The sequence below is a fragment of the Gouania willdenowi genome, chromosome 24, assembly GCF_900634775.1.
Source record: "Gouania willdenowi chromosome 24, fGouWil2.1, whole genome shotgun sequence".
NCBI classification, from domain to species: Eukaryota; Metazoa; Chordata; class Actinopteri; order Blenniiformes; family Gobiesocidae; genus Gouania; species Gouania willdenowi.
Window position 1 is genome coordinate 3,465,166 of NC_041066.1, and position 139,801 is coordinate 3,604,966.

Consider the following 139,801-nt stretch of genomic DNA (forward strand, 5'->3'; position numbering starts at 1 on the left):
TCAAATTATCATCTATCTCCTAAAGAGTGTTGCAGATAATGGTTGCCTCACCTGAATTAATCAACATGTGATTTAGTAATAATAATATTAATATTAAAAATGATATTCTTGCACACATACGAGGCTTTATGTGTCATGTGGCTTTGGGGATTCAGAGGATGTTTTGGACATTGGTGTAATGAAAAGATTCCGCTCTGCTCTGCGCCCCAGCTGCACAGCGACTGAACTGAGCGCAAATCTGAGCCAAATGACGCAGAGGATTTGCAGGTTTAGGCGAAATTGTCCCCCCCCCTTGCAGATTAAATACCGCGGTATCCGTGTATCTCGCAGTGCGTGCAGCGCGCAGCCTGTGCGTAATGCGCCTCCTGTGCGCACGGAGATTCTGAGAGGTTTTGGAGAGGCGGCTGGACTCCACCACCATGCACACGGATGTGGTGCTGCTCGGCCTGCTGCTGTGGATGTTTGGCGTGTCCAGAGGACAGAGCCTGCAGCCGTACAGGTACGTCAGGTCAGTCCTCAGGGCGGAGGCTGGAGGGGTTGGAGCCTCATACATCTCATGTATATCCGAAACTGGGGGTTTGAACTCAGGTTTCAACCAATGAGCTTTACAGAGGGAGTCAGAGACAGACTTTTAAACTGAAAGCTATAGGATGCGGTTCTCAATCTTTTGGGGACAAAGGACTCCTTCCCAATTAATAAAATAATATAGTGTAATAGCTTTTACCTATAAAATATACTTCAGATATCTTTCGGAGAAGTTTGGAATTGATGCAGTCCAGTGAGTGATAACAGGCTCCAGGAATTGAGATTATTATTTCTACGTTGAACTGGTGCTGTAGTGTGTCTATGGGGCCCATGTTATGAACTTAGCACGTGGCATTGTCTCCTGTTCATCGCACCAGCTTCTGGCATGATGATACAATCTTATTTATGCTGATTTAGAAGCTGTGTCAGTTTTACAGCGGTTCAACAACAACAATTGAGATATCAATGTCTTTCCTCAAGGGCAGAAAACACAGAGCGTTTCAAACATGCACAGAACAATGGGGCTGAAAATATCTCATTTATATTGATTACTCACACACCACACAGAATAACATGTCATTTTGCAAACATACTTTCTTCCTACTGTTGTTAATGTCTTTTGTCAGCTGTTTGGTGTATTCACAGTTTAAGATAGTACAAAATCTATTTTAAACATATCAGTCAAAGTATTATGCGACAATAATCTTCAGTATTTGTTCCTAACGATAACGTAAGGAATGCATAATTTCCATTGCGTGCTTTTTAGTTGTGAATATATATCATACCTGTCAAGTTTGATTTGAAAATAAGGGAAATTTTCTTGCACCCACTACCAGTCTTCCCACCCGCCCAACCAAGCTCCAGTATCCCTTATATTTTAAGATAGATGTACAAGAAATCTAAAATACCCACTTGTCAACCACTTACTAAATACAATTATGTGATTAGAATCTGGTAGGTCGACATTTATTAACATTAAAATGCTGTGAACATTCCTACTAGGGCTGGGCAATATGGACCAAAACTCATATTTCAATATATTTTCTCAAAATGGTGATATATGATATAAATCTAGATAATTTTATTAAATAAAGTTTGACCAGAAAGACAATTCGGGTTAAATTTGCTGATACTAAATGCCACTCATGGACATTTATTAACAAACAGATGATCAATATGTGACACTCATTAATCCATCTAACTGAGCTTTACATGTTGTTTTTTTTCATTTTTTTTTTTTTTGTCCTTGTCTGCACATGCTGTCAAAGGTCAACACTACAAGAAGTGCAATCATTATGAGACAGAAATTCATGTTTTGTTATTGCAATAAAATAAATTGATTTATTTTATTGCTTAATTGTGACCATCACCAACCCTCCCTAAGGAAGGGTAAGAAATCTTTTGTTATAGGGAGGATATAAAAAGGGAGAGCAGTGTTACACCTAAGTGGAGAGGGAGGGGGAGGGGAAAGGGAGCAGGGAGGAGAGACTCAAGGTAGGAAATAGAAAGGGTGGGGAGAATAGATTGTTTTACAGTGAGGGTGAGATGTGAAGTTGTAGAATATATTGTGCTTATTATGTTGTGTAATCAAGCCAGTATGGTGACAAGTGTGAAGCTTAGCTATAATGGTGATGGCTGTGGACAGGGGGAATGAGTGAGTGGTAATACCTAAAGCAGGTATTTGGGAGTAACGTGTCTAAAGTTAAGCCCAGTATGAGTTTTATCCCACATCCCAGGCACCCCAGAGCGCGCCAGATCGCCTTTCCTTGATGCCGCCCGCGCGATGAGCCCTAGAAATGTTGTTCTGAGAAGTAAAAGCAGCGACTCCTAAAACTAGTATTTTGTTTCATATGATATATGAAATCAATAGTTTTCTATATCACCAAAATAGAAAACTCGATACATCTTGAATCTCGATATATCGCCCAGCCCTAATTCCTAAATTATAAAACAGCTTAAATAAAAACATAAATGTGTATATGAAGCACATGTGTTTATTTAATATACTTACAGTTAATTAACAAGTCAACGCATTGCTTATTTACTGTTAATTTCACATTACTTGTCTTTAAATTAAAGATTAACATTTTATTTTCATTATGTATTTTCTGATAATTTCTCATGCTCACTCATGTGGTTCTCTGGTATTCACTAATGACTTATTAGACACATTTATTACAGACTTTACATTCTTTAACATTTTTTTAAAGAAGTGCATATTTGTGGAGCTTGTGATTGGCTGATTTTTCATGCTGACTTACGTGGTTCCTTCCACTGTGGTAGACGTTAAAATCTCAGTTATTAATCTAACAGAACGTGTAACTGTGTTACATCCTGATGCTCTTTAGGAAGGTAAACTCTATGTCTCATTTCACAACGTATTTACACCAGTTCTTTGTTTTTACCTAAAACTAAAGTATAACCATTTCCATGTGTTAGCTTCTATGTAAAAAGAGCCTGAGGGCAATTCAGATTAATTCATTATAAGTAAACCATGGTTGCGTTCCTTTGGTCAATCAGATGAATCCACACTGAAATGCTTGTGCAAACAAAATATTCTGACATCTCAAATCGCTCTCATTCGTGATTGCATGCATATAGCATAAAGGCAGAGGAACATCATCATCATCACCATCACCATCATCATCATCTTCATCATCATCATCGTCATCACTCTTGTTCTTCCTCTATCTCCAAAACAGTAGATTTTGGCTCTTCATTTTTTTTAAAGAATTTGTTTTTATTTTATTTTTTTAAACAGTTTTTCAAAAACATATTATAAAAAGTAATTTTTTTATAGCATTTTATTTTACATTAAACAGTAGTGCTACAGTAATGAAGGTCCAGTTAGTGTTAGTGATGCATGTGTCTGTGCTGTCTTAGATACACTTTGCTACTCAAAAATTGTTACTAAAATAGTGTTACATGTAGGAAAAAACATGAATTAGTGTGGACCATGAGCGAGTTTAACCTTCTCTTTAACGTTTTAAAGATGTGTGGAAAGTCTGTGTTTATCTCTGGTCCCCTTTCCTATGCTGAATTAAGGTATATGCTTTAGCCGTCTCCTACAGCAACCCCACATCTTACAATCCTGCTGCAAACTCCATAATTTCATGTTTATTGATAACTTCAACCTTTTTTGAAAACATGCTAATCGATTCAAAAAGGACGATCTCCATCCTAACTCACTTGGAGCCCAAATGCTAAATTCAAACATACAGTTTGTGACCTTCAGCCTGTCAGTCATTTATTCTTGAAACCAAAACTTAAGCACAATTAATTTGAAATCATCTCTCTTGGAATTTGTAATCACAAGAATAATATATATTAAAAAAAACATCTTAGTTGACCATCCTTTTGCTCCACATTCAGATATTCTTTCTGAATTCTCTCACTTTCTCACTGTTCTAGTGCTGAGTACAGATAAAGTTATCTTCACTTTACCATTCATGTTGATGATGAAAGCAACAGCCTAAATTAATTATTTACCTCAATATTAGATTCATTTGACTTCACACATAATGTAAACAAACCTTCTCATTTTTGTAGAATTTAATATAGCCTGAAGAAAGAGTTTGTTAGCTTCTGAAAAAGCTCTTCGAAAAACTAGAACTTCTTATTACTCAACATTAATAGTGGAAAACAAGAATAATTCTCAGTTTCTATTCAGCGCTGTTGCAAGACTCAGCAAAAGTCACAAGATATGGTAAACTGGACCAACACATCTCTAGTAACAGGTTATGTGTCGCAGGCTTTTCAAACAGCTGTAACCAAACCTCTCCTTAAAAAGCCTATACCCTTGATCCAAGTGAACAATTTATATGAGCGCTTTCAGTCTGGCTTTAGAGCCCACCATAGCACAGAGACTGCCTTAGTAAAAGTAACCAATAATCTCCTCTGGTCCTCTTAGATCTCAGTGCAGCCTTCGACAGTGGATCATCATTTATTGCTGTAGAGACTGGAAAGTGTTATTTGGATTAAACTTTACACAAAGTCTTCTAACAGGTGCTGTCCAGACAGACACAGGAGTTGTAGTTCATCCCCCACTTCTGACCCCTGTAACATACCCGCCACTCTGCTTACACACCATTTACACTGATGTCACCCATACTCATTCTCGTTCCACTCACAGATAGTCTAGCACCAAGTGTTTCCATGCAGGCAGACCCTCTAATACTGTATCATGTTTTTCTGCAGTCTGGGCCTTCTCCCCTCTGATTTTGATAAGCATTAAGAGATTAATATTGTTGTAATTACTGCTATATAAATATAGTTGAATTGATTTAAACTTAGCTTTCCAAATACCAGGAATAATACCAATCATAATACAGAGAGAAATGTGATAACATTCACAGTAAATCTGTGATCGTCTGTGGGTAAAAGTCCTGTCGGAGTGAATCTTTCCAGGACTCGTGTAGAAGGCGGATGCGGATGCAGAATGTCCGACCATGTGCTATTGTGCACCATAAAAGGTTTTCCAAAAGTACATCATCCATTATATGATTTTTTTTAAGCTAAGAGCTGACCTTCTTCCCACCCACTGATGTCTTAGCTGAGCAAATGTAAAATCAGGACACCAGTAAACACCGTCCTTATGTCTGGTGATCAAAGCTCTGTTTTTGGCTGACAGCAGCAAAAGGTGACATGTGCTTGGCAGGAGAAATCACTTACTGTAATTATGTAACCTGTAATCTGATTGTGTTAAATGGGCTTCCTGAATTATTGCTATTGTTGAGGTTTTGGCAAAGCCCAGCCTGACAGAAGGAAGGCCAGTAAATAAGTCATATTTGGGCAGTAGCTACTAATTCTAACACTGTCCTCAGATTACTGGTCCAGTAGAGACAAATCCATGTCCTTCACTAAAACACAAAACCTTCGACATTATACTCCCATAGAGGAGAAGAAAATTAATTATATGACATAGTTATTATATCTGTGCATCTCTTTTGACTTCATCTGCTGTTTGTTTTTATTGTATGCACACTACTATCTCACACACTTGTATTATTGGGTTTCTCTTGCTAGCATGATAAGAATGCTAATAGCAGAGAGCAGCAGGAAGTAGTGTCTTCTTTTCCCTTTGTCTGTTCCCTTTAGAGGTCTCAACAGCGAATCCTCTGCCCCTATCGAACCCTATCCTCTGTATCCTCCTCTCTCACAATAAATGACTTAATGTCCTCTCTCACTACATCCATTCTCTTCTTTGGTCTTCCTCTAGGCCTAGCAAATTCCAACCTCGGCATTCTTCTACTGATATATTCATGTAAAACCATCTCAGTCTTTCCTCTCTGACTTTATTTCCAAAACTTCTAATATGTGTCACCCCACAGATGGACTTATTCCTTATAGTATCTAACATCATCACTCCCAAAGAGAACCTCAACATCTTCATCTCTGCTCCTTCCAGCTCTGCCTCCTGTCATGTTTATAATGAAGAATAAAGCTCACATTTGCATGTTTAAATGGCTCACGGGCACCCCCTCTTAGTCTGTTATATAGGCAGTGGGCACCGCAATCACTGCCAGTCACCAAGAGACGTGCTCGAGTTGAGCGGTGATGTACAGCACCACATATTGTTATTAGTATCTATTGTTGTGTTTACTGTATATATTTATGTTTTATACCTTCATGTTGTATACAGTCTTTTTAAGTCAGTGTACACTGTGCCTGTCACTGAGAGACGTGCCTGAGAATAAACAAACGAACAAGCTTGCCGTCCATCAATAAATACACAATGCAGAGTAAATGGACTTGATTTATATAGCGCTTTATCACCACACTGAAGCAGTCTCAAAGCGCTTTACATATCAGCTCATTCACCCATTCACTCTCACATTCACACACCAGTGGGACAGGACTGCCATGCAAGGCGCTAGTCGACCACTGGGAGCAACTTAGGGTTCAGTGTCTTGCCCAAGGACACTTCGACACATAGTCAGGTACTGGGATCGAACCCCCAACCTCTCGATCAGAAGACGACCCACTACCACCTGAGCCACGGTCGGAGTAGAGCAGTTTATTAAACCATCCAGCTGACCAAGCAGAGCAACTAAGCATGGTTAGGTAAAGAAATTGCATTTTAAGATACTTAAGACATAAAACATTATTTACTGTGAGCAGAAGACAAACAAAGACTTCTTAAGCTCCTCTGAAACAACCCTCTAGCAGCATGGCAGTAAAATTGTCGAGCGGTGCATTCCCTTGATGCAAATTCTCTTGTCGGTCAACTACTGCATCACGTTGATGCCGTAGCTATGATGTAGCTCATGATGTAGCTCGTGATGCACTAGCATGATTAAGGTTTTAAGCAGCAGCAAGTAGTGTCAGCAATATAAACAAACAGCTGATCACAGGCTGGACCAGAGAGGAAGAAGTAGGACTTACATCCACGTCTTCTACTGTTTTAGAAACAAAGAAAGGCAGTTAGAAGGAGAGTGATGACGATGAAGATGATGAAGACATTCTGTAAAATAACATAACCTCGCATGGTAGGAAGCCTCCATGCAGGCGCAAGGGGCACCCGCCCGGGCAGCTTGCTGCGACAAATGACCTACCAGGGGGCGGGGTGCAATGTGTTCTTAATCCATGAGGGTAGATGCCCAACAACTCTCCGCCCACAACAGAGGGGGAAGGAGCCAGCCGACCTGGATCCCTCTTTAAAAACCATTCAAGGCGAGGGCCACTCGGGGGTTCGCACTGGTGTGACTCTGGTTGGCGAGGCACCAGAGGAGCTGCATGGTGTGGATTCCTGGGGGGGCGGGTGAGCTCGGAGTGGCAAATGGAAATAAAATAACACAATTTTCATTTGGTTTTCAGATGTGTACATTTAGTTTTTAGTCGTTTAATTTGAAAGCTTCATATTCTGTGAGGCTTTGAAGAACAGACATGTTAAAGGGGACATATCATGCTAAATCCACTTTTTTAGCCCTTAAATGCAGTTTGTTGTATTTTTAGTGTTTTAGAAGTACAAAAAAGTTCAAATTAGTCTCTTCAGGTGCTCCGTAGATATCTTTATATTCTGTTTTGGTCATATTTTTCAATCTGTTTCGATTTTTCGATTCTCTATTACATTTTTTGAACTATTACATCACAGTATTTGCAGCGGAACTGCCAAATTAGGACATCAACTCCAGGACCAACACTTCCGCCATTTTTATTTCTCACTTTTATTTTGTAGTCCAAGCTCAAGGATGCCGAAGTTACGAGAGGATAAGTCAAAATGTTTGGTTGTTGGATGTAGTAACCCACACGCTTCATTACACCGTCTCCCAGCATCAGAACCTTTGCGAAGTGCCTGGTTGAGTTTTTATTTTTCACGGAAATGTACCCACATCTGTGGGTAAGATCATTTTTGTGTGCGTGAAGCACTTCAAGGATGACTGCTTCTGCAACCTCCGCCAGTATAAAGAAGGATTTGCCGAAAGACTTTGTCTGATTGAGGGTTCAATTCCTTCTATCTTTGGAGACGACGAACAGAGCACTTCGGTAAGCTGTAAATAACGCTAAAAAGTGTGATGATAAGACGTCCCTGTCATTGTTTTGTTAGCATTAGCAGTTGCACCGTTTTCATATGTTAGCGCTGTGTGCTCGTTTTAGATCCTTGATGATATGGTCTACATGATTTAATTTAATTCTAAAGTTTTCATTAGTCATTTCATTTTGCCGTTTTTGTCTCCGAAAAGACTGTATTAAAATGCATTTTGTGACGTTAGCTTGGCGCTAGCGTTAGCTCGGTGCTTGTGTTAGCTCACTTGTTAGGGTTCTGCAGGTTCATCATCTTCATTTTCATCTCGCTCGGCTGGGTCCGACTCTGGCTGGAACATGTAAGGCTGGATGGACAAGTCTTCTGTTGTTGACATTTTGTAAATAACGTGTGAATAAACATTTTCTGCACCGCTAGATAATCATATCTCTTCTATCAAACTACAAAAATGGCCAAACAGGGTGTCACTTCTGCAACCTGGAGAGGGGGCGGGGTATGAAGTGTCTCATTTGCATTTAAAGAGACCGCACCAAAACGAGAAAAGGGGCCTGTAGAGCTATAATAATGAGGAATTCAGACCCAAGCATTGCAGTTCCTCTTTATATAGACCACAACTGGGCGACCATGGCTCAGGTGGTAGTGGGTCGTCTTCTGATCGAGAGGTTGGGGGTTCGATCCCAGTATCTGACTATGTGTCGAAGTGTCCTTGGGCAAGACACTGAACCCTAAGTTGCTCCCAGTGGTCGACTAGCGCCTTGCATGGCAGTCCTGTCCCACTGGTGTGTGAATGTGAGAGTGATTGGGTGAATGAGCTGATATGTAAAGCACTTTGAGACCGCTTCAGTGTGGTGATAAAGCGCTATATAAAATCAAGTCCATTTACCATTTACAACTGTATGATTTATATGTAAAAAGGATTTAGAAGCATAATATGTCTCCTTTAAGTGCTGTTTCTGTTCATTTTCAGTTAAAATTCAAGTCAGATGTCATGTTATCTACACATCCCTCTGTTCTGTTCCTCTTGGGAGATAGTTATGGAAAATATGTTCTTTAAGAAAGAAAAAAAAAATGAGCATGAACCTGAGGTGCTCACCTTAGCACCGGATCAAAAAAGTTATGTGCACCCCTGTATTTATACAATTTTAAAAACATATGCATCACCAACAAAAAAACTGTGCTTTCATATTATCATGTCATTGTTTATTTTACACATTTATCCTTATCATTAAGCTTTTTAACAAAACTGCTCATTCTTTAGTCTGAATTATTTCAATGTTGCAGTGTTTCATTCTTTGTCTTAATCTTCTTATCTGCTGCTAACCATGTAAACATTATTCAGTGTATTATTTCTGATAAGTATATTTTCTTTTTCACATCTAGATCAAAACGAGAACTTTCTCCTGTAGAGGGATCAAGCCGTAAAATAGGCGGGTAAGACCTTTTTATTTTCTTGAATTGAGTTTTTTTGGCCTTTCACTTTCACAGCGTGTCACAATGCGCCCACAATCCATTTAGCACATTTCTCACTGAAATTTAGGAGGGGGAAATGCAAATAAATAAATACAGTGGACGCAATGCACTTCATCAAATCTGGAACTGTTTGCGTTTGACTGTTTCTGTGCTGAAAATAGTACGACTGACAGGCAGGTGCAAACTCCCTCATAGAGATCATAGCTGATTAAAAAGGCTCCAGTTAAAGCTGCAGTTTGTATAACCCTCTCTCCGCTCCATTTTGAATCCGAAACTCAACATCCCTTACCGGTATATTTTGTAGGGGTGTCACTTTAATGCATTAATTGTGATTAATTAATTACAGGAAAAATTAAGGGAAAAAAAAAATGTATTACATTCATCGCTTCGAGTGCGTTAATTTTAGTTTAAAACATACACACCGCATGGAAAACTAAAGCCCAGTTTTGTGCAAATTGTGCAAGAAAGAGTTTGTGGATCACCGGAGGTCTTCTCGCCTCCAGCGGAGCTTTCTACCTTTGTAGCATCTAGCACGGACAGCGGTCCTTCGGACGATACACACGACAGAGCAGACAGAGTGGCGCATACAATACACACTGGACAAGATGACAGGGTTTAGAGCCAAAATGAATAAATCCATGAGTAACAAATGAACAAAGTGACTGGATAAATGATTGTAGTGGACAGTCGACCACTATCGGTGGTAGAGGATGGCTACTCCTTCTACCAGAAGTGACTTAATTTTGTGATTAACAATGTTATTTTTGATGTGCTAATTTACAGCACTGTGATTGATGGGTCTGTTTTATTTATTATTATCTGAAGGAAAGAAAAACAACAAGCTCGGTGTTCAATAATTGTATTGCTCAGAAGATTGTTCTTACTGTTTATGATGTGCTAATATCTAGCACTACATATGAACCTGATGTTTGATTTCATTTTTATTTGCTATTAATTGGAGATTGAGAAAAGTACACATCAATATTCCACTGATGGTCTAAACTAAAGGTGTCATTAGCCCTTAGGACTAGTCTTACATACAGAGGAATGGAAATGTTTCAAGTCTGTTAAAAACAGTACATTACTTTATAAAGCCACTTTATTATACATCATTCTTTTGATCTGCCACAATAATGTAATTTAAATAAAAATACTTCAAGTTGAGGGCATTTATCAGCCTTTTTTAAGGTGAGATCAAAAAAGATGATTAATTGTGATTAATTAATCACAGAACATAATTAATTAATCGCACAATATTTTTAATCTGTTGACGGCACTAATATTTTGTGAACGCTCTTAGCGACTTTTTTCTCAATAGAGACTAGTGACAAATGTAGGGATGTGATCTTGGGATTTATCCGGTCTGTTCTCGCTATCTGCGAGGACACAAAGTGAAAACGATCTGTTCCTCCACAGTGTTTGTGACTTTATATTGTTGCTTCTCCACCTCGGTCTGCCTTTTTCCGTTTGATTTGCTGTGTAACTGTTATGGGGACTTCAGCTGGATCGTCCACAAATGCACGTTTACTACTGATGGTCCATAAAGGCGTCTGACTTCAGTCTAGCAGCCAATAGAAACACCCAAAACAGCTCATGCAGCACACGTGTTTGTAGAAAGATCTCTGATTGGCTGAAATCCAGATTCCAAGAGCGTCACACTCCTGGATTTATAAACTTCATTTACAGGGCCAGGAGAAGGAGATGAGATTCACTGTCCACTCAGAACACTTTGGATTACAATATGCTCAAAGATGATTATGGATTTTTGACCAGATTATGCCAAACAAAGTGCTACTCAGGATCTCAGACCTGATACAATAGAAGATCATTTCTAAAATAACAAGTGCCTGCAGTCTGTTTCCAACACTGCTGTGAATTAATCGTGTGTTGATCCAGGTCACCAAGCACTAAGTTTGTCAGAACCATGTTTGAGACACAGCTTACTTGTAGTTTGATTGTATGCACATTTTTGCAGTTCACGTAGATCAATAAATTTTCACTCAAAGCCTTAGTAGGAACATTTGCATACAGTATGTCGAATGGCTCACTGAGGAACACATCTGTAACACTACAGGCTATATATGATTATGTGGATAACTCTAATATGGGAGGACTTTAAATGTGAATGCACAAGAGAAGGATGCTTGACTAAGCAGGGAAGCAGTCTGAGGGTTAACAGTTTTGGTGGGATAATACAGTACATTATGCGACGACTCTGAGACATCGCGATATTAAAGCATCGTCGATGGTACGAGTGGTATCATGAGAGAGAGCATGGTAAGAAAAAAAACACGATCTGCTACACTTCAATTTGTTTTTAATTTTTATAAACCTGTTAATTTGAGAAGATCATGCCCAGAGTAAGTATGTAAGTATGTCCAGAGTTAAAGTTAAATTAAAGCATGCTGACTTTTCCAGCACATTATTAATAGTGATTGATCTGTGGCTCTCAGCCCCTTGTTTGTTTGGTTCATACAGTGAAGGGACTGTAAATTTTAAGCCCCTTACCTTTAGCCTTAATAAAAACTACATTTAGAATGTTTTAAACCATGCTACTGCCTCGTATTTATTATAGCATAAAGGAAGGCGCTATAAAAACTTTTCAGAGAGGAAACAAGAGACTACATTAAGATATTGAATAATTCTTAATGTAAGTATGTACGATCACTGAAGACAAAACAAGTTTCAAGTATCACAAACAGCCAAGCCAATTCATAATGACTAACGTTTAAATGATGTTTTCTAACAGCCCCATCACCAAGAGAAGTCCAGATCTAACAAAGGTCTGGGGTACGAAGTCAGAACAACTGCTGAGGATAGACGATCACGACTTTACAATGCGCCCAGGATTTGGAGGTAAGGAATGTTATATGAATTGGAACTACAGGTTCAAAGCTTGCTGGGTAATTAGAAACAGGGTTAGTTAAGATTGTTAGCTGTGACTAAGTGTGTGCTGCAATGAATGTGATGTTGTAGTTAATGAGGATATTTGAGGGAAGAACAGCAGAGCATCTTATTTTTCCCAGTAGAATGTGATCTTTACTCAAAGACAGTCACCCTTTTCAAGTGTTTTTTACAGTTTTCCACTGTGACCCACAACATGCAGTCTTTAGACTCAGCACAATGTCACGGGTGCACCAAGTCCAGACTTGTGCCGATGACATCAGAAATTGGGATTATGTCTGAGCCTTGATGCTATAGGCCAGTGATTAATTACCCAGAAGTCACAGTGTGTAGCCTTAGGTTTTAATAACTTACAACCTAATCCACACAATAGCAGGGCTCAAAGTCTGAGTTTTATCATCACACATGCAATTCTTCACATGAAACAAAGCTCACATGAAATTCCTCAAAAGCCTTTATTCAAATAGCAGCAGATAGATTGTATTCTCATACAGTCAACACAAAATCTAGAATGCAGTAAAATACTGGAATATCCATGTATGCATTAAAGTTTTCTCTGTTTTAGTAGACAAGACTGTGCTTATAAACCACAGGAAGGCCTTGTGGGTAAAGATTTGAATTCAAACCTCTTAACTCTGTTTCCATATAACAGCATAGCTTTATCCTGCCTAACAAAGAGTTAGTTACTCTCCAGTGTCTTAGATTAAAGCCTTGTTTATAATCCATGCATTCACCTCGAACCTTTTCTAATCGTCATCGTTGTTACTGCTTTGACCTTACTGAATCAACTGCTGACATGCTTTGTGGATTACATTTCAGGTTTTCCTAACTTTACTGATTTAGAAACAGGCGTTATATAATACAATCTCATGACAGTGACACACATTGTTCCTATATTGTGCTTTTAAAACCTAACAGTACATACAATGGATCATTTCAATCATTTTGTCAGGTGTCCTCCGTGTCAACCCTCTGGTCTTTCTCTTCTCCTCCTGACTGACAGATTCATTCTCACATCCATACACGATCTATCCATCTCAGCCTCATCTCTCTCACTTCAACAGCAAACGGTCCAACTTGGATTCTATACTCGTTCCTAATTACTCCAAATCAAAGCTTCAGCAGACAAGCTCCGCCCCTCCAGTGCTGTGTCCTGTCTGGACATTGACAGGCCTACCCTGCATCACATATACAATCTTAAAGGCATTTTCAACCCTGTTGAGGCTGTATGAATACTCTGTGTTTTTCTGAAATGTTCCTGAATGCACTTTCAACATGTCTTTATAATTTAATATATGATAATATGATATTTAGGATTTGGTTCTAATGTTTGAACACACCTTGAATGGTTGATCTTTTGGATTAAAAATAGTAGATTTTTTTTATCTACCTTTATTTAACCAGGAGAGTATCATTGCTCAAAATAGAATTGAACCAGCAACAGTTCCTTAGGGATTAGACTATCGCTGCCATTTTTGATTGATTTTTAAGGAGATGGCACATTCTTATTTATTCATTTACTTTATTTCACTTTATTTGACTATTCATCGGTTTGCAGAACCTCACAGTGGAACCATCATGTCTGAGTTTCTCATTATTTAGTCAGTTGGTTTGCTGGCTAAGTACCAGCATGACTTTTAGTTTATTCCCTTCTGTTTATCCTGCTTTTTTGTCATTTAACACACTATGCGTTCTATGCTGGGTTCATATATATATAATTCGTAAACTGAACAGAAATCGTAAAAAAAAAAAGAGAAAATCTGACCTCATGTCTTTTTAAATCCGTATAGAGAGACACAGTCAGCACGATGATATCAACTTGGATTAGAGATTGTTCTGTACACAACTGCTTTTATGGAGAATGGAATGAAAGGGAGCAGAAGTTATTGTCTGAATGCAGAACGGCTGGCATAAAAAGGAGTCGTGACCTCCAAATAAACACAGATAATCCAGGCAGTTCCAAATCAGGCACCTGGAATTCATCTGCATGCTCACTGCCTGCTCAGGCCGAGGCAGATTGTCCTTGAGCCAAATTCACAATGATGTTAGCTTAATGCCTCCTAAACTGCTCTATTTTCCTCCAGGGCCTGCAGTCCCAGTGGGCGTGGATGTTCAGGTTGAAAGCCTGGATGCTATTTCAGAGGTTGACATGGTACGCCCTACGTGCACACACACACACACACACACACAGATAACGTTATACCAATATGTGTTTGTGTCTCTTAGGATTTCACAATGACTCTGTATCTGAGACACTACTGGAAAGATGAGCGTCTGTCCTTCAGAAGCAACAACAACCAGAGTATGACCTTTGACAGCCGCCTAGTGAAGAAGATCTGGGTTCCCGACATGTTTTTTGTCCATTCTAAAAGGTCCTTCACACATGACACCACCACTGACAATGTCATGCTGCGAGTTTACCCGGATGGTAAAGTCCTCTACAGCCTCAGGTATTTCCTCTCTATAATAACCTGACATGTTCCTCACCACACATACACAAAGATAAAAACAAGTTTACCTCGTCTTTCTCTTTCCCTGCCATGGATGTTTAGCTGCATTTTTCATCTGGTCACAACATGGAATCATCTGATCTTAATGTAAGAGATGTAACTGGAAAGGCATGATTGTCTAATATATAAATATAAGGTCCATCAGAAGTTTTAGAACACCACACTTTTTCCAGTTTTTTTTTTAACCTCTGGCTGTTCAGTACTTATCTTTGTACCATTTCAAGATATTCATTGGACTTGCATGACTTGAATTGCAATAAATAACTGGAAAACTTGGGGTGTTCTAAAACTTTTGACTGGTAGTGTACCTAAAAAGACAACAAATATACATAAAAATGACTCTAAAAACACAAAACAACAAGAAATATAGCCGCTAGCAGTGATAAATGGCCGCCTTTGTTGCTGCGCCTTCGCCGCGACGCCTTCGCCGCGACGCCTTTGCCACGCCGCTTCCGCCGTGCCGCTTTGCCACGCCGCTTTCACCGGACAACAATACAGTGACTCCAAAAAGAAAGTCAAAATGACTCCAAAAAACTGCCTAGAGTGGACAGAACAGAATCAAATATTTTCCTGTATAATCCTTACACACTGTGTACATGTTAAGGGGAACGTTTATATTGGTCAGAATATACAGTATATCTAAAGCGTCCTGTACAACTTATTACTTCACTAACTTGTAGTCTGCTTTGAAATGACCACCAATGAGCCAAATTATTTCTCTCACTGATTAATAAGTATTTTAACATAAATACCTAAACTGTATGTGTGCGCAATGTTGCAGCCTTCAGTATTAGGACTGCAAGCTGCAGACAACTGAAAGCATGACAAATGAATTTAAAATGTGCCATCGATTATGGATTCAAGCCCTTTATTATAAATTACCATTACTTGCCTATATACCTGTAATTGTGTAAATGTATAAAGATTCCAGCAAATTTTGTAGGATCGATATACTGATTCTGGATCAATTTGAAAAATAGAAAAATCTGTATTGATTGGTGAAATTTCAATAATTCATATTTCGGTTGGCAATTGACTGATCTTCATAAAGATCGGTTAATTGCCAACTCCATTTTGTCGGTTTGGTTCATTACTTACCCCACCAACTTTCATCTGAATTGCATCCAGATTGACTGATTGATCATTTCAATTAATCACAATTAGTTTTTTTTGGGTTTTTTTTTTTTTTAAATGAGGGTGTCCATACATTTGGAGCTCCTGTATGTCCATCCCATCTATCCATTTTCAAACCCACTTGCTCCTGTCTCACAGGGTCGCGGGGATCTGCCGGTGCCAATCTCCGGCTCTCATTGGCGCTGGGCGGGGGTACACCCTGGACAGGGCGCCAGTCCATCGCAGGGTGCTCCTGTATGTATTAATGGGGATATACATTTCTTCCAAGTGTGAATGATCATGTTCCATGATCAGGATCACTGATCCAAATGAGGATATCTGGCAAAGAGGAGATGTGGTGCTTTATGAGGTTTGTGCGCTCCAAGTGCTCTTGTAGATGGAATGGTGCAGGTTTGAAATACCGATCAGATATGAAGATCTCCTTTTAATCCCTGTTATTGGAGGAAGTGAACGTGCTGCATGGCATTCCTTTATCATTTTCAGGTACATCTTCTAAAGCTTCTCCTTCATAAAGTTGGTTCTTTCCTCCCTTTGCAGATGCTGCGTGTGGAAGACGCTCGGGGTGATGTGGGGCAGGTTAAGGTGTTAGTAGGTATTCAGGGATGTAACTGGCATTGAAAGTCTAGCCAAGACAAAGCAGCAACAGATGTCAGAGTATAAGACGTGTATTTAGGGGGATAACGTGCTGAAAACAAGCACTGATGCCGCTGACCATGACCTTGTCATTTTAGTGAACGATAGATGGCACAGCACCAAGAAGGCTGGATCTGTAATCCACAATAGCCGTATAAGCTTGCCATCTGCCTCCTGTTGTGAATGTAGCAAAGACTTCCTGTTAGAATGGCACTGATAGGAGAGATGACATCATTGCCAGCAAATCAGCAGATCCCTTAAACTCAATAGAAACCTGTGAACGTTGGCAGTGTGCTCGAGGGCTGTGCACTGTATATACATACAATTTAAAGATACCTAGTGAAATTATACTGCATATGATAAACAAGCATCTTCATCACATGGCTGTGTTTAATCTGCTGCTGGTTGGGGATTTTCCAGACTGAGGCAGATTGGCGAATGAGAATGACAGTTTGCCAACCTCGCCTGCGTACTGTGTACCCCTCTCTCCTCCAGTCAGCTGGATTATGATTTTTCGTTTATCGTCTGTGCCGGAAACCAAATCTACACTGGAAACCTCAGCCACCAAAGTATTTGTCTGGGTGCTGTGGAGGAAATTGCCTCACTATGGGTTTTTACATTGGTCATTCAAGGGCATTAATGTCCCACATTTTAATGTGATTTGTTGCTCAAGGCAAAGCAAGGCAAATTTATTTGTATAGCGCATTTCATACACAAGGCAACTCAATGTGCTTTACATGATCAAAAACTGCAACATAAAACATTCAACAGCTTAAAATTAATAGGAACATTAGTCGGCAAAAAAAACAAAAACATCAGTAAAATTATTTAAAATCATCAACAAACACATTACATCAACAACATGACCAAAAATCTCTCTCTCAATCATATGCAGTAGAGAAAAAGTGCCTTTAACTTTGATTTAAAAATGTTCACATTGGATGCTGACTTCAGCTCTGCTGGCAGTTTTTTCCACTTCTTTGCAGCATAACAACTAAAAGCAGCATCACCATGTTTACTGTGAACTCTGGTCTCCACTATCTGACCTGTATCCATAGATCTGAGAGACCTGCTGGGTTCATACCTGACTAACATCTCACTGATGTATTCTGAACCAAACCCATTCACAGATTTATACACCAGCAGCAGAACTTTAAAGTCTATTCTGAGGCTGACTGGGAGCCAGTGTAAAGACTTTAAAACTGGAGTAATGTGTTCTGACTAGGGGTGCAGCGATTGTAATTTTCTGGCCAATCACCGATTTTATTAAAAGCCTGACCAGCCGATACCGATTTTGGCCAATCCCGATTTTTTTTCATAACTGACATCATACACCTTGAATGTTCCAATCTTATTTTATTGTAAATCGGCACCAATCGATCGGTGCATCCTTAGTTCTGACCTCTTTGTTCTGTTTAAGACGCGAGCTGCAGCGTTCTGAACCAGCTGTAGCTGTTTGATGCTCTTTTGGGGGATTCCTGTCAGAAGACCATTACAATAGTCCAGTCTGCTGGAGATAAAAGCATGGAGCGGTTTCTCCTGATCTTTCTGAGTCATTAAAGCTTTCACTCTGGAGATGTTCTTTAGGTGGTAGAAGCTGTTTTTGTGACAGATTTGATCTGACTGCTGAATGTAAGATGTGAGTCAATCAGAAGGAAAAGGTTTTTGACTCGGTCTTTAGCTTTTAAAGATCGAGACTCAAGATTCTTGCTGATAGCAGTCCTCTTTTCCTTGTTACCAAAGACAATCACCTCCATCTTGTCATGATTTAGTTGAAGGAAGTTTGCCCCCCCACAACAAAGCCTTGCCACCCCTGCTGCCACCCCAACTGCCACCCTAATCTGTACACAAGGGCACGGAACTATGCGGCCTCGATCCGACAACCGGTAACACCCCACTGCCACTCCCTGACTGCGCAGCCAACATTCGAAAACACCGAGACGCGGAAGTATCTCGAGAGCGGCACAGAAATGCGTTGTTTACATTGGTGCTCGAAAGGAAAGAGGTAAAAACATAGCTCCCAACCCTTATGCATTTGCCATGAGCACACATTTGTATCACTCCAAAAATAAAAAAAGTCGTTCCAAAACGGAGTAACGGCCCCGGACTCTCTCTCCCCTCCCTCTGTGACTGACGTTCCACTGCCTTCAGACATTGGTGAGTGTTTGTGCACAGGTTTTGCTCGTTTGAGTGTGTTATGTGTGCTGTTGAGCTTGTGTGTTCACGGATTGTGTAGGTTTGAGTGAGGCAATGTGCACTGTCCAGTGTGTGCTGAATGTGCACACGTTTGGGGAGCAGATGTATATGTAGCGTCATAATCCGTGTTCCCTTCGTTCTTTGGTTATTTCGTTTTAAAAACAAATCCAAATAACAAATAAACAGTGTGGTTATTTTTGTTTTACACATATGCCCCTTAAAATATGTTTTTATACTTAGTTATATAACAGTGTGGCATCATTAACATTTCAATGTTATAATAATAATAACATGCCAGTGATACTTTTCCCCATCTATTTACAGTGTGTCAAAGAAAACATGGTGAAGATACTTTGTGAATCTTACAGAAATGAAGAGGATATAATCATTGTGCTTGTTAAGCAGCACTGATTTGTGTCCATGTTTACAGAGAAGTAAATCATACTAGCTAGGGGTGTGTATTGCCTGGCATCTGGCGATACAATTCATATCCCGATACAATTTATCCCTATATTAAAGTATAAGGCAATTATTGCGATTTTTTTTTTAATATAAGACTTAAGAAACAACTAATCTGTAAATGTGTACACCTTCATGAAATCATTATGTATGAAATATATTTTATTGGCATATTTTACACTCAAAACATTGGCTTTAATATGCCATGTGCTAACAACTCAAAATATAAAATAACATACAATCTGCCTGTGGCTTTTAAACCAACTTTGACTTTAGTGTAACATGGCTTTAGTGCAACATGGCTTTAGGTATATGCCTAGAACAACAAATAAATGCAGAAAGTTTTAGATTTTATTGAAAAAACACAAGCTAGTCAACGTGCTCAGGTTTCAGGACACTTCTTAGTGCAGTTACAATGTCTCCTGCAGTGGAAAAGACTTTCCTGGTTAAAGGAGACATATCATGCATTTAAATCCATCCTTTTTTACATATAAATCATACAGTTGTGGTCTATATAAAGAGGAACTGCAATGCTTGGGTCTGAATTCCTCATTATTATAGCTCCACAGGCCCCTTTTCTACCCCTTTTCTGATGTGCTTCTGAGAGCAACTCATTTTGGTGCGGTCTCTTTAAATGCAAATGAGACACTCCATACCCTCAATCAGACAAAGTCTTTCGGCAAATCCTTCTTTATATTGGAGGAGGTTGCTGAAGCAGTCATCCTTGAAGTGCTTCACGCACACAAAAATGACCTTACCCACAGATGTGGATACATTTCCGTGAAAAATAAAACTCAACCAGGCACTTTGAAAAGGTTCTGATGCTGGGAGACGGTGTAATGAAGCGTGTGGGTTACTACATCCAACAACCAAACATTTTGACTTATCCTCTCGTAACTTCTGCATCCTGGGGCTTGGACTACAAAATCGTAGCGAGAAATAAAAATAGCGGATTGCTTGAAGTGTTGGGCCTGGAGTCGATGTCCTAATTTGGCAGTTCCGCTACGGAGCACCTGAAGAGACTAATTTGAACTTTTCTGTACTTCTAAACACTCTAAATATACAACAAAATGCATTTAAGGGCTAAAAAAGTGGATTTAGCATATGTCCCCTTTAAATAAAAGTAAAAAAAATTTTTTAAAAATCAATATGGATGCATTTAGAATCGATCCGAGAATCGTGCGATGTAATATTGCGATATATTGCCGAATAGATTTTTTTTCAACACCTCTAGTACTAGCACTGAAATGAGTATTTTCTCCATTCATTTTGTTTTGAATGATTTAAAGTTAATTTGCACAAACATTAACAATATTTTGGTGAAGCAATATTTTGTATCAGTCTTCCCTTAAAGACGTAAACATAACACGTTTTCATGATGTATCGTGATATATTGATTATCGCAATAATATTGTTTTTGCGGGCAAAAAAATATTGCGATATATGGCATCGCAAGGTACCTGGCAATACCCAGCCCTATAATTCAGTATGTTTTATGTACGTCCGCTATATGTTGCCAACTCTAAAAAATTTCCTGCCCCTCTCTTGCCACCTCATTGAATTTTTTCTAGATCCACCTCTGTGCAGGCCAGTCCGTCTCATGACTTTCTCTTAGGCTTTGCTCCTAGAATATTCCAGGGAGGACTAGCACCTGTTGGCTTATCAACGAGAACAGGATCCCCCCTAGCTCTGATAGCTTTGTTAGCAGCTGAAAGGTGATCAGAATTGAAAACTGATGCTGATGAGTCATGTGAGTCAGGATACACCAACAATTAACCTCAAAACAGAATCCTGACCAAAAACCCAAAACTGTAATGAAATTTAAAACGTTTTTGTGATTATGTGTAAAAAAAAAGAGAAGAAAACAAAATAAAAAGACTAAATGGTCTCACAGATAATATCACAAAAGGAACAGTTACTCAAATCAATATTAAACATTCAATGTGAGGAATCATCACACAGCTAGATATTATTTAACATTTGAAATAATTTTCTTTAGCCTTTGGAGCAGTCGGCAAACACAAATATTTTGTCCGAATAATCTGAATATTCTGTTCAATTATTTGTTAATGCTGCTGCTGTAGGGGGTTGAATTGTTTTTTTTAATATATATATTATTGTATTATTTTTGTATATATTATTTTCATATTAGTGGTGCACTGTACAGGGTGTACCCCACTTAACGCCCAATGAGAGCTGGAGATAGGCACCAGCAGACCCCCGCGACCCTGAAAAAAGGTACATGCGGATCAGAAAATGGATTAATGAATGGATGGTGTTTTCTTATTTTTATTTGTTTTTCAATTCTTATTCATTTATACTATTATTCTTTACTCTATTTATTCTTTAAGGGCTTAACAGGAATCTTGGGGACGTTTTTTTTAATTATGATCATGCACATGACAAACAAAAATCCTTGAATTTTTAACAGAAATAGGTGAAATATCTTTGAATATATAGTTTATTTAAAAAAAAGTTTAAAAAAAAAATATATATACTGTATATATATAAAAATGAAAAAACTATAGATTGTTTACATAAATTGATTACATAGCATGAACGTTAAGGGTAGGTTTGTCTCTAGAAATATTATCAAAACAAATCTAAAGCCACAATCTATTTTGAAATAAGGCAATTTGCTACTATCATATACGAGATGTCCGCCATGATTTTCATTGGAGGCACATGACCATGCCCGTTGAAAAGACTGGGCGGAGGAAAACTGTAAGCATTTTACTTCTTATGCGTAAAATGCTTACAATATTGCTTGTGGACAAATGTTGCTATTACACATTTTGCTGTGAGACTGGGTTGGTCAGGAAGCAGTGGGACTTCAGAGTGAAGAAAACACTAGTTTTGATCATGGACTGAAAGTGTTATCTAGTCACATTCTAGTTTCCAGTAGAATGTGTGTGACCCATTGTAAATGATGTTTGCATGTTCTTCTAAAGAAGTGCTTACTGTGCTGTATCTGCCTTGATCCCAGCCCCCAGCATGCCTTGCACTTCCATTGTATCGTGTTTACGACACCTACGCTGGCATTGGGAGAACTGGCAAATTCACAGCTGCTGTCTTGTGCTTGCAGGGTGACAGTAACAGCCATGTGCAGTATGGACCTGAGTCGCTTTCCTCTGGACACTCAGACATGCTCTTTGGAGATTGAAAGCTGTGAGTAAATGTCACATTCCAGCTTGGTGTCTTATTAGTTTGAACCTGCATCCTACAACACACTCACTAAAATGAATAACAGTGACCACTTATCTTAAAATAGGGAGACAAATGAGAGCAAAATAAATGCATTTATTAGTTCTTTTTTTTCATTGCACTTTGTACTTCTATTGAAAATGTGTGCAGTTATTATTATTAATAATAATGTTAATAATGGTTATTAGGCTCACTGTAGTCAGTAAAACTGTAACACAGTGACAGCTACAGATTGTAATTTGAAGAGAATTTATATTTTTTGCCATATAATTGCACTCATGTTCTTGTAACATTTAAAAGATGTATATTGTTTTTGTGAGTTCCGAAGAAAAATATTCTACATTTTTACCTGTTTGCTCTCTGCAGCCTTGTTGCTGTACCTGCACACATTGTATTTCCTGCCCTCTGCAGATGCTTACACAGATGATGACCTGATGCTGTACTGGAAGGAAGGGAATCGCTCACTGAACACAGATGAGAGGATTTCTCTCTCTCAGTTTCTCATCCAGGAGTTCCACACCACCACCAAGTTGGCCTTCTACAGCAGCACAGGTACTAAGAGCAGGTTACGGTGTGTGAGAGGACTGTCCTGCTTCATCATCAGCTTCCTCTGCCCCACAGGCTGGTACAACCGTCTGTACATCAACTTTACTTTGCGACGCCACATCTTCTTCTTCTTGCTGCAGACCTACTTCCCTGCTACTCTGATGGTCATGCTTTCATGGGTGTCCTTCTGGATCGACCGCAGGGCCGTCCCTGCTAGAGTTCCACTGGGTGAGAGTGCTCTGTCTGTCTGCTGTAACTCACTGACAACAGGATTCACTGACATCATGGCATGTACAGAGGTTCTTTAAATAATGGGTCTGGACCAGAGGTTGCGCTAGACTTGTTCGTTGTCAGTCATTTAGACTCACGTGGTCAGAAAAATCTTGTCATCATCTATTTTTATCCATCATGTTCATTTTTAAAAAGTCTGTATGCGTGGGCTTAACTTAAGACATGTTCATCCAAACCAATAGTTCTATAACTGGTGTAAGCACCCACCCTTTCCCTCTGTTCGTACTCACCATTCTACCTAAGCAGAGTGAAGTCTCACCTTCTTTAATCACTCTCCGTATATCAGTAGACTGGCACAGTGGATTACACCTCACAGCACAATATACACAACAGTAACATCACATTATCAGTAACGTGCCGTGAGCACTAGGGTTGGGTAGGCAGGGCGTTGCCACTCGAGACCACCAATGTCAACACCAATGACAATTTCATATGTTTCTGCTGGCAAGTGTTAATCTAACAAAATCAACATAGTAAAACACCATTAAAGAAACAAACAATCATTCAATATAGCCTCCATACTCTTCCAACAAGATATATCTCATGACACGGCTGCGCATCCATTGTTTGTTGGAAACACAGAAACATAGAGAAAATGACATCAACTCAGCCTCAGTGATTCGCATCCACAAAGCTAATCCTTCCTTTTGTACCATTCACTGTGGAAAGTATGAAACATTTTCTGATCTTTCCTTTGCTGAAGGTCCGGTAGCTCAGGTGTTGTTTTTCCTCAAAAGAAAGTTCCGTTATCATCTCTCGCGCTGTCATAATGCCTGTAGTGTTATCCTGCCCATTAGCTAGAGAACGTAGCAGCGGCCACACTGTATCAATTCACTCTGAATGTACGTATAGCACTTAGCATAGCATGGTTACGTCCAAAGGCAGCGTAGAGAGCTGCCTTTGGACGTAAATAGTTTTCTATATTGGGGAACTGACTGTGCATGCGCCAACATATAAACACGCTATGGGGCCAACAAAAGCAACAAAATAAATGTTTGTTTATTTATGCCAAAAATAAAACATGCATAGCGGTCACAAAAAAAAAAAATATATATATATATACACACAGTACATCATGTTATTTTTTTGATAAAAAGGTATTATTAACTTAACCAAAAGTAGGATTGCTGCTGAAGCTTCTTGTCTTGAGCCTCGAACAGACGTCTCATGGCTGTTTTTAAGGTTGTAGAGGTGTAATCCTCCACTTCACCCAAAGTTTAGAAATTACTAAACATTTCTCTAAGTGAAGTGATCTGAAGTCAGCCAGTCCACTCTCTGAGCAAGGAATTTCCTGATCCGTGAGCACTTGCTTCAGCCGGAGGAAATCCTGCAGCTTAGCTATTATAAAGTCAATATGTCAAAATCTTGTGTTTTTTGTTTTTAATTTGTCATTAGGTGTTGTGATGAATTCTGTGCCCAATTAAATGTTGGCCTTGTGTAAATAAAGAATCTTCTTTGGAAGAAGTCTCCTTACAATGAGCTGCTACACAGTATGGAGACATTTTTATGATAGTGATGTAGTGATGATAATGATGGTGGTATACCCCTGCAAGCACACATGCATTCAGCATTGTTGGACTTCTAAATTCTTAGGCATTTTGAGTAGCAGAACACCGGCAACCCGCAAAAAGCAACATTAAAATTCTGAATGTAACGTTAAGATTGATATAATAATATAAAATATGTTGTGGACATTTAGTATCAACATGGAAAATGGGATTTACTGTAAATATGTTCACTTGCCACTAAGTGGGCTGGAGTGTGGATTGTAATCCTTCAAAATGAAACTCCATATTATATTTTATAAATCTGTTCTACTATTGTACAAAGGTTCATAAAAGGTAAATATAGAATGATTAGAGTCATGGGGCCACTGGCCACCTATTTAAGAGTTGGTGGCAGCAAAATTTTATTTCCAATTAAGATTTGATGTGCAAAAGGAATGTTCTAGCATTTAAATGTGTGAGTGCACATAGTTTATTTCAAAATAAATAATATATTGACTAAAAAAGATGTCAGTGTTTTAAAGCTCACCTCTGAAGTAAGTAAGTAAGTAGTTTATTTATAAAGCGCTTTTTGCAGATAAAATCACAAAGTGCTGTACAGAGTTGTGGTAAAAGTACAAGTGCAACACAATAGAATAATAAAACAAGAGTGCATAAATATCATAAGAACAGCAACATTAAAGGACAAATAAAAATTAAAATCCAGTAACTAAAAGCTTTACTGTAAAGTGTAGTCTTCAGCAGTTTTTTAAAAGTGACCACACAGTTGAGCTCCCTGAGAGACTGGTGCAGGTTATTCCAGAGTCTGGGAGCTACAGCCTGGAACGCCAGGTCTCCTCTGGTCTTAAATTTAGTTTTTGGGGTCTTTAGGAGACCCTGACCTGAAGACCGAAGGCATCGCCCTGATGAGTAGGGGCACAACAAGTCCGAGATATATTTAGGGGCCTGACCATGTAATGCTCGGAACGTGAGAACTAATATTTTATATTCTATGCGAAACTTAACTGGAAGCCAGTGCAGAGTAGCAAGAATGGGTTGATGTGGGATGTTCTAGAAGCACCAGTTAAAAGTCTGGCAGCAGCGTTCTGAACGATCTGGAGTCTGTTTAGGGTCGACTTATTAAAACAAGTAAAAACAGAATTACAATAGTCAATACGAGATGATATAAATGCGTGTATGACCAGTTCCAGATCTGATTTTGATAAAAGATGCCTCACTTTAGAGATATTTCTCAGGTGGTAAAAACAGTTTTTAGTCAATTGACGACAATGTCCCTCCAAAGACATGGACTGATCAAAAACAACCCCAAGGTTTCTGAGGCTGGTTTTAACAGATGAGCCCAGATCACCAAGGGATGTTTTTAATTAGAGGATGTTTTTATCAGGAGCAATGATCAGAGTTACTGTTTTGTTTGAATTTATCTGGAGATAATTTGATGACAACCAGTTTTTGATACAGGATATACAATCTAAGAACTCTGATAAAAAGTGAAACTCAGAGTCATTAAAGGAGCAGTACAACTGGTTATCGTCAGCATAAAAATGATAAGACATATTTTTAAAACCACCGACCAAGAGGCATCAGATACAATAAAAACAAAACAGGCCCCAGAACAGAGCCCTGGGCTACTCCACATGAAAGGTTTGACATATTACACATTACATCATTAATAGCAACATTAAAGGTTCTTCCATTAATGTAAGAGGTAAACCACTGGAGAACAGTACCAGAAAACCCCATCTCAGATTTGAGTCGATCAACCAGTATACTGTGATCTACTGTATCAAAGGCAGCTGTCAGATCAAGTATAACTAAAACTGTGTAACGACCAGAGTCAGCGGCCATCATCACGTCACTAGAAACTTTCAGAAGAGCAGTTTCAGTGGAGTGGATTGATCTAAAACCAGATTGATATTTATCATAATAATCATGCTGTTCCATGTATGAGGCTAGCTGCTTAGCAACCATTTTCTCCATGATTTTAGATATGAAGGGAAGCTTAGATATGGGCCGGTAGTTTATAGGCTCCCCCGGATCAAGCTCACAGGGGCTGATGCACTGCACAAGCTAACCAAGGGAGGAGTGATGCTAGCCCTGAGATCTTGTACTTTATTTACAAAGAAATTTAAAAAATTGTTACAGTCCTCCTGTGTGTGTACAGGCACATGGGACGGTGAGGGTGCAACAAGATTTTCAATAGTATTGAACAAAACCTTGGGGTTTCTCTTATTTTGCAAAACAAGATTAGTGAAATAAGCAGAGCGGACATGCTTTATTAATTCATTTAGCTTCATTATCTTTTCTTTTAAATGGAGCCTGTGCACCTCAAATTTAGTGGTTTTCCACAACCGTTCCACTTTTCAGCAGCTTCTCCTAAAGCTAAAAATAGCTTCATTCATCCACGGACAAGGTTTGTTATTAGAGCCTGGAGTATTTTTAGCTGGTGCTAAAAATTGAGTTTGCAGTTGTTTTCCCTCTTTTAACCTTCTCTCCCTCTCCTTTATTTCTTTGTGTTTTTGGCCTGGTTTTCTTTTCTTGAGGAAAGATATGCTGCTGCGTATCTCCCACTCCTTGTCACATCCACAGCACCATATGCGGGTCGTACCATTTCACTGTTTTAAAGGGGGTGGTAACTAGGGCCTTAATGAAACATGAATAATAGTTTTAATGTAAAACTGTGCTTAAAAAACAGCTTTTTTTTTTACACAGGGACATATTCATTTCAATACGAATAATGCATTATTGTACATACAGTATATAAAAAGCAGACTTCTGAAGTATTTGTGTAGAATTTTGCATGTTGAAAGCCAAACGGTCTGATCATACTGTCCTGCTTCAGGTATAACCACGGTGCTCACCATGTCTACGATCATCACTGGGGTGAACGCCTCCATGCCCAGAGTCTCCTACATCAAAGCTGTGGACATTTACCTTTGGGTCAGCTTTGTCTTTGTCTTCCTGTCTGTGATAGAGTATGCTGCAGTCAACTACCTGTCCACTCTGCAGGAACGCAAGGAGAGGAAGTTACGAGAGAGGGTCAGTTCCAGTCCTCAGATCTGCAGAGGATGATGATGATGTGTTTCTATAACTCTGTCTTTCCTTATAGCTGCCGTGCACTTGTGGCTTGGCTCATCCTGGAATGATGTTGACCAGCTACAGTGAGGTGGATGCCAACACCACAGGAAACTATGCCCTGCGTGAGGAGAACGGCATGAAAAGGGAGAGGATGCTTGTGCAGCTGGCACTGGAAAATGACCAGGTCACCGGTCATGTTGGCTCCACTGCCTACAGCAGCGTCTGGATCGACACACACATCATCGACAAGTACTCCCGGGTCCTTTTTCCTGGATCTTACATTCTCTTCAACATCATCTACTGGTCTATCTACTCCTAACACACAAGGGTTTCAGAAAGACATGATGCTGGGCTTCTAGCAGCTCGGCTCAGTCTGCCTCCACCACAGATGAAACTTGTCAGAGCATCAACTTTAAACTTCCATCCATCCATTTTCAGACCCACTTGTTCCTGTTTTCAGGGTTGCAGGTGTCTGGCTCACACTGGGCATTAGGAAGGGGTACACCCTGGACAAGGCGCCAGACCATCGCGGAACTTTACACTTTCACACCTGCAAACTTTCAGGGAGGAAGGAAGAGTGGGTGCTGCACAGGGATTACACATTTCCCTTTTCCCCTACAGATGTTTGATCTGCTGTTCCCCACTTCATCCAGCATTTTACTTTGTACAGAACTCCAGATTGGACAAAAATAGAGACATTTCCAAATGAGTTTCCAAAAAAGACAAAGAAAGCCTGGTGCAGAGGACCATTCAGTGTAGTAGATGAATCCCTGTTTGATCTTGCAGCTGTACAAAATAATTTACATCTGATAAATTCTTTAAATGAAGCCTGTCATGTAAATATCGGTCAAATATCTGCTTCAATAAAGAAACTATCAGACTTTTGGACTGTGATGCACTCTTGTGTTTTTTCCACATCTGGACTAATGTTAGAAAAAAAGCATATTGCATTGTGTTAACCAAGTGTTGTCATTACCAAGCCATTCTGTGTAAACATGTTGGTTTAAACAGATTTGTACAAACAATAGCAGCATTGCAAAAATCTGAAGGATTTGTATAATGCTTCTTTGATTGGAGACTGTGTTAGAAGAGGTTGGTCATGTGACCGGTGGATGTCTTAAATCTGGGCTGATTTTACTCACAGCAGATGTGGACGTCTATTGGCTTCACTGTGGGACCTGGCAAAGGTCTCACAGAGTAGAGCTCAAAGATCTGCTCACCTGGCCCCGACCTGCGAGGACCACTCTCACGGTCTTGTTCTCAGTGTGATTCACCTCTTTTTACAAAGCTTAAATGTTATTCATAGGCTACCCCTGATAACTGGAAATGTTTCCAGGCTTTTATCAGCAAAATAAATCTTTCCCCTGACTATCAACAGCACTGTGTAATGCTGGAGAAGAAAAGCTCAAAGGTTATAGTCTAAAATCTTGAAGATTTAGCAAGCTTTGAAAATTTTTACAAGCTGCTCATAGTGTTCTTTTTAAAACAAAACTGAGTTAACAATAAAAAAAAAAGTCTCATTGCCTGGGTTCCAGGATCTTACCCCACTTTCATAATGACCAGAAAAACTGCACATCACATCATACTACACACAGTAAGTTGGTTGTACTCTAGCATTTTTCTAATATAAACCTGTTTTTTTCATTTTAGAAGCTAATCAAAACATAATTATTGCTAAGTACCCATTAACACATCATCCATTGGATGTGACATTTTCTTTTTAAGTGATTTGCCTGCACTTTTCTATGTTTTCCTCTTGTAATTTCTCTTTCAAGGTTGTTCCAGTATTACTCGTAAAATTTCACCATCCACCTCCATGGCCACCCAGCCCCTCCCACTTACCTGTTGCCTCTCTTAATACATTCATTCTACAACCCTTTACCTTGTTTTTCAATCATCACGTTTCCTCCATTTCTCATCACTGAAAACCAAAATCTCTGAGCACTAATGATTTGTTTTAGTATATGATATAACATTGTATTATAAAAGCAATTTGTGTGTAGGTTTGATTATTGTAAGTAGAAAGAAAATTCTTAAATTCTAAGCATGCGTTTTGTCTGACATAGATCACCAATCAAGCAACAAAGCTTGAAAGAGTGAATTTTCGTGAATTTTCGAGTGGTTTATAAAAAAGTATTTACTTACGCATTGAAAACTTTAAATATTTACTCACATTTTTAATGTCATATTGTCTTTTAACAGACTGAAGTCTTTTTGAAGTTCATTTGACACTTTTGGGTCAATTTCTTAGATCTGTGGCATTGTTACTTAAAAAGAGCTGTCTACAAATACATTTTGTTAACGAGGTATGACTTCTTTAAGTAAAAAGGAGAAGGGCCTCATATACTGTTGGTCTTTGCCTGGGGCATTAAAATGAGTAAAACTGCCCTGAGTATGTCAAACACCCACTACTGCTCCATTTAAAAGCTTCATTCTGTTGCTTTTTACTCTAACAGCTGATGCTTTTTTCAAAACCAGAGCAGGAGACAAAAAGTAAAAGGCTTAAAAAAATGACATTATGTTAATAATCGACTTCCTGTGTCAGGATTAATGGAATACAACTGTCAGACACATTGGATTGGATTGTTGGGGGAAATTACACATCTATACTCTGCAAACAAACACCAACATTAGTGCTGGGCAACAGACAAAAACCAACAACTCATGCATTCTAACGTCCCCACAGCCCCCTCTAGTGGACACTTGAACAAACTACACAGAGGAAGTAGAGAATAGTGTACAAGCCAGGCTATATTACAGTTACTCTTGATTGCTTTGACATGCCTAATAAAACTGGGATCCACTCAGTTTTCATCATCGCTGTCTCAGCAGAGAACAAGTCACCTCTTGTCAATGTGTTAACCGCTTCTCATTGAATTGACACTTTTCTATGGAGCCCGGTAAGGGACGTAGAAGAGATTTATTTAAAAAAATAAAATAAATCCCGACTGACTAAATCGTGGGCACGAGATAGTAACTCAGGGTCCGAGATAATCAGCGGTTTAAAGTAGAATGCCCGTTTACAATGCGTATTACGGTAAAGCTGACGGGCGCTTTATGATGCGTTTAAGTACACCTCAAATCACACCAACAGTACTGTACAGGCGTATTGTACTAAAAATGATTCATGGTGCGTTCAAGTACACCTCAGTTACAAGCATAAATCACCCCAACAGTACTGTACAGGCGTATTGTACCAAAAATTCATCGAAAATCAAATTGTTTTCAGCTAGCTAACACATTTTTGTTCTACAGGCCCTCAGGTACCTGTATGCCAATTTTCAACTACATTCTCTGTAACACACAGAGGTACATGGGAGGCTGTAGAACAAGAATGTGGTGGAGTTTTCTGAAAACAATTTGATTTTCGATACATTTTTGGTACGATACGCCTGTACAGTACTGTTGGCGGGATTTGGGTTTGAGGTGTACTTGAACACACCATTCAAGCTCCTGTCGGCTTCTGACGGCTTTACTGTAATACGCAATGTAAATGAGCATTCTAATTTAAACCGCCGATTATCTCGGACCCCGAGTAAATTATCTCGGGCCCTGAGTTACAATCTTGTGGCATTCAAGCAGTCAAAACTCCATTGCTTTTGCTATGGTAACCAAACAGAAAGCATTTGTTTCCTAACATTAGAAACTACTTACAACAGTGTGAAATCACTGAAGCACCTGTTTGGCAATCATTCTGCAGGCTTTAAAAGGTGTAGCTCTGTGTTGTTCTAAGGCAGATGAGAGGTAGAGGTAGAGGGGTCCGAGGATTGAGTCTGTTGTGAGGTGGAGGCTCAGGTTTCTGATGAAATTTGGGCTACTGTTATTGATCACGTTAATAATCATGGCCTTTCACATCCAACATGTTCTAAAAAGAAAGCTGTCACATCCATTATCCAAATTTTTCGACAGGAAAATAGATGATGTTGCTGTACAGTATATACAGAAATATCTTCAGTGATACACTCTATGCAATTGTTTCCTCATTCCCACGTGTATTCTTTATTGTTTGTTCTTTCTTAATTCCTTATACACTAACATATTTTATTTTGGTTTACATGTAATTTGTGTAACTAGTACAGTGGAAGTATGTATTCATATAGTGGGAGGAGCTTAATTAGAGTTGTCAAAATAATATAAGAATCGAGTAACTACAAAATAAAAAAAAATATAAGAATCGCAATAACAATAATACAGTAGTAGTACAATTAGATAGGGATATGATATTCATAGTGAAAGTAGTAATAGTAATAATAGTAATGGTTATAATAATAATAATAATAGTAATATAAGGTTATTATTGACACTAAAACATTTTGCAAATATATCTCGAGTCACTGTCTTCATACAAAACTACGGTACGTCAGTTAAGTCAACTATTCATCAGCATGCATGGCTATGCTGTACGCCCCCTCGACCAACAGAGAAAGTTGGTCACACCAGTGCCACCACTGGATAAGTTTGTGTAGAGCCCTGATAATAATAAAGACGATACGGATATAATATTAATAGCGAAAGTAGTAATAGGAATATTAGTAATGGTTATAATAATAATAATAATAATAATAATAGCAATAAAAGTAATATAATAAGAATCTAGTAACAAAAATTTGATAAAAAACAATAATAAACAATATTAAATAATGATAAGGTAATATGATGATAATATAGCAATGCTAATAATACAATGAAAATAAATATGATGATATGGCAATGCTAATAAGAATACCAGTAACTATAATAAAAATAATAATAAAAAAGAATATAAGAATAGCAATATCATTAAACACAGTAGTAGTAAAATTATACACTAATGCACACACACACACACACACAGATGTTTCTTGCATTATAGTATACTAGTACAGTGCCCGTCAGAAGTATGTATTCATATAGTGGGACCTTAAGTAGAGTTGTCAATTATGGGCATAATAATAATGACATACTCTGTAGCATTATAAAGGGGTATATTTGCAGATGCAAAATAAAATAGCATGTGCAAGTTCCGTGGTTTAATTCTACTAGTACAGTGCCTGTCAGAAGTTCATGTGGTAGCCGAAGTACAGTTGTCAATTATGGTCAAATGAGAATATGTTTGAAGGTTGGATGTACGAAGATGTGTACATACTCTGTACTATGTAGTGTTATAAAGGGGTATATTTGTGGGTGGAAAGTAAAATAGCGTGTGCGATTTCCCTGATTTCTTTTTACGGGACATGCGCATGATAAATGTGTTTGCTGTTTTTTTATACTCATTTTTATATATTTTTTTGTTTGATGTATTTTTCTGTAATGTATGTTTTTGGAGTCATTATGTGTATTTTTGTATCTTTCTGTTGCCTTTTTGTGCATTTTTTGTATAATTATTGTTTTTTGTTGCCATTGCAGTGTGATTGTAGAGTCATTTTGTGTATTTTTGTATCTTTTTTGGTGTAGTTTTGTGAATTTTTGTATAAATATTTTGTTTTGTGTATTTTGAGTCATTATCATATGTTTGTTGTTGTTTGGAGTATTTTTGTGTGTTTTTGGAGCCTTTTGTATATTTTTATGCATTTCTGTTGTCATGTTGTGAACTTTATGTATAAATATTGTTTTGTTTTTTGTTTTCTTTTACTCAATTAGTATATTTTTTATTATAAATACTGTGTGTGTGTCTGCATCCAGCTCCTCCGTGCGTTATCTTTCACATACACACGCACGCCTTGCACACAGTCCATCGCAGGTTGTTAAGAGAGACACGGAAGTACCACGAAAAATAAACGTTTTGCAACACCAAAGTCACAACTCTCTCTCTAAACGGCTCTGTGTGTGAGTTCAGTATTTTCATCCCGCACACACATCAGCCATGTGTGTGTGTGTATACATTGTAGCTGCGAGCATCTTTCTCATCACATAGAATAATATAAGAAAAAACACTCACCGTTGTACAGAACAAACAATAATCATAGTGGAGTTGTTTTGTGGACCCATCCTCTCACAAAAACGTAAAATTCCTGTTTGAAGAAGCAGAATGTTGGCGATATGGTCGCCTAATGACCGTCAGCACAGCCACCGCCCACAGTCATGAGACGAAGGAGGAAGTGAAGTCCGTGACCCAAGATTTAAAGGAAGTTTGGAATCACGGGAATAATATTAAATAACCATGAAATATTAACTTAAATGACTTTTAGCAGTACAAAAACATTTTTAATACTGACCTTTTTTTTTTTTTAACCCAAACAAACTGCGACACAGTGACGTCATGAACCCGGAACCGAAATTTGCGCGCTCAATACCGCACTCTTACAGAGGGAGCCGTAATCTTAAAATTAACGTTTTGACCATTTTGCTTCACCAAATTACTCCAAAAGAACAGATGCACACACTCGGGGTATTTGGAAGCCGTTGACTAAGTTTCAGGTCGAACTCACGCCGCGTCTGGGAGATATTTGCTCCACACACACGCACGCACACACACAGACCTTTCTGTCTTTTATAGATAGACTAGTACTAGATGTATTTTTCTGTAATGTATGTTTTTGGAGTCATTATGCGTATTTTTGTATCTTTCTGTTGTCTTTTTGTGCATTTTTTGTATAATTATTGTTTTTTGTTGCCTTTGCAGTGTGATTGTGGAATCTTTTTGTGTATTTTTGTATCTTTTTTAGTGTAGTTTTGTGCATTTCTGTTGTCATGTTGTGTATTTTTTGTGTAAATATTTAGTTTTGTTATTTTGTGTATGTGTCAGTTTCATATTTTTGTTGTTGTTTGGTGTATTTTTCTGTAATGTATGTTTTTTGGAGTCATATTGTGTGTTTTTGGAGCCTTCTTGTATATTTTTGTGTATTTCTGTTGTTGTTTTGTGTACTTTTTGTATAAATATTGTTTAGTTTTTAGTTTTATTTTACTAATTTAGTATATTTTTATTATACGTAAATACTGTGTGTGTGTGTGTATGTGTGTCAGCCATCTCCTCCGTGCGCTATCACACATAACTTCTTGCACATAATCCGTCGCAGGTTGTTAAGAGAGACACGGTAACTACAGTACGCCAGTTAAGTCAACTATTCATCAGCATGTATGTCTATACTGTACAACCCCTCGACTACCAGAGAAAGTTTGTCACACCAGTGCCACCACTGGATACATTTGTGTAGAGCCCTGATAATAATAAATATGTTGCTAGGGATATAATATTAATAGTGAAAGTAGTAATAGTAATACAAGTAATGTTGTAATATTAATGTTAATAATTGCAATAACAAAATAATATAATAATGCACTAAAAACAATAATAATATGCAATATTAAATAATTATAAGGTAATATAATGATAATATAGCAATTCTAATAATACAATGAGAATGCCAGTAACTATAATAAAAACATATATTAATAATGAAAAAGAATATAATGGTAATTATAAGAATAGCAAACTTTAATACAATAGTAGTACAATTATATAATAACAATAACAAAATAATATAATGAAAATCCAGTAACTATAATACAATAAAAACAATAACAACATAAAATAATAAGGTAGTAGCAATTATGATAATACAATGAGAATACCAGTAACTATAAGATAAAAGAATAATACAAAAAAAGAATAATATAAGAATAGCAATAACAATAATACGGTAGTAGTACGATTAGATAAAGATAATATAATAGTGTGTGTGTGTGTGTGTGTGTGTGTGTGTGTGTGTGTGTGTGTGTGTGTGTGTGTGTGTGTGTGTGTGTGTGTGTGTGTGTGTGTGTGTGTGTGTGTGTGTGTGTGTGTGTGTGTGTGAAAAATAAACGTTTTGCAACACCAAAGTCGCAACTCTCTCTCAACGTTCACCATGTTCATCCTGATGTAATGCACGCACGAACACGCATCAGATGTGTGTGTTTGTTTACATTGTAGCTGCTAGCATCTTTCTTAGCAAGAATATAAGAAGAAACACTCACCGTTGCGCAGAACAAACAATAATCATAGTGGACCCATCCGCTCACAAAAACGTTACATTCCTCTGTCTGAGGAATCAGAATGTTAGCGATAAGGTCGGCTATCGACCTTTTGGGTTTTTTTTACTGTTTTATAATTTTCTTGTTTGGTGTATTATTCTGTAATGTAGGCTTTTTGGAGTCATAATGTGTATTTTCGTATCTTTTTTGGTGTAGTTTTGTGCATTTCTGTTGTCATGTTGTGTATTTTTTTAAATATTTAGTTTTGTTATTTTGTGTATGTGTCATTTTCATATTTTTGTTGTTGTTTGGTGTATTTTTCTGTCATGTATGTTTTTTGGAGTCATATTGTGTGTTTATGGAGCCTTCTTGTATATTTTTGTGTATTTCTGTTGTTGTTTTGTGTACTTTTAGTATAAATATTGTTGTTTTTTTTTGTTTAATTTTTCTCATTTAGTATATTTTTTTATTATAAATACTCTATGTGTGTGTGTTCCTGTGAACTGCTTGAGATGCTGATAACCAAACTTCATAGCCATTGCAGCGCCAATCAGAAAAGTAAAAAAAACAGCACAAAACAAAATGCAAAGCTCCAAACTACACGATTGAATAAGTAAATTAAAGTATTATCTACAATTCGGCTGTCTTTTTAAAAAAACTAAAATCATTGTTTACCTTCGAACCGAGTGGTCAGAGCTTAGCTTCCATGCGCGGCACCACAGCAGTTTTTTAGATGGAGTATGGAACACACACACACACCTTTCTTGCATTATAGATCGATGTTTTGGCATGGTTTGAGCCTGTGTGTTAACTGTGGAGTTTGAGTTGACGGCTCCGTCAAAGCAATCAAGGTCCAAAGTGTTCTGAGTGGACAGTGAATCTTCTCTCTTTCTCTTGGCCCTGTAAAAGACATTTAGAAATCCAGGAGTGTGATGTTGAATTTCAGCCAATCAGAGATCTTTCTACAAAGATGTGTCCTCCATGTGCTTTTTTAGGCGTTACTGTTGGCTGCTTGAGTGAAGTCAAGCCATTCACAAACCACTGATAGTAAAAGTGCAATGGCGGACGTTCCAGCAGAAGTCCCCATCGCTGCATTAGACACAACAGTTACATGGCAAAGCAAGCAGTGAAAGGCAGACCGAGGTGGAGAAGCAACAGTCTAAAGATGCAAGGTTTGCCCCACTTACTGGTTTTTCGGGGTGTAACACTGGTGTCAGAGGGAAAGTTCGAACAGACAGGATACATCACGTGTAAACCCAAGAGAAGAATATTCAAGGTGAAGAGACGCATTACATTTTACAGTCTGGAAGCAGAGTGGTGGTTGTCGCTCTGCCCTGAGCGGCAGGTGCAGAGTAGGTTGTGATTTATTAACGGAAACAGGCGTGGAACATGTGTGCACCCTCTGTTATAAATCTGAAAGTGTTTTTGCACATTCACTCCCTGGTTTTTAGTGTATGCCAGCTGACAGTTTTATGAATGAGGTCCCAGCTCTTCAGCAATTCTTCCTCGTGCTCTGATCACCCTGTTCCCAACCCTGCACCGCTCTCTGGTTCTTCTTTCCTTGGATCTTCCCACAGTACCTCTGCTAGTACGGATTTCCTGGTTACGACCCCCGCTTCGTCTCTCAACCTCTGCCTCTCAGATCATCTCACTGTACCTCTGCACGATTGGACTGACTTCCCTGGAACTGAACCTTGCTGTTTACCTGATTCATTCTTCCACGACTATGTCTTGTATTGATTTCACCAACACGTCATGGATTAAACATTTGAACTCTAAAGCCAGCACTGTCTCTGCATCTGGGTCCAGACTTGTTCCTCTTTCACAACAAATACAGGATCATTTTTGCGGATCCAGTCAGGGGAGCAGTGGAGTCCTAATGTGAAAAGTAAAGTATTGCAGATTGGCCTGACTGAGTGTGTCCAGAGATGTACGTATTTAAAGTATACAGTATATACATTTATATTATTAAGCTCTGCCATAAAAATTGCATGATTGTGAAGGATGTGACCTAGTCCACGCTCATACGCAGAACGGATCATGTTTCCTGTACGGATCGTGTATTCTCCATCCTACAAGCAAAGTTGACATGTGCTAGTTTTTAATAGAAGGGGTGGGCCAACAGTGGTGGTTTGTGGCATAAGAAGCCACCAAAAAAATCACAAACCAACATTCTTAACCAAAGGGTTATCATAACCAAAAAAGTTTGATTATGATAGCAGGATTTTAACCTATAGACGGCAGTCACTGTTACATTTTTACAACAAAATATGCCAAGTTGACTAAATTCTCAAGCGTTGGACTAGGATCATTCAACAACACTACTTCATACATACATTGTTTTCAGCAGAAAAAAAGTGGTTTGGGGGTTTAGTTACTCTGGCCTGTGACCCCTCAAGTCAAATCTTGCTATTTTGATGACACCATAGTTATGCATAGCTCTCTGTGTCAACGCAGACCCCTACGCCATAACCCCACATGCACCACCCAAAAATCCTGACTACACGTCACAGCGATGCAGACCGCAAGGGCTGTAATTGGTTCGCTCCAAACCTCATCCCCGGTCATTGCATTTACCAATCGACAGTGACATTTTTCTAGTTTTTGAACAAACGTGTTATAGGATTTTATTATTCTCTCAGGACAGTTTGAATTTTTTTTTTTTATCAATCTGAATAATACTTGATGTTGTGATTCTCGTGGGCCAAATGATCAACTGGACAAGTTCAAATGTGTCAAATGCTATTCTTTTAAGGTTATTATTCCTTCCAGTTTATGTTAAAAACTGGTCTTTTTGTTCAAGTTGAGTTATTTAATCAAACTTTCAAATCCTTCATAGAAACTAACATCTGATGATGAGGACGATAAACAACAATGACATTAAAAGACATTTGCAGTGATAGTACCACATTTAAAGCAAAAAATGAAGATTTATGTCCACTCATCCCCTGAATTTTAAATACGACTTCGTTCTTATGTACTGCATATCATGACAGAGCCACCCTTTGTCCCTTCTCTGTCTTTGAATTTTAAGCACAACATAGGGAGAATTTTTATTGAGTCAAATCCTAGAAAAAAGATTTAAATTAAGTAAAAGGTGATGGATTTGAAAAAAAAATATTAACATAAAAAATACCAATTGTTCCTACTTAAAGGGCAGAAAGTACCACTGTGCAAAAACAGAGCCTGACAACTCATGCCAGTTTAAAATTAAGCTCAAATCACATCATTATTGAAAAAATATTTCTTTCTGTTTATGAACTTTGCATAGCTATGTTCTTTTTCAACAATATTCGCATATTTCTGTTTGCAATTGAGACCTTTGGACATTGACTATGCCTCCTGCAGTCAAAAAGACACACTCGCTTTGGGAAGATGTAGAAGAGACGGAAAGGTACGCTTCACTATAAATCAAGTGCATTCAACATTACGGATTGAGACAATCTGCAATGTGCTTTTTAGTTTATTTGAGTTAATTTGTGGTAAAATGGGAGATTTTAGGGTTGGGCTTTAGAAAATGTATAGAAAGGAAATTGAACCCTGGAATTCTGTCCAACAAAAACCATTCATCTTAAGCAAACAGGGACAGCTTGTGATGGACATCACAGGGACTTTGCAATGACAAACAAAATCCAGATGAAACTTCATGAATATTTTAAGCAGAGGTTTTCATTTTCACATTGGGTTTAAACCCAATGATGAATGGCTAAACTTCAGTGCTGACATTTAAAGTTGTTTCTATTGGAACCTCTTCACACCTTTTACTGTGTGAATGTGAACTGGTTTGGATGAATAACAGATTAAACTCAAGCATACTGAGCACACACGTTAAAAAAACATATTTGGCTGCTTCCTTTTACTTACGTTCAATGTCGTGCTGCCCTGAGACTCGGCTTCCGCCTTGGTCCAGCTGTTGGTTTTCTCAAGGCCTCGAGTGCTCGCTCTGGACACCCTCCCAGCGATGAACTCCCTCATCTTTGAATGCCTGCTTACTCTTCTTGGCAATCACACAGCCAGAGGAGGATCAGGATGACCAGGCCACAGAGATAACAAACCACACAAAGTTCCACACATTACCTCACCAGATAAGGAAATGGGAGAGAAGAGAGAGGCGGAGAAACAGAGCAGAAAAAAGGCAGGGTTAAATCTTTGGATGGTCAGTGATGCACAAATTATAAAATTATCAACTGATATTTGTGGAACTGAGGCCTCGAAAACGTTGGAAGTACCTCTGAAGAGAATCTAGCTGGTGAAGGGTTATCAGACGGTCTGTTCACACCTTCAGTTTTTTGATACATCTATAGCAAATTTTTTTAAGAAGGCAGAAGAGCATTCCCGTCTGCTTCTTGTCCTTGAAAGGACCGTTCAATCCAGCAAGTGAATGAAGAGCTAAAGTGAAGGGACACTTGCAACATCCATGGCAGACCAACCAGGAGAGGAGTCCGTCTCCTGCTCTGCTGCAGACTCATCGGACTGTGCAGCCTCACTGCATGGACACAGATGGAGCAAGCACAGCACTACTGTGCCCAAGAAATGGGTGAGTTTTGCTAGGATTTCTCTTTTGAAGTGCCAATTTATACATAAAACCATCTTCAAACACAAACTTGGATAATTAGATATGAAATAATTCATTTATTAGTGTTGATAAGCTTCATTACAAAATGAAGGTGATATGACCAGGAACTCTAAACTGGATTTCTCTGTCTGTGTTGCAGACAAGAGCATTGAGGAGTCAGCATTCCCCTGAAAACGCAGCTCGGGAACGAAGTCGTGTTCGAAATCTGCGTCAGGCTTTCCACAGTCTGCAGGTATGTTACAACAACTGAGGTCAACCTCCTCCCATTCGTCCTAACACTGGAAACCCGCTGTCACATTTTCACATTTCTAGTGTTAGCTGTCAGAGGATGTCGAATGTTATCTTTTTAATAGAAACCCTCCATCTGATCGGAATCCAACCTTAAAAAGCTCATAAAAAAAGGGCGCGCTCTGTGAACACAGTGAAAATGTAGAAAGCATTTCCATACAATAATGTCAAATCAACTAGAGATAAAATCAGATGAGATATGATTGACCTTTATTCATCCCACAGTGAGGAAATTAAGTTTGCTACAGCAGCAAGAAGAGAAAAAGAAAACAGCTATTTACACATTGAGAATAAATAAATGAAACATGAATAACAACAATAAAATAATAATTAAATAATACTGTCATTTTTTTAAGATAATAATAAAATTAATACAATATAGAGCATCTATATGTATGTATATACAGTATAATATACTACATTTGTAAGGGAAATTGTAACAAATTTGCCAGAGTAGGATCTGAGTTAGACTTTTTTTCCACTTCTGTGATATGATGTGTTTTACTTTATTGGTAATAATAACGTAGCACTTAACAGTGAATTTCTTCTCTCCCCTATGGAGAATCAAGCAGAAGCCTATTTCCTACTGACTCACAGTGTGACACTTTCATTGTTACGTTTTACAGCTAATTTTTATTTAGTTTTAGTTATAGTCTTTTGAATATAATGCAACATAGTTTTAGTCCGATTTAGTCAGTTCTATTCAAGTTTTAATCAACTAAATGACATTAAGATTTTGGTCGATATAGCGCTAAAATATAAAGTACAATAGATTTGATTATCATTGATCAACCTGATATAGTAAAAAAAAAATTGATGCTGCAACAACCTGGCTCCGTAACTGCTAACCAATCAGTGGTCTAAGACACACGTATGAAGCTTAAGCAATCCATATGGAGTTCAATGAAACAGGCTCTGAAAATGTCCAGATCAGGTGCACTCTTGTGTAAAGATATTCCAACCCAGTAGATGAGTATAAGGAAGCTGCAATGATGCCATTATGCTTCTATTTTGGTGTAAGCCTTTTTTTTTTCTTCTGTCCCTTTTTTTAACACTTCAAATATAGTGATGCACAGAGCAGGATTGAACATGGGAATATTGCTGAGCATATGAATACCTTTTGTATCTAAATAATTGGTATTATGTCTACACGTTTAAAACTTATTTTGTCATCACCTGGAGTTGGTGAGCAGCTGGTTTGGGTTTGTTTTTTCTTTCTGGCACTCTGTAGGGTTCTGCTGGATTCTCTTTCTGTTGTGAGAGTCAGTCCCTTAATTGTGTTTGTCACCTCCTGTCTGGACTGGGATGTATGTCGACCTGCAGTCAGAGGAGGAGAAGGAGGGGTTGGCCTGAACTCACATAGGTAAAGGAAAAGAGAAAAATATGAGCCTGAAGAAGAAAATAAAGGGGACTTAGGAGGAAAGCAACTGTGATGAAGGAGAGAGGGCAGTGAGGAGGAAGACATAGACAGAACAATACAAAATAACATTGTGCGTAGGGATAATACCTGGGTATCCAGTTAAGAGGACTTGGATTTACTGCAGCGATGGATCAAAGGAATAAAACCAGGGAAAACATTTTTGAAGGAGTTCTTCTCCCACACAGAATGTTGGTGGGCTACATGAGGGTTATGCCCCCCCTACATTCAGGTGTTCTAAGTACTAGATATGGATGTGTTGCAACAGTGTGCAGAGGAAGACAGATGGGTCCACACTGTAATGAGGGGTGCAAAGGAGATTTAAAGGGCAGAGTCTGAAGTGAAGAAGAGAGAGTTAAATCTTTTAATGAGATCAGTTACGCAGAAGTAGTAGAAAGAGTTCAGGAGCAAAGAGAAGACAGAGAAGTGGTGGCCTGGTTGTTCTGGTAAAAAGCAGAGAGCAAATTTAGGGTATAAATGTAATTGATTTTGAAAAGTGAGACAGAGACAGAGGAAAGGAAAATTAAGAAGTGAGTGAGTAGGTAGTTAGCATAGCATAGATTGTTCTTTAGATATTTTATAGTAGCCTATCGACTGGGCGTGTCCTAACTGCTGAAGGACCCATAATCAAGGCATTATTTGGAATTCAAGCCATCAGCCTAAACCTTGGAGTTTAGTTACTCCTTAAGTAGTACCCCACCCCCACAAATACAATTAAATATTAAGTATATCACCAAACTTAAATGAATTAATTAAAAGGAACCTGGATCCGCTGTTTGATAAAGTCATAGATGATCTGCGGAGATAGAACAATCTCCCCATCTCACTCCTTGGCAGAATAGCCTCAGTTAAAATGAAAATCTTACCTAAAATAAATTATCTGTTCCCTATGATCCCACTGAAACCACCAACGCAATGGTTCCAAAGATTAGATTCTGCAAATACAAAATTCTATGCGAGGAATAAAACACCTAAAATAAGCCTTTCAACCCTACAAAAAAATAAAAGCGAGGGTGGTTTAGAAGCCACTAATTTCTCAGAGTGAGCAGGCAATGGAGTAGGAAGTGTGTTCAGAGAGCTCCGCACAAAACCTCATTTAAGTCATTTTTATTTGGCGTTTTGATTAAGAGTGAGAAGTTACGGGATCATCTAAGATATTACCACATCATATGAGACGACTATTTCTACGGAATAAGGCAAACAACCTGCGCAAGTACAAATACATGGGCGAGGGCTCTCCAAGTGAGACAGGCCCCGACAAAGCTGCCAAGTATTCCTTTTATTCACCAGTACATAAGACATTCTCTCGAATAGATTACTTTTTTCTTGATAATAATTTCCTTCCACTTGTCACCAAGTGTGAATATCCGGCAATAGTGATCTCAGATCATGCACCATTGTTCATGACTTTAAATATGTCAACCTCGGGCAACAGGTACCGATCATGGAGATTAATACGCTTTTGCTTTCTGATGCAGAGTTTATCAAATTTATCTCAAAAGAAATAGATGAATACTTAATACATAACCGGACCCCAGAGTATCTTCTGGTCTAATTTGGGAATCACTAAAAGCTTGTCTCAGAGGCCAGATCATATCGTATAGCGCTAAATTAAAGAAAACTCAACAAGAGCATGTCAAAAAGATTGAAAGTGACATTTTACAACTCGATGGGGTTTTGGCCCACTCTTTCTCCTCTGAAATATTTAAACAACGCTTAGCTCTTCAGACCAAATTTAATCTGATAACTACAAAACAAACTGAAAACCTTTTAAATAAATCTAGACATAAGGTGTATCAACATGGTGAAAAAATTGGGAACGATTTAGCACATCAATTGCGACAACAACAGGTTGACCAGTCTATTCTTGCAATTAATAATAAACATGGGGCAAAATTTAGAGATTAATAAACGTTTCGGTGAATATTAAACACAACTATATACTTCTGAGTCCACTCCAGTGGGAACAAATTGCAATTCGACTCCTTTTTTAGTAAATTTGGTCTTCCCACCATTGGTGATAGGTCTGCACACGAGTGAGAGAGGCCCTTCTCTAAAAATGACTTTATGAATGCTGTTACCTCTGTGCAACGCGGGAAGGCTCCTGGGCCAGACGGCTTTCCACGTGAGTTTTTAAAGCATTCTCGACACGACTGTTACAAATGTTGCTTTCTGTTTATGATGAGTCCTCGATTTCTGGCACACTCCCGGAGACTATGAGACAGGCTGTTATATCTCTGATCCATAAGAAAGGTAAAAGTAAATTAGAGCTCATATCGGCCCATTTCACTGATAAATGTGGATAGTAAAATCTTCGCCAAGATATTAGTCCGCCGTCTAGAAACCGTTGTACCTTCAGTGGTATCTGATGATCAAACGGGGTTTATTAGAGATCCGTATTCATTTCATAATGTTCGTAGGCTTTTAAACATTCTTCATTTTCCCACTTCATCCAATATACCAGAAGTGGTTCTCTCGTTGGATGCAGAAAAAGCATTCGATCGGGTGGAGTGGGATTACCTTTTCTATACTCTGAAGAGATTTGGATTTATATCTTGGATTCGTACTTTATACTCTTCGCCTGTTGCTGCAGTTTGTACAAATAGTAATCTGTCACATTTCTTTAAACTGGAGCGCGGAACTAGACAAGGCTGCCCCCTGTCTCCCCTATTATTGTCTGTAGTAATTGAACCCCTGGCGGCCGCAGTACGCAATGATGTTTGTATTAGGGGTGTACAAAGAGAAAATTTTGAACATAAATGCAGATGACACATTTCTGTATTTGTCTGAGCCACTTCAAAGCCTTCCAAGGTTACTTAACCTTTTGGATGATTTTGGGGAAATATCGGGCTATAAAGTAAACATGCAGAAGAGTGAGCTTATGCCCATAAATTTTGAAGCACAACAGAATATGTTGCGGTCACTCCCATTTAAACTGAGTAAAGATCAATTCAAAAACCTAGGTGTATGAATAACAAAAAATTACAAACACATTTATAAGACAAATTTTATTCCACTACTAGATTCTATAAAGCAGGATTTTGAACATTGGAATACACAACCATTATCATTAGGGGCAGAATAAATATTGTTAAAATGAATATTTTACCCAAATTTTTAAATCTATTTCAATTAATACCATTATTTTCAACCAAATTGTTTTTTCTCACACATAGACAAGTTAGTCTCATCATTTATATGGAATGGGAAAAGTGCACGCATCTCAAAAAATATTTTGCAACGACACCGGGAACATGGAGGATTCTCACTTCCCAATTTTCAATATTACTATTGGGTATCCAATATCCGCGCAATGCTATATTGGCCTCATACAGTAGTTTTAAATGGTTGATACTTGAGAACATGTCATGCAGCTATACCTCTTTGCATTCTTTGCTGTGTACAAAGTTACCTCTGGCTCAACCTTTTCCACGAATCCAGTTGTTAAACATTTTTTCAAGATCTGGGCTCAATTCAGAAGATGTTTTGGTCTAAATTAGGACATGTTTGTTGAAGGATTGTTTGCCTCATTTCTACAAGTGAAATCGATTTTTCAAATTCATGATTCTCATTTCTTCAGATATCTTCAGCTTCGCAGTTTTGTGTCTGCTTCACTTAATCACTTCCCATCATGACCACCAGACACACTCCTTGAAAACATCTTGCAAACTCCAAAGGACTTGGTAAAATTTATGCTATTATTAATTCCTATGATTTGGAACCATTGGCTCGTGTCAAAGGAAAGTGGGAGGAGGAACTTGCAATTGTAATCCCTGAAGATGTATGGAAATCTGTGATAGATAATATTTATTCTTCTTCAATTTATTTAAGACAGGGTAATTCAATTTAAAATTGTTCACAGATTGCATTGATCAAAAGTGAAACTGACAAAATTTAAACCTGACCTAGATCCCAATTGTGATCGCTGTAAAACTGAACCAGCGACACTATCTCACGTGCTTTGGTTTTGCTCAAAATTGACACACTTTTGGGAATCCATATTCAGATTTCTTTCTGATGTATTTCAGATAAATGTTGAACCGGACACCACAAATTCCAATATTTGGCATTGTACCACAATTTTCGAAATTTAATCAAAAGCAAAAAGATGTGACTGCGTTTACTACACTTATTGCCCGAAGGCTTATACTGTTTAAATGGAAAGACAAATACCCTCCATCTTTTAGAATGTGGTTTGTTAATCTTTTGTATCATCTAACACTGGATAAGATACGATATTCGACAAGAGGTTGTGCCAGTAAGTTTTTCACTCTCTGGCAACCCATCTTGGATCAAATTAAACAGGTGGATCCCTCACTTAATTTATCAGAATGTTGTTGTATTCATATTTCTATTCTATGGGCAACTTTTTTTTAAGGTGCAACAGGGTGGGAGTGTTCTGTGTGAAGGGGGAGGGAGGTTATAATCCAAAAAAAAAGACATTGTTTTTCTTTTCTTCTGTTTTGTATCATGTCTACAATAAAAACACTGAACAAAAAAAAAGAAGCCCCTAATTTCATGCATTATTACTTAGCAAACCAAATATTATATTTAACTGAATGGCTAAAACCAAAAGAATACCATAACACCTGGCTAGAAATAGAACAGTTAGACTGCAAACATATTAAACTCTCTGATCTCCCTTTTATCACTACGACCCTAAAAACGTCACACCTGCTTTAAAAACCCACTGATTGCCTCCACCCTGACTGCGTGGTGGAAAGCCTTAGACATTACCGATGTTCAATTAAAAACTAGCATGTTGTCTCCAATCTGGCACAACCCTGACTTTAGAAATAGAAAAACACTACTCTATCTGAAGACATGGGAAGAAAGTGTAATCACTCTTTTCCAAGACCTCTTAGAAAGTAACAAACTCAGGAAATATAACAATTTAACCCAAACATTCAATATAAATAAAAGTATTTTTTTTACAGTACTTACAAGTAACAGAAACAATCAAGAAAAACAGTCCTGTAGATCCAATTACCTTACAACCTCCAGAACTGGCTATATATATGAAAAAAAAATTCAACAAAATAAAAAAAGCACTCTAGAACACTAGCTCTCATCATTTACCAATCGCAAAATGGGAGGCTGAACTTTCCATCATCATAAACACCAATTTCTGGACAGAAATTTGTTGTAATACTTTTAAGATGACAAAAAACACAAACCTACAGCTAATTCAATACAAGGTCCTCCACAGATGCCACATTACCCAACAGAAAATGTATAATATATGGGTTTCTCCCCAACAGACATCTGTAGTGTGGCGCCGCACTGCACTGTGGTGGGTTGGGGCTGGTGGCCTGGGGCCCGCCGTCCTCTGGGCTGTGCTGGTGTCGGGGGGTGTCTCATGGCGGGGTGGCCCTGCGTGGGCGGCTGATAGCGTCTTTCTCGTCAGAGGGGCTGAGGCTGCCACCTGGACTGCTGGGGAGTGTGGCTGGTGCCTGGCTGCGCCTGGAGGGTGGGGATGCCGCTGTGCACTGTGGGGCTGACATGGTTCGGGGGGTGCCGCGGGGTGGGTCTCCGGCCGTGCTGCTCGGCGCGTCCCTGGGTTCCGTTGTGCCCGTCTGCGCCATCTACTCTATCCGGTGGCCCGCCATGTGGACCTGCCGGGCTCACACCAGACAGGCCTCCTAAATGAACACTTCACTTCACTCCCAGCTGGTCTGGCTCACTCACTTGGTGCTCCACACACCCATACCCAACCCTTGGGGGGCTGGATGGTGGGGCTGGGGGTGGAGGGTGTCGCTGCCTGCGCTACTTAATAGTGGCGCGGGGCGGCATTCCCACCTCAAGTTGCCCTACCAATCCCTCCAATTTTAATCGCACCTCAACACACCACCCCCCGGAGGGTGCGACCAGCACTTCCACCCTCCGGAGCTATTGCACCACTTAAACATATATACACAGAGGTTGGATGGGGAGCACCGCTACTCTCCATCTCCTTTCTTTTAATTGCACCTCATACACATTCACACAGGGGTGTGGGTAAGATCACATATTTGGGCCTGTCGGGTGGAGGCCCGGCCCCTCTGTTGATGGCTGGGCCACCATGTAGAGTACAAATACATCAGGATGGTGCGGTCGGGCATGGCGGGGCAGTGGGTCTCGGGGGGCTTGACGGGGGGTGTTGCTGGGGGCTCTCTTAGCAGGGTCTCTCCGGGCGGTGCCGGCCTGGCGAGGCGGGGGGGTGCCTCTTCCTTTTGGGTGTGGCTTAGTACTTGTCTCGTCTCCTGGTTGCCTTGGGGGCAATAAAGTTAATAAAGTGTTTCTTACCCTTCCTTCTTCAGGTTAGGGCTGGTGATGGTCACAATTAGGCAATAAAATAAATTATTAAATTAAATTATTTTATTTAATTGCAATAACAAAACATGCATTGCTGTCTTAAAAAGAGTGGACTTCTTGTAGTGTTGATCTTTGACAGCATGTGCAGACAAAGGAAAATAAAAAAATAAGTAGCACTTTATACTTAATCATAGTGTACCCCTTAGATCTTAGTTTGTTAAATTCTTGTTGAACCACAAAAATATTGCCTAACTAACCCCGTCCCCAACACATCCAATGATCTGTTGTTTAGTCCATAAAATGATTTCCTTTTAAATCAACATATTTACTGTAGATGGAAATGCTTTCCTCAATTATTTTATGTTCAGTCAAAACTTTATTTTTTAGTGAGGCAAGTTCTGCTCAAACTATATGATTTTAAAGTGTTCAACTTCCAAAAAGGATTTGAATGAATATGAGCTCTGTGCTAATCCTGGGTTGATGTAACTTTGTGTGTTACCTCTCCTGTCTCCAGGCTGCATTGCCCTCAGTACCTCCTGATACAAAGCTCTCCAAGCTGGATGTTCTGCTCCTGGCTACCAACTACATAGCATACCTGACTGAGACCCTGGACCAAGAAAAGACTGAGAACACATTGCCCATCAGACCAGGGCAGGGATACCTTCATCCTGTTAAGGTAAACAAGCACAAACTATAGAAATCTATATCAAGGCCTAGCCCTGATATGCTGTCCATCAAATTTCCCGCTAATTGATATCATCAACAAAACTGTCAATTATCGAGGAAGTAGTTAAAAAGAAAAGGTGAGAGGTCAAACAAATCTTTTGCAAATTGTCACTATGCACGTCATGCATGGCCACAGCGTGCAGATGGTGGTTCAAGAACTTGGGGCAGCGGACATGTGCTTGTTTTGGAGCTGAACTTGTACACCACTTCTGACTTACTCATCACAAAGGCTCCATTAATAACTCTGACTCAAGTCGAGCAAACCATTAAGATGATGCTCTTTTTGTCTCTGCTAACAAATCGTGTAATCACACCACAGTCCCTAGTCCCATCACTTTTGAGACCAAATCCTGCAGAATCAGGAGTATTTTTCCTTACTCCTTCAAGCAAAATCCTTTCGCGATAATGTTTGAATTATTTCAATTTGGATGTTCTTTGACTTTTTAATACCTTAAGCAATGATTGCAGGTATTTCATACTTCTTCAAGGTGTGTGACCTTAATCGAAGTCATCATTATTAGCATGTATGAAATCTGCTATCTGAATATATTAGCCCTGCCTAAGCCAGTAGTCGAAAAGTGAAGTACTCCACTGTTTGTTTGGGGAGTGTCTCATAGTAACACATTTTAAAAGGGCTCTTTTGCACTGAGACAAAGCAATTGATAATACTCTATATAATTGATACTAGATAGAATTGACAAATGGCTAATGACTTTGGACCTAACCCTGACCGGTCTTCCTTGTTCTTTCTTTAGAAATGGCCGATGCGATCACTTCTCTACTGTGGCTGTGTGGGAGAGCTGTTGTCAGTTGTTCCAGTCAATCAGAAGCTACTGATTGGGCAGGACAAGAAGCTTCCTCCTTCCTCTTCTTTAAAATCAGACCAATGAGAAGACTGCTAGCTACATGGAGCATACTGTTTTTCAACACAGTTAACATGTAATCCTGGTTTTGAACTAATGACAAGGAGCAGGTTTTTGAGAGTGTCTTCATGTAATTACACCTATGTATGTGTACACATTCATGCACACATAAGGTCCAGTATACATACATTGAAAAGTAACTGAAACCCAAAGACATTGGTTTTTGATTTTTGGGGAATATTTGTGTCTCCAAAGCACAAAAGAATCTTTGTTTAAACATCTGCTCTTACCTGGGTAGGCTGAACACGTACCTGTATTTTCTGAGTGAAAAATGTATTTCTTTTTTTTTTTTCATTAAAACTGAGGACTTATACGATGGAGCGGTCTATCTGTGGGTTTTTTCTGCCAGTCAGCAGCACCATCTAGTGAGTAAAAATGCAAACGTTGAATAACTTTAAAATGTGACTCACTTTGTGTTTCCAGTCTTTGGAAGTGGTTGGGTTAGATCAGTGTCAAACTCAAGGCCTAGGGGCCAAATCCACCCCTTTGAAGTATCTAATTTATCCCACATGAGAAAGTAAAAATGACAGAAAGAAATAGAATCAATTGTGTAAATTACCAACTATTTCAGTTGTAGATATCTCAGCCCCTCTAAATACACAAATTCAATGAAACAGAATATTTGCAGGGGTTCACAGTTTTCCTGTGATGACATCACGTGATGGCAGTCATTTCTGATTTCTAATTGTTGCAGGAACTCTCAATTTTTCTAAAAATCCTGCATGTCTCATGCTGACAATACAACATTTTTAATACGAAAAAAAAAAAAAATGTTGTCCACCATGCTTTTGATATTGACTCTAGGCACATTTACATACTTGCGGTGCTCTGGGTTTACCCTTTTCAACTCATTAGAGACATCAAGATTAAACAACATAAGACAAATTCTTCCTATTTAAAGTGAAAGATTGTTTACTTTTATCTAGCTAGAAACCTGATAAAAGCCCGTTTACATTACATTTTTCAGAATACTACAGTACCTAGTACAGTATCCCAACCACCTATGTAAGTGTGTTCATGTTTGATTGTTCTCTGGGGTTGTACAAAAAACTCTCTCTTTATTCTCCAAAAATGTAAAGCTGACAAACAGTTAGCGTAGCAGGTTATCAGCAGCTCATTACAGTAAACAATGAGCAAAAAAGCTGTAAATGGACTGAAATGCAGACGTGGAGCAGATCAAAGGAGCAACTTACAGGAATGCAGTGAAAATATGTTTATCATGGGGAATACAACTGGAACCAGACCCCTCCCCCTGCATGCAATGATTGGCACCTTCTGCAGCCAATAGCATACCTTGTCATAAAACAGGCACGCTTTGGCTTAAAAAAAAAAAGTGCCAATATGCAATGCACCGAGCCAATGTGAAGTAGACTAACATCCGGACATTCGATTTAAATCCAATTTGACAAACAACAAATAAAAAGGAATCTTATTTTGTTGTGAAAAAATATTTGCTACTGTTCTGATATTCACCACACTTGTTTCGGATCATCAAACCAATTTTAATATTTCACAAAGACACCCCAAATCAATATAAAATGCGATTTCCTAATTATGATTTTGAAATAAGTCATGCCGAGTCTTACACTTCGCTCTGAAGGAATTTAGCAAACACTCCATCACAGAATTGTTTTAACTGAGCCATATTGGAGGTTTTTTTTTTTTTTTTTTTAGCATAAATTGCCCGTTTCAGGTCTGATTACAGCATCTCAATTAGATTTAAGTCCAAACTTTCACCTGGTCACTCCAAAAAAAAATGTAACATTTTTTTTTTAGCCATTCAGAGCTGGACTTGCTGGTAGGTTACAAGTTGATGATACACAAACTGATGGCTGGACATTTAACTTCAGGATTTTTTGTGGAATTAATTGTTCAATTAATCACAGCAAGTCCTGAATCAGCCAAGCAGCCCTACATCATCACACTGTGACCACCATGGTCAACTGTTAGTATGACATCCTTTTTCTCAAATGCTGTGCAGTTCCACTGTTTTAACTTAAAAACGTAACTCTTATACCAAATCCTATTCAAGAAGTAAGACGATACTGGACTGAAGTACAATTAAACTCAAAACATTAAACCAAAAAAGTGGAAATATTGTTTTGATGTTTTGGGCATTGCAGTGTTACGCTGGTTTGTATCATAATCTTACAGCACATACTACGGGTTCACTTTCTGTCTAAAATTACATTATAATCATTATTTGTCAGTTGACAATTACAACAGGCGTAATGTGTGTTCTGTATTTGGTTCAACAATGATTTTAAAATGTCATGATGTTTAGTTTGGATGAAAGTAGACCTGTACCCTCCCCTGTAAATAATATGGGCTCCGATCCACCAACATACCAATATTCAAGGCTAGCTCAATAAATCTGCCCCACTTGTTGGAGACTGTCCTGGACTTTCCATGGAGGCTGCTGATGAATCTGCACCCGCTGCAGACTCAAAAGGAAAGAAGAAAGTTTTTCACATTTTGAAATGTTTCAGAGAGTAAAAGAATAGAGAACATTTAAGACTATGTAGTGTAAACTTAACATTTCAGTTTCAGGTTAAACTGATGAACACGTTAACATAACCAGGACCTTAGTTTCACTTTCACTGACTACTGAATACTACCCAAACATGTTTTAGTGATTTGGCCAGTGTCAAACTCAAGGCCTGGGGGCCAAATCCACCCTTTTGGGGAATCCAATTTGTCCCGTAGAAGGAAGTAAAAATGACAGTGAGAACTAGAATCAATTGTGTAAATTACCAACTATTTCAGTTGTACATACTGTATCTTTCCCCACTAAATACTCAAATTCAATGAAACAGAACATTTGCATTGGCTCCCAGTTTTCCTGTGATTATATTTACATGATGGCAGTCATTTCTAATTTGTAATTGTTAGAGGAACTCTCAATTTTTTTCCAAATCCTGCATGGCTCATGCTGACAATACAACATTATTTAATAGGAAAAAAGACCCCAAAAAAATGCAGTTGGAAAATCAACAATGCTTTTGATAATAACTCTAGGCACACTTGCGCTACTCTGGGTTGCCCTTTACAAGATTAAATAACTTAAGACAAATTCTTCCTATTTAAAGTGTAAAAAGTGCCATTCTGCAAATAAATCCTCAAAACAGAGACTAACAACTCATGCCAGTATAAAATTAAAAGAAAATCACACCATGACATTATTTTTTTTTAAATCCTCTCTGTACATTAACTTTACATAAGTTATTATAACATCAAACTAGAACAGTCTACACAGGCCAGATTTAACATATGGACATGTTTTTTTCTTCTCAACAATATTAGCCCCCACCCACATGATTGTACTAGCAACAATATTGCTTGTGATTTTTTTAATATTGCAATAAGTTTTCACACTATATATAGCCCCTTTAGAAGTTACACATTCCACCTTAATAAATAGAACTGCTTTAGAACAAACACAAATTACAAAAGCAAATTGTGTTTTTCAAGAAATATATTTAATCACAAGGAGGGCATGTGTACAGACGACCATTCACAACTCATCTTTATTTGGTTCTTTTCATTCAAGTACCTTAAAGGTAATGGTTGGGTTGAAATACATGACACTGTATGTCACTGTAGTTATCAAGAACCCATGTGTGTAATGAGAACAAGTTGTGTTCATACAATTGATTCACTGTGAGATGTTTGTGTAGTTTTACAGACATTTGAAGTCAGTTTCCAAAACAGCAACGTTTTGATTAATATTTAGAAAATAGATCAGAAATGACGAAATCATCTTCAGAAAGCTCGGGTTTCACATTTCTGGAATGCAGCGGGCGATGAATTCTTGCATTGAAAAAATAAATATTGCAAACAACAATATTTATTATTGCTAAAAACGTATGAGTGACCCTCGGAGGATGAGAAGAAAATATTCAGACATTTCAAAAATATACTTTAAACATTCAAGTAGAAAATCTGTGCGCTATATTAGATTGTAGGGAGGACTACAGCCTCACTGTGGTTTGTTAGGTTTGATCATCTATTATTAGTAAAATACCACAGCACTTGCTACTTATAGAATGTTCATCTTAAAAATCATAAATTATATAGACTTCAAGTAATTTCAGGTATTAAGGATGCAAAAGACTCATCAAAGTGCAGAGCTTCCAGTTATTAGAAAGACATCCCGAGAAGGTTTTTTAAAAAGTGTGTTTGAGAGACATACAGCTCCACAGTTAAACTGTATAATAAACTACAACTGTGTGATGCAAGCAGTTGGTATACAAAATTATATATCTCTATATAGTCCAGGCCCAACTGTGATTGGGAAAAATGTATTCCAAAGCCAACGTTTCACAGAAAACTAAGTTTTATGGCTCCTGCACGTAGAAAGTTACATTTCACTCAATGAAATGTAAACAGACTTCAAGTAAAATAAGAAAATATACTATTTTCTTCTTCATACATGTTTGATGGTTAAAAGCGCATAAACAGGTGAGTTTAAGAGCATAGTGTTCTATGTGCTTTGGATATATATATGTTTGGTGACAATATTAGTCCCATCATCAGGTGTTAACTTTAAAGGCAACTCAGGCAGGAAAACTAGAAAATCAACAGACACTAAAACAGATGTAAAGAAGTCTACAAACAAACACACACACACGAAACATTCAATGTTTAAATGATGGTCAAGAATTCACTGATTCCACAAATGACCAGGGCCCTGTTACAAGGAGCTGGCTCGACTTATCCTTCAAATCCACAGCTGTGCTCAAAACGTCCCACCATGTCCTTGCTCTCCGTCTGCAGCTTAGACTGGGATCATCCTCAGGCTGCCAAGCAGCTTTATTTCACACAAGTTACCATGACAACATCAACTCCAGTTTTCTGGAATAGTAAGTCCTGTATATGTCTTAACAGCCAGGATTTATTAATCCAGCTTCTTAGAACAGGGCCCAGTATTCAACCCCGACCTGTTTGTTCACAGTAATCAGTCAAACTGACACTGACTCAAACCTGAGCTGTAAAAGATGGCGTTTAAACCAATGCCTCCTGATGAACCGTTCTATCATCAGGTAGAAGCCATGGTAGAGTCTATGATGAGGGAATTTACGTAATGACGGACACAAATATAAATGGCACAACTGGGGATTTGATCACAGACCTATCACCATTGTGGTGATAACAAAACATAAGGCCTAAACTCTGTCTCCCAGAAAGGTTGAAAGCAGCCGTTTAAGAGTTGCTTTGTTGACATGAGCTGAATCCACAGAAACACCAAACGTTATCACATGTTTTCAGGTCACTCATGGTTTACATTTGACAATGAACGTGAACCACTGGCACTAAAACAGCTGCACACTCCCACTATTATTCAACCAAACCAACATATCTAAGGGATTGTTATAGATAATAATTAAAAAAAAACATCTCTTCATTATTTTACATGTCAACAAATAGACAAAATTTAACAATTTCTTTCACAATACACAGCGCACAATCCAATGGATGCATTTCTAATGACACTAGACCACAGCACAGTGTGATGCTTTTCTCCTCTGCTTCTGTTTTTACATGTAGACATTAAAAGAGTCCCGTGCAGCACACAGTGACAGTCCCCTATGTATAGCTCTCCCTCTGCCACCTCCTACACACAGCCACGTGATTGGAAATTACTCTGTGCTTTGCTTAGTCATTTAATGCTGTTCGTAGGAAATGAAAAAACATACACAAGGTTTTACTAACCATAATAATAAACATTGTGCTCTTAGTGAAATGTTGAACAGGTAATGCCCAGAAAGAGACACACAGTAGCAATAAAGCCTGCCAGCTACAGCTCAGCTCGTGGAGCTGTTTGGTTTGAATTATTGGTCAGTCAGAGCATAAACAGTCTACGTTCTGGTCAGACCAAAGGAAAAGGGACAGAAGCCTTTGTTCTGCTGTAAGCGGAGAATAAGTCAGGATTAGGCTTAGGGGAAAAAAGCTTGTGTTTTTTTTTTTGTTTTTTTGTAAACAGATTTAAAGGTGGCAGTTATTTTTTTTACAAAACTCATTATTTTTCAGTAATTACCTTTGAAAAACTTCAGCTTATATTGTGTTTGTGAATAAATGTTAGCTACAAAGGATTCAGTCTGTATTAGCATCCCCAGCTTGGAGAGAAATTTGGTATTGCGAATTAAAGTCAATGTTTTATTATTACTACAAATGTTATTGTAACCCCTCCCTCTTTTTATCTATACATTCATGGGATGAATCTTAAACACTGTCTACGCCAAGAACAGATGAGATCTACTGATGGTGGAAACGTGTCCATGAACCATGTCTGAGGTTCGCTTCTAATGGTACTAAAGGCATGTGGAGTTGTTTGGAGTTTCACCTCTTACATGTAAATTTTCTGAGACTTATGGAAAAACAATGGACTTAAGTGAACACTTCCTTCGTCTATTGAGACAGGTGGGAATTGTTTGTTATTTTCCTCAGAAGAGCGACTGAACTAAATGTTACTCTGCAGCAGCCTCCAACATGTGAAACAAATGAAGCTCGTCATTGTTTTAAATGACTTTCATCACGCAGCTTTCAGTGCAGCCGAGCATGTTCTCTTTCACGTGACGTCTTGCCCTCTGTGGGCGGGGCTCAGTGAGGACAGAGCGTGCACAGTACACCAACAACAGGGAACCTCAAAATCATCAGAAAATGATGAAAATAAATAATCCAATTTTCAAAGTTAAATAGCAATTGTGAGGCTCTGCTGATGGTCAGGGACTAAAGAAACCTCAGGACGAGAACTTCCTAAGAAGTCCAGTTCTATCAGACATGTTATATATGGGATCAGAAAGGACTGACTGCTCTCAATAAGAATACTCAGCTTTAGTGTGATTAAATCAGACTGTGTAATCCACATAGTATACTTGGACATCTTCTCTTATATTCTATAACTGCTGCTTTATCAGACTTCACTTGAAAGCTTGACTCTAACAAACAAGAAAGAAGAAAAATGCCCATTTAGAAGCTACAAGGTTGAATGAAAGTGTTGTGTTTCATAAATCTTCACATGGCAACATGGCTCAGGTGGTAGAGAAGTCGTCTTCCGATGGGGGTTCGATCCCAGCGGCGAAGTGTCCTTGGGCAAGACAAAGTTGCTCCCAGTGGTCGATTAGTGCCGTGCATGGCAGCGCAATCTCATTGGTGTGTGAATGTGAGTGTGAATGAGTGAATGAGCTGATGATTGTAAAGCGCTTTGAGACTACTTAAGTGTAGGGATAATTTCTTCAAAGAAAACCAGACTCAAAGGTGTTTCCGGAGGACTCTGTATCATAAGAATTGGAATGGCTGTGAATACTTCCTGGTGGCTCTGTGCATTTCATTACATCAGGGTGTCTTTAGCAGCACTTCAGTGTTTGAATGACCAACATTATGTTAACATGTATGTGTATGTCAAGTACATAAAAAGAATCACATAGCTGTCTCCTGAACCACGTGAGCCATCAGCTGACTGCTGGGCACAGGAATTATATCCAGATCTGTGTCTGTCGCCGTCTCTTTGCATTCAGTGACTGTGTCGTCTTTGCAAAGAGCCACTCCATTGCTCTCCTTTTTGGCCATCTGATAAGGCTGAGAGCCAACTTTAGGCTAGAGAACAAACACAAACTAGTGAAATCACAGGTTCAACTGAACTTAATTACACAGAGTGGAAATGACCAAAATAACCTTCTGGTCCAGAGGAGTGATGCAGCAAAGCTTCTCTCTGTAGCGTTCAGGAACAAAGCAGAGCAGTGAGCCCAGGACTGGGAACACTGTACCTGGGGTAAGCTCCGACTCCTTCATTGGTCCTGGAACACACAAACAAGCACACTGTCATTAAGAAAACATCCACTCCTATTTTATGAGCTGAGAATTTTTAGATTTCAATGGTTTAAAATGTGAGCCCAAAATGTGGCCCTTCAAAAACATTATGAGAAAGAATTTGGTATCTTCATCCTCTCTGTTATTTCAATCCAAAGCAAACATGTACTAAAGAGCATTACATGTAGAAAACATTAATACTGATGGAAATGTGACATGTAAAAACTACACGTAAAGGCCCGCTATAAGAAATATGAATAAAAGCTTTACAGAGCAAACCTTCTGTTAGAGAAAGCCAACTTTTGATAATCAATAGGACAAAAACCAGGAGGTTCAAACAAACACTGGATGGACTTAAGTATTCAGACAGTTTCACTAACAGTCAATCCAGATACTTTAATGGGATGTTAGTCACTCTAAAATCTTCTACTCTCCTTAGGAGTGTTTCTGTAGGAATCTGGGACCAATAGTTGTGTAGAACAATCATGAGGTCCCACACTTGTTGGACTGATGAAACTGATATAATACCAGAGTTGGAAGCAAAGCGTTGTCTAAAATGTCTTGAAGCAAAAACATTGCCCCCTACTGGAGAGTAAAGGCCCTGTTCAAATTCTGGAAAAGAGGTGTGACCAATTACTTTAGTCCACATGTGTGAAACTCGAGGCCTGGGGGCTAAATCTAACCCTTTGGGGAATCCAATTTGACAGACAGAAAAAACATGAATCATTGTGTAAATGACTAACTAATTCAGTTGTAGTTATCTCAGTCCCTCCAAATACACAAATTCAGTGAAACTCCACAATATTTGCAGGGCCCACAATTTTCATGCGACTATATAACATGACTGCATTCTTTTTTTAATCATAAATTGTGGAAGGAACTCTATATTTTTATTTTTAATCCAGCAATTTCTCACAAACAATTTTCCAAAATTTGCCCCAAAAATTACACAAATTTTTGTCACAAAAATTAAGGAACGTAAAAGCTCCTGCAGGGAGTGACATCTGTCATTTATTGCTTGAATTCTATTGGTGCCTTACATACTGTATAATACTGTGGAAGTGCAAACTAAGGGACCATAATGTACAAATTGCCTTTTTCCACCTAAAACAATTGTGCTCCATGAGATAAAACTAATCAGTATTTGGCCCCTGAACTAAAATCAGTTTAACAGCCCTGCTTTAGTCACTACAGTGTATGTAAGTGTCTGCAAAACCAAATGTTCCTCTACATCCACTTCATATAAATGTAAGCATGTCACAGGTGGACATTGGACACAATTTACACACCGTTTTAAAGTGATTGATCTACATTATTTGATGATAACTTTATAGGTATGATGTACCTAAACAGTCGGACACTTTTCCAATGGAAGCAGCATAAATGTAGCAGTGAAGCTGTCGATGGGTCTGTCTGTCAAAAATATCCTGCACACTAACAAGTGAATTTACCCTTTATTATATTATTGTTATTCACTATATATTTAACATTCAATGACTTCCATTTCACACACACTGTGAGCGCTGCATAGGCTGACTGCCTCATGTATGTACCTGATAACAGACTGACAAGCAGGCCCACCACCACCACAGTGGCAGAGTTGTGAGCACTGTACCACATGTAGGACAGAGAGTAGAGAGCCTCAACACCCGTCGGTCTGGGAAGAGCAAGAACACATTTTAGAATTGTGGTGCACTGGTTTAAGCAGCTTTTCCTTGTTGTGTGCGTATTGAGGTGAGAGGCCTAAGCTATCAAAAGCAGCATTACACGTTAGCAGTGCAGTTTCACATTAAAGACGTGCACTCTCTTCTTCACAGTTGGTTTGATAGCTGTAGTAGTGACTTCCATATTAATTAACATATACACCTAATTAATCAATTTTTTTACCTTGATGTGTCAGCTGTTGATGAAGACATGAAAGCTGTGGTCATGTTTTCCAACAGGGGCAGAGTGGTGGTATTTACTGGGGGTACTAGTGTGCCACTGGACATACGCATCACAAAGCTGCCAATGCCAACCCAGAAGGCCATAGCAAGGCCTGCTACCAGGCCAACCACTGCACCCTGAACCAGAGACACACATTAGTAACCATAGGAATCACAAGCTCTACAGTGACTGGAGCAGTAATAAAGTGAAAGGAGAACTCACAGTTGGGTTGGCCCAGGGAAAGAACATTCCTAAGCAGAAAAGTCCCAGCAGTGGACCGCCCACCATCCCAAAGATACTGAAGGCTGCCTACACACACACGCACGCACGCACACACATCATTGTTACACAAGCACACTGACATGGCAGGCGGCTTCAGAGTACATTGTTGATGTCAAGCTTCTCAAACTTCTTTAACCCCAAATGGCAACAAGCAAAGATTATTCTGGGAACTTCTGCGTATCTGCTCTAGACTGGTCTATGAAAATAGTTACCTGTAACACAGATCCCATTAGAGAAGCTATGTAGGCCATAGCCAGACACACCAGACCATAGGCCAGAGCTGTGAAGCACATGAACCATAGAAATGAAAGAAGAAAGCCGTTATGGACAAATATAACAAAGAGCCCTGGACTTCAAACATGCATACACACAAAGCAGCTCTCATTCTTTGAATACTTTGATTTTCTGTTAACACAGTAATTTTGTGTTCATTTATACATGGTTACTTTGTGTGTGGTTATACAATAATCTAGTTAATCCATCACTGGCTCTCAGAGACTTGAAAGCTAATCAAGTCTTGCTGACAACCTTCTAATGTTTCACAGCACATTAACCCCCACTGATCATTCCAAAATGCCTCTAATAATTAACATTAAAACAACAAGTAAAATAATCACTGCATTTATAATTCATAATTCATTAATAAATAAGATGCACTATCAAAACTGATCAATGCTTTAGTAGCCATAAAGTGAATCACTAACTTTTCAATCTGAATCCAGACGAGGTTACATTCAGTGAAACACATCAACCAGTGCTATGTACAACAGTGTTCATTTAGTAGACTAAACGTTTTTATCATAGTTCTCTTTCATAACATTTGTTTTTTATGTCTCACTATGGGATATTACGCCAATCCTGACTGGCTGGTGAAATGTATTCATCCACCGCAGGTAGGACATAGGACGAAATCCAATACTAACTGATGTGATCATGTGCTCTCACGTATTGATCACATAAAATCTGTCTGTATGTATTTACAAACATTTATAACATCCCGTGTCAGGTTGATTGTTGGTAACTGAATCTTTCAACAAATGTACAAACCCATCTGCTTTATATTTCAGTTGACTATATCTGTAACAAATTCAGTCGACTAAGCCGCCTATAACTGAAATAGTCCTGATGACTAAATTTTTTAATACAACTAATTAATTTTAGTCAAAAGACTGATTAAAACAAAATAAAAATTTGCTGTCAAAATCCACATTGATGTACAATTACACTTAAAAAGCACAAAAAAACAACTTACTGTGAAAAAATAGAATAAAAATTCACAATCAGCATGTATAAACTTGCTGTCTTACCAAGGCCTTTGGACAGCAGCGTGGCTCTGGCTTCTGTCATGTTGGGAAAATTGGGTTTAATGAAGTCCTCCATCGTCACTGTTGCTAGAGAATTAAAAGCTGAGGAGATAGTGCTGAGAAGAAAAACAAGGACAGAATTAAAACCCTTTTTAAATAGATTATTTCCCCATTGTGTTCCTTAGCCAGTCCAGATCCATGCTCTGTGGCAGTGTAAATGAACATGCTTAATAACCTGCTGCCATTTATTTGTGGAGGCAAGTACATTTGTCTGTAATAACTCTAAGGGCCACATGGTTTATAAGTGTGAAAACACAAGCATACATGCAGGTTGTAAAGTAACCTCACGCAATCAGGATTGTCTGTCAAACACGCAAAATAACCCCAGCAATAAATTTATCAGATTTGCCTCTGATGAATAAGTCATGATCTGGGTTGATCAGCTGAGGAAAGTTATATAATGGTAGGAGGAGATGGAAAAATCAATTGATGCATACAAACAAAGCAGATTTCACACACGGAATAGTTTGATTTTCTTTTGGGAGAAATCCAATTTGATGTGTGCTCATTTATATGACACACCAACTCCGACTTCTGCTCAATGCAATCCTGAAACAGGAAGTCCTCAATAAAGTAAAGGTCAGATAAATGTGACCTGGCTGTTCAGACAACAGTCGCATTGCAAAATATAGGATACATTTCAGATTTAGGAACACATTTGAAAGTGGCCTGGGTCAGATTTGAAAATGATCAGATTTGTACTGTTCCAACATCTTTAACAAATCGGATACAGGTCGCATTTGCCAGCAGTCTAAACATAGCATACAATACTGATGAAGTCAGTCAGGCCTGAATCAAAGCTGATCACACCCAGCAAATTTTTTTCATGTATTTTTTTCTATATAGCTCTAAATAACAACCCGACATGGATTGATCAGCCTGCATGTGAGAATTCCAGTCAATCTGTTTCTCTGGGGATAGGCTGATCCACATTGGTTCCAGATTGATCTGACTTTTCTGCACTGTTTGCATGTTCTGCCGAGGCGTGCATAGGTTTTTTTCCACTGTCCCAAACACTGCATGGGAGGTTCAGTGGAGTCTCTAATGTTGGGTGTTTGAAGGCGACCTGTGTGTTAACCCTGTAACTGACTTTTACCCTTTCAATATGTATTTGTTCTCAGCACAGAATTGACACAATATAATCACAAAGATTAGCTTTACCTTAGAGCTCCACTGAACAGACATGCTACAAAAAGGCCAGGAAGACCAGGCAGATCCCTGAACACATCCATCACAAAGTACAACACCATCTGAACAAAAAAGAAGGTGTTAGGTCGCAGAAAAAGCACAACCTTCACACTCAGGAACAGATGAGCACTCACTTGATCGTTGGTCTTGACGTATCCTTTGTCTAGAGGGCTGTCCTCTCCATAACGTGCAAACATGACCAGACCCATCAGACAACCTAAACAAAGAACTATCTGCTGGCATGGGAAAACTACGTAACAGGACCTGGGAGGGGGAGCACGTCATTTGTCTTTGACTTCATACAGCAGAGATTTACCCAATCATATTTAAGTGAAATACTCACATGACAGCTTCCCTCTCAGTGCGGGAACTGAGGTACCTCTGGACCTGAGCCTGGTTGACCCCATAAAGAGCCAGCATCAAGAAGATTCCTCCAACTCCCAAAGTCCAGAACGTGTGGCGCTCTAGTGGGTCAGGGTTCAAACTGTACAGGCAGGAACCAACAAACAACATCTTTCATAGGACATAAATACATGTACCCTTTGTTCTTTGGTTATTCCATTTTAAAACCAAATCAAAATAACAAATAAACAGTGTGGTTATTTTGTTTTACTGACTTAAAACCAAAACAGAAATACAGAAAAATCAAAAACCAGACACGCAGCATTTTTCTGTTTTAAAATTACATCTTGTTCTGTTTGTGTGATATTTGGATATTTAAGGGAAACTATAGGGGACACACAGACAGGAGGACTTTTACTCTTGGACAAAAAAGAGCTACGCATAAGTCACATTACTGATGAACTGGTGAATTGAAACATTATTAATGTATAAATAAATCAAACTAAAATATGGATATTACAAAAAGCACACAATATTTAATTAAAAGAACCAGAGGTGGTGTAATGAATCATAAATCTACTGGTGCTCCTTGTTTCTTGTGATCAACTTCCGTGTGTTGACAGCTGCCGTTTGTGGCTAACGTGCAAAAAAATACTTTTACTGTCCTCAAAAAAGCTGTGTAATTGTTTTTGCAAAAGTCTCAAATCAAATCAAATTTCAAATTCAAAACATTAAACAGTTTAACATCCAGTGATTTTGAAATAGATCTGAACTGCACTGATTGCCTTACCAATATGACAAACTCCACCTTTAGTCAAGATCATCATTACCTATGTGTCTGTCGCCCCTCCTGTGCATTATTACAATGCTAAACATCCTCACTCCAAAAAAAGTGAGTATTATTGCATCACTGTGGATATTTAATGTATTGATTTAAAATGTATTTGTAGAATCATATTATTTCATTAAAAAGCAAAAAGTCCTTATATGTGTTCATTATAACAAATGGTTTCAGGGGTCTGTTAGTGTTTGATGAATATGATGAGATCATTATGAACTAAAACTCAGTTTCACTCACTGCTCGTTCTCTGCTGCTGTATTAATAGGTAGGTAGTTTTTATGCAGGTAGAGGCCGTTCTTTGATTCATTGTTATGAGTTATCTCAGCACATACTGACTTTATCTAAGGGTGCTACTTTATTTTTTTGTTATTACAGTAAATTTGGGGAACTTTGGTGAATACCCCTAAAATTGGTCTTGAAAATTATTCCTGTTCGTTCATACAGGATTGATTAACTGTAACATTCATTCAGTAAATGAGACATACTCTAGCCCAGCAATACGGCTGCCATTGGTGGCTTTCCTCCACACCTCTGCGATCCCTCCGGCCTGGCTGGCACCCACTACAATTACTGCTAATTGGCCTGCAAACATCACCACAGTCTGGAAAACATCAGTCCAGATCACCGCCTTCAGGCCACCCTGCAAGACAGAAGCACAGCTTAATTTGCACATTTGCAATAGAAAGAAAATGTTTTGTTATATGAAAATAGGACAAGATAAAAGTTTTTTTTTTAAATATCTTTTTAAGACACCTTATAAAATAATCAAATCCACTGAAAGAGTTCTTCAAGTCTTGTCATGTATCTAAAAATATGATCTGGTTTCTATATGTAGTGTCAAACTTTGTTTCTAACTGGTTGAAATCATTTAAAACCAGCAGATCCATTTTATAAGCTGAAAGTTCTTCAGTAAGCCATGAGTCGATTTGGAATGTCCGTCAAGGTTTATTATCAGCTTCCATTCTTTCTAGTTTTTAGATGTTGGCCACTGGTGGATGTAATCCATTGTAATGCCTGTGATTTGCAGCTTTACATAGCAATACTGTACATCTGATGAAGCTTGCATTAAAGGTAGGAGTAATTTTGGACAAACGGATGGAGTAACTGTACATCAGTGAGGAAGAAAATATGGAATACAGTCACAAATTACAATGGAGACACCAAGGCCTTTTAACGTCTTATTCTTACAAAATGTACTTTAAGGCAACAACTTGATCAATTAACAAGGTCAGAAAACCTAAAACACAAAATGAACCTTAGCATTAGCATTCCTAGGATAATCAATAAGAACTACTCCTGACTTGATCTGTGTAAATGTTACTCATACAATTCTTAGCATGTGTAAATAAATTAGATAATGGTTCACCTCACGGCATGAACCAAATGGAACTTTTATTTTCACTATAGCACTAAAAGTGATCTAGAGAGTGCAAGCATTAGCATACTGAGTCTGTAGAAGGATGAGAAAAGATGAACGACCTGTCAAACAATACACAATGTTAATCAGATTAGAGCATATCTATTAACTCACTCAGTGCCCCCGACGAGATATCTCGTCATTTCAAATCCAAACGCTCAGTGCCATTGACGAGAAACTCGTCATTTGCATTTTTTCACGGGGGATTACTAGAAAACACCCTGGCGGAGGTCCCTCATCAATATCTAAGCTGTGGGCTGTTGTAGTGACCAACTGTGCCCTGACGATGGCAGCGGTGCACCTTTAGATGAGAGATTAGCCACTGATGCTACTATTAGCTGGGGAGGAGAAACAGGAACGAGTGAGATTATGGCGCTACAGAGTGATATTGTGACGTATCCAGCAGCTCACAACACCACATACTAACACAGAACATGTGTGGACCTGAGTGGATTATTGATAATGTTGTGATGGTGAGATAAAACCATCAACTAACTGGGCTAAACGGGTCATTGCTGCGTGTCAGGAGGAAGAGGAAGTTACGTCTGTGTGCAGACTGACAGGAGGGAAAGTTGGAGGAACGCCAAAATACAGTAAGAAATCCATTCAACTCTGACATAGACAGCAAAAAAATAATAATTTTGCCATCAAAAGCCCAGTCTCAGTGTTTTTTTAAATGTTTTATATAAGGAAACAATGTTCAGATGTTAGAGTTGTCATTAAAGCAAAAAAAAAAATAGCTTTAAAGTCACTGACAGGGTTTTTTTTTACAAAAAGGCTGTTTTCTCCGCTTTTTGCTCTGAAACTGAAGATTTGTGTAAAACTTGCTCTATTCAATGGCTGATTACAAAAGAACGGAACGAGCCAGAAACAAATGGTTTGTTTTTTCATGACAGTAGAGGCTTCAATCTTTCAGAATCTGGTGTCAGATTTCAGATAGTCATAGTAGAAAATATTCTGTGGGTCTTTAAAATCAGTCAAAATGCTCAAAAACGGCTGGCACTGAGGGGGGTAGAAAATCTGAAAATGGCTGGCACTGAATGAGTTAAAAATTAGGATTATTTCTCTTATTTGTGTATTATTTATACACATAAAAAAGTTTATCTGGGGATTCATAGTAATAAAAAAACATTTTTGTATTCGTTAGTACACAGCAGTCAAAAAATGATCTTCCAAATATTGTCAGCAACATGAAAAGATGAAAAAAGGACAATAGGCATTTATAAAAGGTCCTTTTTAGGGGGGATGTTTCAATCAATTAGTTAAATCTACACAAATGAGAAAGCTACATAATTAGAGAAGTGAAGCTGATCTCCATTCAGTAAAAGAAAACAAGAGAAATATCGAATGTTATGTTTAACTGAATTATTTTAAGTTAAGCAGCAGTGCTGTGTGTAAATCTTAACGAGCGTTTTTAGGTGCAGTATCTGCAAAGCTGGAAAAGGATAATAAAGCATTCGACCAACAGGCCAAGGACACAGCTCAGTCAGTATAAACTTTGACCATGAAAAGCATCAGATTAAAAACATAGTCTACTGTGATTTGAAGGACGTTTTGCTTTGGCTGTGTCTTTAACAAAACCAAAACATGCTAAATGTATTCATTAGCCTTCGTAAAGGTCAATATATTTACTAACAGGAGCACTCACAGTCTGCGCCAAGCACCAACAAACTCCTTGCCTGATATAGATAGTTATCTGGATCAGTGATCCTGATAACTATGTCCAAACTAACATAGTACCATACTCATTACGTTAAAGGTTTGGAAAAAATGTACATCCCCAATAATAATGTTACAGTAAGAAGAAAAAATTGCACCAAAAGATGCAATCCAGATCCAATCCGGATAAACTTTTTAGATTTTTCAAACTGATCCATAATCAGTATACTGATCCAGATCCACTCTAAAATATAATGGAATCTGCCACCAAATGACTTCCATCTTTGGTTAAAATCTTGTTAAAATTTGTTAAGGACATAATTTAGTCTTACATTATCTTATTACCTCCTTGGCAGAGCTAATGAGATGAAGAAATCTGCCTGTTTTGTACAAACTAAATCTTGCTGCCAAATATTTACGCTGTAACGCTCTTTTTCTGGTATCTGATATTTTCTGCCTGGGTTTTCCCCTCGCAAACACAATTTCTCTGGAAGATGTTTTTCATACTCACCAAAGCAGTATACAACGTGCACACCAAACCCATGGCAAGCACTGCTCCCCACAGATCAAATCCTGTGACTGCAAGGTAACACACATTTAATCAAGGATTTGTTTACTGAAGGGGTTTTGACATAATGCTAAACCTGTGTTAAAATGGCACAAACCTGCATTTAGTGCTAAAGCTGGAGCATAGAGGACCACTCCCATGTAAATCACCTGCAAAAAAACAGGAGCAAACACTGCTAAGATTGAGCTTTCCATCGTGTGTCTAATGATTGTCAGACACATTGGAAAACAAACTTCAGACTGAATTTTAAGAGGCCTTGCTATTATTGATTGCAGCAGACCTTTGTCATGATGCTACAATAAAGTGACATGTGAACATACTAAAAAGTCTGTTTAACACAATCTTTAAAACAGAGTTCCTTAACTTTAACAATAATGATGGCAGTGAGTTAATGATCTGTGAACATAGACAGTGAGAGTACTAACCCCCATAAATCTTTTACAAGACTTAATGTAGCACATGTGGCTCTACACTTTTACTCAATTCATGCAACTCTCATTTTTTAACATTAGCCTGAAAACCAAACTCTCTCTATTTAGTTACTTTCTATCTTTTTCAATGTTTGTTTTTTATGTCTTCATTTTCTTAAACCAAGTGCTTGTGATAAGATGTCGTTTTATCAGTCTCTACAGCCAACATATAGTGTAGTTATCACCTAACTCAGTCAGTTGGTATGATAAAGCTGAGGTTATGTCACTGATAATGCCTACCATCTGAAAGATGAAGGTCAGTGTCCCACATATGCGAACCGTCTTGTTAAAACGCAGTTCCAGATACTGTTGAGGAGAACATTCAAAAAGAAAAAATGCCAAATAAAAGGATTGCTTGGGTTATGATCTCAGAGTCATCCAATGATATTTGAAGGCTCTATTCGTTTGAGCGTTTGACCCAACAAGAACATCAGCTTCTCTCCAGAATTAGGATTTCAAGAAGAGAAGAAGAATGAACTCTGAGATCATACATGTGGAAGGCCAAGACAAAAGAAATCACAAAAGTGTACTGACAGACAAAAAAACAAATAACAGACAAAGTAAGAACAGGTTATAGATACACCAATGGTAGAAGTGAAGCGCTGAGAGCATGTCGTCTGTTAGCTTAACCTTCTCAACAGTGAAGCACAGGAGAGAACACCAATATTAAAGCTGCTGGAGATGGTCATATTTTATTCGGATAAATCCAAGATTCAGGCCTCATAGATCAATAAATCCAAGCTCAATTGCTCGAAAAAACTGTAAAACACACACAGATCCATAGAAGTGTATTTACTTCATTCATACTGTGGTTTCTTGTGTTTCTTTGCAAGATATTTTTGTTCTGGTTTGTTTCCAGTATTCCCCGTGATATCACCTCACACAGCAAGACATTCAATTTTGGCCGGATTTGTACATTTCCGCGTAAACCCCAAAATAAACATCTGCTATTGTTTTTGTCACAACTTTCAGTAAAAACACAAGAAATGTGTTGGGAAGTCACTTTGGCAGAGTTTTTTGTGGGAAACACAAGAAATCACAGGAAGAATGAAGTAAAAACACTGCTATTCATCCGTCTACAGGACTTTTTAGCAAATAATCTACCATTTATTGACCTATGCGGCCTCCACTATGGATTTATCTGATAAAATATTTATCGTCTCCCGGAGCGTTAAACAGACTGTAGCAGTAATTTACCATTCATTATTTTCTAATAACAAACACAAAGTGCATAAAGGAATGATGAAACGTGTGTGTAAACATACCTCATAGGCGCTGGATACCCTCAGCCTGTAAAAGACAGGGATAAAGACGTGGGCTGGAATCAGCAAGCCCAGGAAGTATGAGCATCCAAGGAACCAGTACTGTGTCCCAAAGGTGTAGACCTCAGAAGGAGCACCCAGGATGGCCACCGCTGACTGGAACGTAGCCAGCAGAGAGAGCGACACTGGCAGGCAGCTCATGGAGCGGTCAGCCATCAGGAACTCCTGTAGCAAAGTTAACTATCAGAGTGGTATTCCATGAAGGAGGGTTAACAAACTCTGAGTCCATCCATAAACTCCGGGTCAACATACCCCGCGATGGGAAACTCTGTGTATCTGATTCCATTACAGCTGCTATGAAGTGGGTCAATCAACCCTGAGTATGTAAACCTTGGGTTACTTACGTGCACGTGCGCGATAAAAAGCCATCATCAATGGATCAGAGATTTACTCGAGCTGCCATGACAACCAAACAGAAGAGAGTGATTTATTCACCGTGATGGGTGAAATATGCCGGTGTTTGAGGAATATGAGCCTGTTCTAAAGGTGCACTCAGTCTTCAGTGACTATAGTGGCTTAAATCACCTGTAATTAATTTTTGGTCCCTTCATCACTTTGTTGCTTCAGTGACGTCACGAGCGGTGAATAATATGAATAAAATGTACCTGAGGAGACGTGTCAGCAGCATAGGATGGCTGCATAGAGAGCCCTCCTGTTACACTGGATATAAAGACAGTGACTGCCGCTTGATATCGAATCAATTATGTTGGTTTTTAATGTAATATTGTCACCAGAGTCATCTCAATGTCCTAAAAAACCACTGAAGCGGGATACAAACTCGCAACCCATCGCTCCCATGCGCAGCGTCACAATTCACTGCGCCATCATACCTTCAAAGATGCATGATCTACAGATTTAACTGTATAACAATATAAAAGAACAATCAAGCCTTAAAAGTGGATTCATTTAAATTATCATCTCCTCCTTTATCTTATCCACAGGTTTGTATTCAGGGAACTTTACTACAGACGTCAGTAGATGTTTTAATGCAGATCAACCTCTCAGTGACTTTCACTTAATGCTCTGCATCTACAATGTTATAAAGAAAATTACCATTTGAAAAAAAAAAAAAAAAAAAAGGAAAGCAACACAACATTAGTAATGATGTGAACACGTCTGTGGTGTGTGATGTTACTACTGTGTTTCAAAGAAGAGTGTTAAAGTTCATTAAAGTGTTAAGAAATGGTGTTCAGGTGGGCGGGGCCAGGTAGAAACCCAGGGTTTCTTTGATAAAACCTGCCAGCAACCAGGTTTAGTTAACGGACAATGTTGCCATGGTAACATACTCAGAGAAGAACATACATCGTGTTTAGGAATGAGATACTCAGAGTTTCCCTCATTTGAGTCCAAACATAGTTTGAACATAACCCGCTTTATGGAATACCCCTACGGTGATTTTCATCAGTTGAAACAAATACTGTGTGAAGTCAGATGTACCTGTGTGGTCCGCTGGCGTCCTCCAGAAAAGGCATAAAAGAGGCCAATCCCAGCTGATGCTACCAGTAAAAGAACAAAGATGACATAGTCCACCCAGCTGAAATGCATTGGAGCAACCTCTCCCATGGTGGTGACTGAAGATGTGCCTCTGGAGTATAGGACTATGTCAGATCCATGAGTAGTCTGCAGGTGGACAGACCAGAGACAGGTGAGCTCAGGACAGAGCAACAATCAATTACATCATTTCTGCTGCTTGAGATCAGGGAAGAAAGATTATGAACCTATTAAAACAATACTGGAGACCCACAGACTAGTGACACACAACTAAGCATTTGATTAAACTATTTCTTATTCCATAAGGAAGAAGGAATGATAACTAACTATCCTCTAACCTGGAGAGTCAGTAGTTTATCTGTAAAATGTCTCTCTAACCAGAGTGTGCTACTATTATAAATGATCACCATTTCATCAGGAGCAGTTTGTAGGTATTACTGAACTCACAAAAAGCCTGCATGAATGTAAAACATATTGTATAATATATAGCAAAACAAAAACACACATGAAGACTACAAATTTAGGCCTACACAAAAATATTTAAAAAATAGAGAAAACAACATTAAAAAATAAATAAATAAAAAAATAAGGGGGAAAAATACACAAAATTAGTCCAAACACAAACCAAACAACAATTAAAAATACACTAAAAGGCAATAACAAAAATAAACAAAACAACAAAAACACAAAAAACCTTTGTTCATGCTTGTGTTAATGGTCAGATTGGTCATTATTCTAAATGATGACATCTCTGCTTTCTTATCTTTCCCTCCCTTCTGGCTGCTGTTCAGTGCCCTCCTCGCCATGCGGTGTGCAGCCCCTCCCCTCCGCCATACTGACCAATCATGTGCCGCTTTTCCAATTAAATTAAATCAAATCAGCTCTCATTTAAGAGCATGCTCTCTTCATTCACTTCAAAGAGCTGGTTCGTTCAAAATCCTATCAATCGTACGCCGTTTACCCTGGACTACACCGATGCTTCTCACCTCAACTGATTAGCTCATTCATTTCAAAGGTTTGTAAATCGACCTACTTTTGCAGCAGCTCCTTTTCAGACACACCCAAACCACTTGAGTGCTTTTACCATTACACAAAGTTATGAGGACAATCACTATGCGAAGGACTTACCCAGCATACAGAGAGGGATTAGGCAGCATTTGCTTGAAATCCAATGTCTTCCCTATTCCCAGCCATCAAACATCAGAGCTGTGGAGACAGAGCAGGAGTGCAGCAAACATCACAATATATGTCGACACAAGAAATACGATCTGTTTCAATATTGTCACAACTTCTTTCTGCTTTAAAATCCTGCTGTGGGATGTATCATCATCTCCATAACAAAGCTGTGTGAATCAGAGAAGCATTGCTTTGTTCCAACAATAAACCTGCAGTGAGAAATGAAACATCACATTCATCAGCCAAAGTACTTTCTACCTGGAGAGGTGTGTTTGGACAGTGAGTGATCACACACTTTCCCACATACTCAGTGAGAGTGAATAGCAGAGCGGTGATGCTGACTGCTGAGAGGTCAGCTTAGGAAAACCAGTGAGAAACATCAGTCTATTGTGTCATCTGTGGAAATTTTCTCAATATATTTATTTTTTGAGGTAAAAATTGAGCTTTTGGACATTTTTATGTTGTTTAACTTCCAACTGTTTGAAACTAGGAAAGTACAGATCAAATGTCAAATGATGGTTGTGACATGAAGGTGACCTGTGTTCACAGAGTGGGTAATCAGACTGTGGGAAGGTCACTGTGACCTAGGGTGTACTCATACTGCCAGCTCGGATCGTTCCAAGCTCACAGCAGGAATCCCCCCCTTCCTGTCCCTTTTCTGGCACGGGAGAACTCGGTTCCCACACACAAACACATCATTACGTTCATTTACGCCACACATATGGTATTACGTCATCAATAAGCGACTCTGGGTTTGTTGTTGACAGTACATGCTGCAAATTTCATATCTTCTGTTGCGTAGTGTAACTATATGGCCAGATTTACCTGGACGGGTCCTCGTTTCACGGCTGGATTATACAAACGGACTGGGTTTTCCAGGGCCCCTGAACTCAACACGATAATTCAAATGACCGTAACTCTGCTCATATTTGCTCTATCGGAGAAATAACATCAGTTTATGAAAGATAAGAAGTTGCTCTTTACAGCCAGTGTTGGTAAATTTTATTTTACTCAAATGCGATTGAAACATTAAAAATGCTGTTTTGTTTTGTCAAATCGACACGAGGAAAAGAGAGAGAACCAAAGTCTGTGATAAAGAAAGAGAAATTAAAAGAGACCAAATAATGGTGGATTTAATTGAAAATGAAGACTCTTGGATGATAAAACCACCATGGATGGAGGTTCAAAGGGATTTGAAAACAAAGAAAGAAACTGAGCCTATAAGTTAAGGTAAGGACAGTTCAATTCCTGGATTGATAAATGCTTTTGTGGAGCTAGTCTTTGTGTACATTAATATAAGATTAAATTGATGCTTTTATTGTGTGAGATAGTTTAGGACAGAGTATTTGTGTTTGTTTAAACTTTGTGTGTGTGTGTGTGTGTGTGTGCGTGTGTGTGTGTGTGTGTGTGTGTGTGCGTGCATGTGTGCGTGCGAGTGGCGGCGTGCACCGAGAGTTTGCCCAGGTCATCATTTCAGATGGTGAAACATTAAACTACTAATGTACACAGCTGCTTTGGAGGATTGTTTCTGGGTTTTTTTCTAACAGAGTTCAGTGAAATTATCAAACCTTCTATCACTCATATTTTCTATTGATAACATCTCTATCGCGATATATATTGTTTTATCGCCCAGGCCTATTTTATGTATATGCTGTGTGTAAAGCATCAAGCTTGACTTTGTAATGTTCGTTTAAAGAGAATTTTTTATATATGTGTGTATGTGAGAGAGAGAGAGAATCCATCTGAGTATATTTATCTCCATCACTTTCAGTTTTTCTTTTGATGAACATCCAATGTAATGACAATATCTAACTCCTCTTTCATTTTTTCATCTTTTAGTCCATGCAGAGTGGACACGCCCCTCCCTGGACATTAAAACCATGAGCTGACCCTAGTTTCCACCATCTGGTCTAGACCCATCACCTCCACAGACAACAGACAGAATAAAGCTCAGAGTCAACATGGGATGCACTTATTTATTAGTGTATATTGAATGATTTTTTTAATATTCTGTAATTTTATTTTCTAGGAGATGTTTTTCATTGTTTCACTTATTTAGAGACTTAATGAACAATTGTTTGATGTTTCAAGGACAGATTGTTGGAAGCATAATAAAGGTGATTGACTTGAGTCACCACTAATTTCAGATTGTTTCTAAGTCTTGGTATAAAGAGACTGCAACAGGACAACAATGATGTGCAGGGCTGCAGTAATGTTGTCCTCATACAATATTAACAACAACAACCACCACTGCACACACCACCAGAGAAACGTCTAGTGAATATTTTACAAATTACAATAAAACGAGTCCTGACAAACCTGCTGTAGATGGACGTATCTAAAATGCTGCCATCTTGGTACATGGCTTTCAGAGGTAGTAAGAGGTACCCCACATGATGTAAAAAGAGAGACAGGACATGTTCAGCATTCGGTCACTGTGCGGAATGGCCCAAAAATGGAAGCCATCTAACCCAGGACTAATGTTGCATTCTATTGCACTCGGAACGCGAATAAATCCGGCAGAACGAATCGGAAAAATGCAATGAAATGGCCCTTGAGCACGGGACCCCGACTCGGAAACTCAGGCAGGGTACAAGCACCCCGAGTTGGTCGGAATGACATTTAGCAAAATGGCGGCACCCACCTTTAGACGTAAACAGTCACTTTCTCCTCAACTTTTACTTTTATGTGTCGTGTGATTTGGCATGTGTGTTACTAAAAGTGTAGAATAACTCTGTAGTGGTATTTCTATCTCTGTTCATTTGAAAGCTGCTCTGCTTAAGTAATGATACCCGAATAGACATAATGACATTATCTGCTGCACTGTATGTATATATATATATATATATATATATATCCTTATTCTCTATCTATCCTTTATTTATCCCTCATTCTTTATATTTACCACTATTATTATTATTGTTGCTGGGTTGTTCTTTGTTCTTGTTTTTTTTTTTTTGTTTTGTTTTGTTTTGTGCACCATCTACCAAGACAAATTCCTTGTACTGTCCTTAAAACTGTACTTGGCCATTAAACATTTCTGATTCTGATAGTTCAATGCACTCTCGACAGTCTATGGTTCAATGAAGCATGCAGATTGCCCCCGCTGGTGCGTTCAAGTCTTACTTAAAGTATATGACGTTTCTCTCTCTCTTTCTTACCCTCAAAATCTGCCACAATCATTCCCGTGCCAAAGAAGTCGCCTCCTGTCAGCCACAATGATTACCGTCCTGTGGCCCTAACACCTATAGTGATGAAATGCTTCGAGAGACTGGTTCTTCATCACATCAAAGATTGTCTCCCCTCCACCCTCGACACTCACCAATTTGCATATCGGACTAATAGATCGACAGAGGATGCCATCGCCATAGCCCTCCATTCTGCACTCAGCCACCTGGAACACCAGCAGAGCTATGTGAGGATGCTCTTTGTGGACTATAGCTCAGCATTTAACACAATCATCCCAGACATTTTGATCACCAAGCTGAACACCCTGGGCCTCCCCCCTCTCACATGTGCCTGGATAAGAGACTTTCTGACCAACCGGCCACAGACTGTGAGACTTGGACCCCACCTCTCCTCCACCCGCACACTGAGTACTGGCTCTCCACAGGGCTGCGTGCTGAGTCCCCTCCTGTACTGTCTCTACACCTACGACTGCAGGCCAACCCATGAGAGCAACATCACTGTGAAATTTGCTGATGACACCACAGTGGTTGGTCTGATCTCAAGGGGGGACGAGTCAGCCTACAGAGAGGAGGTCCTGAAGCTGACAGCGTGGTGCTCTGCTAACAACCTGCAGCTTAACATCACAAAAACCAAGGAGATTGTCGTGGACTTCCGGAGGCACAGAGCAGACCCTGCACCCCTCTACATCAACGGTGAGTGTGTGGAAAGGGTCCACACCTTCAGATTCCTCGGTGTCCTCATCTCTGCGGACCTCTCCTGGTCAAACAACATCTCTGCGGTTACCAAGAAGGCCCAACAGAGACTACATTTCCTGAGAGTCCTCAGGAAGCACAACCTGGACTCAAAACTGCTGCTGACCTTTTACCGCTCGACCATCGAGAGCCTGCTCACATACTGTATAACTGTATGGTACGGGAGCTGCACTGAGGCAGATAGGAGGAGGCTTCAGAGGGTAATAAAAACGGCTCAAAGGATTGTTGGCTGCCCTCTCCCCTCCCTGACGGACATCTACACCTCACGCTGCCTCAACAGAGCACATAGCATCATCAAGGACAGTTCACACCCTGGTTTCCACATGTTCAACCTGTTGCCCTCTGGTAGGCGCTACAGATGTATCAAAGCTAGAACAAACAGACTCAAGAACAGTTTCTTTCCGAAAGGCATAACCATTCTGAACTCTCATATGCACTAAATCTACAATACCATACACTGTTATGCAATATTATCTAACTGGTGCAATATACTGGGTAATGTGCAATAGTTTCTATGCAATATGCTGGCACAGTATTATGTTAATACTGATATGAGTGTGTGAACTTTTTTTTAAATCTATTTATATTGTATTCTTATTATTATTCTTATGTTTGTATTTTTATGGGGAGCTCTATCTCATTACATGTTATGTAATGATAATAAAAGGCTATTCTATTCTATTCTATTCTATCTATTCAAGGAACTAATATACACTGAACAAAACAGGATCTCATCACGGTATCTCTGGACATTCAAAATGCCATCAATAAAATGCACCCGTGTTCGTTGCCCAAAACATACACCAACCCATTCCATATCTGTGTACACGGATTATGTAGGTTTGAGTGTGTGTGAGGCAATGTGCACTGATGTGGGTGTGTGTGTCCAGTGTGTGCTGAATGTGCACACGTTTGGGGAGCATATGTATATGTAGAAAAACGGAATAACCAAAGAACAAATGGTACATGGATTATGTACCATTTGTTCTTTGGTTATTCTGTTTTAAACCAAATCAAAATAACAAATAAACGGTGTGGTTATTTTAGCTTTACACAAATTCATCATATGCCCTTTACAATAAGTTTTTATACTTAGTTATATAACAGTGTGGCATCATTAACATGTCAATGTTAAGATAATAATAAACTACTAGACACTTTTTATCACTCACACAATTCCAAGTCTTACACTTTGTTAAATGTTACAGAATGGTTCATCAATGTGAAGGATGTGACAGTTATCCTGTTTATTTTCATGGACAGAAGCTGTTTTTCTGTGTGGATGTTAGTTTCCACTCCAGTAAATATTAACACTCACTGTGCTTGTTAAGCAGCACTGATATGTGTCCATGTTTACAGAGAAGTTGATAATACTAGCACTAAAATTAGTATTTTCTGCATTCATTTGGTTTTTAATGATTTAAAGTTAATTTGCACAAACATTAACAATATTTTGTATCAGGCTTTCCTTATAGACTTAAACATAACACAAGGACATTGGTCTAGTTGTGGTCGGTCTGTTAAGAAGAGCCACTGTTGCAGTGGCTCTTCTTAACTGCAAATATTGTGCAGGCTCATTTTAACCATGCTATTAAACTGCATTCAGACAACTGTGCTGTATACACTTGGCTGTCATTTATGTGAAATTGATTGACAATGTATTGTTATTCCTCTGAAATGGATTCAGTGCAGTAGATATATTCTGAATTTCTTCAGTCACAGTTATCTTGATGGATCGTGGATTAATTTTCCTGCAATATATTGATTATCGCAATAATATCATTATAACGGGCAAAAAAATATCACAATATATCGCATCGAGAGGTACCTGACAATACCCGGCTCTATAATTCAGTATGTTTTATGTATGTCTGCTACCTCTAAAAAAAAAAAATCCTGCCCCCCTCTTGCCACCTCATTGAATTTTTTCTAGATCCGCCTCTGTAGCTATACGTTCATGCCAAAACATTAATTTGCTCAAGTTTTGTATATGTCTACGTTTTGTGGCATATTCATTTGCACTTTAGAATTGCTTATTCTTTAGCTTTAGTTTAACATATTCCGATTGCAAAAAGTATAGCATTTATTTTTGGTCCTGTACCAAGATGGCCACCGCGTAGGCACGTCGCTCTAAACGACAGCAGCACTGAATGCCGGCGTGTGCGTATCGTCTATGGACATATGTTTATGTGTAGGCGAGTACTATGTGTAAAGGTAAGGGGTACTGTCAGTATATCATTACAGATATACAAACGTCATTTTGATTATACAGTTAACATTTAAGACGCCATTTGCCCGGGTCAAAACTCCAGTTGTGGATTTCCAGCAAATCTATATTAAATATATCTATGCTCGTTTAAGACATACGAAATAACGCGTCGACTCGGTGATATAACATACTCATTAACATGGATAGGAAATGTGACGGGTTGTCTCCTCGGCAGGATGACGTTTAAGGGTTGTGTATTGTAGATTCCGTTTGCGCATGAAGATATTAAATATTAAAGCACGCTTACCTTCCGCGTGCTCCGTCGGCAACACTGGAGCCGCGCGCTGCAGCGTCACCAGGCTAACCAGAGGCTCTGACGTCACAGACCGCCCACTCTCCTTGACACTGCTTTTATGTTCCCCTCGGAAATTACACTAACACGATTTTCATTTACAACTGCTTTATCACATCAACAATCATCGTCGGCTAGCACAATCCACAAGTGATGGATTTAGTTTATAATACTAAACAAAAATGTATGTTGCTGCAGCAAATGCTCCTTAATAATAATGTAAAACAACTCATTGCCATCAATCTAGCAATTATTCTGGTAAGCATGAAGACAGCCTGCAGTAATTATTGTAGAGAATTTTATTATACAATTTCAGTACAAATGGAGAGTATTTGAAAGGCAATACAATGATTATGTACAATGCCAAAGGTCAAAATCCAACTGCAGTGGTGACATCACCATGGAGATGTCCATCCATTTGGTTAGCACAACAGATAAACTTCAACATTTTCGTATTGGTGTGTAGCCGTTTCCAAGTCAAAGGAAATCAGGTGACTAGATCAAAAGGTCTTTAATAATACATTTACCTTTCAATAGCAACACAACTACAGCTGGAGAAAGGTTTTCAACTGGTCTACACAAATGTTTGCACTTCATCCGTGTCTGCAGTCAGAGCTTCAAGTGAAGCCAACTGTGCATCCAAGCAGTGAGGATAAGGTTGGAGGCTCCTCAGATTCACAATTGATATCACAATCAGAGAACCAATGAAGGAAAGTAACTAGTAAACGAAATCCATGAAAAAACAAAGCAATGTTTTTAATCACTCGTCTTAAATAGTGCGAGAACCTGAGCTTCTCATCCATGTATTTTTTCAGTTCAGTTGTCTAACAATCATGTTGATATCTGCTCCACGGAAGCCAGGATTTCCCAGGCTCTTTAACAGTCCGGCTTTGTCTCTGGCAGCGTGACGAGCCACTGAAAGCTTAAAAGGCAACAAGAAGTTGTTCGCAGCCCGGAAGCTCTTGCCCACAGAATGGATTTCATGGATCAAATCCTCCAAACAGATGATGCCATGTTTCCCTAAAAAAAAGGGAAAAAAAACACAGGACATATGGATGGCACAATATGCAGAACAATAAGAAATGTAATGTAAGAAATGTAAAACATAGCAATGTAGAAAGGGACTGTTGCTGAGATTCATAAACAGCTTTTCAGATTTGCAACATGTTAAAGGTGATATCAGTTAGTGTAGCTTCTCGTGCTGCCTAAACACACTACGTTCTAGCATCCCTTGAACATGCTTCCCTACAATATAACTGTACACACGACTAAAAATCTGGACCGATCCTGCTCATTTGCAGTGGAGTAGGACCATCCATATAAATTCATGTTGTAGAATAGCTCGCTGGCCAATAGGAGCAATACATAAGGTCACATGACTGATGTAACCATGAAATGAAACCTCATGAATACATGTGTCTAAATAAAATGTGCTGATGACACCATTTTGCATCTACTGGTAATCCGTGTTTTTTTTAATCAACTTGTGTGACGGCCGCCGTTGGTCTTGCTAAATATTAAAACGGGGAAAGTGAAATCTTTTTTTGTTACTGTCCTCACAAAAGCCGTGTAATTATCTTTTAATAGTCTCTAATCGTAACATCTACAGGTGCTGGTCACAAAATTAGAACATCATGAAAAAGTTGATTTATTTCAGTAATTCCATTCAAAAAGTGAAACTTGTATAATTAATACATTCATTTCACACAGACTGACATATTTCAAGTGTTTATTTCTTTTAATGTTGATGATTGTAAATGACAACCAATGAAAACCCCAAATTGAGTATCTCAGAAAATTTAAATATTGTGGAGAGGTTGAATATTGAAGACACCTGGTGCACCAGCAAAGGCCTTTAAATGGTCTCCAGTCTAGTTCTGTTGGCTACACAATCATGGGGAAGACTGCTGACCTGACAGTTGTCCAAAAGATGACCATTGACACCTTGCACAAGGAGGGCAAGACACAAAAGGTCATTGCTAAAAGGGCTGGCTGTTCACTGAGCTCTGTGTCCAAGCACATTAATAGAGGGCAATGAAAGGAAAAGATGTGGATGAAAAAAATGTACGAGCAACAGGGATAACCAGGCCCTGGAGAGGATTGTGAAACAAAACCCATTAAAAAATGTGGGGGAGATTCACAAAGAGTGGTCTGCAGCTGGAGTCAGTGGTTCAAGAACCACCACACACAGACATATGCAAGACATGGGTTTCAGCTGTCGCATTCCTTGTATCAAGCCACTCTTGAACAAGAGACAGCGTCAGAGGAGTCTCACCTGGGATAAAGAAAACAAGGGCTGGACTGCTGCCGAGTGGTCCAATGTTATGTTCTCTGATGAAAGTACATTTTGTGTCCTTTTGAAATCAAGGTCCCAGAGTCTGGAGGAAGAGAGGAGAGGCACAGAATCCACGTTGCTTGAGGTCGATTGTCAAGTTTCCACAGTCAGTGATGGTTTGGGGTGCCATGTCATCAGTGTTTCCTTAGGTCCAAGGTCAACACAGCCGTCTACCAGGAAGTTTTAGAGCACTTCATGCTTCCTGCTGCTGACCAACTTTATGGAGATGCATTTTCCAATAGGACTTGGCACCTGCACACAGTGCCAAAGCTACCAGTACCTGGTTTAAGAACCATGGTATGGCCAGCAAACTCACCTGACCTTAACACCATATCTATGTGTTATTGTGAAGAGGAAGATGCGAGACGCCAGACCCAACAATGCAGAAGAGCTGAAGGCCACTATCAGAGCTACCTGGGCTCTCATAACACCTGAGCTGTGCCACAGACTGATCGACTCCATAGAATTACTGAAATAACTCAACTTTTTCTTGATATTCTAATTTTATGACGAGCACCTGTATTGTTTGCCTCGCACCAGCAACACTGTTGCCACGTAGTTTATTTGGATACTACTTGAACCATAACACCGCAAAAGGAAAGTTAAGTGAGACACATTTTTACAAACTGAAACAAACACAAACTGCTTAAAAACAGGAGCGGTACCAGAAAACTGCCGCGAGGAATCACGTGGGATAGCCTCTAAATTAAATCCTTATAAGAGTTAAAAGAGATGCAGCGGACATTCCAGGAATTTTGGTCCAGTTTGATCCGACAGAATCCCTTTTTTGTGCGGCATGGTTTAACAGACACGGCATGGGAAAAAAAGTCCCTACAAGTACAGTGTGGTGTTACTGAGTGAAGTTTGAACACACACCCATGTGTTGCTCGATGAAGAGGTTGTCTGTGAGCGGAACTCTTTTCTTGCCCACTCGGGTCTGACCTCTCTTCAAAATCAGCTCCCGTACAGACTTTAAGTTTGGAAATCTGTTGATAGGATCAAAGGAAGGCATTTAATAGAGTCCAAACATTTCACAGGGAAGTGGTAGGATATACTCACCCCCAGGCTACATAAGGCTCCACCATCTTCATCATAGCCAAAGACGTTTTACTAATCTTTACAAAGGCTCCACTGAAGATCTTCCTTAATCTGAACATCTGGATGACCTTCATCACTTTGGGACTGACACCTTTAATCCTAATGGGGAAAATATAACAAGAAATTCCAAATCATCAGTCAAAGAAAACCAGGCTTTCCGTTGTGAAAAACATTAAGGAAACAAAGTTGTTTAACGTTTACATACTCTGGCAAAGCTGCTGAAATATTTCAAGCTCTGCCCATTTCTTGTGAAGTGCTGGTGCACTCACTAAAAACGTGAGCAGCCTTCATCAGCTTCACATGCTTAGAGTGTTTGAGCAACACATCTCATCAGTGCTACAGAAGATCCGTGTGAAGTTGTCTGTTGTTGTGGACAAGACCACAGATGTCAGGGAGTGTAGAGTCTTAAACATCGTAGGTTAATGAAAACTTGATAGCTTCTAATACTGCTAAATATTCTGTCCCCTAGTGCTGAAATAACTGATGCATACTTGTGTCCATATACTTTTGTTTAATCATTACTTGTGCAGTGCCCATAGGAAGTATGTATTGCTATAGAAAAGTGGGAGGTTTAATAGTTAGCACTGTAATTTAGGCTAGCATACATTTGCAACTAGAGATGAGTGTGTGTAGCTAGTCAACTAAATGAACTGCAGAGAATAATATTTAGGCTACATACAGTGGGGCAAAAAAGTATTTAGTCAGCCACCAATTGTGCAAGTTCTCCCACTTAAAATGATGACAGAGGTCTGTAATTTTCAACATAGGTACACTTCAACTGTGAGAGACAAAATGTGAAAAAAAAATCCAGGAATTCACATTGTAGGATTTTTAAAGAATTTATTTGTAAATTATGGTGGAAAACAAGTATTTGGTCAATAACAAAAATTCAACTCAATACTTTGTAATATAACCTTTGTTGGCAATAACAGAGGTCAAACGATTACTATAGGTCTTTACCAGGTTTGCACACACAGTAGCTGGTATTTTGGCCCATTCCTCCATGCAGATCTTCTCAAGGGCAGTGATGTTTTGGGGCTGTCGCCGAGCAACACGGACTTTCAACTCCCTCCACAGATTTTCTATGGGGTTGAGGTCTGGAGACTGGCTCGGCCACTCCAGGACTTTGAAATGCTTCTTACGGAGCCACTCCTTCGTTGCCCGGGCGGTGTGTTTGGGATCATTGTCATGCTGGAAGACCCAGCCACGTTTCATCTTCAAAGGAGGTTTTGGCTCAAAATCTCACGATACATGGCCCCATTCATTCTTTCCTTAACATGGATCAGTCGTCCTGTCCCCTTAGCAGAAAAACAGCCCCAAAGCATTATGTTTCCACCCCCATGCTTCACAGTAGGTATGGTGTTCTTGGGATGCAACTCAGTATTCTTCTTCCTCCAAACACGACGAGTTGAGTTTATACCAAAAAGTTCTATTTTGGTTTCATCTGACCACATGACATTCTCCCAATCCTCTGCTGTATCATCCATGTGCTCTCTGGCAAACTTCAGACGGGCCTGGACATGCACTGGCTTAAGCAGGAGGACACGTCTGGCACTGCAAGATTTGATTCCCTGTCGGCGTAGTGTGTTACTGATGGTAACCTTTGTTACTTTGGTCCCAGCTCTCTGCAGGTCATTCACCAGGTCCCCCCTGTGTGGTTCTGGGATTTTTGCTCACCGTTCTCATGATCATTTTGACCCCACAGGATGAGATCTTGCGTGGAGCCCCAGATCGAGGGAGATTATCAGTGGTCTTGTATGTCTTCCATTTTCTGATAATTGCTCCCACAGTTGATTTTTTCACACCAAGCTGCTTGCCTATTGTAGATTCACTCTTCCCAGTCTGGTGCAGGTCTACAATTCTTTTCCTGGTGTCCTTCAACAGCTCTTTGGTCTTGGCCATAGTGGAGTTTGGAGTCTGACTGTTTGAGGTTGTGGACAGGTGTCTTTTATACAGATAACGAGTTCAAACAGGTTCCATTAATACAGGTAACGAGTGGAGGACAGAAGAGCTTCTTAAAGAAGAAGTTACAGGTCTGTGAGAGCCAGAGATCTTTCTTGTTTGAAGTGACCAAATACTTATTTTCCACCATAATTTACAAATAAATTCTTTAAAAATCCTACAATGTGAATTCCTGGATTTTTTTTTCACATTCTGTCTCTCACAGTTGAAGTGTACCTATGAGGAAAATTACAGACCTCTGTCATCATTTTAAGTGGGAGAACTTGCACAATTGGTGGCTGACTAAATACTTTTTTGCCCCACTGTATATAATGGAAGCCTATTTTTATTGTATTATTATGAATCAATTTAGTTACAAACATTGCAATATTTACGGGGTGTTTTTTTTTAGGATATTAGACCGACTTTAGTCATCATTTAAAAGCCCTTTGTGCAGTCACTCCTGTAGATTCTACGCAGCTTTCAACTTATCCAGAGTAACCAAGAATACCTGTCACCATTGAGCTGTTCTGCAAAGCTGCATTTAAGACAATTTTATGAAATTATGAACGATATCATTGCAGTCCAAACAAATCCGACATTGCATACCCTTGAACCAAGCAGCAGCCATGTTGAAAGTCTCTGGTGGGTTAATCTGAGCCTGATTCGCAGAGATATGAGGAACAGACAGATTCCTTGCTTTATAGATAGATTGTCTGGAATGATGTCATCAGCATCATTTAAATTGGATTCATTTAATTTAAGTTGATCAAAACTTAATCAGTAAACTTGCTCAGATTCAGTAAACCATTGATTGAGGGGAAATTGGGTGACATTAATGCTGCTCTCATACATCTTTATATGACAATTATAAATGATTAAAAAAAACCAGTCAGAATAATAATCCATGTCAGTTCAATTTATATCTATCTTTTAATTGTAGCTTACACATGGTTTTAAACTACATTTTTATTTTTGACATAAATTTTCATTTTATTTATTTATTCAGTTCATTTCCGACATGGTTCATTTTATTATGGTTTTTCTTTAAATTTACTTTCTAAAAAAAAATAATAACATTAAGAAAAAAAATTATTTTTAAAAATTAATGTGGAAAACATGGAATTTGGAAACATAAAAAACTGAATTTAGAAAAAAGTAAAATCTCCTGATAATTCCTGGAAGGTGGTCCACAACAGAAGTGCACGGGGCACAGCTCACCTCTTCCACGTTGTGGCCATTTATTGGGAGCACAGCATTTTCCTTACTAGTTGCAGATGCTGTGCAGGTAACATTTTCTCTCTATAATTAAATATTACAAGAACTTGTAAATTAGTAGGGCCTCCAATTTTCTGTGATCACAAAAAACTGAAGTCAGATTTTTTTCTCTCCATTTGTGACAGAAATATCTTCATGGCACATTTTAAGATAATATGACATTAACAATCTATTTTCATTCAGAAAACGGGTGACTGAATGCGATAATTTTACCTGGTGACACTTCACAGCAGAAGCATTAGCAAATAATTAATAGCTGTAGCTTAAGATTTGAGATTTTTTTTTTTTTTTTAAAAATGGGAAAATATGCACCTTTTAAAAAACATTTTCATGTAAATACATGGGATTGTAGCCAGGGGCGGATTTCCATCCCGTTCCATTAGCAGATTGGTGTTAACATAAAACAAACAAACATCAGTAAAGGAATAAAACACAGCATATTAAAAAGACAGGTAACAAACAACAACCGTGAACAATCCTCGTGACATAGTACAGAGATAAAAGACAGACCTAGAAATTTGAGGATCATGACAATTATACACTGAATAGTAAAATGCTAATTTGCTAATTTAGTGCCATAATGCTAAAGTACTAGCTGCCTCGAGGCTCAGGTCCTCATTATATTGCACAATGCCAGATTATTGTACAGGAATATGAAGAGTATATTACAGTGCACACTACCCTACTTTCTGATTATTAAGTGCTATGTTGGCTATAATATTGGACTTATGACAATAACACAGATGCATTTGCAGAAGTGGGGCTTAATGAAGGAAAAAGTCAAAAGTGACACAAAATGTTGTTATTGTGCTGCTAGTGATTAATAAAAGGGTCTTTGTGGCTCCACTGACTGTGACCCATTATTGTTTTTCTTGTAAAACTATTGAAAAAAATAAATAAATGGAGTTTATATCACCTATTGCCACTTTGAGGAAAAATATAGAGATATGAATATTGGTCCATATCACACAGGCCTAATGTAACCAAAGCAGTAATGTTTTATCTTTTAAAGGATATGATTGTCTAAACTGTGTCAAATGACGCGTTCAAACACTGTTTAAAGTAGGATTTTATTAATATGAGTAAGTTACCTCAATAACAAATAGAAATCACTAGACTGATATGCTGCCTTGTTATGTATCAATTGTTGCTAATGCTACACCACTTTAGTTAAAGTAAAAAGACTGTGTGTGACTATAAGAACATGTCAGCCTTTTTGTTTGATGTTAATTGTACTTGGAAACAGTTTGATGATTTGCTTACATACAATTAAAAAAAAAAGATAATTAACTTATCCTAAATGATCCTTTATTCCTTTTTTACATTTAGGGCGATGATTTTAAATAGGTGATTTGGTTTGTTTTATTGGTAAATAACTAAAATAGTCTAAATTAAAAAAAAAAAAAATCGTGATTTCACAAAGAAAAAATTGTGATATATTTTTCCCATATCGCCCATCCCTAGTTACAGTGATGAAGTAGAATTAATGAGGACTCTTCCTCTCTCCTCTTCATCCTCAATCTTCCAACCTCAAGTTACTTTTTGTAATCAGGAAACAACAGAGGACCCCCTGCTGTGTGAATGCATGCAGTCTTTGTGTTGTGAAATCATGTTGAACGTGTAAATGGAAGAGATTAAAAAGTGTGACCCACTCTCTGATGCGGACGAGAAAGGCCAGCCTGTTCTTTGCAGGAGGGAGGGGCGTGGCCGGCCTGTGTTCAGCTCTTCTAATGCGAGTGTCATCACGATGCCTCTTATGGGCGTCTTTCAGGAAATCTTCTAAACGCTTGAATCGGATCTGTTTTCCTTTTGAAACCTGTGAGGAAAATATAAAAGTAGCTTACACTCAAACTCAATGTTCAAAGCTTTTATCAGGTTTTATCTTTTTAAAGACAACAAATGACAAAACAAATGTAAAGAAAATTATCCCCCATCAGTCTAATGTGCTTCCTTTTAGAAGCCAAAGCACTACAAATAAAGCAAATTCTGCAAAAGAAACTAAAACCACAGCCCTCAAAACAGACAAGGACCAAACTTTGTTTGTGCATTGAACCACAGCCATGACTCCTGAAAAAAAGATACAGGTAGACAAGGGGTAGTGAAAAAAATATACATTTTAATCGCAAATGTATTAGTGAAGATTATGAATCAATTCTTAAATTTCCAGATATGTAAACAAACCAGAATAAAAATGGCATTAAGCAAATCACTGTCTGCCTTGTCTGCTGAAGAACCTCAAGAAATAAAGGTAAGAAATTGAAATGAAGTAAAAAAAAATACATCTCAAATATAAAAAGTGCAACTTCAAACATTTTACACGATTCCCAATCCCACAATGCAATGCGCGAAACTTTGCTGAAGTTCAAGTCACATTTGTCAACAAATTGATTATTAAACAAACATGTGGATGGCCATTTTTACTTTAGATCTTAGTTCGCAAGTACAATCTCAATTCTTTTCGGGAAGAACATCATTGATTTATTCATCTGTGAGGCCTATCTATGAGGTCTTAAAAATGTTAGTTATCGTCTCCAGTAGCTTTAAAAACGAGATGCAGAATAGATTGAAATGAAGCCACAGACACATTAGTGACAGCTCCTAGTTGACATCATACTGGGTTAATATGTCAGCCTTTAACACAAGCAAAGCAGGGATAAGATAGGATAGGAGCTCAGTGTGATTTAGAGAGCATGTGGAGTCAACTGGACCCCATTCAACACACACACACACACACACACACACACACACACACACACACACACACACACACACACACACACACACACCAACTTCCTGCAACAGGAAACTTGCAGTATTTCTCGGCTATAGTTATATCGACTCTCTGCATCGCACACTACGGAAACACAAAACTCTTCTAATGGAAATAATTTATCATGGAGATCATTTCTATCGCCGTCACTCACCTTTCTCTTCTCCAGCAACGCTTGTTTGGCCTGAGTGGCTTTGATGGCCTGGTAGGCTTTTCTCTTCTTCAGCAAGTACTCGGGAACCAGTTTGATCAGCTTTTCCGACCTGCAGAAGACAATCCCAGAGCGCAATGAGAAGCTTTCCATGGGACCAGCGCCATTATTCAGCACAAAAATCATCTCTATCCCACCGCAAACACCAGTGCTTCCATCAAACCATCTCAACGATAGCCCCGCACACACAATGAAGGAGGATGGATAAAGATGATGATGGGAAACCACTTACTTCTCCTCTGCCATGATCAGACGTGTTTACGGAACGGCGCTTAAGAATGACGTCACAGAGCAACGGGACTTGTCTTCTTCTGTAAGGTTTTATGGCGGTTGGCAAACTAATATTTGGTGTATTTACCGCCACCTACTGGATTATAAGTGAACCAGGATTTAAGAAGACCAACTAACTTAAAAAATAACAAAAAGTAAATAACAAAATAACTAGAGTAAATAATCCACCCTATTAGACTCCCTGAAATTCACCGCAGACATGCAATGAATCCCCAGGGGTCCAACCGGGCTCTACATCTTCCCTCCACTAGCTTTGCGGTCACTCTCCAATTCAACTTCCTCCCATGACAGCTTCTTAATATTATAGAATGTATCTGCCCCGTTCACGATCGTTTTAATATTTTCTGTTTGACCTGATCTGTGCAATTAATGACACACACAATAAATGGGATTACCTATCATAGGAATGTTCCACTGATATCCTCCTTTCTCGGATTGATCACCATTGTTAGCTTTTTATCCCTCCTATCTCCTGCTCCTGTACTTTTTGCTTTGTTCTTTCCCATCATCCCATTTCCTTCTCTACTCTTTTCACTGCTTCAGCATAACTTATGTCATTAAACCTTTTAACTTTCTCTACTTCTTCTGCTTTCTCCTTCATCTCACTTTTTCTGTCCATAACTCGATGCTCTCCTCCACAGTTGCTGCATTTTTGATGCACACCTTCACTGCATGCAACGTATGTTCCTCACTACAAATAGGACATCTCTGTTTGCCTCTGCATACTGCTGCCACGTGTCCAAACCTCTGACACCTGTAGCACCTGAGTGGAGGGGGTACATAAGCCCTTACTGGGTAGCTAAAGTACCCGATCATTACTTTCTGTGGGAGAACCACTCCTTCAAACGCAACCATTATAGAACAACTTTCTACCCTCCTTCCTTCCTTCGTTCTGTATAACATATTCATTCGTTTCACTCCTTTAATCTCTTTTTCCAAGTTCTCTAAACTATCCTTCATGTTCTCACTCCAACGAGAACTTTTCCTTTTCTGTGTATTTTAAGGCGGTGTCGCCCTCTGCTGTTTTGTCTCACCCTTGTACTGGTTTTATATCGATCAGTGGCTTTATTAGCTCTGTGTGTACATGATCCCATGATAATACTGTCCTAAAATTCGATTGTGTTTTGTATTTGTCTCATTTTTTGTACGTTATATCTCAATTGCCATATTATCTAGTACTGGTATTATATCGATCAGTGGCTTTATTAGCTCTGTTATCTATTGCTCCTGACTGCATAGACAGACGTTAATAAACGATCATTGAGCGTGACGCAGGACTTCCGGGTAGGACTGCGGTTCAGTCCGGAACGGTGTCCAGTGTCCACTCTTCACAGTGCAGTGACAGTGGTGTGGCCTGCACGGATCCAAAGCTGGATATCGGTTTCTTTCCCACTTAGTGTTCAGCGGGCGTGTGTGTTCGCCTCAGCCCGAACCATGTCTGCTTCGGCCGGATGTTCTCCGTCGGGCCACAGCGCAGGCCTCGGCCCCGGGATGTCCATGTTTCGCTGGTTGGAAGTGCTGGAGAAGGAGTTCGACAAAGCCTTCGTGGACGTGGATCTCTTGCTGGGAGAGATCGACCCCGATCAGGTGGACATCACGTACGAAGGTCGTCAGAAGATGACCAGCCTGAGCTCTTGCTTCGCCCAGCTGTGCCACAAAACGCAGACGGTGTTTCAGCTCAATCACAAACTGGAGGTCAGCTTAAGCAACACAGTATCCCCCGCATAGTCAGACCTTCGTCCGCTCACTGCCAACATTCCCAAAGCACAACTGGAGCTGATCGCTGTGATTCACTAGTTGGAAAGAAATGTCACTTTAAAATAGACTTATTTAACTCACTTTTCATCTTTGAAAATGAATGAACAAAATGTCACCATGGGAAAAGAGTTACGCCTACACAAATGATCCTAGCGACTACGGAAACAACGACTTAAGTTATTTTAAATTTCAATTGAAAATCTGTAGGTGATACTGAAGCGATCATATGAACTGCTACCCGATGGTTGTAGAATTTAGATAGAAAAAAAGTGGGAATTTTTAAGTTAGCCAAACCTGATAATTTCCTGGTACTGTATCCAGCAGAGGAAGACAATAAATAGATAAACGGGGAAATAAAGCTACAAATGGTTTCTTTCATTCAGAGGTGAATATCTGAGTGTTTTAATAAGTACATTGTTTAAATAATTGTTTTTTTTGTGTGTGTATGTTCGTGCCAACAATTTATCCAACTTTATATATGCTGTAAAGCACCTTAAATAAACCCAGGGGAGGGGACAAAGTGCTGCACAAAATGACATCACTGTAAAACACCATTAAAGACGAAACATTGTTTAAAAAAACACACACACATAATATGTCACGGTATGAACGTATAAATCGTTGTCAGACACGAGTTAACTGCTTGAAAAATGAAAAAACGCAACCTTTTTCGTCTTTCCGTTTCAAATCATAAAACGAAAAAACCCTGTCAAAATAAAAGCCCAAGGAAGGAAGATAGACAGATATAGACATAATTAATTAGATAGATGATTAAATAAATTATTAGATGATAGAAAAATAATTAAGATAGATAGATAGCACTTGTAAGGTTACAAGGTACTTTACAGAGTGCAAAGAGAAAACAAGATTTAAAACAGAGTAAAAATTGTTCCATAAAATGTCCATCAAAAAACATTGGTAGAATACATAAAAATGAATAAATAAATACATTAAATTAAAATACAGGCCGTCTTATAGAGTTAAGTTTTAAGCAAGGATTTAAAATCTGGTATAGCGAGTTTGAGTTCCATAGCTTAGGGGCTCTGAGGGATAAAGCTCTAGATAGATAGATAATGTATAGACAGGCAGACATACAGACAAATACATACTTACAAGTTATTTTATGTGAGAAAAGACACATTTAAATGTTTGCTTGCGATGATTTTAGATTTTATTTCTGGAGCTGTAGTTAATTGTTTACGTCGCCCTGAAGTGAGCGCTAGTCGCAGTAACTTTGCGTTTATGTGTTTATGATTTAGGTGATTATAAGTTTTGTTGCTTCAGCCTACTCCTTTTGAGCTTTCATTTCTAATGATGTATTTTGTTTTTGGTTTAAAAAAAAAAAAAAAAATAGAATAAAATATGAATGTGAATTGCTCAAATAAACTAAACTAAACTTTAGTTCCCCATTATTCACTGTCAAGGTTGTCACATGTACATGGTTGAAGTTTATCAAGAACATTCATCATGTAAATACTTTTACAGTTGAACTTAAAAGTACATTACCTTATCATTTCATATCAACAAAGCTTAACATAATAGAGAGAGCGAGAGAGAGGTGTTTTTCAGTAAGCAGCTGACCTCATTCATGGGACATGATTTTTATGATAAATATCAATCTGGTTTTAGATCAATCCACTCCACTGAAACTGCTCTTCTGAAAGTTTCCAGTGACGTGAGGATGGCTGCTGACTCTGGTCGTTACAAAGTTTTACTTGATCTGACATCTGCCTTTGACACTGTAGATCACATTATACTGGTTGAGCGTCTTATCCTGATATGGGGTTTTCTGGTGCTGTTCTCCAGTGGTATACTTCTTATATAAATGGAATAACTTTTAATGTTGCTATTAACAATGTAATGTCCAATGTGTCCGACCTGTCATGTGGAGTAGCCGGAGTAGCCCAGGGCTCTGTTCTGGGGCCTGTTTTGTTTTTATTGTATCTGATGCCTCTTGGTCGGTTGATCTGTGATTTTAAAAATGTGTCTCATCATTTTTATGCTGACGATATCCAGTTGTACCGCTCCTCTATTGATTCAGAGTTTCACTTTTTATCTGAGATCTTAGACAGCTTTTCTATCTATAAATATATGTTTTGTTAAGCTATGTTAATATGAAATGATTAGGTAATGTACTTTTAAGTTCAACTGTAGAAGTATTTACATGATGAATATTTTTGATAAACTTCAACCATGTACATGTGACAACCGTGACAGTGAATAATGGGAACTAAAGTCTAGTTTATTTGAGCAATTCACATTCATGATTTTTTTTTTTTTTATTTTATTTTTTTTTACCAAAAACAAAATACATCAATAGGAATGAAAGCTCAAAAGGAGTAGGCTAAAGCAACAAAGCTTATAATCACTTAAATCATAAACACTTAAAAGCAAAGTTACTACGACTAGCGCTCACTTCAGGGGATACTCCCTCTGGTGACGTAAACGAGTAACTACAGCTCCAGAAATAAAATCTAAAATCATCACAAGTATACATTTAAATGTGTGTTTTCTCACATAAAATAACTTTCATGTATGTATTTGTCTGTCTATCTACAGTATCTATCTTGAACTTTAATTCTCAGAGCCCCTATGCTCTGGAACTCAAACTCTCTATACCAGATTTTAAATCCTTGCTTAAAACTTAACTATATAAGAAGGCCTGTATTTCGTTTTAATGTTTTTATTTATTTATTTTTTTTATATATTCTACCAATGTTTTTTGATGTGCATTTTATTGAACCATTTTTACTCCGTCTATGTTTTAAATCCTGTTTTCTCTTTGCACTCTGTAAAGCACTTTGTAACCTTATAAGTGTTTTATATATATATATATATATATATATATATCTTCCTTCCGAGGGCTTTTATTTTAACGCTTTTATTTTTACTTCCTGGTCACGTGTCCTTATTCCTGTCTTTGACAGTTACGGTAAAACAAGAAAAGGAAACGAACAGAAACTGTTCTGCCTCTATTATTCAGATTACCTGATTTAGTGTGTGTTTGTTTCTGAGTTAATTCAGTTGGTTCTCATAAGAAAGCTGTACCTTTAAAAGCACGCAGAGTAGGTCACGTGACTTAGACTCAGGAAGTAATGCAGTCTGGTGAACACTGCTTAGTTTCATTCCTCGTTTGTTCTTGGCAAAACAACTCCCATATCTTGTGCTGTTCGTGGCATCGTTGTTTCACCCTTTCACCTGTCAATAAACCTGGGCTCAGTCGGTCAACCTGGTGTCCAGAGTCTTGATGTGCGGAAGGTGTTGAGCTTACTGCCTTCGTGTACAGTGTGCATAAGGAAGGCAGGATAGAAACTAATTTTTTTGGTTTCCTGTAACCCAAACGAAAAAGGGAAAAACAGTGCAGTTTTTCCATTTTTCAAGCAGTTAAATCCTGTCTGACAACGATTTATACTTTCATACCCTGACCATAATATACCTAACTAGCTAAAAAACACACACACACACACACACAGTGAACACATGGAGTGGCTTGTAAAAGAAATGAGTGAGGTATTTCTCTCTTACCTGCTGTTATGAAGCTGTGTTGTTTTTCTTTCTTCTTCCACTTCAGGCTCAGCTGGTGGACCTTCGCTCTGAGTTGACAGAGGCTAAAGCTGAACGAACTGTCATGGAAAAAGAGGTTCATGACTTGTTGCTGCAGCTTCATTCCCTTCAGCTGCAGCTTCACAACAAGCATGGGCAAGCTGAGGACTCGGACACCATCAAAGACCGACTAGTAAGTTGGAGACATTAACCGAGTGACGCACATCACAAAGGCTGCAGCTTTCCAATTATAGAGAGGTAAATGATCAATCAGACAAGATTGATATGTGGCCATACCAGCCTGTCATTGTACCGTTAGATCTCTGAAGCAAAGCAGGTCTGGTCCTGGTTAGTAGTTGGATGGGAGGCCACTGAGAATTCCAGGTGCCACAGTGGGGTGGCAGTCACCCCAGTGGGGTGGCAGTCACCCCAGTGGTGTCTATCATTGTGTCCCTGGCACTTCACCCACATTGCCTAGTATGAATATAGTGTGTGAGTGAGTGAGTGTTGGTGGTGTTTGGAGGGGCTATGGCAGCCTCGCTTCCGTCAGTCTGCTCCAGGGCGGCTGTGGCTACAATAGCAGTATTCACAGCCTAATACAACAAAGGCTGGCAAGATTAAAAAAAAAAAAAAAGAAACAACCAAAATTAAAAAGAAAAATGTAATTCTTGAAATAAACACAACTTCAAAGTATAGTTTGGAGAACCTTAGGTAAACACTGCAGTCCTACCTATGCTATACTCTAATTCCATAATGGTGGACCAGTAAGGATCAGAAAAGCTTCCAACATTGGTCACATTGACCTAATTTTAATCATGATTCATCAAAGCCAGTGGAAGAGGCTGCGCCTTGAATGGGACATTCGAGAAAAATAACAGCAAATTATTGTTGGTGCTGGGAAGAATCCTCAACACATTTCAAGCTCTCATCTATCAACCTTGCATGAAAATGGGTGCAGAAGTCCACATTTGGTCATACGACAGGACCAACGTGTGATTTATGAAACGTTTGTAGTTGACCAATCCCAGCGTATAAATGATCGGGTATTGATAAATGCGGCGGCTGAATTCGAGCATTATTATTTTATCATGCCCCCCTGTTTCGGAGGCCCCGCCCACTAAGGTCAAACAAGAAAACAAAGTTTTTCGGCATTCTCACAGCTGAGGTGGAGCAAAACAAAGATGTTCTTTTTGAACGTGTAAAAACTTGATTTAAAAGCTGCAGTTCTTAAAATCATTAATCGCTCCACGTTCCCCCCTCCCCTCCTGGAAAACTCACTTGCATGCACACCCACAACTGTGGAACTTTTTGCGACTGCTTTCTCCATAGAGACAAATAACACATGTATGGACTTTATCTTATTTTATTGGAGAGTTTTCTGATGTTTTAGAGACAGCATGTATCTCCTTTGAGCACAGTAAGAGGCTCAGAGCCGCTCCTCACACAAGCAGCCACTTCACCGCCTCCTGAGCTCAGCTGATCAGAGAAGGTTCACTCCGTGTCCACTTTAGATAATGTTCCTCTTAGGTTCACAAGCTATTTATCTCATGAGTTATTATCTCTCTCTGACTCGGGGCAGACTGTGCGGTGGACTGCACGTGATCCACTTTCAATCCGTGCAGTCAGAGGAAACTCCACTGGGTCCGTTCCTCCTGCACACGTTTTTGCCTTTATTCTGTTGCTTCTCCACCTCAGTCTTTCTTTTACCTCTTGATTTGTCGTGTGAGAGACTTATGCTTGAATATAATGCAATGGGACTGTCCCTATTCTCAGATTGAGAACACGCATTGACTTATAATGAGCAGCTTGAGCAGCCAATAGTAATATTTAAAACAGCTCATGAGAGAAGGAAGAAAAAAGTGGTTAGCTGCTAAAGGAGCATTATGCGAGTAAAATTGCAGACCAAAATACTGTTTGAATTGTGTCCAAATTTTGAGAGATATTTTAACAATTTTATTCTTAGCATACAGACCTGATGTGAGATCTTGTTGCAGCGTACACTCACATAAAAATAATGCGGAAACTTGTGTGAATATGGTCAAATGCACGTCTGAACGTATAAGTTGAAAAATGAGGGCCATTGAGACAAACATGGAAAAGTAAATACAAAACTCATATCAAGCAAATTAAATGAATTTGTGCTTCCATCAGTACCAGTTCCAGTAGATTCAGCTAAATTTCAGCCCATTGCTCCTGTTGTTCTTCCACCAACAAGCATACATCTCAAACCCTGTGGAGACGGGCTTTAATATTTCACTAATGTGCAGTTTGCTTTTTGGTTTTGATGACCTAACATGGTTACACCTCGTGGAAAATGATCATCATTTAAAGTAGAGAAGGGTGATACTATTGGCCGATATTTGCTATAAAATCTGATACCAGTTGACATCTATATCAGTTTTTCCACCAATTTTGAAAGGTTAATTCATCCACTTTTGGGTTTATTTTCAAAGCTTCTTTGGATGCAAGTTAATTAGCTTCAAACAGCTAAGTTACAAGCTAACATTCCATTTTTGTTCTGCTCTCAGCAAAAGGGTTGAATGGACAGATTAATTGCTGGCTTTGTTGTGATGTTTTCCTTTTTTAAACTTGAGGGTTTTTCCTCTTGTTTAGTTTGTTTATCTGTGTCTGTAGCCTGAATTGCACTTATATCTGTTAAAATATCTATTGTATTAAAGCATGAAGACCTAGCTAACAAAAACTAACAGATTGATAATTGTTCCACAAGCTGTAATTAGCTGTCTCTTCTTTACTTCTGTTCATTTCAATTCAGAATTGCAGTTTGCATGTTTCAAAACTACATTTAAGTGTTGATCACAGTACCCCTTTGCACTGCTGTCACTTTGCTCTAAAAGCTTTTACCTTCAATGCTAATGAGCTGATTTATTTCCAAATTAAACTCAGTTTGAGGTCATTCTGTCTTGCTTCAATTGAGACTTTCCTGATTCTAAGACCTTCTGTTCTTACTCTGCTCTTTCCCCTTAAAGCCGGCATCGTCATTGGAAGACATGGTAAGTGCATTAATACGCTGTGCAGATATGCTCAACTCGTTCATGAGGATGTAGCTAAAGTATTCTAGAGTCCAACTATAGTGTGCTGCTGGTGTTCATAAAAGGGAGCACTACAGAAGCTTGATAACTTCTCTGTTGGCTTGGGATATGAAAGAGCATCATGTTCTTCACTTTGTAATAATGAGTGTCTCTCAGCTCTTTCAACATCGACAGAATCAAAGAAACACTTTTTTAAAGAAAATAATTTCATTATAAAGAAGGAAATAAATACCATTTTTTTCCCCCATATTTTCTTAATACATACCCTGTTGTTTGTTTAATGTCAGATGTGAGTTCTACCTCAGATGTGCACTGATTCATTATTTACAAAATGCATTGCACGTTTTCTTCGATTGAGCATTTATTTAATGTCTATGTTTTAATTGAGTTTTTTTCTTTTTAAATGGTAAAGATTACGTTTGAAATAGAAGTACTTATATTTGGCCGTTTTATTTCTGGTCCTTATTTTGAATTTGGGGGAGGGGGGGATTGAGCAAGATTATAGTGTTTCACATTCGTCCATTTCTCACTCATTCTAGACCAACCTTTCTGAAACTGTGATCTACTTCGTAGGTACTTTATAGTCTGAAGGCCTACCTGTGAGAAAAGTGGTTTCATGGTTTCACTTTAAATAGATGGTAAGATGATAAGGAAGGCTAGCAGTAACTTAAAAAGGTCAGAAAAGTTTCAACATGCAACACTTTATTTCTCCTAATGGCAGCCACCCCAGTGGTATCTGTCATTGTGTCCTTTGTCAGGACACTTCACCCACATTGCCTAGTATGAATGTAGTGAGTGTCGGTGGTGGTCGGAGGGGCCGATGGCGCACTTTGGCAGCCTCAGGGCAGCTGTGGCTACAATAGTAGCTTAGTGGAATTTATTAATTCCACTAATAAAGGATTATTAATTTATTAATTTATTAATTCCACTAATAAAGGAATTCTGATTCTGAAGGAATTCTGATTCTGAAGGAATTCTGATTCTGATAAGTGTGGAGTGAAAGAATAATCCCTTAATTCTGTAAAGCGACTGAGTGTCCAAAAAAGCGCTATATGAAATTGATTTATTATTATTAATTTATGCGATTGTTTAATTTTCATGAAATTTCATAGAAAACTATCATCTTCCTATTTTACTAGCTACTAACAAACAACTTTTAGCTAATCGTATAACATGTAACAGTTATAAAATGCAACATTTTTTTTAATGAAAATCCAACTTGCGTTTTTAAATTTATATTACATATATAACATACCAGAAACCTTACACCAAATCTGCAGCACTTAGAAACATTGGTCACATTGTTTTAGTGAAAATAAACATTTAAAGATGGTCATTTAATCCGGAAACTGTATCAGGTGCAGCAGTATTTAAGTAGGCTACTATCTACATCTGTCACCTTTATTTAGCTTTGGGAGTTTGAATCCTGGAACGTTAATCAGATTATAGATAAAGCCGATTAGTGACTAGAGCTCCTGAGGGCCCCTCACATGGTCCATGTGGGGCACCATGTTGGTGACCCCTGTTCTAGACATTCTCACTTGTTTTCGGGTGAAAAATAGCGTGTAAATGTGTGATACTATTAACCAAAAACATGCATGTGAGGCATTTCTATGTCATCTTGGGGTAGTGATTTAAAGAAAGATAACACAAAAAAAACAGTATTATTTTTTTGTCGTTTCAGATCGTGAATTTGTTTTTTTCCGTCTCACAGAGGCCTTTACTTTTTTAAGTTTCTGATGTGTCCAAATGAGAATCTGATCTTTTTAATTTGTAATGTTTTTAATTATGTTTTGTATGAATTGTGGTTTTTTGCAGCAAGCAAAAAAAAAAAAAGAATCAGACCTCTCTCTCTCTCTCTCTCTCTCTCAATTCAATTCAAAACAGCTTTATTGGCATGAAAAACAGGTTTACATTGCCAAAGCAAGTGTGACATCGAACAATGTACACATGAAAAGTGTGTGTGCAAAACAATAAGATAAAATAAAGATGACAATGTTTTTACTATATATAGTGTGTGGAACAAAATGTACAATTAAATAAGAGGAAAAGGTTATGTACATAAATTTTACATCAATATACACTATCAATCTCTCTCTCTCTCACTATATATATATATATATATATATATATATATATATATATATATATATATATATATATTTTTTTTTTTTTTTTTTTTTTTTTTTTTTTTTTTTTTTTTTTTTTTTTTCTTTTTTTTTTTCTTTTGAGTGGTGCTGGCAGTCGCTTGCAGGCTAGATCATCAGGCTTTTAAAAATTTAGATTTAATGCAATTAAAAAAGGAGTCCAACGCTCCTCAAAGCACGTTATTTTTTTTTGTTTTCTGAGAGCAGACATCTTTTCCATGGAAATAAATTCTGTGAGGAGATTTTGCCATTGGTTTATGTTTAAGGATTTTTTGTCTTTCCAATTTAGTAATATTGTTTTTTTTGCTATGGCTAGTGCCGCAAGGATTGATTGTGATTGGTTTGCTGGAGGTTGAAGCATTGTCAGGTCTCCAATCAAACAAAGATTTGGAGATAAAGGAATTCTGTAGTCCAAAATGGAGGACAGTTTTTCAGTGATTAGAATCCAAAAGTGTTGAACTGGGGAGCAAAGCCATAAGGCATGTAAATAGGAATCCGCTGTATTCTGGGTGCACTGAGAGCAGATGTCTGTTGCTGAGAAGCCCATTTTATGCATTTTCTGTTGGGTAATGTGGGATCTGTGGAGGACCTTGTATTGAATTAGCTGAAGGTTTGTGTTTTTTGTCATCTTAAAAGTATTACAACAAATTTCTGCCCAGAAATCAGTGCTCGGGGTGATTGAGAGTTCGGCCTCCCACTTCGCGATTGGTAAGTAATTACAGTTAGTGTTCGAAAGCGCTCTGTATATTTTTGAGAGTTTTTTTGATTTTGTTGAGATTTTTTTCATATATATAGCCAGTTCTGGAGGTTGTAACGTAGTTAAGTCTAGTGGAGTGGTTTTCTTTATTGTCTCTGTTACTTGTAAGTACTGTAGAAAGTTACTTTTATTTATATCGAATGCTTGGGTTAGATTGTTATATGACCTGATCTTGTCATTTTCAAAAAGGTCTTGGAGATGAGTGATTCCACTCTCTTCCCATGTCTTCAGATAGAGTGGTGTTTTTTTATTTTTAAAGTCGGGGTTGTGCCAGATTGGAGAGAGTATACTAGTTTTTAATTGGCCATTTGTGATGTCCAGGGCTTTCCACCATGCAGTCAGTGTGGAGGCAATTAGTGGGTTTTTAAAGCAGTTGTGATGTTTGAGGGTCGCAGTGATAAAAGGGAGATCAGAGAGTTTAATGTGTTTGCAGTCTAACTGTTCTATTTCTAGCCAGGTGTTGTAGTATTCTTTTGGATTTAGCCATTCTGTTAAATATAGTATTTGGTTTGCTAAGTAATAATGCATGAAATTAGGGGCTTCTAAACCACCCTCGTCTTTGTTTTTTTGAAGGGTAGAAAGGCTTATTTTAGGTTTTTTATTTCTAGTATAGAATTTTGTAGTTGTAGAATCTAATCTTTGAAACCATTGTTTTGGTGGTTTTAGTGGTATCATTGAGAACAAGTAGTTTATTTTTGGTAAGATTTTCATTTTAACTGAGGCTATCCTGCCAAGTAGTGAGATGGGGAGATTGTTCCATCTCCGCAGATCTTCTGTGACTTTGTCCAACATCGGATCATGATTTAGTTTAATTAATTCATTTAAGTTTGGTGATATATTTAAGCCTAGATATTTAATTGTATTTGTGGTGGAGGGGTGTTGTGGATTTTGGTGTGCAGGATTCCAAGAGTTTTTTGTCAAAGGGAGGATTGATGATTTTGTCCAGTTAATGGAATAGTCTGATAATTTAGAGAAGCTGTTTATTAGATTAAATACTTCCTCTAAAGAGGATTGCGGTTCTTCCAAATAGAGTAAAATGTCATCCGCGTAGAGATTAATTTTGTGTTCTGAGATGGATGAGTGGATTCCTTTAATAACAGAGTTCTGACGTACAGCTGCTGCGAGAGGTTCAACGAATATTGCAAAAAGCAAAGGTGAGAGTGGACAGCCTTGTCTGGTTCCCCTCTGCAGTGTGAAGCTTGGGATGTTATTTTGTTTGTGGTTACTGAGGCCTTAGGTTTATTGTACAGGGTGGAGATCCATTGTATGAATGATTCTCCGAAGCCAAATTTGCCAAGGACAGTTAGGAGGAATGACCAGTTTACTCTATCAAATGCTTTTTCTGCATCGAGTGACAAGATTATTGTTTTCTTTTTAGAGTTCTGTGCCATGTTGATCACATTAAACAGTCTTCTCACATTGTCTGTGGAGTGTCTATTTTTAATAAAACCTGTCTGGTCTTGGTGTATAATTGACTGTACTACTTTCTCTAACCTGGATGTGAGTGCTTTGGAAATAATTTTTAAGTCTGTGTTAATAAGTGAGATGGGACGATAGCTTGAGGGTAATATGGGGTTTTTGTCTGGTTTAAGTAACAATTTAATGTTCGCTGTATTCATGTGACCTCCTACATGCCCTTTATTTTTGATCTCTGTTACTACTCTGAAAAATAGTGGAGCCAGCATTGACCAGAAATGTTTAAGGAATTCAGCAGGGAACCCATCTGGACCTGGTGCTTTGCCTGTTGACATGCTATCTAAAGCATTTTGTAATTCTTGTAAGGTTAATGGTGAGTCTAAGGTGGTTTTCTGATCTATAGTGAGCTGTGGTAGGTTTAGTTTATTAAGAAAGGTTTTAATATCTTCAGGGTCAGGGTTTAAATTTGATGAGTATAAGTTTTGATAATAATCATGAAAGATGTTATTAATGTCCTGAGGTAAGTTTAAAGTTTGACCTGCGTTATCAGAAATTGCTGCTATAAAGGAATTTTCTTTACTATGTTTGAGCTGATTTGCTAAATATTTGCCTGATTTATTATTGTAGTCAAAGTTTTTGTATCGTAATTGTTGCAAAATGAAGTCGGTTTTTTTAGATAAGATGATATTCAGATTAAGTTTTGTATTTTGGAGTTTTTCCCATAAAAGTTCAGAAGGGTTAGCTGCGTATTCTTCCGTAAGTTTTTTGATCTTTTCTTCAAGTGTTTTTTCTGCCATCTGTTCCTGTTTTTTCTTAAAAGAAGAGTATGATATAATCTTCCCTCTAATGACAGCCTTGCCAGTTTCCCAGAGTAAGGACGGTGATATTTCCGGGGATTAATATATATATATATATATTAATTCTGATGTGTCGTCATTTTGACGTGGAATGGCTTCATTCTAGGAACAAGAGCTGGAGTTCAGTAGGAAGGAGAAACTAGCAGAAACCCGGCTGGAGACAGAAGTACGACTGTATAAGAAAGAGAATGAAGCGCTCCGCAGACACATGGCAGTGCTGCAGGCTGAAGTGTATGGAGCCAGACTAGCTGCCAAGTATTTGGACAAAGAGCTGGCTGGCAGGTAAGCACTTCTGTCACTAAACCAGTTGCCAGTGATGAGGTTAAGGCCACAGGCGTACATTGGATCTGTTTTGTTTCAAACCTATTCAAACTTGGAACCACTTTATCCAAAAAAAAAAAAAAACATCACGCACACACCCTAAATATCCTCTGTAACAGTCCTTAAAATAAAAAAATATTATCTGGAAGAAAATGGTGCTGTACAGCCCTAATTACAACCATTTTCTAATTACATAAGTGAAGATGATAATACTTGTAGCACTGCTTATCCATGTGTATAAATTTGCTACTTTGTATTTGTCAAGAGGAGTGATATTCTCAGTTTTACTTTTGGTTGTTAATCACACTTCATTGGTCACCTCATAGTTAATGATAAGCCTAGACTCTTCAGAATGTATTTTTCAAAGCTTTCTGTGATTATGCTCCTGAGTTAATATCAACTGTGTGTATCTGTAAGTCTGTAAATATATCATGTGATGTATAATAATATATTCTTATTTATAGTGACAGACAGGGAATGGCTGCATCCACAGACAGGAGCCTAAAACCGCAGACCAGGAAATGCCAACACAGACTAGTAACCCGATACTACAGAGTAAAACAAGAACAGAGCATGAAATAAAAGCTCACAGAAAATATGCCAGCAAGTAATCAAAATCATCACCCCGAGTAGCCTATACGAACAGAAAATAAATCTGTTCCTCATGGTTTGCCAAATATCTTTGAGTTTATGTATTGACTACATCACCCTTTTGCTATATATATAGATAAAAGTACAGGAGGCTATACACTTAAAAATTTTAAATTAAAACATGTAAACACAAATAAGATAAACATGTAAAAAGAGAGATATTTGGTGGCTGTTTTAGAGAATATACAATGATTCTTCTTTCTTTATTCTTGCATTGTTTAGATTTTAGAATGTGAATTGAGAAGTTTTTTTTTACAATTGTAATGCTCCCAGTCATTTTTATTTTATGGTGCAATATAATACCTGTACATTTATTTTTTATAAACGTGCATAAAATGTCACGTATCAAACGTTTCTTCAAAAACAAAAATATTGTTTTTAATAAATTCAGAGAATTTATATTTGAAATGAACTTCTTTTTTTAAAGTAATCAGTTTGTAGAATTTTCACAAAGTTCCCACTCATTCCTGCTTCCCAACTCTGAATGTGAAAGTAGTTGTTGGGAACATATATGAACCAATATTTTAAAATTAAACTTTCTATGTAGGTTGATATTTGGCCCCAGAAAATAAGGATATACAGTAAGACGTCATCAAATCCTGTGGTGCAAAGAGGCCCTAATGTTTGGGTTCATCTCGCAGGGTTCAGCAGATCCAGTTACTAGGCCGTGACATGAAAGGTCCTGCACATGACAAGCTGTGGAATCAGCTGGAAGCAGAGATTCACCTTCACCGTCATAAGACTGTCATCCGAGCATGCAGAGGTCGCAGCGACCATAAGAAGCCTCTGTCCTCTCCGGTGGGACATGTGAGTGACCAATCAGAAAGCGACAAAAACTGCACTTTGTTGTCTTTTCACATCTGTTTTTTTCCTGTTAATTAAGGACCCAGACATGTTAAAGAAGACCCAGGGAGTTGGCCCAATCAGAAAGGTGGCACTGGTCAAAGAGGATCACGAAGGCCTGGGAATATCAATCACTGTAAGATTACAGAATTACTGTATATTACTGAATATTGATTTCTCTTTGTTTATGTTGTCTACTTTTTAAGCACAATTATCATAATTTATTTTCTGTCAAGACAGAACAGAAGGATTCTAATCAGATGTTTGTCAAAGGTTTTATGAGTGGATTTTTCACACTTGAAACTGCACCCATATAGAAGAAGTAGCAACCTGAGTAATACACAGTAGAATGAGTTAGGAATGTAGCCTCAAGCTATTTAAATCCACAATGATCAACCCTTTGAGTTAGTTTGACTAATGTAAAGGTCCAGTATTGTGCTATTTTTAACTCATCTTCAGTTGTTCTAAGAACCCCAACAACATAGTTTAAGGTTTTTTTTTGCAAACACCTGTTTTCTGGAGTTTTAGCCTTCTGAAAAGTCCCTTTTAGAGCGCTCCTTCATGCATATGCATGAGTAGACGTAAACACACGCTGCTTCAGCAACAGCAGTAGTAAATCATTAACAGTCTTCCTTCTCCTCTTTACCTCTTTCGACCACAGAAATAGTCAATTTAAGATGATATTCCATTGTTTTGTCCAACTGCTGCATCGCATTGGGTTACAAACATGTCAGATTATTCCATAAAGGCGATACGAGGCAGTATAACGGCGACTAAAAGTGGAACTGATTGTGAGCGCTCGCTCTGCGCCACAGGGAAGTAAACTCTCAACTATCTGCTGAGTCGGCTGTTTCCAACACTCACATGAGCTTTACTTTCGCTTTCATACCGGACACTTCTGTCAGACAGAACTCCTTGCTTCACAGCAGTCATTGAATATGACACGGGACTCCAGTTTAAATCAACAGCTGCAACGTTTATTTTGCCAATTCCTCAAAAACGGCATTATAATCAATCTGCTCCAGTTGAACACGCTCCCTCACTTCGCACACTGGTTGAGCAGTTAAAGGGCCACGCACCCACACTCACACACACACACACACTGACAACAAATGTTATATTCAAGTCCTGCATGGAATTTTTGAACTCTTCCACTCCGTCACAGTCACAAAACAGCACTTAGGTTCCGAAATATAGTACCGTTTGATTTTCCGTGAATCAGGTAGTGCCAAAAGAAAAAAACAACCTGAATTCATATGATGGGATCGATGATTGTTTTTATAAAACACTGATCGGTATTCGGCCCAAAAATCCTGATTGTGTAAAGCCTAGAGGAAACTAAACTTTTTCAACTCATCATAATACTGCACCTTTAGAAATACTCTTGCATGCTTAACTCATTCAGTGCCAGCCATTTTCAGAATTTCTACCCCCCTTAGTGTCAGCCGTTTTAGAATACTATGTACTATGACAATCTGAAATCTGACACCAGCTTCTAAAAGATTAAAGTCTCCACTTTCATAAAAAAAAAATGTCTGTAGCTTGTTTAGTTCTTCCGTAAAAGTGCGCTGCTACCACCATGTCACCTATTATTTTGCTATCTGGCTCACAGTTGAATGTTTTGCTTACTGTATTTTGTATCTGTTGGCCCAGCCTTTCCTATAAAACCTGACACCCACCTCCTTGCAAACTGTAGTACGTAGGTTGGATTGATAGAGTTCAGTATTCAATACCACTCACAAGTGTCACCCATCCTCTCCTGCATCTCCACCTCCTCATCCTCCTAACCACCGGCTCCTGTCTGTGCTAAAGGCTCAAACATGTATGGCTCTGGTCCACCATGGTTGTGACTGTTGGGAGGAGACTCTGGAGGCGAAAAGTCTTCCACCTCAAATGACCTCTGGGGCAAAAGTGTCCACACTGTTTAGCTCGTTAGCTAGCAGTTGTGATGGGTTTTGATTCTGTGTGTGCGGGGACGGAGGGGAGGGGGCGGTTACTGAAAGTCTACTGTTACAGCAGTAGCGCCCATAATCAAAGCTTTTCAGGATTAAATTGGAAGCTGTGTAGTTGGAGGTTGTGGTGCAGTTCCTTCTGAGCCGATAACTGCACGAACACTCATTTATTTTAGTGAATACACTGACTTCATTTACTTATGTAGGCTACAGAATAAATTTAAATAGAAGAGTTGTTGCAGACCTTTAGTAGATCAGCCCCTTATTGTTGTTCTGCTGCTGTGTGGTTTTTTTTTTTCCGCAGGGTGGGAAGGAGCATGGCGTTCCTATCCTAATCTCAGAGATTCATCCCAGTCAGCCGGCAGACAGATGTGGAGGTCTGCATGTAGGAGACGCCATTCTTGCTGTTAACAGTATCAATCTGCGAGACGCCAAGCACAAGGAAGCTGTCACCATTCTTTCCCAGCAGGTAACACACACACATGCACACTTGTTGCGTTCCTCAGTGTCTGACTCTGACTTTGTGTGCATTAGCGAGGGCAGATTGAGTTTGAGGTTGTGTACGTGGCTCCAGAGGTGGACAGCGATGATGAGAATGTGGAGTATGAGGATGACGATGGCCATCGCTACAGGCTTTATCTGGATGAACTGGAAGGCAATGGCACATCTCCACCAAGCAACAGCTCGGCATCACTCCAAGGTAAGAGATCAGAGAAAGATGGGAATCCGTCACTCTGTATTGTTGGGATGGACCTTTAATTCTCCACTACAAAGGCTGCTTCTCACATTCTTTATGCAGTAAATAGGAATGCTCATTTGGTATCTGTATTGGTCTGTTGTGTTAAGTCGGTCCTTGTTGTACACACTTGGTTTTTGGCTCCATGTTTAATCTTAATCATTGTTTCCTCGTCAGCGTTGGAGAAACTGTCTCTTCGCAATGGACCCGAGGATGGAGGTCCTGTGAACTCTTGTGAGACACCAACAGAGGAAACCATTACAAAGCTTCCTGAGACTGGTTCTTCCTTCTAGAAGTCTGACAATATCTATAAAGTATGGACAAATAAGGAAAACCTACAAAGGAATATAAAGACAATCCTTAGAACAATGGGAAATTACTTTGAGCAGGTTGTTGCCTTCTGTTTGCTCATAGTAGTCGGCCAGTAACTGATGTAATACAGAGTGTGTGTGTGTGTGTGTGTGTGTGTGGAAGTGGGATGACACACAGTTGCACGTCAGAGGAAGTTACTTTACATACACAAACATTTTATTAAAAATTGTACCAAAAAAGAGAAATTAGTTTGAATGAAAGAATTGTTCTCAGTTACAGTTGAGAGTTTTTAAAAGATGAACATTAATTGGCCCTGCAACCTTAGAACAAACACGTTGACTGCTTAGAGCTCAAGTAGCTTAGAAATCTTTGTGGTGAAAGTAGGAACGATGTGAGCAACATAAAGCCAGATTCAGCAGCAGGTCACTTGTCAAAGTTTTAGAAGTTAGCTTTCTGTGTTCACCATGTATCCAAAGAAGCCAATCATGAGCAATCATTGAGCTGCATTCTGTAGTGAGGGGCCCCTGCTGAAGGCACCAAAAATTGAATTCAATAAAAAGCTGCTAACTGAGAGCTAGCAGGTGGGAAATGAACCAATGAGCAAGGCTTTATTGCTACTGTGTCATCTTACATATCGTACAGTTTTTAAAGCAAGCCAACAGTCTATAGAGATCTTTAAAAGCTAATGAGCAGTGACTTTGTCATTACTGAAGACAGTATGGTTTGATCAAGCTGCTGCCTTTTTTGCGCTCGAACTTTAAAAAGTGTCATATTTTGGAATTTCAGGTAGCTTCACAGTGTTTGGAAAATGGCACCTTAGAGAAGGTCCTTGTAACTTAGACTGGTCCATTTTAAGGTGGAACAAGCAGCACATGGGCCTCATTTATGTTGTTAGAAGTAGAAAGACAGCATGTTACTAAATTGCATACAATTTTAAATCCTCTAAAGCATCACTTTTCCTATTGTGGTGAATGAGGGCTGCGTGTGTGGTTACATTATTTGTCTGATGCACTGGCAGTGGACATTACTCTAATAACTCCAGACTCCTAAAACTTGTGTGTGTGTTGCAGTATTTTGTATTGTTTATTGTGCTGCAATTCATTGAATGCAGCTTTAAGTGTTTTGTATGAACTGGCTGGGTTGAATAAAATGATATTTACACACCGCTCGACTTTGATTAAAGGTGGAATGGTCCAATTTTACCTTGTACATTCAACACATTTACAAAATCGATACTGCTGTTTAACAGACAAGAGCGCTCAGCACAAACCTCCACTAAGACCCAAATATTCTCTTAGTCAGATATTGTCAGTTATCTGGATGTTTAATCCTGATCATGGTACCATGATCATTCACACTTTGACAATCAACATACAGCAGGTTCACGTGTATGGGCACACCCATTTTTTTTTAAGAAAATTGCAATTAAATGTGCAATCTGGATCCTATCTGGATGAAACTTTGGGATAATTGAGGAACCCAACCTTACATAACTGAGTCAAATTAGATAAAGATCAGTCATGATGATCTGGGATGTGAATTTTTGAAATTCTACCAATGATGAGAGATCATGGTGGTTAATCTTCCATGGCCTTAGTTCTGTCTTTGGCTGAAGTCTTTATACATACTGTATGCATTCAGCAGAAAAAAGTGGGTTTGGGGTTTAGTTGCTCTTTCAAGTACTGATGACGTAATCCTGCTAACAGACAAACTAATACCAGTGAAAGGGATTAACTCCTTGGTGGAATAAGTAAATTAAAAATGCAGTTTTTTGCTTATGCTTGAAATCAATGATTTTTTAAAATAAGTATAATGAAAATTTTCCAAAAGATGCTACAGATCTTTGTGCATCTATTATTTTTTTCTCCAATGGAGAAAGGTAAGTTCCAACTACTGCTTTTTTTCCATGTTTGTAGTGAATTTTTATTTTATTTTGATTTGATTGTGACGTTATAGTTGTACATATTGTGCTTGTGTTGTGTAATCAGTTAAGCCAGTTTTGTGACAAGTGTGTTACTTTGATTTCATGTGTTTATCGGATAAATCCACTTGGCCTGTGACTAAAGGAAGATTCTATAGCGATTGTACCAATTGGGCTTCTGTAAACCTTCAATTCCTACTACATCTGTCCAAAACAAATGTGTCTTTTCAACTGCAGGAGACATAGTCAAAGTCCAAAGGTCTTAATTGTTGCCAGAAAATTTCAACATGCCAATATAGTTGAAAAAGAACATCTTCATAATTCCATATCTTAAATCTGGGCTACTTCTAGTTTGAAAGAAAAATTAAATTAGACTGGCATATTCAAATTTTAAGATATATACTGTATAGCTGTGTGGAGTTTGCATGTTCTCCCCATGGGTTTATCCTGGTACCCCGACTTCCTCACAATCCAGAAACATAACTGTTAGGTTCACTGAAGTCTCTAAATTGCTGTTGAGTTGCTGTCTGTGTGTGTTAGACTGGCGCTCTGTCCAGGGTGTACCCCTGCCTAACGCCCAATGAGAGCTGGAGATGGCACCAGCAGACCCCCGCGACCTTGTAAAAAAGAGTAAGCGGGTCAGAAAAAAAAATATATATATATATATAGTCAAATACAAACATTGTTTTTTTTTTTTTTTTCAAACTGCATTTATTTGGTGGGGTTTTTTTTTTTTAAGCTTTCCAGAAATATCGTCTCATATCGTATATTGTCTCCACGTTATCTTTTTATGTTGTCACGCCCCTATTAAACAGTGAAATTGAGGCAAAAGCAAATCAGAAAACCCCGACCTTATTAGCATATATCAGCAGAATTTTGCATCCACACAGTTGTGATTTTCATTATTTAGTTTTTTTTTTTTTTCTTAAACATCGAAATAAAAATAAAAAAACAAACATTATGAGGTCACTACGCCATGTGCGTCTGTTGCGTGCTTACGCAGAAGTGCTACGCGCCGTAGCTGATGGTGAAGATGGCGGACGAAGAGGCCGAGTTGGATCGCGGTCCTACAAACTGTATCATTGAAACGATTGAGGAGCTGAGACAACGGCTTCATGCGCTACAAGAAGCAGTAGTTAAAGGCTGCAGTGATTCTCCAGCCCAGTCATCCTCTGAGTACTGCCAAGAGTTCTGTAGGGTGAGTTATTCTGCTTACAAGATTAGCAAAGAGGCTAGCGACTAGCTGAAACAACAATAATGCTCTGTATCGACTGGAGGATATCCTGGCAACGTTTGCGTGTCCTTGTGCTATGTTTTTCCATGTTGTTGCTTTAATTGTGGTAAAAGTGTTTACGTTCAGCGACAAGAAAACAACGAATTGACGTGTCCGTGAAGCGAAAACAAAGTGGCTAGCTTGGGCTATTAAACGTTAGCCGAAGCCCTCACTCAAAGTCCCTCATATCTATTTCTTGACCTTCATATATGCACCACGTTACTACGACTAAGGCGCTCAAACACTAATATCCCTTATCTAACGTTGGCTTCAAAGAAGCAAGGCTGCTCTGAGATCCTTTGTGGTGGTACAACTAGCTTTGTGTGCGCTGTTTGACTTTTTGCGCGTGCATGCCGCTCCCCATCAGAGGAGGGGGCGCGCGCCTCACTGTTACATCTGTGGTGAATTCACGTCATTATTGATATTAAACACGTGTTCGCTTCGTTATTCAACAACGGTTTCAACTATTAATAGATACGGTGCGATAATTTGCGAGATGTTCCGCGATCAATGGACAGGGTGTACGTGACGAGCGGAACGCACGATTGCGGAGTCGGTACGCCATTAGTATATCATTAGCATATTACAAACCCATTTGGAGTAGTTGACGTTAATAATTGCAGCATGCTCATAGTCTGGGAGTAAACTGTGACACCAGGAAGAGGGAGTAGGCCATCAATCAATTTGCCACATGGCAAGTTGGAAATTGGTTTGGAAGGCAAGGCAAGGGTAATTTATTTGTATAGCTGATAATAGGCAATTAAATGTGCTTTACATCTGGGGTTCCCAAACTTTTAAGCCCGCGACCCCCAAAATAACGGTGACAGAATTCTGACCCCCACTATTCCAGGTGGCGATTAAAAACAGGAAAACGTGCGCATAGGACTCGTGTTACCTCAAACATGGGCTTAACAGCAGCAGAGAAGAGAACAGCATGAAATACTTACATGTTATCAATAAAATTAATCACAGGGTTCTCACCTGGAATTTTACACAGCATGGCCGTGGCAATTATTTTTTCTCCAAATTCTGTGTTTTCCACATTAATTTTTTTCAATTCTGATTTTAGAAATATGAATCAGATTTTTCAGAAAATATTAGTTTTTAACTCCTGTGAGAAAACAATAATAAATGGACTTGGACTTGATTTTTATAATAAATACTGATAAATTAAAAAACCCATAATTAAACAAAAATGTATGTCAAAAACAAAGCAAGATACAATAAAATGTAGCTATGAGTTGTAGTGACATGGATTATTCTGACTTTTTAATTATTTATGTCATATAAAGATGTATGAGAGCAGCATTGTCACCCAATTTCTCCTCAGGGATCATGGTTTACTGAATCTGAGCAGGTTGATTGTTTAAGTTTTGATCAGCTTAATTTAACCTAATTTAAATGCTCCTGATGACGTCATTCCAGACTATAATGATTACACAAAAATAAATGGATGCAAGGATGCATCAGTTATTTCACCACTAGGTGCTAGAATATTTCAGAGCATCAGAAGTTATCATTTACCTACAATGTTTCAGACTCTACAAACACTGGTATTGCTGGTCTCGTCCACAACAACACGCAACATTTCCCACAGATCTTGTGTAGCTCTGATGAGATGTTGTTCAAACACTCTGAGATGGTGAAGCTGACACACGTTTTCACGGAGAGCAGGTTACAGTGCAAAGGAAAAGCTTTAAACAGGAATAATTATAAATACTATAAAATTTACCCAATAATTTAAAATGTACTATGGACTAACTATGTAAATAAATACACTGTTACAGAATGAAACTTCTTACTACATATAAACAAAAGTTAAGAACATTATGCTTAAGCCTACAGTTTTTCAGCAAGAAACACCAGCCTATCAGCTGAATTAATGAATGAAATAATAACTAATTAGGTATGTCAATCAGCTCATGGGGTGTGTCGACACGTGCAAAACAAGCGCCCTCCCCATCTAAAAAAAAACCCACCAAAGCTCTCTAGTATTCTTGACTGCCACACACTTCCACGTTAAGTTAACGAATGTTGTCATGTCAACTTGTTGCTGAGAGTCACATGTAACAACAAGTGCGTGCAGTTGACATGAACTGCATGTGTCTGAACAGGTGAGGTACTGTATCATATTCATCATGTGAGAGGAAGACTTTGAGGTAAAACGAGGAGGAAGAGTATTAGATAAGGCTGAATTATTAACCATAATTGCATCGATATTAAGATTTTCACTACTGCAATAACGTAACATCAGACGCTGAGGTTTTTTCCTCTGTCCATCTTTTGAGTGGTATATATGTTCACCAATCAGAAATGCTGAGAACCGCCTTCCTGGACTGCTGGCCAGATGGTTACAGAACTCAAGCTTGTATGCTCTGCAGCAAGTCTCAGTTACCCCTCAGTCAAGTGCACTAACAACAACTACACTAGGGCCTTATAAAATACATGATAACGGAATCACCAATGAAAACGGAACTTACAGTTGAACGTGTAAATGGATAGAATCGGGTTGAAACGCCGTTGTTGTGAGGAAAAGGAAGTTTTTTTTTATGGGAAAATGTTTCGGAACCACTTATTATGGTGCACCGCCCCCCCCTTATGTAGTGCTGCTGTGCTCCGTGAAAACAAGAGCAGCTTTAATCAGCTTCACCTGCTCAGTGTGTTTAAACATCTCATCAGAGCTACAGAAGATCTGTGGATAAAGTTGTTCTGTTGTTGTGGACGAGATTGTCGATGCTAGTCTGAAACATTGTAGGTTAAAGCTGATATCCGGAGTTTCTGAGAAATCTATGTGTATGTATGATTGTTTTGAAATCCAAAAAATGCCTAACTAGTCTTTTACTATGCTCTACTGCTGGTGGTCATTCATTAGGCCTGTAGCGACGCGTCGACTACTCGGTTCTAAAAAAATGTCAATGTCAAATCTGGAAGTTGACGTGTCACCACGCCTACTCGCCACAAGCACGTGAGTGACCAAAACAAACCAGCATGTCAGACGAAGCTCCATCTCCAACCACCTTTCAGGCTCAGCAGCCTGCCCTCCCAAGCTCTACATGTCACCAAAACACAACCCGCCGCCCTACATCAAAGGTGTGGGAATACTTTAAATGCAGCCATAAGCGCCAAGGTATAGTTATTTGCAGTTTTTGCATGATGGAGCTGGCATATCACACCAGCACAACTTCCATGTGGGAGCATTTGAAGCGGAGGCATCCCATTGTTACTCGTGACACCGGAGAACAGAAGTAAGTAACGTTACTATCACTAGGCCTGGGCCAACAATCGATAAATCAATTAACCGGACGGTAAATAAATGAACTTGTAAGTTTGCCTGCCTTGGTATATTCCCCTATTCATACATATTTGGCGGTCTATGTATTGTATTGTGCAACGTGAGCTTGAGTTCTCTGCACTTTGGTGGTGCTAGATAACTGTGTTTGTGTTTGGTTACTGTTAGTAGCTGGTGGCTAAACAGCTGTGTTTAGCTAACGTTAGCTAGAAATAGCATATAATGCTGGCGTGAATGGTAGCTGTGGCTAACTTACAGTTAACAGAACACATCTATCTAGCTACAAGTACCACCAAAGTATAGAGCTGCTAGCTACGGTAGCAAGCAGATTGTAGTAACATTAGAAGCATCTGTTCAACGTTACGTTTGCCAATTCATGATTTTCGTTAGCTCAATCATGCTGTGGTCGTTTCTGAGTGAAACACAATATTAGACTGACGTTTGCCAGTTTAGTGTCATGATTCACGACACGAAAGTTAGTTCGCCAATGAATGTCAACTAACGCATAACACTGACAGGCCTTCCATTTTGTATAACGCTGCTTTTATTTTGTGTTACGCAGAAGATGTTTGGCTTTGGAAAACCGTTGTATAATAAAAGTAATTTATTAAAATCTCAATTAAATAACAAAAAAATCTTATGGTTTTTATTAATCGTGAAACAGAAAGATAATCGTTAAAATTAGGCGTTAGAATAGTAGACTATTCGATAAAATAATTTTAATAAAAAATAATAAATACTTTTAAAAATAATCATTTACCCACAGCCCTAGCTGGTGCGACCACCTGAAAAAGTTGGTCGCACCAGTGCCACCACTGGAAAAGTTTGTGTAGAGCCCTGTCCTTTTTAATTATTTATGTCATATAAATATGTATGAGAACAGCATTATTGTAACCCAATTTTCTCTCAGGGATCATTGGTTTACTGAATCTGATCAGGTTTATTGATTAAGTTTTAATCAACTTAGTTTAAATTAACCTAATTTAAATTATCCTGATGACATCATTGCAGACCGTAATGATTACACAAAACTAAATGGACACAAGGAAGCATCAGTTATTTCACTACGAGGGGCTTGAATATTCTAGTATCAGAAATTATCATTAACCTACAATGTTTAAGACTAAACAATCCCTGGCATCGATGGTCTGGTCCCGAGTTATTCTTACCCCGAATTTCCACTGGATGTGGGTCCGCTGCGTTACGTCTCCGCCACCTGACCGGAGCTGATAGGTTTACACTTTAGTCTGTGTTAATATCCACCTGGTCCGGTGCGCATCTGCTCTGTCCCAGCTCCGACAGTCCGGAGCCCTCTGCCAGAGATACGCAGGACTTTTATTTCTGGCGGATGTCAGAGCATGACAGAACAATTCAGGCAGCACAGAGCAAATGCAGTTAAACAGGAAGTTAAGCACACACTAAACAGTAAAACATATGGTTAAATTTAAAAAAAAAAAACCACTTCAGATTATATTTCATCATATTATTTCTTGTGGCTAGGACAATAACAACAAAAGGTAAACTTTATATTTTTATACATTAAAACATGTAACAAACAAAAAATCAATGAAACTAAATATTGTAATATATACATATGTATGAAAAGTGTTAATGTGTTTCCCTGTTACCCCTTTATCATTATTTTTTTATCTTTATTATTTTTTTGTGTCCTCTCCTTTCTCTCTCTTTATTTTTGTAATTATATATGCCATTCAATCTATTTCCCTGGCTCTATTAACCACATAAATGCCTGTCTGTATCCTTTAACTGTGTTCCCGTGCAAGAACTCCTCGGTCTCGTGACGTCAACCGGACTGCACTGTGGCACACTCAAAACACAACCGGTGGGGATTGCCGGACGGCAGACATTGGAGCAAATCCGGATCGGAGCCATGGTGCAGCGGAGACGCATCCAGTGGAAATTCCGGGTTAGTTAGGTGCTAGCCAGGCACAACAGTTCAAACACTGAGCAGGGGAAGATAATTAAAGCTGATCACGTTCTCACGGAGCACCGCTGCGCTACATGAAAAATGGACGGCGCTTGACCCTGGATTTCCACTGGATGCATAACTGCGCCAAAACAGCAACGTAGCTGATAGGTTTCCATTAAATTCAATGTGTCATTTTCCACCGCATGCGAATCTGCTCCATCACAACATTGTCATTGCTGCAGCATGCTGCTACCCTCTGCAGCAAATACGCAGCACTTCTATTTTTGCTGGACGCTGGAGCTGTGCTGCAGCAAGTTAACAATATATGCATATGTGTATATCCATAAAATAAAGAGTCCGTCCTTAAGACTGCTCTACTGTAAAGTGTCTTGAGATACTATTGGTTATGATTTGGCGCTATACAAATAAAAGATTGAGAAAAGATTGAAATAAGCCCGTTCGGGACAGGGAGTAGTACATAAACAGAATAAAGAGCTGGTGGTTCTGTATTTAGGAGTCAGTGATGATTTGCATTGTTTTTAGACCGTGTTTGTGGTCATTTAGGTGGAGTTCATGCAGCCAGGACAGGGCAGTTCACTCAATAAGCGCTCCCCGGAAACATTTCCCCTTAAAAAATGTTCTTTGCCCCACAGTGACAGCGTTTCATGCCGTTTCTGTTCATTTTCGCATTTAATCGTTTTTATCGGTTGATTCCGTGATTCCGTCCGCGATTTTGTTAACACGAATTTTATAGGGTCCTATGTGTGGACCTCAGTGGATTATTGGTAATGTTGCAATTGTGAGATAAAACCATCAACTAACCGGGCCAAACGGACATCTCTGCATGTTGGGAGGAAGAGGAGGAGGGGGTAGATACAAAATACAGGAAGCAAAACTTTCAACTGTGAGCCAAATAGCAAAATAATAATTTTGCCATCTCAGTTGTTGTTTTTTCTTTAGAAAGAAACCAATGTTCAGATGTTATAGTTTTCAATAAAGAAAAGAAAAATTGCTTCAAAGTCACTGACAGATTTTTTTTTAGAAAAAGCCTGTTATCTCAGTTTTTTGCTCTGAAACTGGCGGTTTGTGTAAAACTTACTCTTGTCAACTGCTGATTATTATATTTTAGATTGTCATAGTACAAAATATTCTGTGGGTCTTTAAAAAGTCAAAATGCTCTGAAACGGCTGGCACTGAGGGGGGTAGGAATTCTTAAAATGGCCGACACTGAATGAGTCAATAAACCTGCTCAGATTCAGTAAACCATTGATCCCTGAGGGGAAATTTGTTGACATTAATGCTGCTCTCATACATATATGACATGAATAATTAAGAAGGAGCAGAACAATCCATGTCAGTACAACTTATATATACCTTTTAATTGTATCTTACTCATTATTTTAAATTACATTTTTATTTTTGACATACAGTTTTGTTTAATTATAGTTTTCTTTTTATCAGTATATATTTTGTTTCCTCAGTACAACTTATATCTGCCTTTTAACTGTATCTGACTTTATTTTTCACATACATTTTTGTTCAATTATGGTTTTTTTTTTTATATAAGTATTTATTGTTTCCTCACATGAGTGAAAAATTTATTATTTCTAAAAAAAATTGGAATTTCAAAAAATTAATTTGGAAAAGACAGAATTTGGGGGAAAAAAATAAAACAGAATTTGAAAAAAAATAAAATGCGTATGATTTAAATGTATAAACTAGTTTTCAAAATTGTAAATCAACTCGCAATCTCAATATTTGTTCGAAAAATTGCAATTAGGTTTTTTTGTCAAAATTGTGCAGGCCTACTGTAGAGACGTGTCACCCTTTGTAAAGGCTTTCTTTGAAGAGGTATACATGAGGCTAGCGCTGCAACAAATTATTATTTTCATCATCAATTAATCGGTCAATAAATAATAATTGATAAATCAAAATTTTTTTAAAACACATTTTTAACGTCAGCCTCTTTATTCATCCCATTGTGAATGTAGTGGCAGGTAACCCTAAGGTAGACGTCATTGGCTACACGTTAGAGTTTAGATTATTGGCCCGACCCGAGTTCGGGCCGGGCTTGTGTCCCATTTTCCTGCTCAGCTGTCGGCTTCATTTTTAATTTAAATTTTTTTGTTTTAAATCTCTATTACATTAATATTATTTTTTAATAAACACAAAAACGCTTCTATATTGTGGTGGTATCATATTGCCGGCATTGCGTTTAGTTGTTCAGCGTTCACATTCACTGAATATTATTTGCTGATTATGCTCATTCCTCACTTGCTGCTGGGGCGCAGGGAACAAATGACTGCGTGCTTCAGTCAGGTCTACGTTCCACGCATGGGCCGCCCGGTCTGGTCTGCATACTGTAACGGACTGGGTCCTATGTTCTGGTTATGTTCCACCTGTGTGTATTCAGTAGTTAACTGATGCTGAGATTTCCCATGGCCGAGAAGACATCATGGTTATGTGCATCTTTCACTGCCAATGTGTGTCTTTGTTTACATGTGTTCTGAGTGTTGATTGGCTGGGGAATAGGCGGGGGTAAGTGGGGAAAGAAGGGAACAATTCTGTTCCCATGGTAGTACCTTTTGGGCTGCGGTGAGTGTGTGTGTGTGCGCCTCCCCGAGGCACCGCAATACTAATCTTCCGGCTGCAATACGTTGAATAAAATAATAATTTTATAATGCTGTCAACTCTAACCACATATGTTTAAAAATACAAGAGAATTACAAATCATTTCTTAATATTTAAAAATGGGTGCACACACAGTGACTTAGTGGCTAGCACATTTGCCTCACAGCTGCAAAGTCCTAGGTTGAAGCCATGGGATGGACACTAAGGTTCTTTTTGTGCAGAGTTTGCATGTTCTCCTTGTGCTTGCCTGGGTTTCCTCTGGGTACTCCAGTTTCTTCCCACAATCTAAAAACATGACCGTTCGCTTAGGAGTGAATAGTAGTGTAAATTTCGTCAGTTTGTGTGTCGTTCTTTAATGGACTGGTTCCCTGTCCAGGGTTTACCCCCATCGTCCAAAGGAAGCTGGAGATGGGCACCTGCAGACCCCTGTGACCCTGAAACAGGAATAAGTTGATCAGAGGATGACTGGATGGATGTTTGATAATCGGGTCAGTTATGACATGTTAATGTCACCTGATCATAATGTAAAAATTGGTAGGGTATTTTTCCCTGATCAATGTCAAGTTGTCATGACAAAGAAAACTCTTCGGCCCTATAAAATCGACGTTACCTGAATTGAGGACGGAATCACAGAATCAACAGAAATTCACTGTTGAATGCAGAAATGGACAGAAATGCCATTATAGCTCTAAAGGTGTCATAATTTAGTGATAGACACTTAATGATTGCCTTCATGACACCTTATTAATGCTAATGACGGGTGTTATGTCAGAATAATGACAGCGCGTAATGTCACCCTCTTGTATACCCCTTCAAATAAAGTGTTATCAAAAACTCTTAACACTTTGTTAAAATACCTTTAAACATAGGTTAAACAACTTTCAGATTTACAACATCTTAAAGGTGCTGTCAGTTTCTGCAGCTTCTCATGTGCCCTACACACACACAAAAACAAGCACACACACACACAAAACATCAAACATGTATTATTTCAGGACTGATCCTGGATGGTCTCAGACTGATCCTGCATGTTTATGGAGAACAGTAGCAGTATTGGGAAAAGTGCTGGTAGAAATCATGTGGAATAGCAGCTGCAATAAACCCTCAACAGTATGAATGTGCAATATGTTATCGTTCTCATTATATCGTCAAAAACATTCTCACCGGTAAGAATGTTATCCCACAATAGAAACGGCCATGCTGGAAATTAGTGAGGGCCACGGGCCATTTCTCCCTCAATTTAGCCAAGAATGCCCTTAAAAACCTTGTTCCACCGGCCAAAACTGCCCCCAAGTTTGTTGTCAATAACTTATTATTCTCTGGAACGAAGCGCTGTTCACAGAAGCTCCACCTCCACCGTGTGCGCCACCGCCCCTCCCTCCCTTCACACACACAGACGGTGGTCGTCACGGCTAAGTACCTGAAGCTACCATGCAGCGATACATCATGGACCGCTACTTGGTTTAAACCAGACAACCATCCAACAAAGGGAACCAGTCCAAGTTCCTCCACCCAAAGTTCCCTCAAACCTTGTGACAGAGATGCACCTGCAATTATGAACTGGAAACTCAACTAAAGCTAACTAAGCTAAGCTAACCCACCGACACATAAGAGACTGGACTAAAACTCATGCTAACCTCTCCATATAAGGAATAGACCAATAAAAAGTACACGGTTTACTATCATTAAACCACAGAGAGCCACAGATTTGTTTATGGTAAGATTTAGCACTTGTTCGGAAGGATTTAAGCAAACGTGTCACACGTCGTGTAAAATAAATGTTATCATAAATACTATTGCTATTCATCCATCCCATCTTGTGAAACGCAAGATTTTTAAATTATATTTCAAAGCTGGTCCCTTTAGACAGTAATGTAACTATTGTGATTATTACACCTAAATATCCTGAATGATTAAATCATCAGCCTGATCTGGTTTAATTATAGGAAATCTGGGAGATATTTATCAGCCAACCATAACTTTATGTAACTCATAAGATATAAAATAAACAAGATTCAGCATCAGTAGAAACACTAATGTAGTTATTTTTGCTTTTCATGTGCTTTTTTAAGGAAAATCATTTCATTTTAAATTAGGAAATAAATGAATGGCATACAATGACACTAATAGTGATTCACATGCTCAAATATATTGAGAAAAAAGATTGGCTCCTCCCCACTCGCGCACCCACACGCTTTTAATGACATCTTTATTTTCACCTCCCTTAATCATACTATGCTGAACTCGTTCTTCCACAATTCAATGGGACATTGCTCACAGAAAAGTTTATTTGAAGAGAAAATAAGGATTCAACATTACAATTCTATAACCATATTCGTCTGCGTTCTTTGCGATGTATCGAAAAAAAAAATTTCAACCCCCTGCATTAAACTAGAACAATCTTCACAGCCCAATTTTAGATATGGACATGTTCTCTTCCAACAATATTAGCATGGCTACATTTTCTGGCAGCAATTGAGACTTTTGTACATTGACAATGTCTTGTGACGTCTTTGCACATTTGAATATCGCACATGTATATATTTTATATTGTCGCATGATATATCATGACATCACACCTTCAGTATTCCCAATGCATTTGACTTCTGATTATGCAGGGAACTCTGCCTTCTCAAACACACAATGGAAGCTTTTTCTGTTGATGAAGTATTTATGTTGTTCTATTTGTTTTGTAGACGCTGGTCGAGTATGCAGGTCGATGGAAGGTGGAAGAAGAGCCGCTGCCATTGGTGGAAGTGTACATTGTAGCCCTGCTGAGTTACGCCCAGGCTTCACCGTACCTGTCACTGGAGACTGAAAATGTCCCTCTAGTTGTGGAGCGGCTTTCTCTGTGAGTCCAACAGCTGTAAAAGACAAAATAAGATAGTCCCTACCATCATTACCTGCTAATCATTCCGAATGTAGCTGCTCTGATATATTTTTGGTCTTTGTTTTTAAAGGAGCTTCCTGGAGCTTTTGCTTTCACTCAAAGACTTCCCAGATAGACTCTGGCAACAGTTTAAGTTGTCTGTGCAGGTAAGTGTTTTTTTTTTTTTTTACTGTTTTCATACAGGTAAACTATTAAACGGGCGACCGTGGCTCAGGTGGTCGTGGGTCGTCTTCTGATCGAGAGGTTGGGGGTTCGATCCCAGTACCTGACTATGTGTCGAAGTGTCCTTGGGCAAGACACTGAACCCTAACTTGCTCCCAGTGGTCGACTAGCGCCTTGCATGGCAGTCCTGTCCCACTGGTGTGTGAATGTGAGAGTGATTGGGTGAATGAGCTGTTATGTAAAGCGCTTTGAGACTGCTTCAGTGTGGTGATAAAGCGCTAAATAAAATCAAGTCCATTAAATCAAGTCCATTTAAAATCAAGTCCTTTGTTATGATACACAATCTGATTAAATAAAAATGATGTTGAGGTGGCAAGATGAAAGAAAACAGAAAAATATCAGTAGTTTTAATTCTTTAAACATGTATCGTTCATATTAGGATCAAGACTTAAAATAGTCTTTTTCTATCATAATAAAGGTGTATTTTCTATGTTTATTTTAGTCAAACTGAACCATTTATAATAGATGGGACTTTATTATTATTTATTCTTCTGACTTGGCCTGTCACTTTGCCTAACTGAGCTTTTCTGCTTTCAACAGTTTGCTCACAGCAAGCTTGAGGAAAATGGAATCACTCAGCTCACCCTGCTTTCCACTCTGGCTCACTATGATGGAGTTTGGACTAACAGCATCCTACAGGGCCTTCTGTCCAATGAGAAATTGGAGGCAGATCAAGGTGAAAACCACACACAAAGTCCTCTCTTAATTTTGGAAATAGTAAAAGGCCTCTGTCCATCAAGGACTATAAATTATCCATTCATAATAATTAAATCTCTTCATCATGCATCGCCTTTGTGTTTATTTTTCAGCTGCAAAGGAATATTTTCTGCTAATGTGTTGAACATTAAATTATTTGAAGGAAAATAAAATAAAGCTGGATCTGGTAGAAGGTGTCAAAGACAGTGCAGTTTGTTTGTTGATTATCAAGAGGATGGCCAGAGTTTAGGAAGAGAAAGTGAACCACTATCTATCTCACCTGTTTTCAGTGGAGAAGTTCCTGGTGCAGGAAGGGCCTGTGCTGTTGGAGATGAGAGTGAAGCAGCTGATGAAGGAAGGTCAGCTGGACAAGGCTGCACTGCTGGCAAAGACTTGCTCTGAGGCCTCTGCCCTCCAGGGAAAAGGATCTTTCAAGCAAACCTATCTTGTGTGCCTCTGTACCACCTCTGAACAGACACAGCTCATGGATGAGGTCAGTGCTCAGATCATGTGACCACTATCAAGAACAACTGTGTATCGAACAGATAAATGTCCAATTTTGCTCACAATTTTGTGCTATGTATTACAATTGAACTAGCGATCCTGTTATCCTGCGACTGTATATGAATGCAGAGCTTCATCTGAAGTGTGTTTTATTGTGTAGCCATCTGAACAAGTGGTTAAAATTATTATGATGGCATTCAAACCTGAAAGTCAGTGGTACTTTTTCCTGTAAATCGTTTGAAGCGTATGAATCTTAAATTAATTACATTGGTTAACCCTGTTATCCTTATTTAGCATGTAAAGTGATCTAGATAAGGAAGCATGATAAAACGGAAACAAAAAACAGAAAACTGTAATGTGCATAGGCGCAGAATTGCGTGTGGACGTGTCCATATTAATCTCAAACTATAGCAAAAATGTCCCAATATTAAGGTTGAAGGGGAAAAAAAGGCAGCTCATGCGGCACACAAAGGGTTAAATCCTTCCCCACTTCTGCACCGCCTCCCAAGTACATCTTTGAGACAGGTCTGTTTTTTGATGGGCTTGTTTTGTTACTGTTGGCGTGCGTGTGCTTGTGTTGTTACCTGCTAATGATTCCAGATGAGGTACACTTCTCCCTTTCTGCATGTGATTGTTGATCACATTGATTATTGATCAATAATATTGCTTCTGCCTGTTGGACTGTTTATTGTCCAAATATTTGCAAGCTATAAACTAAAGAGTGTTTTAAAAAATGCCACACACTGATTTCAGAGCTCATTGGTTGGTTTTCAGTGTGATTTGCTTCCTTTGATTAGTCCTGAGATACTTTGTTACTCAGCAGAGTTCTGCTGCTCGTCTGTCTCAGTGTGAACATCACACTAGTATTTAAACTAATGACTAGTTATACAGAGGATGTTTTTCAGTTAAATATTAAACACATACACACAATATTATGGAAGACAGTGTTTTGACCTTGTATAATATTTTTGTGCTTTAGTTGAACTGTTCTAGAAAACCCTTGTGTAATAGACTCGTCGATAAGGAAACTTCAGTGTAGTCAACCAGGATAATAGTAAGTTAACAACATCCCTAATCTCTATGTACTTATTAATGTGCAGTTTAGTTACTGTCTGTTTACTTGCATACCACGATGTGGTAACATGGTTTGTTGAATAGACGAGTAGACTTCATACATTACATTTAAGACCGATGATTATTATGAGTGAGTTATTACTTTGAAGTATAATGTCACCATCAGCACCTATAGAGGATATTGTATTTACAATAGTCCTCTACTCTTTATTCTTCTCAATGATGGATGCATTTCCCATACTTAAAAAAATCAAATTTAATGTGGAAGTAATCCAAGTAAGAAAGTAACTCAAATTAAGTAATGTAAGGAATTACACTGCAAATTATATTGGTGGGCATATAATCTGTAACGGATTACATTTTGAAAGTAACCTTCCTAACACTAACACTAATATAATTCAAATGTAAATTAATTTTTACACAAAATATAAAATGTGTACAGTGTAATTATTAACTTTATGAATGGGACATTGCCTGCCTGCATAAGAGCAAGGCAGTTGATGTTGGGCTATTTGGATTGGCGGCGTGATAGCAGTGTATATTGGAATTTATGTACAAAAAATAGAAGAAAAAAAAAACTAAAGCACTCTGCTAGATCTGTGAATTTTTATGTAAATATAAGGAGCAGGCAGAAAACGTGTTTCTGTATAAAAGCAGTCTACATTCTTGTGTGTTGTTGTTAATGTTTATGCTATTTGTATAATGAAAACTATAGTGCAATCAATGGTTTGCACTATGACTGCAGTAAAATTCAAACATCATTATTACAGCCTACTTGTCCATCCTTACATTATTGCCATTACACCGCTTAACAACATATACAATTTTTCTCCCCTGGCAGCGTCAATGTCAAAATCAAACCGACACCCTTAGTAATATGACATTAAAATAAGTAAACCCCTGAACAGAATTTGGGAAATTTTGGAATGGGAAACACATTCACCCATTCGCGCACACTTTTCAAACACTATTTCATGCTTATTGATGACAAACATTACATACACTACAGGGAACGTCTCTATATATGGGCTATACTTTTGTTACTCAGACATACACAGTAAATTGTTTTCTATTATTTTATCCTTTTTATTTTTATTACTACTAGTGATATTTTTCTTGATCTGCTCCTCGCTTCTGAACATACACACGTACAAAGAAAGCGTACTGTGTATATTTATATTATGTATTGTATCGTTTCTGTCTTTTATGTTGCTAAATGTGCGTAATGATTTAGGAAAAAAGAAATCTTTCCTGTGTTACTGATGGCAAGGGTTGCATTTTTGTAACCATGCAGAGGTGAATCCAAGGTGTGGTTCTCATTTTACCATGATTTAAATGTGTCCGTGGATAGGGAGGAGGCACGTCTGTTCAAGTTACAGTACATGCTGATTTGGATGTTCAAAGGAAATGTGCTTGGATTCGTGCATACAACTTTTTCTGGATTTAAATCTGTGCATATGTGGTCGCTGGTGTCTCTGCGGCTCATCTTTTTCGCATCAGAGCGAGCATCTGCTGGTCACGAGTGTGAACCACGTGGCTAATGCCTCCAAAACACCTCCTTGTGTTATCAGTAGTGATAAATAAAAACAATAATTAAGCAAATGTGAAATGTTGCTCTAAAAACAACATGAAATATAACCCAGTCATTTTTGACTGGGTTATATTTCAATATTGTATTGTAAATTAGTATGTGCCTTTGAATGAAAACCGTTGCTCACCACTGGCAGTTAATTTGCACTTTAAAAGCTTGGAAGAAATTTCTATTCCTATTAATTCTTTACATTAGGTCCAAATGTATGGCCACGCCCGTAATCCTGCTAAAAGACAAACAAATAAACGCTGATGAAAAAGTGTGTGTGTGTATTTACAAACATTAGTACCATCCCTCGTAGGGGTTGGGAATGGTATTTGAAAAGTTTCAGTATTTAAAAAAATATTTAGTTATGTGTAACAGATTCAGTTGACTAAAATCTTAATGTCATTCAATTGACTAAAACTAGACCATAAAATAGTCTTGATGACTAAATTTTGACTAAAGCTAAGTTGCATTTTTGTCAAAAGACTGACTAAAACTAAATCTGAATTTGCTGTCAAAATTTACACTTGTTAGCCAGTGACTGACTTTTAATCAAATTAACCTTTTTTCCCACAAAGCCACTATGGTTGGACGTTTTAAAGGGGGTTGCAAGCACAGCTAAGATTTGTATTTAATCAGGGACTCTTCTACCCCAAGGCTATAATCTGTCTTAAATCCTGCTCAGCTTAAACACTCCAAGTTTCTATTCTTACTAAATGAAATACATAAAAAAAACTACTTAAAATTAACAGTGCTATGGAAAATGTTCTTAAGTGTGCACACACCTGAAATAGTTGATGCACCTAAAGTTTTGTAATGTAGCTCTCCTCCAGAAGAGGGCATGCTCATAATGTAAACATCGTAGTATGTTAGCACTTAAAGGTGCCGTCTGCAACTCTCAGATCCCTCCCTCACCCTTTCACCCCCCTGTTCTCTTGCCCTGCCTCCAAACTTTCCAAAGTCCCTCCCTCAGAGGAGCTAACAAGCTAACGTTAGTCACATCACAGTAATATAACATGCTCTGTTAAAAGCATGTTACTGCAGTGCTTCTTTCTCTCTCTATGTGCACACACCATTCTAGCAGCAGCAGCAACAACACAGTGTTACTTACAGCACCCAAAAGGAGGTTACTGCACGCACATGAACAAACACATGCACTGCAGAGTTGTAGTGTAACAATTAAAAATCAAAATCAAGCAGCAGTAATTACCTTTCAAGCAGAAAAATCATCAATTCCATCTTCTACTCCTCCAGACCATACACTGTAAAAAAGACGGCGCTCCAGCCCATGAAAGGGGTGTGGCTTGTGAGCAACAGCTGTCAGATAGCCCATCAAACACAGTCCTGGCTCTGATTGGTTCTTTTTGCATTCTGGCAATCTGCCAAAGGCTGTAGGAGCAGCAGGAGGGACTTAATGAGCCTGTTTTTTTTTTTTTTCACACAAACTACTAGTATGATGTAACGCTGTCCTTACATAGTGACAGCTTTAGCAAATATGACAAAAAGTCACTTTTATGAGAGTTGTCGACTGTACCTTTAAGCTGTTGCTGCCAACTGGGTTATATTTCATTATAATTTACACCTTAATTTTTTTATTATGGATGTTTAGTCATTGTCAAACAAAACTAAATACACAATCTTTATTATTTTTCTTTTTTTAAGCTTTCGAAGGAAGACTGTAAGGAGGGATTAGAGATGATCTGTAACCTGGAGTCTGATGGAGATGAGAAGTCAGCGTTGAGCCTATGCTCAGCCTTTTTGACTCGTCAGCTTCTCCAAGAAGATTCTTACTGTTCCTGGTAAGAAACAACTTTGTTCCCCTTGGTTTTATAGGATGTCTCAGTTTGATTGTTTGAGGATGTTGCTTTAGATCAGGGGTGCCAGGGTGAAATTGGTCAGGGGGCCAAATTTTTTTCAAGTGAGACCTCAGGGGACCGAATTACACTTTCGGCCAGACAGACCAAACACTGACTCAACACATGGATATGCTGCTTAAAATTATTCATGAAGGCCTACACATCAAAAAGAAATTGCATTGGCACCACAATAGCCTCACAATGAGGCCTACAATTACATTTCAGCCTAGAGCAAGTTACCCTCTAAAACGTAACATTGTCCTATTCATGCAAGTAGCCTACATTTATAAATTAGAAATGCAACAAAACAGACAAAACACATTTCCTATAAATAACACCATTGTAAACTGTAAATGACTTTGATCATATTTATTGAAGGCTTGCACATGAAAACATGTCAATGCATTATCAGGCCAATTAAGATAAGGCCTAAATGAGTCACAGAAAGTAAGTGTCAGAATAAAGTAATCCAGCAATAGGCCAAGTGACTGATTATCCAGTAGGAATTAGTAAAACAAAAAGGTTCTTGAATAAAAAGAGCCAAATATGGCCTATCTTAAAACATTACATTGCCTCAATAACAGATGGCACATTAACTTTGCCAGTTATTAGCAGTAAACTCCAACCCACATTTCCACACACCCATGCCTACGGCACTAGCCTACTGTACAGCCTACATCAGAGTTTTAGCCTCTGAAGTGACTTTCCTACCAATTCTAAAAGTGGGCCGTGTGAGTGGACGTGTCTATAGACACGGACTTCACATATGACTCCACACAACAGTTGATCACAAGCGACTTTCTTTTGTTCTTCACACACTCTTATTGTTGTTTTCAGCCAGAACACTGCACAATGAAGTAAAATACATGGCTATTGTTATTGTGAGTCAAAAAAACAATGTTTTATGAAGTGTATGCACCGTGCAGCAACAGCTGCTTCAAACATTTACCGAAGCTGCTATGTTGCGTTATGTCATCATCTCATGTAGAGATTACAGGAATAGTTCATTCAAGTTGATAGTCCGAACCGCTGTGTCACATTGTGTCACAAACATAGTGTGCTGGTGGACACAAAAAATAAAATAAAACATTGGATAAAAAATAAATTTAAAACATTTTTTTTTTTTAAATCAACCATATCAACAACGAGCCGGATGTGATGTACAATCGGGCCGTAACCATGGCACCCCTAATTTAGATGCTTCATGTTAGATGTGTTTCCTAGTACATACTGTACCACTGTTCTGCATTGTCAGCAGACCACTTTTGTCTTGCCCACTTGATTATTTCCATCTTCATATTTTATACTTAATAACTTTATATCTATACTTGCAGGTGGGTCTGCTTCCTCGTCAGGCTCACTGAGGCCTGCACAAGGTGGATGCGTAAATTCGGCACATCCGGGGAAGCTAAATAGATATTTTCTATGGTTCGGCTTGCAAAAACAGAACTAAAATAATATCCTGCATCCAATAATTCAGTCCAGAGTTGTGCTGAACCGGAAGTTGCGTACCGAACAGTTTGGCACAAGTCTGTATACCTTTAAAGCCTTAGTTACATTTCCAGGAGCAAGAGTTTGCATCAGAGTTACACATTAATAATTGATAATGAATTGACTGTTTCTGTTTTGCATTCTAGGGAGCTGACTTTGTTCTGGAGCAAGCTGATGAAGCGATTGGAACCCTCTGAGCAGGCCTTTCTTGACAAATGCCGTCAGATGTCTCTACTGTCAAAGACAGTTTTTCACATCCTCTTTCTCATTAAGGTCATCCAGTCCGAGGTCAGTGGTCTTGCCACCTTGCAACTGAACTTGCATGCATCTCATATAAATACTAAACCCAACACTGTTTCTGGTACTTTCTTAGTTACACATACATGTAGATTTAGTTTTGTTGCTGTGCCTGCTCTGCAATAAGGTTGTTCTATGTTAAAGTGAAATATAAGGGTGTAAGAAAAGTGAGAAAACAAGGAAATACCATATTGGTATGCTAAATTAGTTGATGTTGTCCTGTGACCCTGTGCAAAGTGTACTTTATGGAATTGTACAGAATCAGTGGAGGTAGTATGAGTTGAATGCTGCTCTTGCGTTTAACACTTTAGATTGTTGTCTGGTCAACTTAAAGTGTTGTGACCAGCAAGAGTAGACACCCACTATTTTTTTTTTTCTTCACTCTGTCACTTTGACTAAAACCATTCAAAATGTAATATTTAAGGTGGAAGAAAACATTAAAAATTAGGACCAATATTGAATTATGTGGTTAATTAAAACAACATATAATTTATCCAAATTTGCAGTTAAAATAATCACTAGTTTGGATTGTTAGAATTGTTTGATTTATTATGGACTTTGAGAGCGGTTGATTAAAAGTTATTCAGTGCATGATAGTGATAGACTTATGCTTGCACTTATACAGTGTAGCACATTTTATATGACAAGCAATAACTCCATGTGCTTCATGTAGAGAAAGGGGAGAGAAATTGGACAAGTTAATAAATACAATTAAAAAAAAAATAGAAAAGCCAAGTCTATCTTGCATTTGATATATATTATCAGAGCACAGAGATTATCCACTGGAAATGAAAGCATAGACTAACTTTTCTGCATCTGGCTTGGACAGAAAACTTCTCAAAATTTTATCAGCTCATAAATATGCTTCAGTGAGATGTGTTTTTTATAATCAAGGTCACAATAGAGAGAAAAGGAATTCAGAACATGTAGGACACAGTCCTTCAATATTTAAGCTTCAGACTCTTGAGTGTTGTTCCTTTTGTTGATGTTGCCTCTTTTCACCTACAGGTGGATAACGTTGGCCTGCCAGTGTGCATTGAAATGTGCATTAGAGCTCTGCGAGTAGAGTCGGATGATAGAAACATGAAAGCCACATTATGTAAAACTATTTCCTGTCTGCTTCCAAATGACTTGGAGGTCAAGCGAGCTTGCCAGCTTACAGAGTTTCTGCTGGAGCCCACAGTTGATTCATACTACGCCGTGGAAACTCTTTACAATGAACCAGATCAAAAGATAGAGGAGGAAAATATGCCCATTACAAACTCCCTGCGATGTGACTTGCTTCTGGTTTTTAAGACCCATTGGCCTTTTGACCCAGAGTTCTGGGACTGGAAAACTCTTAAACGTAACTGTCTTTCTCTGATGGGTGAGGAAGCTTCAATCGTGTCATCCATTGATTTACTGAATGATAACGAAGGCCCTGAAGAGGACTTGCATAGCCCCAAGGACTTTGGTAACACCGACTACCCACAGGATGGCTCATATGAGCTAAATGAATTTGAAGACAAGAAAAAGAAAAATCAAGAATTGAAGAAACTGAAGGAGAAGGATTTAATATCAGCCAAGTTCAGAAACTGGCAGGCTTACATGCAATACTGTGTGCTCTGTGACAAAGAGTTTCTCGGGCACAGGATTGTTCGACATGCCCAAACTCATCTCTATCAAGGAGTGTACACTTGCCCCATCTGCACTCAAACCTTTAACTCCAAAGAAACTTTAATTCCCCATGTTACATCACATGTAAAAGAGTCCTGCAAAGAAAGGTTGAATGCTATGAACAAGAGCTTAGCAATTTCTCAAATAGGCATTCCTTTTATTGCAGCAGATGGTGTTAAAAACCATCAAGAACCCCATCAAAATGGAGTTCCTCCTTTGCAAAACAGTGCATTAGTTTCACGCGTTGAGGGTAAGACTGAAAAGTGTTCCACTGATGTTTTTGAAGAAAATGCATGCCCTGTTGGAACATGCAAACGAAACTTTAAATTTTTCAGAAATCTCCTTGCACATGTTAAAAATCACACAGATGATGAAGAAGCAAAATCATTTCTGGAAATGCAGAGCAAAAAAGTGGTTTGTCAATACTGTCGCCGCCATTTTGTCAGCGTTACACACCTAAATGACCACCTGCAGGTACACTGTGGTGCAAAGCCTTACATCTGCATCCAGCTGAACTGCAATGCAAGCTTTATGTCCAACACAGAGCTTTTAATGCACAAGAAGACACACACTATGTTTAAAGTCAGGTGTATGTTTCCAAACTGTGGAAAAGTTTTCAACAAGGCCTTTAAACTGTATGACCATGAGGCCCGCCACTACAAAACATTCACTTGTCAAATGCCTGACTGTGGAAAGGTCTTCCAGTCTCAACAGCAGCTTGACACGCACTTTGCCATGCACCAGGAGAGACTTGTTAAAGAGGAGGGCAATTATCATCATACTGTTCAAAAACCCAAGTCTCTTCTTGAACAAATGGTGTGCAGCCCTGCAATCATCAAGAAAGAAATAACTAAATCAATAAAAAGTGGTGCCTCTATTTGTGATAAGGCATATCATAAGCCAATGCTTTCATCAAGTTTATCCAAACCTCTACAAAGTACTGTGGGAAAAGGGACACAATCCAGAATCAAGGTTGAACCACAGAAAACAACTTGTCCAATAAGCCTCGCACCGAGTTTAACAAGTGCTGTTATTCAGTCTGGGTGTTCCCACCTCAGTGATGTTACCAAACATCAACAGACTTTACCTGATCAGTTAGATTACATGAGAGGACTCCATCCCATTCAGTCTCAACCACCAAACAAAGTTGATTTGGGCCACAACTCACAACGCCAAATGTTCTCTTGTGCTGTCAAAGATAAAGCACATATTTATACCCCTGACTCCCTCCTTCCAGTCACTACTAGTTACGTGTCACCAGTGTTAGAATCTGCAAAGCCTGCAGAGCCAACAATGATGCAACTGCTTCCTCCAACGGTGAGTTCTCACCAGTTTCCTGGTGACAGAGCTGAGAATGGTGCAGGATCTTCAGAAAGCACAGGTCCACCTATTGAACAAAGAGCACGATATCACTGTGCATTGGAAACATGCACAAGACATTACAGCTGCTATAAGAGTGCTGCCAAACACATGAAAACAGTTCATCCCGAGTTCTATGAGCAATGGAAAGACAACCGTTCTAAGCTAATGATAACGTATGCACCAGTACTGAACAAACCATCAGTTAAACATCTTAATAAAGCACCTTTAATGAAGAGCCCACAGCCTAACAAAGCACTCGCTCATACAGTTCAGAGGCAGAATGTGATTCAGTCTTCTTTTAAAGCCTCTCGTGCTCTGCCGTCATCTGCTCAAAACTCCGGTGCGTCGCTGTCAATAGAAGATGTTATCAACACCATCCTTCTCTCTCAACTAGGCAGCAAAAGAAATTCAGAAACCACTCAGTCCCAAATTTTAGGCAGTCAGAAGTGCCAACCAGTTAAAGATAATGAACACATCCAAGACTCTTTGAGTTCCTCTCAACCTTTTCCATCTGATCTTCAAGGAATACCGCTAGCTAATTCAGCAAGTGCTTCTATTCCCCTGAATCCTCCATCCTGCTCCACATTAGGAACACAAGATAATGGTGTTGCAGATTTTGTTGAGTCAACCATGGATAGCAAAGCCCTTGTAGCTCATTCCTTGTATAGTACTCATGCAAAAGATTTGTCCCAACCGGGAAAAAATTGTTCTCCCTACTCAGCAAAGACGCAAAGTAACATAGTCCAGACTGCTGTACTACCAGAGGAAACAAAAAAATTCCGTAATCACATACAGCCCAGTTTCCCAACTTCAGATGGTGCAAATCGAACGATCGGTGCCATCAACTTTCAGAACAACTCAACTAAAACCACTGTGTCCAAAAGTCCTCCAGAAAATGCCAAGCTTATTCCGAAAAAAGGACGGACCAAATGGCCCGGCATCCACAAAGATGGGAAAATATTTTGTAGTAGGTGTTTTCGAGAGTTTCACAGCCCTAGATCTCTAGGAGGCCATCTGTCCAAGCGAGACATTTGCAAACCATACAAAGTAACAGAAATAAACCCAGAGTTACCTAGTTCTTTTCTTGATCTTCTCAATTCAGAGAAAACAGTCAGCCCTAATCAGTCACAGCTTTCTTATAACACGACTGGTGTGTTTCAGAAGTCTCAATCATCTGTAACAAGTGCTCCAGCAGCTCAAAAAGATTTTATTACATTCCCTTATTCACAAGATAACTTGCCAGCTTATGGAAATGAAGAACCAAGTAATATTATTCAGCAAATCATAACTCATCCCAATATGTCTGATCTTTTTAATTCGCCTTCTCCTCAGCTTCCATTCCAAAATCATTGCCTTCCCTTCAGTGCTGTGTTGCCAGAGAACTCTGTAATACAACACACAGAAAATGTTCAAGTGAAACAAGCAGAGAACTTGTTCAGGGCCCACTATCCACCGGCCAGCAGTAATACATTTTCTAAAAAAGATTTTTCTGACCCACTTCTTTCCAAAATCCTAATAGAAAACCCTTCCACTGCTACTCAAGACATTACACCCATCAACCCTGTGATTTCCAGGGAACTTCTTGCTGCAGAGTATCGCTCTGAGACAGCCGTCCAAACACCAGATCCAATTCCGCAATCATTGATACAGACTCAGTTATCTGATACAGTGCCCAGTTCAGCATCAAGTGGTAAACTGGCGCCGATTGAACTAAAAAACCCTGAGCAAAACATTAAAAAGAGGCTCAGAGAGCAGATTTTAGCTGGTGAGTTTCAGCGTAGAAACTATATAATTGAATCAAGCAATACCAACCACAATGTTGCGTTTGTGTCTTCTGACATAAAATGCAGATCAAATGATTCTGAATCCACTCGATTAAGTCGTGATCCATCAAGTAAGCCCATGACCCCTGGAACCACTGACATTAGCCAACTCCAGACATCTCAAAGCTTTACTTGTTTCAGACATGTTGCCCCACTCGAGCAGGACGATCTTAGCCCAATGGGCATTTTGCCAACCAACCCTGATTCTGAATCCTATCAGCAATCATCAAGCCAGCTGCAGTGCATGGCAGAAATTCAGTGTGCTTTTGAAAGGCTGGACTTAGTTAAAGAGAGCTCTGATTTAACATACAAGGAAACACTGACTCCCAGTACTGTTACATATGCAAAGAATCAGGCTCCAATGGCTAAGGAAACACCTGCAGTGAAGGTAATGACATTTTTTTGTGAGAAAAGGGAATGTGCTTTTAATACCCTTTCAAGTGAAGCCCTCTGGAAGCACCTCTCCAAAGCTCATGGCTACACCCTGGAGATGGTGAATGGAGTCAAGAGAAGGTACGGCTTGTATGCTCCATTTAAATGTTTGAAATGCGTCAAATCCTTCACTCGTAATTCAAACCTTCGTGCTCACTATTTTACATTACATAAACTATCGCGCAAGGAAGTGGAAGATATAGACCAACAACGAAAAATGGCCAAAGCTGCCGAGGTTTCAGCTCTCCAGAGTAGCAAAATGAAGACAAACAAGGGACCTAATGCTTCAGCAACGTCAGCAGTAAATTCTCAAGAACAAAGCACCAAACCATGCTTGGTCAAAGATTTTAAACATAGTCATCCACCACAAACATCCATGCCATGTCTTACAGCAAACATCACTTCTCATCAATGTCAAAAAGACAACCGCTCCACAGTAATTCATTCTGTACAAGCGGCTCCCATTAATAACCAGTCAATACTCCCAACAGTGCAACCACAGAGCTTGCTGTCTGCAATGGTGGAAATGGCACAACATCAGTGGTCACAGGGAGACAAAAGAAGTTTAACACCAGTCCCAGCTGGTCAGCAAAACCATCCTTTACCCAAAGTCGCAGAGCATCTCAACCAAGCTCCATCAAACCAAGCTAAAAAACCTCGAATTGCATATAATCAGTCGGTATCAAACAAGAAACCAGGAGTCAATCCAAAGGTAGAGCTTCTGAAAAAGAGGAGAGAGAAAAAGCCTCACCCTGACGCTTTGAGCCCATACAAACCATATCGTTGTGTTCATCAAGGCTGTTTGGCAGCTTTTACCATCCAGCACAATTTAATCCTCCATTACAGGGTCGTACACCAGTCTGCACTTTCAGCACTTGAGGTCAAACAAGCGCAGGATCACATTGAGGAAGCAGGCAAGGAGATTAAACAAGAGGAAGAGGATATGGAAGAGCCTGAGGAAGACCACCCTCAGATTTCTGAATTTCGTTGTCAAGTTAAAGATTGTTGCTGTGTATTTCTAAGGGTTTCAGGGCTCTTTCAACATTACATCCAGGTGCATGAAATGTTGCTGGACAGGGTCCACCATTTGCTCTCTACCATGAGGTTGGGAAAGTTCTCTTGCGGACACCAAGGCTGTACTGAAACCTTTACTAAGGCCTGGAACTACATTGCGCACGTCAAAGACATGCATAAGGATATAAAGCTGGCTAAACCTGAACACCTGATTAGGTCATTTAAATGTGAAATTGCGGGCTGTGACCGTTCATATGCCACAAAGTCCAACATGCTCCGGCACATTATGAAAAACCATCAGGACCAGTCCAAACTAAAACATCAAATTATTAAAGAAGAGAAGACAAAACAAACTTCAAAGCCTTTGCTTCACCAAATTCCAAAGACAAACAATGGAAAAGAAAACATTGAGAGCAATAAGAAATTCCTGCTAAAATCAAAAGTAGTAAAAAGGGTAAGAACATCAAAGACAAGTCACTGGGCCAAATATGGTAAGCCTTCCTTGAAAACAAAGGTGGAAGCCTTGGAAATGTGCACCAAAGGTTTCCCCCTCCAATACCCATGTATGATCAAGGAATGTGATTCAGTGATGAAATCTGAGCGAAACATACTCAAACATTATCTGGGCCATGGACTGTCAGAAAAGTACCTAGAACAGCAGAGAAGTCACTTCATCTTCTGCAAGAAAGTTCCCAGGCTCAGGTGTCGTCTTATCAGAAGTGATGATTCCAGGTCGGACAACACTACAGATATATCTGACAACGAGATTGCATCCGACCCAGGCTTAGCTGAGAAAAATGAGTCCTCTAAACCTGCCCTGCGCAGGAGGACCATAGCAACAATTCCTGTTGCCCTGATTGATACCAAGTCTGTAATCCTGAAACGCAAGCGTGGTCGGCCACGGAAACTCATTGAAAAAATTGTAAAACGAAAAAGAATCACCCGAACCAAGAAGGTCCAGGTTTTCCACAGAAAGAAACAGACCAAGTCCTCCTCTTCTGCGACAGTAAAGGGGGATAAGCATGAGCTGAGTGTTCCCCTGGGCTCATTCCGGCCCATGGGATTTGAAATGTCCTTCCTGAATTTCCTGCAACAAGCAAGCCCATCTGAACACCCCCTAATGGGAAAGGTACCTGTGGTGAATATATGGAGGAGTCCATCATCCCTGAACACAAAAGACATTCGGGTCAGGTTCAGCAACAAGCATAAGGAAGCGTCCCTTTGTAATGTTCATGTCAACCTTGATGGAACGTTTTCACTCTTCAGTGAGAAGATGCTGCGGCAGCTACAGGAACTGCAGCCCACTGTGCTGTTGACCAACCTTTAGTGACCTGTTGTTTTTGAAGCAGCATCTCAGGATGTGTACCAGTATCAATCTGCTGCGGACTGATGTCCCTCATAAATCCTTCTCCCATCCTATGTAAAGAGTTGTGAGCTCTAAGGTAGTGTATGTGTACAGTCGTGGTCTTTTATAGATTAAAAAACAAACTGAAGCATGTTTCCTTTACAGTGGATTGGTTAAAGTTGACAGTTTGTCATGGTATCATAATGATCCCTGTGGGACAATGAGACTTTAAAACCAGTTTTACTGTTGTATGTAGTTGTGCTTTGCAGATGTTTATGTGCATCATTTCTATGGTTTGAAATCACACTGCCACCAGCAGTCCAGCTATTAAATTTGTTTTTGTCTTTTTTTACAGCCCTTTTTTAGTACGCCTTCACAGCGTCTTTTGAATGTTGTTAAATTATTACAAAAATCCGCTTATATTAAGTGCTTATCAGTATTTTGTAATTTGTAAAGACACCTCCTGTATCAGACCTTTTATTAAAATCTGGTTGAAGTACATGTTTTCGCTGTGCAAGGTCTTCACCAAAGCCCACTGATGAACACAGTGTCATCTTTGACTTTATGGAAAATAAAAACCACCTGTTAAATGTTTTGCTTCTGGTCTTTAAAGATGCATGCATGCACTCGTTACCGTTGTAGCTCAGTAGGTTCAATTTACTAAGCTTTATTACAAAAGTATAAAACTACATGTGGGTAACAATGCACCAGTAACAAAACTGGTGGCCCTGGGCCTAATTTTGAGCTAGAATTTGCACTAAATTGTATTTAATTGGTGTGTCGATTATGAGGGGCTTTTCAAAAATATTCTCACCTGTAAGAGGTCTCTCCCTGGATCCAAAAATATTGAGAAACCCTGCTCTACCTAAATGCACAAACTTTTTGTTTTTTAATATTTATTTAACATACACAGTGATGCTGTGACATTTAGTCATGTGCAGGTCCCAAATGTATTACAATAAGTTCTTATCGCAAAAAGTGAAGGTCTGGGACCAGGAGAAGGCAGTATGACAAATGTTGAAATATAGAATACAGGTAGAACCTGGCTGTGTTGTCTCAGTAAAGTGCCATAATTGTGACTGAGTTGGTGACCTCCATCTGATAAAAAAAAAAACATTTTAACAGTATAAAACTTGTCTTTCGTCCACTAAGCTCAAAGAGACTTTCTGGACTTAGGAATTCACTTTTAAATTAGGTATACTTTTAGTTACTGGGATCCTTTTTTGTTATGAAAAGTCCTGAACATTGTGATTTAGTCAGACATGTCCAAATACTAAGTAAAGTGTGTAAGGAAAAAGCGATTCTGCGATATGCATGGCACGTAAATGTCAGGTATCTAGGTGTTCTTGAACCTTAAACTACCTCACTCCTCAATACAATTTAGATTGGAGGTTTGACATATGTGGCACTTTAATAGATGAATGTGGTTAGTTTTTTTTTTTTTAAGAACTTGACCGCCAGAATATGTTGTAGAAGCAAAAGTTGTAGTAATGAGTCAATAGAGTTTTGTCTATAGTCTTGTCTTTGCTGGTCTGGAGGTGGTCACCATGGTGCGTGTGTGGGAGAGAGAAAGAGAATTGAATGTCTATATGTAGCTGGCACTGTTACCACAAGAGCTCAGACTATGCTACTTTAAGTTTAATTGTTAAGTATTAAAATGATGAAATAATGTCCACAACATTAAGTAACACAGCCTTTAAGTTGTAAAAGTGTAATATTGTATTTAACATGTAAAAGGAGTAATTTACCTGTTGACGGTCACAGGACATGACGTTTGAACCGGATATGAAAGTGTAAATACCCGCGAAAGGGAACCAGATGTAAGTGTGAAAATACCTGCAGAGGAGAGAGTCGGACGGAAGGTATGGTGATGAAAGTGAGATTTTTCTCCCTTAAAGAGACTATTCTACAACTGGTTGACTAGACACACATGGTAATATGATTTTCACCTTGTTTATGTATTGTTGTACGTTTGAAATATGTAATTTGTGATCAAAATACTACATATTAATGCGAGAGTTGACATGTCCTATGTGTTGTCCCATTTATAGTTTTCACGGTGTTCCACAACTATTTTCTACTGCTGTGAAGAAATAAATGTCTGTGGACATCAGTACGAGGCGTGAAGTCCTTTTTTGAGCCGACCAGGAGTAGCTACAGTGAAAACGTCATGCCTGCCGACGAGACTCCACGTCGGTGAGAGCCTTTCATCATACGTGGCTGTACTTCCCTCTTCATCCAGACGATGACGCCAGAGTACAAGATTTGTCTTCACCCTGCAGCAAGCTTTGAGCCAGTGTCTACCATCTGCAGGAGCAGGCTCAAATCACATCAAAGGTTGCACCAAAGCATTATAAGCAAAAAAGCAGAAATTGCTGCTCAGTTGGCTGCAAAGAAAGCAGAAAATGACATGGAAGATGTCATTGAGGCTCAGCGTCAACACCTGAGAAAACTTGAAAATAAAAGAGACATTGAGATGATGGAGGCTAAGTTGAGAGCATACACAGAGGTAGAGATGAGAGATACTGAGAGATGCAGTTCTGTAAATAGCAAATTAAGTCCTCGTCTGTCCACCTCTTATGTTAAATGTGAACAGCCAGTCACACAAAATGAAGTGTTTTTCCAAACATTTCAAGAGGCAGTAGCTCTAAGCAGACTACCAGCTCCAGAGCCTACTGTGTTTGCAGGTGATCCTCTACAGTTTATAGAGTGGAGCACAAGCTTTAAAGCTCTTATAGAAAGATGGTGCTCAAATCCCGCAGACAGGCTATTTTACTTACAGAAGTACATAGCAGGCGAGGCTAAATCAACTCTAGAAGGCAGTTTCTACCGCAAAGATGAGGAAGCTTATAAACAAGCATGGGATAGGTTAAATGATATGGGCATTCATTTGTTGTACAGCGAGCCTTTAGAGAAAAGCTCGATAGGTGGAAAGGAGTATGTTAAGCTGAGAGTATAGTGATTTTCTTCAAACATACGGTCATGCAATGCCTCACATAAAAGGTCTACAAGTACTAAATGACTGTGAAGAAATTCAGAAAATGCTGACCAAACTCCCAGACTGGATAACATCCAGATGGAATCGCTTTGTCACTGAACAACTGGACAAGAGCAAAGACTATCCAAGCTTCCAAGAGTTTGCTTCCTTCATTTCTAAGGAAGCATGTACAGCTTGTAATCCAGTGTCGTCTTTGCATGCTCTCAAGCCCCCATTAGAAATCCCAGTGAGAGAAACAAAGCATGCCAAAGCAAACACCTTAATCACTGATGTAAAATCCTCAAATGTTTCCAGCCCTGCATCCAAGTCTAATGAATCAGACAGACAAAAGGAAAGTGACTTCTGTTACGGCAAATTTGCGGTTGACCTCATCTGGAGACATGATTTATTGCTCTGGTTGAATGATGGAGTCCAGTCGGAGCATTGATGATTTTATAAAAAAGATTTATTATAAAATAAAAAGGAGTAAAAAAGAAGCTTCCATCCTGAAAGAATGAAAGCTCAGGCTCGTGGCAGAGCAAAAAAGGCAAAACCCGCTCTGTTTAACAGTTTCAAAGCTTAAGCTTTTATACAGATATGAGAAAAGGTCCCAACCCTGAAAGAAAAAAAAGGAGGGAGTCAGATGCTCCCACAGTGGAAATGTTGGAGGATGATGAAGACGTGTATATTATGAGGAAGATTGGGCGCCACTCTTATCTATCCTTGATAGTGTGTGCGTTCGTGTATATCTGCATGTGAGTTTGAGTTTTGGCCTTCAGCAGAGACTCTGTGTTGCAGTGAGTACAATACGATCTGTACTGTTTAATCTA

At 38.7% G+C, this 139,801-nt stretch overlaps 6 protein-coding genes across 10 annotated transcripts; 4 read left to right on the top strand and 2 right to left on the bottom strand.

The window, feature by feature from the left end:
* Positions 1-375: 375 nt before the first annotated feature.
* LOC114457970 (gamma-aminobutyric acid receptor subunit rho-1-like) lies at positions 376-28,776 on the top strand. 3 transcript variants are annotated; one of them, XM_028440168.1, is made up of 11 exons: positions 376-499; positions 9,389-9,439; positions 12,228-12,334; positions 14,467-14,534; positions 14,609-14,832; positions 14,935-14,979; positions 22,400-22,482; positions 22,930-23,070; positions 23,140-23,292; positions 27,700-27,896; positions 27,967-28,776. In XM_028440168.1, exons 1-11 carry the CDS (start codon positions 420-422, stop codon positions 28,252-28,254), a joined length of 1,437 nt encoding a protein of 478 aa, XP_028295969.1. In that variant the 5' UTR covers positions 376-419; the 3' UTR covers positions 28,255-28,776. The 3 variants fall into 3 exon arrangements, with proteins under 3 accessions (XP_028295969.1, XP_028295971.1, XP_028295970.1); XM_028440170.1 differs by having other exon boundaries at positions 27,832-27,896; XM_028440169.1 differs by lacking the exon at positions 14,935-14,979.
* Positions 28,777-40,046: 11,270 nt separating this feature from the next.
* Positions 40,047-50,055, top strand: tcf23 (transcription factor 23). The gene is made up of 4 exons (XM_028440287.1): positions 40,047-40,401; positions 40,580-40,672; positions 48,954-49,115; positions 49,921-50,055. Exons 1-4 carry the CDS (start codon positions 40,282-40,284, stop codon positions 50,053-50,055), a joined length of 510 nt encoding a protein of 169 aa, XP_028296088.1. The 5' UTR covers positions 40,047-40,281.
* Positions 50,056-53,545: 3,490 nt separating this feature from the next.
* On the bottom strand, positions 53,546-78,471 carry slc5a6a (solute carrier family 5 member 6a). 2 transcript variants are annotated; one of them, XM_028440162.1, is made up of 19 exons: positions 78,401-78,415; positions 74,263-74,308; positions 71,896-71,973; positions 70,714-70,896; positions 69,220-69,441; positions 68,195-68,260; positions 67,582-67,633; positions 67,428-67,495; positions 64,326-64,480; positions 63,001-63,141; positions 62,792-62,921; positions 62,631-62,719; positions 61,413-61,525; positions 60,318-60,385; positions 60,046-60,132; positions 59,785-59,960; positions 59,451-59,554; positions 57,763-57,884; positions 53,546-57,684 (listed from the first exon to the last, which is right to left on the bottom strand). In XM_028440162.1, the coding sequence occupies exons 4-19, from the start codon at positions 70,837-70,839 to the stop codon at positions 57,508-57,510; spliced, it is 1,896 nt and encodes a 631-aa protein (XP_028295963.1). In that variant the 5' UTR covers positions 70,840-70,896; positions 71,896-71,973; positions 74,263-74,308; positions 78,401-78,415; the 3' UTR covers positions 53,546-57,507. The 2 variants fall into 2 exon arrangements, with proteins under 2 accessions (XP_028295963.1, XP_028295962.1); XM_028440161.1 differs by lacking the exon at positions 74,263-74,308 and having other exon boundaries at positions 78,401-78,471.
* A 255-nt stretch (positions 78,472-78,726) lies between these two features.
* rpl7l1 (ribosomal protein L7-like 1) lies at positions 78,727-88,425 on the bottom strand. The gene is made up of 6 exons (XM_028440179.1): positions 88,311-88,425; positions 88,022-88,130; positions 86,750-86,913; positions 81,840-81,977; positions 81,657-81,766; positions 78,727-79,465 (listed from the first exon to the last, which is right to left on the bottom strand). Exons 1-6 carry the CDS (start codon positions 88,322-88,324, stop codon positions 79,257-79,259), a joined length of 744 nt encoding a protein of 247 aa, XP_028295980.1. The 5' UTR covers positions 88,325-88,425; the 3' UTR covers positions 78,727-79,256.
* Positions 88,426-89,622: 1,197 nt separating this feature from the next.
* On the top strand, positions 89,623-107,919 carry gopc (golgi-associated PDZ and coiled-coil motif containing). 2 transcript variants are annotated; one of them, XM_028440171.1, is made up of 9 exons: positions 89,623-90,064; positions 93,699-93,863; positions 96,658-96,681; positions 102,004-102,179; positions 103,511-103,676; positions 103,753-103,848; positions 105,969-106,133; positions 106,199-106,364; positions 106,578-107,919. In XM_028440171.1, the coding sequence occupies exons 1-9, from the start codon at positions 89,804-89,806 to the stop codon at positions 106,691-106,693; spliced, it is 1,335 nt and encodes a 444-aa protein (XP_028295972.1). In that variant the 5' UTR covers positions 89,623-89,803; the 3' UTR covers positions 106,694-107,919. The 2 variants fall into 2 exon arrangements, with proteins under 2 accessions (XP_028295972.1, XP_028295973.1); XM_028440172.1 differs by lacking the exon at positions 96,658-96,681.
* Positions 107,920-109,661: 1,742 nt separating this feature from the next.
* Positions 109,662-136,863, top strand: znf292b (zinc finger protein 292b). Its single transcript, XM_028440145.1, has 8 exons — positions 109,662-109,831; positions 120,453-120,607; positions 120,717-120,792; positions 121,409-121,544; positions 121,855-122,057; positions 126,381-126,517; positions 128,212-128,353; positions 129,371-136,863. Exons 1-8 carry the CDS (start codon positions 109,667-109,669, stop codon positions 135,974-135,976), a joined length of 7,620 nt encoding a protein of 2,539 aa, XP_028295946.1. The 5' UTR covers positions 109,662-109,666; the 3' UTR covers positions 135,977-136,863.
* The last annotated feature ends 2,938 nt before the right edge of the window (positions 136,864-139,801 follow it).

Coding starts and splice junctions, on each gene's coding strand:
- LOC114457970 (XM_028440168.1), top strand. CDS start 420: ATGCACACGGATGTGGTGCTGCTCGGCCTGCTGCTGTGGATGTTTGGC. Junction 14,535..14,608: donor CTATTTCAGAGGTTGACATG/GTACGCCCTACG, acceptor TGTGTCTCTTAG/GATTTCACAATGACTCTGTA. Junction 23,071..23,139: donor GGCCTTCTACAGCAGCACAG/GTACTAAGAGCA, acceptor TCTGCCCCACAG/GCTGGTACAACCGTCTGTAC.
- tcf23 (XM_028440287.1), top strand. CDS start 40,282: ATGGCAGACCAACCAGGAGAGGAGTCCGTCTCCTGCTCTGCTGCAGAC. Junction 40,673..48,953: donor AGGCTTTCCACAGTCTGCAG/GTATGTTACAAC, acceptor TCCTGTCTCCAG/GCTGCATTGCCCTCAGTACC. Junction 49,116..49,920: donor GATACCTTCATCCTGTTAAG/GTAAACAAGCAC, acceptor TTCTTTCTTTAG/AAATGGCCGATGCGATCACT.
- slc5a6a (XM_028440161.1), bottom strand. CDS start 70,839: ATGGGAGAGGTTGCTCCAATGCATTTCAGCTGGGTGGACTATGTCATC. Junction 69,442..70,713: donor GACGCCAGCGGACCACACAG/GTACATCTGACT, acceptor ACTTTGCTACAG/GAGTTCCTGATGGCTGACCG. Junction 59,961..60,045: donor TTCCCTGGGCCAACCCAACT/GTGAGTTCTCCT, acceptor TCTCTGGTTCAG/GGTGCAGTGGTTGGCCTGGT.
- rpl7l1 (XM_028440179.1), bottom strand. Junction 81,767..81,839: donor GAGCCTTATGTAGCCTGGGG/GTGAGTATATCC, acceptor TCCTATCAACAG/ATTTCCAAACTTAAAGTCTG. Junction 79,466..81,656: donor CTTCATCGAGCAACACATGG/GTGTGTGTTCAA, acceptor CCTTTTTTTTAG/GGAAACATGGCATCATCTGT.
- gopc (XM_028440171.1), top strand. CDS start 89,804: ATGTCTGCTTCGGCCGGATGTTCTCCGTCGGGCCACAGCGCAGGCCTC. Junction 90,065..93,698: donor AGCTCAATCACAAACTGGAG/GTCAGCTTAAGC, acceptor CTTCCACTTCAG/GCTCAGCTGGTGGACCTTCG. Junction 106,365..106,577: donor CAGCTCGGCATCACTCCAAG/GTAAGAGATCAG, acceptor TTTCCTCGTCAG/CGTTGGAGAAACTGTCTCTT.
- znf292b (XM_028440145.1), top strand. CDS start 109,667: ATGGCGGACGAAGAGGCCGAGTTGGATCGCGGTCCTACAAACTGTATC. Junction 121,545..121,854: donor GAAATTGGAGGCAGATCAAG/GTGAAAACCACA, acceptor ACCTGTTTTCAG/TGGAGAAGTTCCTGGTGCAG. Junction 122,058..126,380: donor AGACACAGCTCATGGATGAG/GTCAGTGCTCAG, acceptor TCTTTTTTTAAG/CTTTCGAAGGAAGACTGTAA.